General features: G+C 46.3%; 8 protein-coding genes across 21 annotated transcripts in view; 4 read left to right on the top strand and 4 right to left on the bottom strand.

Annotated features, from left to right (window-relative positions):
- Positions 1–23,731, top strand: part of RNF24 (ring finger protein 24) — a 139,293-nt gene extending 115,562 nt beyond the window's left edge. For all 5 annotated transcript variants that reach the window (XM_079943653.1, XM_079943657.1, XM_079943654.1 and 2 more), the window contains 4 exons: positions 3,450–3,492; positions 5,609–5,650; positions 18,160–18,239; positions 19,215–23,731. In XM_079943653.1, coding sequence (XP_079799779.1) covers positions 3,450–3,492; positions 5,609–5,650; positions 18,160–18,239; positions 19,215–19,353 — 304 coding nt within the window. In that variant the 3' untranslated portion in view covers positions 19,354–23,731. The remainder of the gene's footprint in view (positions 1–3,449; positions 3,493–5,608; positions 5,651–18,159; positions 18,240–19,214) is intronic.
- A 160-nt stretch (positions 23,732–23,891) lies between these two features.
- PANK2 (pantothenate kinase 2) lies at positions 23,892–56,567 on the bottom strand. 3 transcript variants are annotated; one of them, XM_079943650.1, is made up of 9 exons: positions 56,135–56,567; positions 42,874–43,226; positions 39,466–39,719; positions 38,221–38,397; positions 34,845–34,968; positions 32,384–32,509; positions 29,232–29,296; positions 29,042–29,109; positions 23,892–28,750 (listed from the first exon to the last, which is right to left on the bottom strand). In XM_079943650.1, the coding sequence occupies exons 1-9, from the start codon at positions 56,388–56,390 to the stop codon at positions 28,719–28,721; spliced, it is 1,455 nt and encodes a 484-aa protein (XP_079799776.1). In that variant the 5' UTR covers positions 56,391–56,567; the 3' UTR covers positions 23,892–28,718. The 3 variants fall into 3 exon arrangements, with proteins under 3 accessions (XP_079799776.1, XP_079799777.1, XP_079799778.1); XM_079943651.1 differs by lacking the exon at positions 29,232–29,296 and having other exon boundaries at positions 23,897–28,750; XM_079943652.1 differs by lacking the exons at positions 29,042–29,109; positions 29,232–29,296 and having other exon boundaries at positions 27,461–28,750.
- Positions 56,568–67,804: 11,237 nt separating this feature from the next.
- Positions 67,805–79,970, bottom strand: MAVS (mitochondrial antiviral signaling protein). Of its 4 annotated transcripts, none has more exons than XM_079945163.1 (7): positions 79,873–79,970; positions 76,061–76,251; positions 74,925–75,114; positions 73,449–73,621; positions 72,568–72,724; positions 70,193–70,668; positions 67,805–69,306 (listed from the first exon to the last, which is right to left on the bottom strand). In XM_079945163.1, the coding sequence occupies exons 2-7, from the start codon at positions 76,175–76,177 to the stop codon at positions 68,857–68,859; spliced, it is 1,563 nt and encodes a 520-aa protein (XP_079801289.1). In that variant the 5' UTR covers positions 76,178–76,251; positions 79,873–79,970; the 3' UTR covers positions 67,805–68,856. The 4 variants fall into 4 exon arrangements, with proteins under 4 accessions (XP_079801289.1, XP_079801291.1, XP_079801290.1 ...); XM_079945165.1 differs by having other exon boundaries at positions 74,925–75,099; XM_079945164.1 differs by having other exon boundaries at positions 76,061–76,231; positions 79,873–79,903.
- Positions 79,971–80,955: 985 nt separating this feature from the next.
- Positions 80,956–89,843, top strand: LOC307198459 (protein transport protein Sec61 subunit alpha-like; the record flags this gene model as incomplete). Its single annotated transcript, XM_079945435.1, has 2 exons — positions 80,956–81,009; positions 87,434–89,843. The coding sequence occupies 2 exons, from the start codon at positions 80,956–80,958 to the stop codon at positions 88,373–88,375; spliced, it is 996 nt and encodes a 331-aa protein (XP_079801561.1). The 3' UTR covers positions 88,376–89,843.
- Positions 89,844–101,337: 11,494 nt separating this feature from the next.
- AP5S1 (adaptor related protein complex 5 subunit sigma 1) lies at positions 101,338–107,710 on the bottom strand. Of its 3 annotated transcripts, XM_079943838.1 has the most exons (4): positions 107,276–107,302; positions 106,665–106,719; positions 106,014–106,568; positions 101,338–104,716 (listed from the first exon to the last, which is right to left on the bottom strand). In XM_079943838.1, exons 3-4 carry the CDS (start codon positions 106,184–106,186, stop codon positions 104,290–104,292), a joined length of 600 nt encoding a protein of 199 aa, XP_079799964.1. In that variant the 5' UTR covers positions 106,187–106,568; positions 106,665–106,719; positions 107,276–107,302; the 3' UTR covers positions 101,338–104,289. The 3 variants fall into 3 exon arrangements, with proteins under 3 accessions (XP_079799964.1, XP_079799962.1, XP_079799963.1); XM_079943836.1 differs by lacking the exon at positions 106,665–106,719 and having other exon boundaries at positions 106,014–106,202; positions 107,276–107,710; XM_079943837.1 differs by lacking the exon at positions 107,276–107,302 and having other exon boundaries at positions 106,014–107,030.
- An 8,473-nt stretch (positions 107,711–116,183) lies between these two features.
- Positions 116,184–125,455, bottom strand: CDC25B (cell division cycle 25B). Of its 3 annotated transcripts, none has more exons than XM_079945215.1 (16): positions 125,243–125,455; positions 124,335–124,441; positions 123,664–123,715; positions 121,970–122,011; positions 121,749–121,785; positions 121,345–121,467; positions 121,109–121,231; positions 120,785–120,919; positions 120,237–120,317; positions 119,939–120,118; positions 119,655–119,750; positions 119,078–119,140; positions 118,838–118,936; positions 118,493–118,626; positions 117,654–117,765; positions 116,184–117,491 (listed from the first exon to the last, which is right to left on the bottom strand). In XM_079945215.1, exons 1-16 carry the CDS (start codon positions 125,440–125,442, stop codon positions 117,351–117,353), a joined length of 1,725 nt encoding a protein of 574 aa, XP_079801341.1. In that variant the 5' UTR covers positions 125,443–125,455; the 3' UTR covers positions 116,184–117,350. The 3 variants fall into 3 exon arrangements, with proteins under 3 accessions (XP_079801341.1, XP_079801342.1, XP_079801343.1); XM_079945216.1 differs by having other exon boundaries at positions 124,335–124,414; XM_079945217.1 differs by lacking the exon at positions 121,345–121,467.
- A 5,879-nt stretch (positions 125,456–131,334) lies between these two features.
- Positions 131,335–134,046, top strand: CENPB (centromere protein B). Its single transcript, XM_079945961.1, has one exon. It carries the CDS (start codon positions 131,576–131,578, stop codon positions 133,385–133,387), a length of 1,812 nt encoding a protein of 603 aa, XP_079802087.1. The 5' UTR covers positions 131,335–131,575; the 3' UTR covers positions 133,388–134,046.
- Positions 134,047–136,965: 2,919 nt separating this feature from the next.
- Positions 136,966–140,432, top strand: SPEF1 (sperm flagellar 1; the record flags this gene model as incomplete). The annotated part of the gene is made up of 7 exons (XM_079945592.1): positions 136,966–137,074; positions 138,148–138,259; positions 138,610–138,766; positions 138,954–138,993; positions 139,190–139,250; positions 139,464–139,587; positions 139,686–140,432. 7 exons carry the CDS (start codon positions 136,966–136,968, stop codon positions 139,791–139,793), a joined length of 711 nt encoding a protein of 236 aa, XP_079801718.1. The 3' UTR covers positions 139,794–140,432.
- Between the last annotated feature and the right edge of the window lie 595 nt (positions 140,433–141,027).

The following is a 141,027-nucleotide window of genomic DNA, read 5'->3' as shown; positions in this document are numbered from 1 at the left end:
GCAGATAAGATGTTTAGAATTAATAAGTGAACTTAGCAAGTCACTAGATACAGGATCAATATTCAAAAATTGAATTTTTTTCTATGTAGTAGCAACAAAGAATTAGAACATAAAAAAATTTTAAATACCATTTATAGTAGATCAAAAATTACCAAATACCTAGGAATAAATTTAATGAAGGGTATATAAGTGTTCTACGTAGAAATGTGTACAGAGAAAGAAGATCTAATAAATAGAGTATGCTATATTCACAGGTTGGAAATGCAATCTTGCAAAGATGTCAGTTCTTCCCCCAATTGATCTATAAATTAAACACAGTGTCCGTCAAAATCCCAACAGATTTTTTTTGTGGAAATTGATAAGCTCATGAAATCTATATGGAAATGCAAAGGACCACGAATAGCCAAAGTAGTTAAGAACAAAGCTTGAGGACCCAAGACTTTTTCCAAACTCCAGTACTTAAAACAGAGTGCTATTCACCTAGCACCCAGATCTTGGTTTCTAAATATTATTCTCCAATAAAAGGAACCAAGGCTCTTTGAAAGAAGTGGTTAATTCCACAACTGGAGCATGGAAAATACAAGATGAGCTTGTAACATCTTTTGGTGCCAGTGAGCTAGGAAATGCATGGGAAAGGATGAGGGCATGTTGAAAGGATATAAGAATCAACCTGAAGGAGGGCCTAAAAGCCTAAATCAATTTGAGCAACAAAATAAATAATGATCATATTAAATTATAACCCATAGACTAACACAAATGAGTCCATGCTGATATAAATAAATGAAGGAGAAGGGGCATCTCTTCCTTACAGAAGAATCCCAGTTAATGTACAAGGAATTAGGGAACTACAAAACCACCACCAGGCAAACACTGCAGAATTGTTGCAAGCAAGATGGATGCTAAAATCAGTGGGCAAAAGCTTGAGAAAAATATAGGATATTTTCATAGTTTCAATGTGTCTCCCCCAAGATATTGATCAGTTGCAAAGGGGAAAATAGTAACTTTACAGTGGAGAGACCCAGTAGACATTGCCATAACCAAGTGATCATGGTCGATATGTCAAAATCCTGAAAAACAAGGAAAAACTAAGGAACTGTCACAGATTTGAAGAAACTAAGGAGACACAACTAGATGCAGGCTGGGGTCCTGGATTGGATCACAAGATAGGAAAAGAACATTAGTGAAAAAACTGGTGAAATTCAAACAAAGTCTGTTTGGTGAATACTATACGAGTATTAATATCAAAACATTAGTGTTAATTTCCTGCTTTTGATCATTGTTCTATGGTTATGTAAGATGTGAATGTTGGAAAACTGGGGAGAGAAGTATATATGAACTCTGATATTTTTTGCAACTTTCCTATAAGACCATTTCAAAATAAAAGGTGTTTTTTTTTTTTTAAACTGGCATGGTATTGACACAAGATGCATTGGTTTCCCAGGGTTGCTGTAACAAAGTACCACAAGCTGGATGGCTTAAAACAACAGAAATTTATCAAACTCTCACAGTTCTGGAAGCTAGAAGTTCGAAATTAAGGTGTTGGCAGGGCCATGCTGCCTCTGAAGGCTATCTAGGGGAGGATACTTCCTTGCCTCTTCTTAGTTCCTGGTGGTTGTCAGCAATCCTTGATATTTTTTGGCTTGTAGCTGCATCACTTCAGTCTCTGCCTCTGTCTTCACCTGGCCTTCTTCCCTGTGTCTCTGTATATCCTCTCCTCTTCTTCTAAGGACAACAGTCATATTGGATTTATGGTCTACCCTAATCCTAATGTGACCTCATTTTAACTACTAAATAGTCTGCAAAGATGCTATTTCCAAACAAGGTTACATTCTGAGGTAGCAGTTTGACATTAATTTTGAGGGGACACGATTCAACCCAGTACACAAGGATGGGCAGATAAACCAGTGGGATAAAACAGAAACTCTAGAAACAGAACCACACATTGGTCTCACTTACAGCAGATGTGCCATTGCAACACAGTGGGGAAAGAAGTGTCTCTTCAATAAAGGAGTCAAATGAAAATCTGCATGTGGATAAAAAGAACTTTGACCTCTACCTCACATCATACATAAAGACTAATTTCAGATGGATCATAGACCTCAATGTGATAGGTAAAATAACAAATTATTTTCACGATACACACAAGAAATTATCTTCATTATCTGGGGGTTGGCAAAGATTTCTTTAACTGGACACAAATTAAATTAAAAAGCTTTAAATTAAAAGCTTTTGTTCATCAAAAGATAACATTAAGAGAATTAAAAGGCAAGCCATAGAGTATTGCAGTACCCAACAGAGGACTTGCATCTAAAATATTTAAACAGCTCCTACAAATCAATAAGAAAAATATAGTCAACTCATTTTCTTAAATGGACAAAAGACTTGAACAGGCATTTCGTAAAAGAAAATATCCAAACAGGCAATAAGCATATGAAAGGGTCTTAAACATCATTTGGGAAATGCAAAATTAAAACCAAAATGAGATACCACTGAACACCCACCAGACTGGCTAAAAATTTTTAGACTGACCCTACCAAGCTGTGGCAAAGATGTGAACAACTAGAACTTTCATGCACTACCCATAGGAGTAAAACTGGTACAAGCACTTTGGACCAGTAATTCTACTCCTAGATACTCACTCAACAGAAATGAGTCTATATGTCCACTAAAAGACATGTAGAAGAATTTGTATAGCAGCTTGATTCATAATTGCCCCAAATTGGAAGTAACCTAAATATTTGTCAACAGTGGAATGGATAGTTTTATATTCATTCGTAAAATGGAACACTATATGTCAGTCAAAAATATAATTACTGCAACAACATGGATGAATTTCACAAGTAATTGTTGACTGAAAGAAGCCAACACAGGAGAGTATATACCAAATGATCCATTTATGTGAAGTTCAAAAACAAGCATAGTTAATCTACAATGATAAAAATTAGGATAGTGTTAGGGGTGAATATTGATTGGGAAGAGTCATTTCAGGGATGCTGGAAATGTTCTATGTATTGATCTGGGTGATAGTTACAGTGGTGTGTATAATTTTTTTTAATAATTATCTGTATTCTTGAGGCTTTTGCACATTATTAGATGTATATTATATTGATACCTCAATTTTTTAATTAGGAAAAATGTGATATATTAAATATTATTGAAATAAGTGGACTATTGTCAATATAAAAAATTGAGCCTTCTTTAAAATATTTGAGATTTTGTTTTAATGAGATTTCACTTGACCTTATATATTTGGATAACATTCTATGGTTCACTGGTCACTTTCTCATAACATGGTAACAGATATGTCATTTGAGTGTATTCTAGAATAAAGATTCTGGATTTTAAACCATAAATGATATAAATTAATACCAAAAATAAGCAGTTTTAAAATTTTTGTCAAATTCTTATATGGAAATCTCAGTATTGCATTTCTCATTTCTGTCTTTTAGGCTAAGACATCAAGCACACAAAGAATTTTATGCCTACAAACAGGTGAGAGAGATTTACTTAAGATTAGCTTTGATCATGTTCTTCACCAAAAAAATGAGACCTTAGGTTTCCACTCATATTTTAAACTGGGACTAGATTTACTTGTGTTCATTTTAGCATTTTGCTTGCCAATTTGCCATACAAAATACTTCAAGTGTTCCTTTTTTTTTTTTTTTTTTTTTTGGCTGTGTTGAGTCTTCGTTACTGTACACGGGCTTTCTCTAGTTGCGGCGAGTGGGGGCTACTCTTCGTTGCAGTGCCTGGGCTTATTGTGGTGGCTTCTCTTAAGTATTACTTGAAGTTACAGAAAGTTCAAATGATAAAATAATATAACGTAACAGGGAACTTTGGCCAATATTTTGGTAAAGAGAAATGCTGTAGCTTAAAATCCTTGAACTTACTATCATCCTAATGGAGTTCAGAGAGTCCATTAAATGAAATTTTTACCTTCTTCATTAGAAGACATACTAGTTCCTCAGAGGTAACCAGCTGTATTATACTGATCTCATCTCCTCCCCTTTGTGTTTTAAATGTTAGTTCACGTCACACTACTGGAAGTCCAGATACTTCAGTCATTGCTATTAACTCCTAGCCCTTTGTACTATCCCTTTGCTGATATGTTCTTTAAGGTAATAAATTTAGCTTTTCTTGAAGGCCAGTAAAATTTGTTTTTTCTTCCATGCGTCATCCATTAATATTTTACCACCGATACCAAACAGTGGGCCTAGGTGTTCCTTAATTTTCTTTTGACCCTGAGCATGAAATTATTTTTGTCGTCCATAGCAATTTAGGAGGGGGGGAGAGGTGGGGGTGGGGGCCAAGCTTCAGTTTATTTGGGTCTTTAATCTTGCTGACACTGATGTTACAGACCATGTCGTCATTTTAGGATTACATATCTTTTTATCCATGTCTCTTTGAAATCTGAGCTCATTGGTGAGTTCCTTAGATGTCCACACTGATGTCCACAGGTAACCACACATGGGTCTCGTGTGGGATTTAATATACAGAGAAGAATGTCTTAGTTTTCTAAAGGAATGAATCTTTTTGTCTCAATTTTTGTCTCAAATGGTTTTTTGAGGAACCTCCACACTGTTTTCCATAGTGGCTGCACCAACTTACATTCCCACCAACAGCGTAGGAGGGTTCCCTTTTCTCCACACCCTCGCCAGCATTTGTTATCTGTAGGCTTTTTAATGATGACCATTCTGACTGGTGGGAGGTGATACCTCATTGTAGTTTTGATTTTCTTTTCTCTGATAATTAGTGATGTTGAGCATCTTTTCATGTGCCTGTTGTCCATCTGTATGTCTTCTTTGGAGAACTGTCTATTTAGGTCTGCTGCCCATTTTTCAATTGGGTTGTTTGTTTTTTGTTAATGAGTTGTATGAGCTGTTTGTATATTTTGGAAATTAAGCCCTTGTCAGTGGCATCATTTGCAAATATTTTCTCCCAGTCCTTAAGTTGTCTTTTCATTTTGTTTATGGTTTCCTTTGCTGTGCAGAAGCTTTCAAGCTTGATTAGGTCCTATTTGTTTAGAGATGTTCTTTTTAAATAGTCATCTGCCCTCTTGTCATTTTGCATTATTTTTAACTGATATCCAGTCACCACAAAGTCAGGTTAGGGACAGCACCTGGATGAGTTTTAAACCTATTTACATAATTCTGGATAGAGCTAAAGTTTTCTGAGGATACTGATGTATAATAATAAGCAAAGCTTCCAAAATTAAGATTGACCTTACTTTTCAGTCTTTTATAAATTACCAGTCTGTCCCATGAGTCAATACTGTGTTTTACCAAATCATGAGGCAAGCAATCTCATTTACTTTCCCCCCATATTAGCACATACTCCAGATAGGCATGTGTTAATTTCTTCTCCCAAAATTTAATCTATTCTCAAAGAGATTTTAAAATTGCTTTTCAGGAGAATACTACACCTTGCTCAAGTTAAAAGAATGTTGCTAAAATGTTCTATCTCAAACTGTAAGAGATTCTCTCTAATACTGAATATGAGGTGAAATGAGCTATATACAGAAAAGAAAAATATTTGTAAGAACAATGAGAAATCTTTTAAATTACAGATTTAAATGGGCATAAAAGCATACTTTTTTTTTGTCTTACAGGTTATATTAAAAGAAAAAGTAAAAGAACTGAATTTACATGAGGTAAGTTGCCTATAAGTATTTTAATCTGCTCTTGAGTATATGCTAACAGAAGTGGTATGCTGTGGTATGCTTAAACATCTATATTTTCACACACTGAAAAAAATTGGGCTTATTTTGATCAGCTTAATAGAATATTTGAGGGTGAGGTCACATAAAAATCAATTTTGTGAAGACTTATAAGAGTGTAAAATAACTCATTTTTAATAGGAATGGTGTCAGTGTAAGATTTCATAGCAGCAGGGATGCTGCTTGCTGTCCATGCTATATGAGTAGGAGATAGATATAAACAAGTTTTTCTACTCAAGATGAATTTGCACTAATTTCACTCTTGAAAATGTTCCCAGAAGTCCTTTCTTAACAATGGCACAAACAAGGCAGTGATTACTTCATGAAGGTGGGGACTTGGGGAGGTGAGACAGAGGGATGGAATAGGGAAGAGCTATAGGGAGAGATATGAACTCTTGGACTTGTCTAGTAATGAGGTTGTGTGGTTGGGGTGTTCACTATATTGTTATGCTTTCTAAGCTATATACAGATGTGTGTGTGTATCCTGCTATGCACCTTAAGACACGTAGTCTATAGTAATTCTTGTTTATTTTATTCCTTGTCTTGCCACTGATTTCAAATGCTCAGAGTTTTTATTTTTAATTTTAGGGCCCTTTCTCTTCCACCCTTTCTGAGTTTTTTAATTGGTGTTTAAAGCAAGGACTTGAAAAGCTACACACTGTCATATCTATGTTTTATATAGCATAACTGTGGTGAAGCTACATTACCAGTCTCTTCAAAGAGAGTTAAGTTGTGAAATTATTTGAATAATAGTAAAAAAAATAATGATTTATATTATTGTTGAACACTTTGAAATTATCTACTGCTCCTTTGCTCTTTTTTTAAAATATTTATTTATTTGGTTGCACTGGGTCTTAGTTGCGGCAGGTGGGCTCCTTAGTTGTGGCATGCATGTGAGATCTAGTTCCCTGACCAGGGATCAAACCCAGGCCCCCTGCATTGGGAGCTCAGAGTCTTAACCACTGTGCCACCAAGGGAAGTCCCTCCTTTGCTCTTTCTGCATGTTTTTTATCAAAGAGTTGATATGGTACAGCATTTCAGAACTAACCTTGGATTAAACTCAAGCATCAAATACTGTTTGATTTTTAAATTTTTCCTAAAACAGTAACAGAAAGTGATCCTCTTCTGTTTGGAGTCTTTTTGATGACCATAAATGAAAAGATCTAATTCTGACATACATTAACAATACTGAATAACCATGTTTGTCAGGAATAGAAGTCTTCCTTATTGGTTTGACCCATTAGTTTAGAATCTTTATCCTGAATAAGTGAATTGTGTTACATCATTACTCATCAGAGTTAGTATCCCAACCGCACCCACTAATTCCAGTTTCACTGTGCCCAAGAAAACCTAACCTTGCTCTACAACTTGTTTCCAGAGGCCAGTCATGTACTTTTTGCAGTTTGGTCCTTTTTTGATGCACTTCTTTGTGTTGAAACTATTTTGTCAAACTTCTTTGTGTGTGTGCATTCCTGTGGCCTAATTATACAATGATACATAGCTTGTTCCTGTGTAAGCACACATAATTTCAATATGAATAACGTTATTAGTGAATAATTATAATAGTGGAAAATCAGAGACAAGCTAAATGTCCATCAGTAGTGTGACAAATAAATAAAACATGATACACTGGAAGATTATCCATCAAGAGAGGGAGGGAGGGAGGACAAGAAGGAAACCTGATACAGTGATTCATACAGTGAGGTACTATACGGCAGGCAAAATTAAGGAACAAGCTCCATCTATAAACACGTCAACCTAGATAGATCTCTAACGGAATCTTGAAAAAGCAAGTTGCAAAATGATATAAATGTTTATATCATGTATGTAAACTAAGATAAACACATTTTTCATGGATTTATATGCATACTGCTTAGTGTTTGAAAAGGATGCATAATGATCACACAGAGGAGGAGAGAAGAGGGAAAAGATTAGGGGAAGTTGGTCAAAAGGGATATTAATTTCATATATAATGTTCTTAATTTTAAAGAAGGAAAGTAAGTTAATATATTATTTTAAAAATACAGTTGAGGAATTCCCTGGAGGTCCAGTGGTTAGGACTCCGTGCTGTCACTGCCAAGGGCCCAGGTTCAATCCCTGATCAGGGAACTAAGATCCCACAAGCCACGTGGCAAAAAAAATCTAAAAAGTACGGTTGAGGGCTTCCCTGGTGGCGCAGTGGTTGAGAGTCCGCCTGCCGATGCAGGGGACACGGGTTCATGCCCAGGTCCGGGAAGATCCCACATGCCATGGAGCGGCTGGGCCCGTGAGCCATGGCCGCTGAGCCTGCGCGTCCGGAGCCTGTGCTCCGCAACGGGAGAGGCCACAACAGTGAGAGGCCCACGTACAGAAAAACAAAAAAAGTACAGTTGACCCTTGAACAACATGGGTTTGAACTGCACGGGTCCACTTATACGCAGATTTTTTTCAATAGTGAATACTACAGTATTACACGGTCTGTGGTTGTTTGAATCTGTGGATGATCCCACATGCTGTGCGGTGTGGCCAAAAGTTATAAAAAAACAAAACAAACATAAATAAATAAATTGCATCTAATGGAGTCTTGGTATCAAGAGAAACAGAAAAGTGCCATGGAAGCTGTGACACACTGGGGCATGCAAGGTCCTGTGTTAAAGAAGTTGTCAGCACTCAGCTCTAGCTAATTGTTACCATAGGGGAATGTAGGCTATTGCCAACTATTGCCAGATATGGGTTTTTTTTAAGAAAAGCCTGAGAGCCTTGACATTAGTCTGTGATCTGCCTGTCATTTGCATTTAGTCTTTGATTTGTTCACCACAGTGTCCCCAGCTCTGGTTATGGTGAATGGTTGCTTTCTCCACTTAATTTCTTTTGCACCTTTATCAAAAATCAAATGGCCATATTTTTGTGAGTCTATTTCTGGATTCTCTATTCTGTTCCATTGATTTCTGTGCCTATGTCCCTTCACCAATACCACAGTCTTGATTACTGTATTTTTATAGCAAGTCTTAAAATCAGGTAATATGACTCCTCCAACTTTATTCTTCTTTTCCAAAACTGTTTTAGCTAGTCTGGTTCCTTTGCTCTTCCATGTAAATTGTAACAGCAGCTTGTCTATCTGTACACACACAAACAACAACAACAAAAATCCTGCTGGGATCTTGATTAGTATTGCATTAAATATATAAATCGGGGGAAATTTGGTATCTTTACCATGTTGAGTTTTCTAATCTGTAAACACATTATGTCTTTATATTTGAAGTGTTTTTATAGACAGCATATAGTTAGGTCATGTTTTTTAATCCACCCTGCCAACCTGTCTTTTAATTGATGTGTTTAGACCATTTATGTTCAATGCAATTATTGATGTGTTTGAAATTAGGTCTACTCTTTTACTATTTATCTTCCGCTTTTGCCCCTCTTTCTTATTCCTTTGTCTCCTCCTACCTTCTTTTGGGTTATTTGAACATTTTTAGTATTTTATCTATTGTGATTTTATATTTTTGTATAATTTTCTAGTGGTTACTTAGGGATTACAAAATAAATACCTAGAATCAATTTTTTAGCACTTCATTTGCAATGTAGAAACCTTATCACCGTATAGATCCCTTTACTTTTACTCCTTTATACAGTAAGTGTCATATTACACCTATATACATTGAAAATGGCATCAGACAGTGTTACATTTTTTACTTTTAACCATCAGATATATTTTAAAGAATTCAGGAGGGGACGAATAGTTTGTTATATTTATCCAAATATTTACCATTTCTGTTGCTCTTAATTCCCAGTTTTCCAAGTTTCCTTCTTATGTCACTTTCCTTCTATGTGATGAACCTCCTTTAGCAATTCTTTGAGAGCAGATCTGCTGGCTATGAATTCTATTAGTTTGCCTTCATCTGAGAATGTCTTTATTTCACCTTTTTTTTTTTTTTTTTTTTTTTTTTTACGATACGCGGGCCTCTCACTGTTGTGGCCTCTCCCGTTGCGGAGCACAGGCTCCGGACGCGCAGGCTCGGCGGCCATGGCTCACTGGCCCAGCCGCTCCGCGGCATGTGGGATCCTCCCAGACCGGGGCACGAACCCGTGTCCCCTGCATCGGCAGGCGGACTCTCAACCACTGCACCACCAGGGAAGCCCCTATTTCACCTTTATTCCTAGGTTATTTCTTTTCTTTCAGCGTTTTTAAAATGTTGTGCCACTTCCTTCTGACCTCCATGGTTTCTGATGAGAAATTCATAGTCATTCGAATCATCAATCTCCTATCCATAATGTGTCATTTTTCTCTGGCTGCTTTCAAGATTTTTTTCTATGTCTTTAGTTTTCAGCAATTTGATTATGATATGTCTCAGCATGGATTTCTTTGGCTTCATAAATATGTAGGTTTGTCTTTCACCAAGCTTTGGAAGTTTTCAGCCATTATTTCTTCAAATATTTTTTCTGTACTGTATTCTTTCTATCCTGCCACTCTCCCAGAGAAGGCCTCATCCACCTGCTGTGGCCATGTGGGCCAATCAGAACCCTGAGCCCACATCTACAGTACAGTACAGTAATACAGCCATCCATATAGCTTCTAAATTTGAACATGTTTGGTTCCATCCCCACTTCTGTCAGGGTGATATTGCCTATACATACAGAAAGGGAAGGAGAACCTGCTCCCTCCTGCATCTCAGCAGAAGGTGGGATCCTAGCTGCACAAGGACAAGGAACAGTCATCTTTAGGTCAGTTTTCCTGGATCAGGCAGAGAGTGGGTGAGAAGTCATGTGGCAGACATGCTATGGCCCTGCTCTACCCTACTTTCCACAAGAAGAGACTGTAGGAAGGTAACCCCATTGGAGTTGCCCCCCTGTGTAAAATGAAGTTAGGAACATCTTTTCCTTCTCCTCACCTCCCCACAAGCTCATTCCCTTCCCTTTGGTCCAGTGAGGAGGGGGTCTGGTGGTACAAGTTTTGCCACATCCCTTTCTTATGTAGGAGGAGGTATAAACCCTCTCAGTCTTTCTAGGATTACTGATCAATCTTCTTATAAATCACATTACTCAAATTAATTTTAAAATTATAATATGAATACTTAGAGCCCAACTGAGTTTCGTCCCTCAGTTTAAATTGTAAAAATTGTTTTACAAAAATAGTTTAAAAAAAACCCCAAAGCATGTATAGGGAGCTGACAGTATACAGGACCCTAGAGATTGAGTGGGCAAAGTATAGTCCCTCCCTGCCCTCAAGGAGCACTGATCCCACAGGAAAGAAAGTCATAAGCCAGTGAGGCAAGGACAGTAAAGGGCTGAGCACACTAACACATGAGGGCCATGGAACGGACGTCCCACTGCACTTCAGTTTGGAACAAGAAAGTCAGATCTTTCCTGAGCAGCACAGCCATGTTTAGAGTGCTTTCATAGCTTTTAAAGATTCCAACCTTAAATGACACGTCTGAACTGGGAATGCTGCCTTTGCAAAAGATATGATTATCCTCGTAACTATTCAAGGAAAGGTATATTAGTGTTCACTACCACCATCAAAGAATGATTGTATATTTAAAAGAAAATCATTTTGGCTAAATTCCCTGGGCTGTGGGTCATTTTCATTGTGTGACGTTGTCTTCCCCACATGACTCTCCACTCCCTAGCTTGCATTTTGAGGTAAATTTATAGACTGTGTCAACCTCTTGAAAATTGTCAAATCCTTCCTTCTTGGTCATTTTAGGGATCATGCACTCTGTGAATACTAGAAAATTAGGCTTCTTTCCAGTATATATGCTATGGTCACTAAAAGCCATTTTTCCCTTGAAATTTGTTTTATTTATGGGTATAATCTCAGTGTAAAGAAAATGGAATCATGTATACAAGGTGGCAAAATTACCAAGATGTCTGTTTCTTCATATAATTTATCTTAAGAGCAAGGGAACTGACACTTTAAAAAATTTAGGTGATGTAAGTATTATTCCTTATTTTGCTTTTGTAAAAATTGAGGTTTAAGAAAGTTGAGGGAAATGGGCATGTCCTCTAGCTTCTGAGTGTGGAGAAAGAAGGTGACCCTATCTTTCTGAGTCTGGAGCCTTCACATTATGATGCCCCTACTGCACCCACAAACTTGAAGCTTCTGCTGTCCCTCAAGCTGCAAAAAATTACTTTGAAATGCCGTGACCCGGCTTCCTTTTGTTCTCTGCAGATGCCATCAATAGCATGTAAAACAAATAAACTCAAGTATCTACAGACTGACCAATCAGTAAACGTATGTCCTAGCCCTGTTTCTGACAGGGCTGATAGGATCTATTCTTTTTTTTTTTTTTTTTTGACAAGAAAGTAGGGTTTATTGGTGGGCATGGGTAGGGAGGGGGCAGCGCCAAGGCTCTCATGAGTGCAGGGCCCGCCATTTGTCCAGGGGGCCACGATTAGGGATGTACTTGACCCCACAGCCATCTGGGATGAGCCGCTTTTCTGCCACCATGTTTTCAAATTCATCTGCATTAAACTTAGTAAATCCCCACTTCTTGGAGATGTGGATCTTCTGGTGGCCAGGGAACTTGAACTTGCCCCTGCGGAGGGCCTCAATCAAATGCTCCTTGTTCTGCAGCTTGGTGCGGATGGACATTATGACCTGGCAATGTGGACCCTGGCCACTGTGCCCTGGGGCTTTCCAAAGGCACCATGCATACCTGTCTGGAGCCTAGATTGGGGACAGCATGCCAGTCATTAATGTCCCCTGGAAAGGGCTGTCTCCAAGGTCCCTTAGGGCAACCCATACAGGCAACAGGCCGCATACACTACCGAGGAGGCTGCTGTTTGCAGCCATTGCGCACCAGGCCCCCATGGGTAAAAGAGCACAGTCGGCTTAACTGGCTGCAAAGGATCTATTCTTTGACTTCAAAAAATGAAGAGTGATGGGAATGTTTCCTATCCTCATTCTGTGAGGCCAGTATTGCCCTAATATCAAGACCAGTCAATGACATCATAAAAAAAGAAAACTCCAAACCAATATTCCTTATGAATATAGTTGTAAAAATCCTCAACAAAATACTAGCAAACCAAATTCAGCAGCATATAAAAAGGATTATATATCATAACTAAATGGAATTTATCCCAGGAATACAAGGTTGGTTCAACAAAGGAAAATGAGTCAATGTAATACCCCCTATTGACAGAATAAAGGGGTAGGGAGAACACATGACCACCTCAATAGATGTAGAAAAAGCATTTGACAAAATTCAACATTCTTTTATGATAATACTCAATAAACTAGAGGCAGAAGGGAACTTCTGCAACTTGATAAAGATTTCTATGAAAAACCCACAACTGGGCTTCCCTGGTGGTGTAGTGGTTAAGAATCCGCCTGCCAATGCAGGGGACACGGGTTCAAGCCCTGGTCCGGGAAGATCCCACATGCCATGGAGCAACTAAGCCCGTGCGCCACAACTACTGAGCCTGCACTCTAAAGCCCCCAAGCCACGACTACTGAGCCCACATGCCACAACTACTGAGGTCTGCATGCCTAGAGCCTGTGCTCCGCAACAAGAAAAGCCACAACAGTGAGAAGCCCGCACACCGCAATGAAGAGTAGCCCCCGCTCACTGCAACTAGAGAAAGCCCACGCGCAGCAACGAAGACCCAAAGCAACCAATAAATAAATAAAAATTTTAAAAAACAAACAAAAAGACCCCACAACTAACATCATACTTAATGAAAGACTGAAAGCTTTTCCTCTTAAGGGGAAACAAGACAAGGATGCCTACTCTTATCACTTTTATTCAACATTGTACTGGAGGAGTCTAGGCAGAGCAGTTAGGCAAGAAAAAGTAATCAAAGGCATCCAGATTTGAAAGAAAGAAGTAAAGCTATATTTGCAGATATGATTTTGTAAACACAGAAACCCCTAAAGAATCCACCAAAAATCACAAGATAAATGAGTTCAATAAATTTCCAGGATAAAGATCAATATACAAAAATCAGCTGTAGGGACTTGCCTGCTGGTCCAGTGGTAAAGAATCTGCCTTCCAATGCAGGGGACGCAGGTTCAATCCCTGGTCAGGGAACTAAGATCCCACATGCCACGGGGTAACTAAGCCCATGCACCACAACAACTGAGCTCACACGCCTCAACTAGAGAGCCTGCACGCGGCAAACTACAGAGCCCACGAGCCCTGGAGCCTGCATGTCACAACTAGAGAAGAGAAAACCCACAGGCCACAGCTAGAGAGAAGCCCATGCGCTGCAAAGAAAGATCCCACATACCTCAACGAACATCCCATGTGCCGCAACTGAGACCCAATGCAGCCAAAAATAAAATAAAGTAAATTAAATAAATAAATAAAATCAGCTGTATTTCTATGCAGTGGCAATGAACAATCTGAAAATGAAATTAAGAAAGCAATTCCAATTACAATAGCATCAAAAAGAACAATATTCCTAGGCATAAATTTAACAAAAGAAGCTCAGACTTGTACACTGAAAAATTATAAAACATCATTGAAAGATATTACAGAAGACCTAAATGAATGGAAAGACATCCTTTGTTCATGGTTTGGAAGACTTACTATTGTTAATATAGCAGTATTCCCCCAAAATATTTACAAAATCAACACAACTCCTGTCAAAATCACAGCTGCCCTTTCTTTTTTTTGTAGAAATTAACAAGCAGAATTTAAAATTCACATGGAAATGCAGGAGGCCCTGAATGGCCAAACACAGTCTTAAAAACAGGAGAGGATTGGAGGATTCACACCTCCCAATATCAGAACTTACTGCCAAGCTACAGTATTTAAGACAGTGTGATACTGGCAGATGGACGGACATACAGATCAATGGAATAGAAATGAGAGTTCAGAAATAAACCCATACACTTATGGTCAATTGATTTTCAACAAGGGTGCCAAGACATCCAATAGGAAAAGAGTAATCTATTCAACAAATGGTTCTGGGATAACTAGATAACCACTTAAAGAATGAAATTGGAGCCCTGCTTCACACCATACACAAAGGAACTCAAAAATGAATCAAAGGGCTTCCCTGGTGGCGCAGTGGTTCAGAGTACACCTGCCGATGCAGGGGACGTGGGTTCGTGCCCCGGTCCGGGAAGATCCCACATGCCGCGGAGCGGCTGGGCCCGTGAGCCATGGCCACTGAGCTTGCGCGTCCGGAGCCTGTGCTCCGCAATGGGAGAGGCCACAACAGTGAGAGGCCCGCATACAGCAAAAAGAAAGAAAAAAAAAAAAAGACATTGAAAAAAAAGAAAGTAAAGAGACAAACCACAGGGAGAAAATATTTGCAAATCTTATATCTGGTAAGAGTTTGGTATCCAGAATACATAAAGAACTCTTACAACTCAATGATAAAAAGCCTACAAAATAAAAAGATCTGCAAATACTTTGTCCCAGTCTTTTTATCCTAACAGGATCTTTTGCAGAGCAAAAGTTTTTAAATTTGATGAACTCCAGTTTATCAATTTTTTTTGGTTGCTTGGTGTCTATGGATGTCCCATTGCTCCAACACCATTTGTTGCAAAGGCTGTCCTTCTGCCATTGAAATGCTTTTGCACCTTTGTCAAAATCAGTTGGCTATCTGATAAGGGATTTGTGTCTAGTATATATAAAGAAGTCTCACAACTCAGTAACAAAAAGAAAAATTACCCAACTAAAAAACGGGCAAAGAATTTGAAAAGACGTTTCTCCAAAGAAGGTACACAAATGGCCAGTAAGCACATTGTTAGTCATTAGGGAAATGCAAATCAAACCCCCAATGAGATGTCACTTCATACCATCTAGGATGGATATAATCAAAGAGACAGACAATAATAATAACCTGAAGATATGGAGAAATTGGAGCCCTCATACACTGCTGGTGAGAATGTGAAATGGTTTGGCCACTTTGGAAAACAGTTTAGTAGTTCCTCAAAAAGTTAAACATAGAGCTACCATATGACCCAGCAATTCTACTCCTAGATATATACCCAAGAGAAATGAAAACTCTTAACAGATACTTGTGCACCAATGTTTAGAGCAAGATTATTCACAACAGCCAAAAGGTATAAACAACCCAAGTAGCCATCAACAGATGAATGGATAAATGTGGTATATTCATATAACGGAATACTATTTTGCCACAAAAATGAAGTATTGATTCATGCTACAGCATGAATGAACTTTGAAGGTATCTTTCTAAGTGAAAGGAGACAGGCACAGAAGACCACATGTTGTATGATACCATTACATGATTCCATTCCATTTTGAAATGACCAGAATAAACAAATCCATCAAGAAAGGAAGTTGATTAGTGGTTGCCAGGGGAGAAGGTGGAATGGGGGGTGACTGCTTATGGACATGGGCTTTCGGAAGCAGATGATAAAAATGTTCTGGAATTAGATAGTACGATGGTTGCACAACTCTGTGAATATATGAAAAACTGCTGAATTGTACTTTACAGGGGTGAATATTATGATGTGTGAATTATATATCTCCATTTTTAAAAAGGAGTGAGAGAAACAATCTTGTTGAAACACTGGAAAGTAAAGCTTATTTGCAAAATATGATCTGTAAATTTGTAAAATTAGTTTGACCCTTGAGGGAACTTCTAAGAAGTCAGATCTAAGGCTTTTCTCTTCATGATTGACCTTGGCTTTTAGTCAACTTTAGTGCTTAACACATCAGAATTTATTTTGTTTTTTTTTTCAGGTGACTATGGTTTTAGAATTTTTTAAGAAGAACGTAATAGCCATTAATAGTAACTCCATTTGAAAAGGCTACAAATCTAATTTTGGATTCTGGAAAAATAACCAAAGCAACGTCTTGCCCTTTGGTAGGGTCAGCACTGAATATCTACAGGGCAGAGCCAGCAGTCCTCACCCTCTTTCAGAAGGCTATGCTGGGAGGGAAGCTGGGTTAAGGCCAGAGGACCTTTTCACACAATGTAGGAGGTGGGAACATCATTTCCCCTTTACAGATGGGAAGCAGAAGCCCAAAAAAGATCATCCCAAAGTTGGAACCGCTAGTTTCTCATCTTTACCCACAGCTTGTTCTTAACCTTCCTCCAGAAAACAAAACTGGGCTTGAAAATAGTACTCCCATCACTAAATTTAAACGTGAATAAAAACAACTGGTATTGGTAGAATGCCTTACTGCCTCCTCAGGCCTGCCCCCAACCTGAGCTGATGACAGTCCCAGGCAGGGGGTTGGGGGTATGTAATATCTTCACTCTACAGATGAAGCAACAGAGCTTGAGAGGCATCATGATGGCAGAAGTCACACAGCTTGGGTGTCCGAGCCAAGGCCAGCCATCTGTCCTGCCTTCCTCCCTGCTCTCCTGCTGTCTCAGCAGTAATGCCAAATCTGATAAGACAAGTTATCCATGCTCCTCCTCCTGTGAAGATCTTGTCTGCTATATACATAATGCCCTGAGAGCTCCCTGGAGAAGGGTGTTGGAAGACCAACAGCCACAGCACTGGCCACAGGACACCAAGAGCCATGTGTCCTGTCACATAACCTAAGAATACTGGGTTACTTGTTATAGGTTAAGAAACAGGTGACAGGGAGACAGGTCAGCAGTCTGGACAAGAAATGGTGATGGTTGAACCAGGATCCCTGGAGATGAACAGGGAAGCAAGCAGGGAGGAGTTCAAGCTTTGGGCAGATGAAAGTGTAACAGACCTGGGTCCCCAGCCAGACCTGGCCACTCACCTCAGACAACATGGTTACTGCTCTGAGTTTCTGTTTCCCCATTTGTAAAGTGAGTAAATGGGATGATACCTGGTGTCCCTGGGCACTGGTAAGTGCCCAAGAAGTAGTGGTTGGAACCCAGCATCTGGCTTTGAAGAAGGCTTCCTTCCAAGCAGTGGAGCCTAGCCACCTGTCAGAGCAATCCTGCCCCATCTGCACATTTTCATAAGGTTAAATTCAGTGACTCTTGAATAACTTTTTATAAGACAAAGACAGACACTGACAGAAGGACAGTGCCAAAGTAAGGGGCCCCAGGAACTACAAGAAGCATACTACTGCAGGCTGTGCCATGGTTTATAGTTTCCAAGTTATGAAAACTGGAGAAAGGAGAGCCCCAGGGCCTGCCCCAGGGTGCGAGCAGTCCCTTCAGGGGCCCTGCTGTTGAGCAGGCAGAGCATTCCCTGCAGAAAGTCAGCCTCTTGGCACAGCACAGAAAATTACATTATGCTCAGTCTATCTGGTGAGAATAAACCTAAGTCAGACTCTTCTGATGGACTGAAGTAAAGAAACCTGCCTCTTGCTTTCTGTCTTCTCCCATCTGCCCTCCATCTTGAAGACACGTGACAGGAAGAGCAGGAGATTCTTCTTCAGAAGACCTTGCCGATTCGAGCCTGTTTCTTTCACTTAAAGAGTTGTGGGACATTGGAAGTCCCTTCAAATGGCTGGGCCTTGGGGGCCTGCACTTTACAGGCCCCCCCCTTGGGGGCCTGGGAGAGTCCTTAGCAGATACTTTGCCTCATCTGTGAATCTGTCTTTCAGCTCTGTGCAGTGTGCCTAGAAGACTTCAAGCCTCGAGATGAGTTGGGGATTTGTCCATGTAAGCATGCCTTCCACAGAAAGTAAGTATTGGTGTGGAATTATTTAAGAGGACCTGAGTTTGAGGCACATTGACCAACTCACTTGTAGGCTTGGAGCAGTGCCAGACAAGCTTGATGGCTTCATGACTGGTTTATAATGCAGAAAGCTGAAAGTGCCCTACAGGCTGTTTTGTGTGTGTGTGTGACATTAGGAGGGATCAGGGTGGTGGAACGTGAATACCAAGGCAGGACTTCAGGCAGAGCGCCAGACAAGCCCACACCTCCTTGGAGCCCAGGCTATAAAGAGCTGTTTTACTGGAACTTTCCAATGAGAGTTTCCTTTCCTAAAAACTTATTTTAATCAAAACCATAGTTATGGGCTTCCCTGTTGGCGCAGCGGTTGAGAGTCCGCCTGCCGGTACGGGGCACACGGGTTCGTGCCCCGGTCCGGGAAGATTCCACATGCCGCGGAGCGGCTGGGCCCATGAGCCATGGCCGCTGAGCCTGCGCATCCGGAGCCTGTGCTCCGCAACGGGAGAGGCCACAACAGTGAGAGGCCCGTGTACTGCAAAAAAAAAAAAAAAAAAACATAGTTATTTTAAATCAAAATAAATAAGTCTGAATGTAAATAGTAGTATGGGACCATCTCCTCCCCCCTCCTACAGACATATTTAATACTCCCCCTTTTCTTGCAATTTTATGTGTTTTGTATTTCTATTAGAAAACTTCATTTCTCCTCCTTCTCACCACCCTCCTCAATGTACTTCAGTCTTTAAGAAGTCATGGATGACTGAGGGTATAGCATACTGACTGTAGCTTCTTGGAAAGCTGGAGTCTCTGGTTCCTCCAGAGGGTGAAATGCATTCTCCACCCAGTGATAGAACTCTTTGGGACCTGGCTGTTCACTCCAGTCCCCACCTCTGAGCAACAGATATGTTCAACATGTGAGGCATATGGGCAGGGGGTGCCACGAGCATGGGACTGACCTCTTCCTTCTTGTGCTGTCTCGTTCTGCAGGTGCCTTATTAAGTGGCTGGAGGTTCGCAAAGTATGTCCACTGTGCAACATGCCGGTTCTGCAGCTGGCCCAGTTGCATAGTAAGCAGGACCGTGGACCCCCACAGGGTCCCCTCCCTGGGGCAGAGAACATTGTATAGCTCATCACAAGGATCAAACTGTTGCAGAAGCCAATGTCTGCGTGGAGCCAGGAGGAACACAAGCAGTCTCTGTGTTGGCTGCTCTACCTGGGGCACCAGCTGCTGCTTCCTTTGTCTAATGAAGAACTCTTGGGCCAACTAGGCTGGGAACCGAGACTTCTGGATCTTGTGACAACCAAAGTACTCTGACACTACCCCATGCCAAGAGAAGAGGAGTAGATGAGCCTGCGGGTTTGGTTCAAGAAACCTCATGAGGGTCTCTTGCTAACTCCATTGCACTCTGTCTCCCAGACACTTATCTCCATGTCAAGGTGAATCTTTATCAAGCAGAAGGGACGATAAACACAAGTGTTAGAGAAGGGAACTGAGGGCAGGTCTTTAAAGCCACCCCCACCCCGACCCTGTGGACACATGAGCTTCTATGCAGACCGTGCACGCCTTTGCAACAGCAAACCCTCCTAGCAGCCCCAGCCAAGTAAAAACAGTGGTTACCTCAGCCCAAGCACAACCGGCTGCAGTGCCGGAGGCAGTGCCAACAAGGCTTTTCACGTTATGTCCCTTTGATAAGGCCATCTTAGAACCCAAGGCTTTGGTTACAAAAAAGCAGCAGTACCCATCACCACAGGTCCTGCCTCAAGTTCACAACACTTGCTTATCAAATCATCTAAGCTAGAAACATTAGATGTGCTTGGAAAGGTCTGGTCAGAAGGCATTTCCTCTTATTTCCCCTCCTACTCACCAGTGAGGCACAGCCAAGCTGCCATCAGGAGCCCCAGCAGGGGGTGGGCCTCTGAGCCCATGCTGTCCCTGTATGACCTGGGGGCCTCAGGGTGCTGCCCACATTCCCACATATGCAGTGTGGTTCCAGCGTACCTGCTGGTCTTGGCCCACTGCCTCAGTAGGAAGCTGCTGTAAGCCCCTCACATGGCTCCAAAGAGGAGCATCTTACTGATAACGGCCAGTCCCCTTGGCCCTGCTCAGCTGAGAGGAGGATGCTAACCCCCTTGCTTCTCCCCATCCTTCTCTCTGTTCTCTTCCCTCTCTTGCCCCCTCTTTCTACTCAAAAGAAAATGCCCATCGTTGACTTAACAATTTGAAGTATCACAAATAAGATCCCTATGTAATTCTGAAGCCAGGGAAATGCTAGAAATTGTGAATAGTTTCAGGAAGCTCCTGCAAGGCTATTCACCATTGGTGTGTGCTTCAGTATTTGGACTTGGATAACTAACTGAAAGTGTCTTTATAGGGGAGAAACACATGCTGCTCTTTCACTCTTTCTCTCCAACTTTTCTAGAAATGACTCAGAGTCTAGCAGGATTCATGACTATTTTATAAGTTAGCTATGTGAAACAGCATTGGGTCAGATAGAAAGCTCCCTTCCACAGCCCTGCTCTCCACCTCCTTCCATCACAGTGGTGGGACTCCTCATCAACAGCTTTGCCTCTCTGCCCCATCCCCCAAGTATGAGTGGGGGCAGTTTCTCATTGGAAATACAGCCTGCATGATACGGAGAGTGGAGGAAACTTTGCTACTCTGTTCATGGCGTATCTCCAGGAATTTTCTTGGAATCCAGCCTCTACCGTCTTAGAATGGGCGAGGGAACCTGTCCTTGGCTCAGGTGGCTGGGATCAGATGAGGAGGAAAATTCCCATTAGCCTAGAAAAATGCTGGGCAGAATCCAGTTTGGGAAATTACAAATCCAGTTGGTCGGAATTGGCTGTACCCTATGTGTGACCTATTCATGGTATGCTAACTGGACTGCTTCTTTAAACAGGGCAAGGGAAGTGTGGAATATTTTTATATGAAAGCCTTAGTCTGTCTGGCACCCATGAAAAGAACTATTTGTACACTCCTACTTTCACCCTGTTTCTGCATTCTCTATTTTGTAGCACAATAGAGTTGAATGCTGCAAAGCACCCAGTTTATAGTGAAATGTTTTCAGTGACCAATGTCAGAAGTAGGCTTACTTTGGACTAGCCTCATTAATAGCCAACGCTCACCATTTTCACATAATGGCTTTGGGACAAATGTCACTTCTTAGTTATGGGGTTCCAATAGGAAATAGAACTTTTCCCTTCAAAGGAGGAATTCTTGTGTTCTATACTGCAAATTATTTCATCGCACAGCTTTTGTAGGATTATAGCCTTTCAGTGCGTCAGTACCAAGGAGACAGCCTCACGAAGTCCCTCTATTTGTAGGGAGGCAAATTAATTCATCTCACGGTGTCACAGCTAAAGGCCAGTTGGACCAGACATTCAAAGCCCATCCATTAGAGGAAAGCTTGAGAGTGCTGTGCGCTCCCCACTAGGCACCATCATGGGTCTGCTTTACACCATGACCTCAACACTTGTGAATGTGCAGGGCTTTTAAAAACCCAGCTCTTCTAAGGTGGGGCTTGACACTGGAGTGGTTAAGAGTGTTTGCTCTGCTTATAGTCATCTTCCCTTTCTTGGCTTGGTGTCCTTCTATTGCAGCATGGCCAGTGTCACCTGCAGTAGTTATTACTCTTAGCAACACAACGTGAATGTGTTTGCTCCCCACATCTGGGTCCTCCTCCAGAATGTCCCAGGGCTGCACTGCTGTAACTGAGAACGGCCAGGGTTTAATTTATGTCTTCCTTTAATTCTAATTAAAATCACAGTTTTATGTGAAGGACAAGGTCAAATCTCCATTCAAAAAAACTTATTTTTAAAGAACAAGGATCCCTTAATACTCTTTGATCAAGCTCACACCTCACAGTGAGGCTGCCCTGTCCAAATCTATCTCCATGAGTTGTTGACCTTTTGTTAATCTGTAGACATGTGAGGACTCTGGTCTGCTTTTGGGTCACTGGCAGGTAACGTGATTTTTTAACTTCATCTTAATGTGTCTTAAGCAACTCAGAGATTGGGTGTTGCGTGCTGTGGGTTACTGGAGCAAAACTCAGACTCAACTGGACTCCATGGGTGGGTGAATCATTATCTAGTTGTTACTAGGGGTACAGCTGAATTCAGCTGGCTTTAGGAACAGGGAACAAAACCAGCCTGACTTGATTCCTGGTTGAGTAGGCCTAACATGCTAGTTGTCATCTGCTGCTTTTCTTTGCCACAGTGATTTGGTTAGGCCTATTCCTAGTAGTTAAGGCCCTAGCCAAGGAACAGGACAAGACAGTAATGGCCAGATGGGAGCAGGTGGACCATGGGGAAGTCTGGGCTGAGGGATACAGGGGACCTCACACCATTGCCAAACACACTGTTCTCGACAAGTCTTGACAAAGATCCTTTCCCCGGTGCCTAGCCCCTCAAATCCATCAAACGAATGACCTCATGCCCTGTTCCTTTCCACATTACCCACTCCAAAGCCTATCATCTTCATGGCCTGGTCCCATTCTGCTAAGCTGCCCTGAACGACTGTAGTAACTGTTTTTCTGAGAGGTTTTCTGGGAATTATGAAATGCACACAGGGAGGCATCCCCAGAGCTCTGTAGAGAAAAGGTGCTCAGCTTGATTTGAATCACCCCCTTGCCACTCACTAGCCACATGCCTTCCTGCAAGTTAGCCTCCCAAAACCTGTTTCCTTATCCGCCCACCCAGGGATTGTAGGAAGGGTGTCCCCACCAGCTCTTGTGGGGAATTGGCCACCATGTCTGGAGTCCAGCAGGCAGGCCTAGAGTCATGGGGGCTGGTGCTACTAGGTGACACCGTCATGCTGGCCACATGGGGCCCCTCTGTTGTCCCGGTAGAAACAACCTCAGCAGAGAGCCTCCTGAGATGTAGGGGCTCTCCCCTGGGTCCCAGTTCACCTGGCTCCCTTCCCTTTCCCATCTTGATCTTCCTTAGTCACTTCCGTTTACCTTTGCCCACGGTGCTCCCCAACATGGTTGCTCAGTGCTGAATATTCCTTAATTTTTTGAATAGGTAATCCCTTCAAGTGGTTCACAAATCATAAACAGTTAAGTCTTCCTTGCATCCCTGACCTCCAAGCAAGCCAAGTTCCTCACCCCTTGAGCACCCACTATTAGTTCCTTGTGGATTCTTCCAGAGATTATTTATGCATATACAAGTACATACACATGTATGTACATGTGCATGGGGTGTGTGTGTGTGTATATATATATACACACAGACACACACACACAGTTGACCCTTGAACAACATAGGTTAGGGGCGCTGACCCCCTGTACAGCCTGCACATCACTTTACAGTCAGCCCTCTATATCCGCGGTTCAGCATCCAAGGATTCAACCAACTTTGGATCATGTAGAATGTATTCATTGAAAAAAATCCACGTGTAAGTAGACCTGCTCAGTTCAAACCTATATTGTTCAAGAATCAACTGTGTGTATGTGTATAATTTTTCTTTTTTACTTGTGTAATACCAGACAAGTATATTCAAGGAACATTCCTAGTCATGTGGGAAGAACCATCCCAGAAGTCAGAATATCTGTAAAAGGTGAGCCCAGAATTGGGGGATATTTCTATAATCACATTCCTTTTGAATAAGGCATATTTTCCACTGATTGCAGCATGATGAAATTCTAGTTTGCTACCCCAATCAAACTACAATCCCTCCCTGACCCTAACCACTCATGCCCAAATAACAAGACAGCACAACCAGTTTCCAGCCTATCTTTCTGAGTCTGTTGCAGGGCACTCAAGAGCAGGCTCCACAGCCAAAAGCAACAGCACAGTCCAGCAGCTTTTGCAGGAGCCTGGACAGGCTGCAGCCGCACCTCAGCCCCCCAATCCAGTTTCAAGTGAGGACCAAGAGCCCAGCAGTGACGTCTGGTTACAACTGTCATGGTTTCTTAGGCAAGCCCATGTTTTTGAGGCAGGAGTTTGAGAAGCAGCAGTAACTGAAGGCTGAGACATCCTTCTGTTTTGTGGGGCAGATGTCTCAGATGTTGCTAAGCAAATAGGTGGTCAGCTGCCTCAGCATTAACAGCAGATATGGCCGAACGTTCAAGTTCATGAACCTACTCCCTTTCCCTTCCCACTCTTTATGAACACACTAAAAAGAAAACGTTCCCATAGAATTTCTCCTCACCCAACATTTTTTCAACAACAGCAATTATCCCACCAACATTTTCTTTAAAAACAATTAAGTTCATTCTTGCCCCTGCAGGAGATCCAGGTTAAAGCTGCTTCCTCCAGGCAGCCTTGAAGGGAGGGGCATGGACTTGTGCCTCTCATTCCTCACCCACCTCCCTGGTATCCTGCCACACAGAACAGCAGCCCAGGGATTCCCTAGATTAAAAGTGCAACTTGGGCCCCTGACCTGAAACTTGCAAAGGAATTGTATGTGAAACTCCACTCTTCTGTCATTTGATGAACCTCTTGTCTTTTTCATCGTTAGCATTTAGGAATTTGAGTAAAGGAGATGAAAGTGTCTAAATTCTGGTGAAATTTGCAGTTGTTAACTGGAAAATGCTGGGTCATGTTCCTTTAGTAGATTAACGAAGGCTTCCACGTGCCATGGAATGTGCTTCCATTTGATTGGGAACATGAGGAAAACAGAGGGGCTTGTTCAGTAAATATTATTCCAGTTCAGCTTCAGAGCCTAAATTGTTGTTGCAAGATGCAGTTTTATTCCACTTTTAGACCAAGCATCAGCACACTTGGCTTACCGACCCAGTGCTCCCTTCTGTGGCTGTAGTGTCAGGGCCTCCCTGCTCCAGGGACATGTACCCACATTGTGGGCCCCACCAGTGTCAAAGGACTTGTCTATTCTTCCATGAAGCCCCTCTCAGCTCCCTAGGCCAGTACAAGCCTGGCGGACCTGTGTCTCGGGCCAGGTGCACACCATCCCTCCATCCACCCCTTCCCTCCCAGGCACCCCCGCTAGAGCAGGAGAGGCAGATGAGGCTAGTGTTAGGAAGTCCTTCCTGGTAACAGCTCAGTCTTCCAAGAGAGTGTTCCTGAACTGTCATCTCTGGGTCTCTTGACAGATCTTTGCCAGAAAGAGTGGATATTAGTCCTATAGTTTTAAGCCTATTGGGGTTTATTCACTAGATATCGTATAACTCCCTCAAAAAAAGGTTTATGAAATGCTGAACCTCACGTTTCATAGACATGTTTGTACACCAAGAATTATGCAGCAGAATATTTTTAAACATTCGCAGTTTTTTGTAAGCTATATATTTTTGTATATTTAATTGCTATTTTAAAATTTTAATGCATTTTGCTAATTACTCTTGTTTAAAAAATAAGACATGCATGTAACTGACTTAAATGTAAATAAAAAGCAGATTTTAAAAATACTTTGTGCTGAGCATGTACACACCCTTGGTCACCCACATCCCACTTAAGCCCATGTAGCAAGAGCTGAAGAGTGGTTCTGAACAAACAGAATTGGTCAACAGCAACAGGTGATTGTGACAGAGGAGCCTGGCTTATCTCTTCCCATGGTGTGGGGTGCCAGTCAGGGGTGATGAGTGGAGCACCAGGCCACAGCAAAGGAGAAGGCAGAGAGGCCAAGGCCCCCCTGCCACCCTGGCCTCAGCACCACAGGTGTGGCTGGACACAGTCAAGCAGTCTCCCAAATGTGGACACCAGTGCTCAGGAGGTTGCAGTGGTGGAACCGGCCCACGCCTCACCCCTCTAGCTATAACCCAGGTCTGGAAATACCAACTATTCTGTTGGGAGGAGAAAAAAACATCTCCTGGTCCAAAGCCATCCTGTGGCAGCTACTGTTTCTACTCACCAACCCTCACTAGGACTCTGCAGCTCAGCTTTGGCCCCATAGCTTCAGGGAAACTGCTCCCCCTCAAGGCCACCCATGGCCCTGCAACCAAATCTGTGCCACCTCTGAAACCTCCTCTTAATGCAGGTGCCTGGAGAGCTCCTCTCCCCTCAAGTCTCCAGAGCAACAGGCCCCCTGCGCTAGTCCCCTCTGACCACTCTTCGGTGTTCTTCGCAGCCTCTTCCTTGTCTGCACATCTCTTGTTATTCTCACTCTACCTTGGGATTCACTAAATTCCCACCTACGTTTTACCCACCTACATGCACATCATTCTCAGGTCTCTGACCTAAATATCCAGATACCTATTTGGCATCAAAAATCAGGCAGCCCAAAACCAAGTCTCCCCAGCAAGCCTAGGTGCCCTCACAGAACCTCCTTCCCCCACTTCCAATCTCCACATCTCTAAACTCAACCCTCTAAAGCATCCCTCTCTACCTGACCATCCACTGCTCCCATCTTGGTTTGGCCACCTTCCTTTCACACCTGGACCATGACCACAGCCACTACCACCCCCACTGCCTCTAATAGGTGAGTGTGGGATGGGACCCTCAGGCTAGTATTTGGAGGGCTGACTGGAAGGGATAACTGCTAAGATGAAACAGGGCAGTGGCTTAGACCAGAGTGGTAGCTGTGGTGACAAGACTGAGTTTACATGCATCTCACAAACTGGAGGTAGTGAAGTGGCAGGAAACTGGGAGAGGATGCTGGCGGAGCTTCAGGGGAGAGGATGGAGACATTTCTGTGTAAAGATGGCCTTGGAGATACAGAAGAGAAGGGAAGCGGGAAAGGGGAAGAGGGAAGAGAAGGCAGTCAATGCCTTGGGACTGGAGCTCAGAGGCAAGGGCTGGGCCAGATATGCTACCTTAGAAATCAGAGTCAAGGTGAGTGCTAATGACTGCTTAAGGAGATCAAGGATTGAGCCTGAGGGCTAGCAATATCTAATTATCTTCAGTGGAGAATAAATTGGCAGAGACAAAGTGGCCTAGGAGATAGAAGGAAAAGCAAGAGGGGTCTGCAGTGTTAGAACTGAGGAGGATGAGAACATGAAATGTCCATTATATTTAGCAACGAGATTCACTGGAGTAAGAAGGATGGGCTGAGCACAAGGCACAAAAAGAAGTCACAGAGGCAGTTTCTCAAGAGCAGGAAGTGGTGAATCCATGGAGGTGGAAGGTGACTTCAAGGCACAAGAGGAAAGGGGGCTCTGCCGGATTCTAGCTGTGTGACTTTGGGCAGTTTCCTCCTCTGTTAAGTTATGGAGATGACAAGGGCTGCATGACACGACCCACAAAAAGCAATGGCACATATTGGCTCGGTGCTTTGTGACAGCCTGGAGGGGTGGGATAGGGAGGGTGGGAGGGAGGGAGACGCAAGAGGGAAGACATATGGGAACATATGTATATGTATAACTGATTCACTTTGTTATAAAGCAGAAACTGACACACCATTGTAAAGCAATTATACCCCAATAAAGATGTTAAAAAAAAAAAAAAGCAATGGGACAGACTTGTGAGCACAGTAACTGCGGGGAGAGCAGGCGGGACCCCACAAGGCCTCAGAGGTCAACCTGGATCTCCATGGGCAGTGAACAGGCTCACGCTGGCTCCATTCCTCGGTCCAGAGGAAGAAGCCAACCTCTACCAAGACTCCATCTAGAAACCTGTCTCTCCTCAAGCAGCCTTTTGAGCCTCCCACACGCAGCCCCTCCACTAGGTCCAACTGAGCCAGCCTCCCAGGCAGTTTCCAGCAAGCACAAGGCAGGGAGCAGAAGGCGGGAGAGCCCCGCCCTGCTCTCCATGAGCTAATCAATGGACACCTCAATTCCTCCCTCTCTACCAGCCTGAAATAACCAGATTCCCCCCACTCCTTGAAAAGCTGTCGATACTGGCAGCCCTCTTTGTCTGCTTTTAGTCTTCCAGATGTGCTTTTTCTACTAGCTTACTCACTTCCATCACATCAATTATCCCTCCACTACCCAAGGAAATTCTGCCCAGGGGAGAAGTCCTTTCCCTCCAAACAGACCTTCCCAGGATCTACAGTGTAAACAAGCTGGAACTGCCCTTCCAAAAGTTGCTTAACTGTTAAAGGCACAAAATTAACCTGCCCAATAAGTCTGTAGAACCTTGAAACATGTTTTTCAATACATTCACACAAGCTAAATGCACACCAGAGTTAATGCACATTAAGATGATCTCCAAGGCCTCACTGATAAAATTGTGATTAGATTATAATACATAGTATCAATAGCTTGCCTTACATTTAGCTAGTTCAACAGGATACAAAACCACAGCCCGTTGAACACAGAACAGCTCTCCTCCCCTGAAGTGGCTCCACAAAGTGATGCTGAATTTCAAAAATACACAGCAAGTTGAACAAAGCTATACTGAAGAGCAACTTAAATACAGAGAATTCTCACCGACATGGACATGGTCCACTTTTTTTTTTTTTAATATGTATCTTTCCTTACTGGTTATTAAGATTTATCTTGAAGACTTAGAAAAATACATTTGTCCTTTCTCGCTTTGATTCAGGTAGTACACAATCATAAAACTGAGTAAGTCTCTTAAAAAAACAAGTCCACAAATCCCATTGTGGAAGGTTCCAGGAACCCCTCCCCAGGTAACAATCAGGGGATCTTCAATAGCTCAAGGAGTGCTCCAACAGCTCCAAAATATCCCTGAAAAAAAAAAAAAGAAAGAAAAAAATAAGAGCAATTCTCCTTTGACTTATTTAAATTACCATAAATATGATTACTAGCATTAAAGCCAACACAGCCCTTAATTCCTGACACCCATTTCCTGACTCCCATTTTGCTGAGCCCAAGGCCAGCCTGGGAGCAGAGAAGCTCTGCAGAGCTCCCAGGCAGCGGGGGAAGGACACTCTGGCACATCAGACCAGAGCCCACAATTGGGGCTCCACAAGTTATGAGGCCCAGAGCAGCCCAGTTACCCCTGGTAAAGGACGGTACCTGGGCCGTCTCCTGCAGAATGAGGCGGTGAGAAGCAACAGGGGGGCCTGGAGCATTTCCAGACAACTCTGGAATGAAGGGAAGATGAGACATGAAGTGCAATGAAGGAGAAGCGGGGACAGGTCACAGAGGGCGAGGGCTAGCTGGGCTGAGGGTGGAAAGATGGGGGTGGGATGGGTTCAAGACTCACCTGAAGAAGCGGATGAGGGTGGCAGACATGTTGATGTCCCTCCCATACATCCGGTCACACCACCCCTGAGAGAACAAGGACACAGGAGCAAGAGATGTGGAGAGCAAGGAAGAGGGTTCCATACAGGATGTGCAAAGCTGAGGTGCCCCAGGCAGCCAAGCAGCTACACCCAGAAAGTCACCGGATGTCTGGATTTGGAGCGGAGCAGCAGTCAGGGCAGTACTGGCAGAGGTGAGCAGCAGAGAATTGGACAACAGAACCTTCAGGCAACGTGTAGAGAAGGGTGAGGACAGAGGAGCAACATCTGAAGAACAGAAGCAACTGAGGGGAAGGCAGAGGCATGAGACAGAGAAGTAGCAGCTGAAGACGTTACAGGACCATCTCCTGAAGTAAGTAATCAAGGCCAAATACAACCAAGACATGACAACCCAAACAAGAAACCTAAACAAGGATTAAATATAAAAGAAAATGAGGCAAAACCCATACTGGCAGAAATCAGCAGGAATCAGAGAATAATCGTACAACGATACAGAATCCATCAAGGTCTCCAAAGGATGCAATCAGACAGTAAAGTACTGTAAGAAAGAAAGAAGTGACTGAAAAAGGAATATGGGAAGATCCTGGAAGACCTGCTATGGATTAGAAGAACATATGAGGGACTTCCCTGGTGGCACAGTGGTTAAGAATCTGCCTGCCAATGCAGGGGACACGGGTTCGAGTCCTGGTCCGGAAGATCCCACATGCCGCGGAGTAACCAAGCCAGTGCGCTACAACTACTGAGCCTGCACTCTAGAGCCCGTGCTCCGCAACAAGAGAAGCCACCAAAATAAGAAGCCCACGCACTGTAACGAAGACCCAACTCAGCCATAAATAAATAATTTTTCTTAAAAAAAAGAACACATGAGAAGTCTCTGAAATATAAATAACTAAGGTTTAGTCTATTTTCCAAGAAAAGCTTCTCCAAAGAACATGTGGCCACACAACAGAGAGGCCTGCCCTTTCACTCTTTTTTGGCTTTAAAAATAAGCAGCCACGGGGACTTCCCCAGTGGTCCAGTGGTTAAGCATCTGCCTTCCGATACAGGGAACACAGGTTCAATCCCTGGACAGGGAACTAAGATCCCACATGCCGCAGTGCAACTAAGCCCGTGCACCACAACTACAGAGCCCATGCACTCGCCCGCACACCTCAACTAGAAAAGCCTGCGCACTGCAACAAACAGCCCGCATGCCAAAAAGAAAGATACCGCATGCCACAACGAAGATCCCGTTTGCCGCAACTAAGACCTGACGCAGCCAAGTAAATAAATATTAAAAATAATAAAAAATAAGTAAGCAGCCACATGAATGTATTATGAGAGAAAGTCAGAAACTGTAGAAGGGACACAACTGAGCAAGACTCAGCCACACTCAGAAACCCACAATTACAGCCAGAGGACAGAATTCAAGGGTGTTCACTTTATTTATTTTATTTTTTTTTTTTAATTTTTTTGGCCGCAGCACGCAGGAACTTAGTTCCCTGACCAGGGATGGAACCTATGCCCCCTGCAGTGGAAGCACACAGCTTTAACTGCTGGACCGCCAAGGAAGTCCCAAGGGTGTTCACTTGGTAACAGTTAGCTTTACATATAAAGTGGTTTTCTGTATCTGTGTTTTATTTTACCACAAAAGAAGAAGGGATAAAGTTAACCATTATAGTGAGTTCCACTGAAGACCCAAAAGCTACTATCTAGTAAAAGACAGAGGTTGTTACAAGCCAAGAAGTGTAAGATGAGAACAGTAAACAATGAAAGAGAAAGGCTTGAGAAGAATCTATACAAAGCTTTCACAACAGTAGACACACTGACTTCAGTGTGCAGACAGGAGAATATTTCATGACTCAGAGAACCTAAAATAATCAGAGTTCCAGAAGTACAGAGATCGACATTAGAGCCAGAGGCACGAATGTAAATGGAAAACACAGAGACAAACAGAGCCAACAGGCTAACCAGAGAGGAAGTCAAAATGGGAAAAACAAAACATAAAGGGTTCATGTCGTAATTATTACGATATGAAGACGTAACTTAAAAAAAAAAAGTTAACCTAAGAAACCTCCACATTCTGCCTTGAAAAAGGTTCAAAAGAGGTAGAAACTCAGCAGGAGGCAAGTTATACTAAGATACAGCATTAAACAGGATTTATTTTTATTCTAATATTAAGCAAAATAAAACAGGTCAAAGATCACAAAAAGCAAGATGCATATAAAAGTTATAAGAAACTGATAATTCAGTACTGATTTACTAATATAATAAGATTAGAGGTAAAAAGAAAGTTAGATAACTTAAACTTTAAGCTTTTTGATATGGGGAATTATGCACTTTGGGTTTTAACTATGAACTTAAGCAACTTAAAAGGAAAAACAGCCTCTTCATATTACTTCAAATCCTACTTTGATTTCTGTCAATTCATAGAAACACTGTTAAAGTAAATAGGCAAATACAATTCTGAAAAATGTTCATAATAACACTATCTACAATCCACTTTAACACTTTAAAGAGTCCAACTGCCCCACAACCAAGGGGAGGAAAGAGAAAGTCCCTTCCATAGCTCTGGTTCTGTTCCTCAAACTGAAAAACAGAAAGGCACTTTCCAAAATAGGATTATCAGGTTGAGCAACTCAGTTATTCTTTTCCACATAGCCTGTCTATGTGTTATGTTCTTATGATAGTGTGGCTCTAATCCTGGAATGCTTTTTACTGATCTAGTTGTTTTTAGAACATACATCTTAAATAACTGGTAAACTGGCACATGAACTACATCAATACATAAACACTGACATCAAAAAATGAAAAAAGAACTCAGAGTAAGTGCATTTACAAAGTAAGTACAAATTGCAATGGGGAAAATATAAAGGACGGTTCAGAAAAGAATATGGCATCTGTAATATAGCTGGCTGTTTATCAAGACTTTCTTCTTTAAAACTGAAGCTCAAAATTAAATTAACCAAATATCTACCTTACATTAAATCAGGTAAGAAACAGCTTTTGAACATGACCAAAGTTAACCCATATTATACAAGTACAGAAACAAATAAGTACTACTTCAAATTCCAGCGCAGCATGAACTGCATGCCCTTTATGAAGGTAACATGTCACAGGAAGTAAGTCTGCTTACCTCATGTTCCGAAAAAAGTGCTTTCAACTGTCCCTTGGACCAATAATCCAAAGCATATGCCAAAAGCCGCATGGCGATCGTATTAATTCTCAAGAAATTTCCAACAAATACCACCTGGTTAATGTTCTGAGCACATCAAAAAAAAAGGCAATTAGTTTTCATCTTAATTTCTGTTCTCTCATAAAAGCTACCCCAAAGAGAGTACCATGTACATAGTTTTTAGCAGCAAGTTGACTGCTGATCAAAAAAAAGTATTTACATTTAATCCAGTTGATCCAGGGCTACTTAAATTTGACCCCCAGACAACTCTAAACCTACTTCAAAGTATGCCAGAAAATGTCACAGGAGAATACAGATTAGGAAAAGCATTTGAATTAAATATGACAAACATAACTACAATTAAATAAAAAGTTTTATACAGATAAGTAAAAAATATTAAGACCCAATTCAAAGAAGAAAAGTAACACAAATAGGCAAATTATACAAGAAATATCACAGACAAAAAAATTCAACCTCACTAAGTGAGCAAAAAAAGTAAAATTTTAGATCCATTAAAAGTTAGCAAAGAACTCCAGATGTTGGCAGCTTCCTTCCTTGGATGTCTGAGTGACCCAAGATCTTACATCCTGCGGAGAAGGAAGAATTCGAACATCAGCAGAAGGAGCTGGAAAAAAATCTGCAACTCCATCATTACCAAGCTGTACCAGAGAGTGCAGGAGGCACACACCAGGAGGAATGCCTGGGGGCCGAGCTCCTCCATCTGGTGGTGCCTCCTCCGCACCCACCACTGAAGAGGTTGATTAAGCCAACCCAGTATAGATTTAGCATTGTTTCACAAAAAACACTGAAGGACCCAAATGTGTAGCAAATTCCAAGGCAGTTTTAAAGCTGAGCTGCTATAGTAAACAACTGGGCATTCTTGATACTTGAACAGTGAATATGTATACAGGGAAAGGAAATAACATTGCACTTTATAAGCACTGTATTTTAAGTGGAAAATGCAATGTCTTAAATAAAACTGTATTTTAAATTGGCACCATAAAAAAAAGTTAGCAAAACAAACAACTAACTGAAATTCTACCCCCAATATTAGTCAAGTTGTGGTAAAACCAATCCATTCATTCATTGCTAAAAACGATCTAAATTGGTGCAGCCCTTGTGCAAAGCATCTTGGCAATACCTATCACAATTCATAAGTATGATATTCTTTAGATGAGAAATCTCACTCCTGAATAAGTCTCTTATCAAGAATAAATCCATCCAAGGAACAGCTTCATGCTTAAAAATGCTTTACTGCGGGCTTCCCTGGTGGCGCAGTGGTTGAGAGTTCGCCTGCCAATGCAGGGGACACGGGTTGGGGACACGGGTTCGTGCCCCGGTGCGGGAAGATCCCATATGCCACGGAGCGGCTGGGCCCGTGAGCCATGGCCGCTGAGCCTTGCGCGTCTGGAGCCTGTGCTCCGCAACGGGAGAGGCCACAACAGTGAGGGGCCCGCGTACCGCAAAAAAAAAAAAAAAAAAAAAAAGCTTTACTGCAGAGCTATCATTGGCAAGCAACCAAATGCCCAGTTCTATGTGAATGACTTATGACATAAAAAGTAATCAACTATACAACCATGCAATTTATAATATTTAAGTAAAAAACATAGAATGGTATGTACACCAACTAAAATATCTTAAAATACATAAGCACAGGACTTAAAGGAACATGCAACAAAGAAAACAGAAGTGTTAAAATATTCAAATAAAGAATTCTTAATTTCTTCATACTGATACAGTATTTTTAACTAAAAATGAGACAACCCTTTTGTACCTCTTGAGGTTTCCTTTTTAAATCACATGCTTATATTATCTATTTAAAAGAATAATTTTAAACAAAAGTGTATAAATAGGGATAAGCTATAAAGCTGCACCAACTGGATCCCCAAGGGAAGGTCATTCTTAGTTCTTTCATAGCCCTGTACAATGCTGCTTGACCTGAATGCTACAAGGCAGCACTGTAAAGAAGCTGAAAGCACAAAGACAGCTCTGCTGCAGTGGAGGCGGAGCAGGGTGGGCATTCCTCGGCCCACTCAGTCTTCTCCCAGCTTCAGTGCCTTCCTCTGGATTCATTCCCAGGGACTCTAGAGCTCAACAGTGGGCGTGGCGTCTAGATTCAGCATGGCCATCCATCACCACCACCCAACAGTCCCCATCATCTGCAATACTGGCTACCTTCCCTACCTTCCTCTACTTTTCCTCTACTTCTAGATAGTAGCAGTGTTTATCTTGAGTAAGGACAAAAAAATGTGTTAAGACTAATCTACAGGTGAAACGTTTTAACTTTGCCAATGAAACAAACTCCACCACTTACGACTACATTTAGGTACTGTTCAGAGAAAACAGACGTATACAAGGCGGGGCCCACATAGTAAGTTCTGTATTTTCCTCAGAGCAACTAAAAAAATCCATGTCCCCTTACTTCATTAAGGGCACACATTCTTGCTATTGAGCCAATGTTGTTGGTGATGGTGATCAAAGTCGCTCTGGCAAGGTCCTCTTTACTCACAGCTTCTCGCTTCTCCTTGCTCATCATGTTTCCAAAGCTATAATGGAAAAAAAATATCTCATTGCTAAACCAAAGGCAACACAGCTCAATAGAACTTAATGTTACTTTACTAAGACAAAAGTAACTTTCAGGGCACCACTGTTCAAATATTCAAACATTTTATTACAAAATAACAGAGCATCTGCTCAAATAGAAATGCAACTTCAAGAACTCAAGCATTCTTTTTTTTTAAAATAATATGACAAAGAATTTTAGTTTAGTTTAGTTTTTAGTTTTTTCCTCAAATATTTTTTTTAATGAACTTTTATTTTATTTTATTTTATTTTATTTTTGGTCATGCTGCATGGCTTGTGGGATCTTAGTTCCCTGGCCAGGGATCAAACCCATGGCCCCTGCAGTGGAAGCTCGGACTCCTAACCACTGGACTGCCAGGGAATTCCCACACCCCAAGCATTCTGAATGAGCAAATGGCTTTCCCTGTGGTTTCCACTGAAATCTAGCTTTGACGCCACGTATCTGCATATTCAGATCCATAGAAGGCACCATGCTCCTTCTGCAACCAGGCTAAATTTCAGGAAGATGCCTCAATTAGCAATTCGCCCCCAACTGCACAGCTGTTCCACTCAGCTAAATGGTCACATTCACATCTGGTAAACTGCTTTATCTGACAGCTGAGTCCTTGAGTAAACTATTTAAGAGTTTCAGATTTCCCTAGAAGATCAGGTATTTCAAAGTACCTGACCAGCAGAATTGATATCTAAATAACTATGACCTGATCACAAACCCAACCAATCAGAAAAGGAACTGATTATCATTGAGCAGATGCTACAAACATAGAAAATTAAATCTACAGCATTTACAAAGTACCTAAAATTAGTCAACAAACATGTATATGAGTGCCTTTTCTATTATTAAAAACCATGTGCCCCAATACACAAAGAAGCAACTGTATTTCTAAACAATCCAAAAATGAAATTAAGAAAACAATTCCATTTATAATAGCATCAAAGAGACTAAAATGCTTAGGAATATATTTAACAAGAGAACAACACTTGTACACTGAAAACTACAAAACATTGGTAAATGACAGCAATGATCTAAATGGAAAGACATTCTATCTTCTTGGGTCAGAAGATCTGATAGTGTTAGGATGGCAATACTTTCCAAAGTGACCTAACAGACTCAACACAATCCCTGTCAAAATCCCAGTTGCCTTTTAGTGCAGATTATCAACAAGCTGATCCTAAAATTCACATGGAATGTCAAGGGACCCAGGTTAGCCAAAATAATCTTGAAAAAGAAGATTAAGTTGAAGGACTCACTCTTCTCAGTCTCAAAACTTGGTACTACAAAGCTACAGTAATCAAAGCAGTGTGGTACTGGCATAAGGATAGAAATACAGATCAATGCAATAGAAATGAGAGTCCAAAAATAAACCCATACATTTATGGTCAAGTGATTTTCAACAAAGGGGCTGAGAGAATTCAATGGGGAAATAATAGTCTATCCAACAAATGGTGCTGGGACAACTATATATCCTATATAGCCACATGCAAAAGAATGAATCTGAACCTCTACCTCACACCACACACAAGAATGAACTCAAAATGGATCATAGACCTAAATGTAAGAGCTAAAACTATAAAATGCTTAGAAAAAAATACAGAAGTCAGTCTTCATGATCTTAGGTTAGGCAATGATTTCTTATACATGACATCAAAGGCAAAGTGATGAGAGAGAAGATAGATAAGAATGAGTTCATCAAAATTTAAAACTTCTATGCTGCAAAGGCCACCATCAAGAAGTGAAAAGACAACCAACAGACTGGGAGAAAATATTTGCAAATTATATACTTGATAAAGGACCTGTATCCAAAATATATAAGAATTCTTACAATTCAATAATAAAAAGACAAAGAATCCAACTAAAAAATGAGCAAAGACTTGAACAGACATTTCTCCAAAGAAAATAAAGAGCCAATAAGTATATTAAAAGATGTTCAACACCATCAGTCATCAGGGAAGTGCAAATCAAAATGAGAGATCCCCTTACACCTATTAAGGCAATTAAAACCCGAAAGACAGACAATAACAAGTATTGGCAAGGATGTAGAGAAATTTAAACTCTTATATACTGCTGGTGAAACTGTAAAATGGTACAGCCACTTTGGACAACAGTTTGACAGTTCCTCAAAAGATTAAACACTGAGTTACCATATGACCCAGCAATTCCACTCCTAGGTATATACCCAAGAGAATTAAAAACATATGTCCACACAAAGACTTGTACATGAATGTTTATAGCCCCATTATTCATAATAAACCAAAGAGTTGAAGCAACCCAAAAGATAATCAACTGATAAATGGATAAAGACAACATTGTATATCCATACAAAGAATATTATTCTGTAGTAAAAAGGAACAAAGTACTGATTCATGCCACTACATGGATGAACCTTGAAAATACTATGCTGAGTGAAAGAACCCAGTCACAAAAATCACATATTGTATGATGCCATAGAGAGACAGAAAATAGACTAGTGTTTACTAGGGACTGTGGGTGGGGGAATGGAGAGTGACAGCTAACAGATACAAAGTTTCTTTCTGGAATGATTAAAATGTTTCAAAATTGTATTATGAAGATGGCTGCAGAATTCTATAAATATACTAGAAACTACTAAATTGCACACTTTAAACAGGTGACTTCATAGTATGTAAAGCTATTTAAAGGGTAAAAGATATACCCAATACTTAATATTTTATTCCTGTATTTTTTTTTAATTGGGGTATAAATGATTTAAAATGCTATGTTAGTTTCAGGTGTACAGCAAAGTGAATCTGTTATACAAATAAATATAGCCACTCTTTTTTAGATTCTTTTCCCATATAGGCCATTACAGAGTATTGAATAGAGTTCCCTGTGCTATACAGTAGGTCCTTATTAGTCATCTGTTTTATATATAGTAGTGTGTATGTGCCAATCCCAATCTTCCAATTCTTCCTTCCCCATCCCTTACCCCTCCGTAACCATAAGTTTATTTTCTACATCTGTAACTCTATTTTGGTTTTGTAGATAAGTTCATTTGTAGCCTTTTTTAAGATTCCATATATAAAGTGATATCACATGGTATTTGTCCTCCTCTGTCTGACTTACTTCACTCAGTACAAGAATCTCTAGGTCCATCCACCCATGTTGCTGCAAATGGCATTATTTTGTTCTTCTTTATGGCTGATAATATTCCACTGTATTACCTTGTATTTCTTAGAGCACACACGTCCCTTTCCCTTACCTTGAAGCCACAGCCCAGCCTGGCAGTCCAAACCTCTCATAGTCCCCTCCATAAATGTCTCGTACTAGTTTATCCACTTTGGTGCTATCTCCACGTGATGCCATTTCAAGAGCTTCTTCAAATGTGGTACAGCCAGTAAGAAGACAGCAAAGACCAAAAAAAGTTCCTCCTCCAAGACTGTGATTAAAAACAAACATAGTATTATAACATTTTTCAAAATAAGATAGGCAGGTAATATTTATGAATCCAAAACCATATTCATGTATCAACCCACGCTTGCCCCATCCCAATCATACAGATGCCACTAAGTAGGAAACAAGTCTGTGAAAAGATAAAAATAAAGTGTCTAATGGACACCTTGAAGATACCATATTCACATAAGCCAAGCAAACAAAGCAGCAAAACACAGGGCCCACTTCTTTACCCATGTCCCCAATGCAGTCTGGGCACCTGCTGAATACTAGGAGCCTCAGGTGCAGATCAGCCCACCAGGGCCATGGTGGCACCTCTTCCCTTTCTCTCTCCAAGTGCAAGCCCCGAGTCATCCTCATCCAAGCATCTTGTCACCCTGGGTCATCAGCCCCCCTTACCCGACTAGAACTCCTCCATGAATGTGTTTTCTCTCCCAAAATTACTCCTCTCATTCTTTAACTGACACCTGTTCAAAAACTTGTTTATCCCAATCCCCAGCTCCTGTTTTTCCTCAAGTGATCGCTGATCCTTAAACCAAAAGGTATTCATTCTCATCTGCCACCTAATCCTCCCTTTTCAGACTACCCTCCCCCAAATATTTTTCTACTGCTCAGTACCTCAACTTCTAGATCTCACGACATCCCCTGGCCATGTGTATGTGTGGATACATGTAAAATCTAAACTAGTTCAAAGCTGGGATCTTGCCTTGCCTTCTCCTTATAAATGCTACCTAGTAGCTTTGGTTACTTTATGGTATATGCATATCATAACACTATCTGAGGGCAGGGACCTTGGGCTCAATGAGTCTGCTGATGAGATGTTTTATGAAACTATGCTAGTGAAATCTTCAGCAATAGAGATTAAAGAAAAGTAGATCATGAAATCAGAATTTCCACAGAGAAACAATATTTGCTTGCACAATCCCAGAGAAACATATCTTTCACATAATTTTAACAGGTTCTTGAAGATGTTCTTACATGCAGTACCTGAAAACTCAGTTTTAACCCATTATGATATCAAGAATAAACAATGACCTTTATATAAAAGACATACCTGGTACCTGTGACCCGCTTATAATTATCTTTGGAATATACTGCTAAGATGCTAACTCCAGAGCCAATGTTCACCAGGAGCAGAGGGTATGGATTTCTCAAATCAAATGGTAACTTCTGACATTTTTCGGAATCAGCAGGGTTTTCAAAGTAATAGCACTGTGACCGTCCGTTGAATCCAACTGAGTCAATATATAAAATTCCTTTTATTAAGCAATCTAGTTCATCAAGTTTGCAAAGCTGAAGATCACCTATCTGTAATGAAATAAAAATGTATTCAGATTTTTTAACAAGCCAAGCAGAAATAAAAACTCTGTTTAATAAGGCATTCCCCTCTACATAAGACAAACCATAAAAGTGCTCATGGATGTGTACTATTTGTGCTTGCTTTACAAAACAGATCTGGAGACAACAAACATAGGGATGGACTGACAAGACAGAATTCTGCTCCCACAGACCCAATACATTCAAACCACCGCAGCAGCTGGAGAAATGTGCCAAAACCCAAGCAGAAAACAAGATGTCTGCTTACGGGGACCATGAGGCAGGAGCACAGCTGAAAGCACAGCCCCATCAGAAAGCAGACTCTAAGAAGTCTAAATGATGCAAGGAGCTGGAAACACATGGCAGGAGCCACAAGGAATCCAACATCTACCTTCCAAAGACCATCTTCAAGGCTATAGAGCAGTATCAAAGTAGGCCACACTTTATTATTAATAATCTGCAGCCAAAGGACTGAAAGTATCCAATTAGAAAGTAAAATACTTCACTATTTAAACTGATTACAGCCTCAAGGGATGTGGGGAGTTTAGCAGAATCAAAATTTAAAACATTGTTATCAACTTAATTTCATCTAAATAATTAATAAAGGGATAATTAAATTATTATTCATATTACGGAACATTGTATAGCAATTAAGAATGAAGAGGATCTTTATACAAACATACATATATATCAATATATATACTTTTTTTTTTTTGGCCACGCCGCAAAGCATGCAGGATGTTACTTCCCCGACCAGGGATCGAACCCGTGCCCCCTACAGTGGGAGTGCAGTCTTCACCACTGGACCACCAGGGAAGTCCCGAGAATGAAGAGGATCTTTATTCAATTAAGAATTGAAGTGGGAAGAACTCCAAGACATGTTTTTAGTCAAAAAAAAAAACAAAACAAGCTGAGAAATATTTTATACAACATGATCCAATTTGCCTTACTTTAAAACCATATTTATATGCACGTGTATGTGTCATATACAGTCATGCACAGAAAAACTAAAAAGATACATGAACTTTTAACTGTGGTAACTTTGCAGAGATGATATAAAACAACTTTCACTTTTTAACTCTATGAACTTCTAACCCATTTGAATGCTACCAGCATTATCTACCTACTCAATATATGTGACAAATACAAAGATGCCTCAAACCCCTAAAGCACCTATTTCTGTTTAAAACCAAGTTTAGCCCTGCAAGTCCTCCCCCTTTAATTCAACTCTCATTTGATTACATTATACTCAATTTACTTTGATCCAAAGGAGATGGAAGTTAATAGGTAACTTCACCTTAATCCTTAAGTAATCCCTAATTACGAATATTAAATTACTCCTCTGAGGAAACCCAAGCCCTTGAAAACGTTCATCACTGTCCTTATTTTATCTGCCCATGCCCTCCCTGCCACAATGAATTCAATTCTGATTTCCTGACACTTGAATCTCAAGTGCCAGCATTTTCATGTCAAAGCAAAATCATTTTACACTGGTAGCCTACTGGAATAAAAGTAGTTTTCTGCCATTGTATGTCAAACCAATACCTCCTTTTATCTTTCCCATAATTCATGTTACCTGAAGTACCCTGCTGTGCTATTAATCCTAATGAATCCCAGCCTAATTGACAGTCAGATGACCAAATACGTAAGTTATTTCACTAACTCAAGTTACTCATAATGTATGTGTTGCACCCACAAGCAAACTCAATACAATGTGAGGAAATCTGATTCACATTAAAAAAGAAACAGGGTAAACTCCATATTTTTAAAAATACTTCACTGTGGTTTATTAGATAATAGTTACTCCAGATGCACAAACAGGATTTGTTAGGCATTTCATTTTCCCACAGTTTTCAAGGACAGCGCTGGTGCATACAGATGAGAAATCCCAACAGCCTAAGAGCCAATCCCTAAAGTCTAAAATCTACTCTGCACCTCTCCTTGGATTAGCACACAGCACACAACCTCCAGTAACAGCCCAAATGGTATTCAAACATGTTCCAAAGGCATCTCTACAGGGTCCCAGAAATCGAGAGGTTTTCTCCTCTACCTATCAGTTATAATCCAGAGTCCACTGTGACCGCAAAGGAGGGGGACCTCCTCTCCTCCTACCTTCCCGTTTACTCACAGGTAGGAAAGAAACCACTGTAAACCAACAACCAAGGAAAATTCAAGCAAAGAATGCAAAACCAGTTTTAAAATTCATGTCAATTCTATATTATGGTTATGGTCAGTTATGGGAGAAAGAAGATAGAGGACAAAGAAAGACAAAGTCACAAATCATACAATGACACGCAAGGCTGGGGGCAGGGAGAAAATGAAAAACAACATAGGCAAAGGCAGAATCTCTGTAATAACATTCTCATTGGTGGCATTAAAAACATGGTCACTGAAGATATTTTAAATCTACACTGCACTCTGAAGGTCAGAGCCTTGACCAATTCGCCTATCAATTCTCCCATCTACCCCCACATCCACCCTCAAATGACCTAGCCTCAAGGCCTTACACACAGTGTTCACTGAATGAAAACAAAATCAAGGGCCCACTGGCACTCCACCTACTATCCAGACTCCTGTTAACAAGTGTGCAGCTCAGGACACATCAAAAGGCATTTGGGGAGAGCAGACTCTGCTGTCAACCATCTCTGACTAACCCTGAGGCCTGAAAAACACTGCTTTGGACCAGAGTTCCTCATATTTCTAAATAGTAAAATTGCCAAGAAACAAATGAGGGGGATAAGAAAAATTATGTGGTAGATAACGTTGGAAACAATTTTATAACATGAAATGACATTAATTTTTTAAATTATTTTTCAATCACATTGTTCAAGACAATGATATTGTTCCTCACTGGTAGTTCCTTCCTGTGCTTATTACAGCTTTACTATTTTTTCATACTAAAAGAACAACAAAATGCTATGCTGTTAGTGCTTCTGATTCTCATCAACTCATCTGAATTGGGCAAAAAGTAAACTATACAACAATCTCTAGATGGCAACTCCTATCACTAATTGATATTTAATCTTAACTTGACTCAAGAAAATTCAAGTTCCATTAGAGATGGAAATGATTCCACCACTTGCTATTGGTATTATTTTTAACAATCAGATTACCATAAATTGTATATAAGCTAAAAAATGCATACTGTGAGAAAATCCTGCTCAAATTTGTACGCTCCACCTCCAGTGGCACAAAAGACAGTGTGGAGACTCGAGAAGTTTTTATCTCTGCCCATTTGAATAAAAGCAGGCATGTCATGAGTGGGAAAGCGTATAAAGTGCAGATTGCCTTTGCGTCCACACAGAGTCAGATCCTTCAGCTCCAGGTGCACGTCCCGAATACCCGTGGACCCATAAGCCACATTGGAGGTCAGGTACTTTCGAATGCTTTTAAGACTTTCCACTTCTTCCTCTTCTTCTTCAGCAGTGATGTCTTTGGGTTCAAAATAAACCAGCTTGACCAGGGTCCCACCAATATCCAAGCCAAACCAAGGAAAAACTAAATGGGGAAGGAAAAAAAAGTCAGAACAGCTTTTTTTCTGAAAACTAAATTTACACTTATTAGATTAACAATTTATTTCATACCTTGAGGTTTCCAAGAACTATATACACAAAAAGGGTTTTGGGAGAAGAAATATGATTCTGTCTAATCTGGAAACAAATCTTAAAAAAAGAATTACAAAGATCAAGAAGAAAAATATTACAACGTTAAGCCAACACAATCCTCTTAGACAAGCCCAAACTGCACTGAGAAATATTAAAAAACAGCAAAATGACTACTCATTAACCTCAACTCTGAAAAAAAAGATTGAGAATGAAAATCTTCATCCTTGCCCTTGCCTTACAGAAATGTTGAGACTTTTCAGAGCTTTGGTTTAGTACTCAAACTAGGGCTAGAGGAAATTCCCAACCCTATGTAACATATAAGCTCCAGTGGTCAATTTCTCTCAAACCCTGGTATCAGCCAATCCATCAGGTTTCAATGGCCATCAGTGGAACAGGTGTTTCAAAGTTAATACCCATTCCCCAAAAATCCATCCCAAAAAATCCATCCCAGGACTTCCCTGGCAGTCCAGTGGTTAAGACTCCTGCGCTTCCAATGCAGGGGACGCAGATTTGATCCCTGGTAAGGGAACTAGGATCCCGCATACTATGCGGAGGAGCTAAAAAAAAAAAAAAAATCCATCCCAAAAAATGGCTTAAGGAGACTGGATCAAGATAAACTGCATTAGCCATACATGCCTTCTCCTCCCACCTTAAATCCTAGAAATGACTAAAGATATAAACTTACTGATTTTCTAAAATAATTCTGAGAAACAAGAAGTGATACCATCAGCAGAATGAAGTTGATAGAGGCAATAACTGTCCAGAACCCTGAAAAGAGAAATGCTATAAAAATTGGGAGCAGCTATGAAGGTGTGGGGAGCAGATGGGTGCTCCATCCAAGCTGTCGATGGGGTAGCTGCCATGGGGAAACAGAAGCAAGCTCTGGTGCAGTCATAGTGATATGGTGGGGAAATACACTTGGCACAACTGGACAGGCCAGACACTCCCCTCCCCCTCCTCCAAAGAGGCAAAGTCTTCACTGGGCACAGGCACTTGAGCCCAAGCATCAGTACACATCCACGTAGCTGCTGTTACCCAGAAGTGGGGAGCCCCCACATCTGGCCGTATTTCCCATCTCTCCCCTACAATCCATCCTGACAGACTGGTAAACAGACACTGCACCCACTGACAGGAGAATAGCAATCCTTAAACCAGAGATGATCACTTTATAAACCAGAATCACCAAAAGGGAAAAATCAACACCACAAAACCAAGAAGTTAACATCTAAGGAAAGAGTTGCAGGAACAAAGAGGAGGCTTTAAAAGAATCATAAATATCCTCCAAGGTAAAATGAGATTTCACCCATGTAAAATGAATAAGCTATTGTAAATCAACTATACTTCAATAAAAAAATTAATTTTAAAAATGAATAAGCTACCATAAAGAAAAATTAGAAATTAAGAAATGATTGCCAGCTGTGGTTGTGGCTGTTAAGAATCTACACGTGTGACAAAATTATATAGAACTAAATACACACATACAAGAGTTTATGTAAAACTGGTTAAATCTAAACAAGGTCTGTGAACTGTATCAATGTTAATTTCCTAGTTGGGGGTGTGGGACAAGCTTTCAAAACCAAAAAGAGCGGGGCAGGGGGTGGGGCGCAGGGGCGGGGAACACACCAATATACTTAACATAGGTGACTCTCAAAAACAGGCTGAGTGAAAAAAGCTTGGCACAAAAGGCTACATACTATATGAGTCCATTATATGAAACTCTAGAAAATGCAAGCTAATCATTTCTGTATCTGATAGCAGATCACTGGCTGGGGGAGTGAGAGAGGGAAGGACTATACAGGGGCAGGAGAAAACTTTCTGTAATAACCCAAATCTTAATTGTTGGGGGCAAGAGGGGAGCTTCATGGGTGTATATATCTGTCAAAATGTATGGAACTATACACTTTAAATGGATATATTTTATTGTATGTAAATTGTATCCAATAAAGACACTTTTATAATAGAAAAAAAGGAGAAATATTTATTTCCAAAATAAAGCTCCACAGATACATTTAATAACAAAATGGGCACAGAAAAAACAAATGGAAAACAAAACTAAGAAACTCTCCCAAAATGCCTCTTGAGTATGAAAGAAAGATAGATATATAGAACACAGAACCAGAAAGTCCAACATCTGTGTTATATGAGTTCTAGAAATTTTCTGGGGGAGATAGGGGAAGACAGGAATAATTGGCTGCTTGAAATAAAATTAATAAGTGTAGAAAGGGGAGATGTATAGTCACATCCTATTGAAATTTCAGGAAATCCCTGAAAACTCCCAAAGGAAAAAAGTGAATTCCTACAAAGATACATAAATCACATAAAGGTAAAATTAGACTTTTCATCAGTAACACAGATGCTAGAAGACAATAGCGCACTGGCAAAGTTATGAGGAAAACAATTTGAAACTCGTATCCAGCCAAATCAGCTTTCAAATGGGAGTGCAAGAGAAAGACATTTCTACACATGAAAGAGCTCAACATTTACTATTCAAAGACCTTCTCTGAAATAATTAGTAGATGCACTCCAATATAATTTTTTAAAGCACCCAAGAAGATATGAGCTATATAAACAATGATAAGCACAGGAAGCAATACACGCTGACTTTTAGGAAAATAAGCAATCTGCAACTAAAATACTTACATGATTTCAACATAGGAAGTCGAAGAGGGAAGAGAAAGGAGAGGGAAGTCAAAGCAAGCAGCAGCTCTGTCTCGTTGGGGAACGGAAGATAAAGATTCTGATTATTTCTAAACAAGAATAAAGAAGTGATGGTTTAAATGCGTTAAAAATTTAGGGGTTGGGGTTCCCTGGTGGCGCGGTAGTTAAGAATCCACCTGCCAATGCAGGGGACACGGGTTCGAGCCCTGGTCCAGGAAGATCCCACATGCTGCGGAGCAACTAAGCCCATTTGCCACAACTACTGAGCCTGTGGTCTAGAGCCCGCGAGCCACAACTACTGAGCCCGTGTGCCACAACTACTGAAGCCCACGTGCCTAGAGCACATGCTGTGCAACAAAAGAAGTCACCACAATGAGAAGGCCACACACCACAATGAAGAGTAGCCCCCGCTCGCTGCCACTAGAGAAAGCCCATGCAGCTACAAAGACCCAGCACAGCCAAAAATAAATTTAAATAAATAAATTAAAAAAAAAAAATTTACAGGCAACTCCAAAAAAAGAGAAAATGAACATATGACCTTCAAACAACTAGGGGGAAAAAATCAGTTCAAAAACAAAGAGAAGGGCTTCCCTGGTGGCGCAGTGGTTGAGAGTCCGCCTGCCGATGCAGGGGACACGGGTTCGTGCCCCGGTCTGGGAAGATCCCACATGCCGCGGAGCGGCTGGGCCAGTGAGCCATGGCTGCTAAGCCTGCGCGTCCGGAGCCTGTGCTCCGCAACGGGAGAGGCCACAGGAGTGACAGGCCCGCGTACTGGAAAACAGAAAAACAAAAACAAAGAGGAAAAAAAGTATAGTAAATACAAAACAAAAAATGACAGGAATGAATGCAAACATATCAGTAGTCACAGACACGTCAAATTTTTCTTCCAGACTGAAAAGAAAATTCAGCTATATGCTTATATAAAAAGATACATCTAAAACAAGATAATACAAGTAGACTGAAGGTAAATAAATGGTAAAACACCCACAATAGAGTCCCATCATAAAGAGGAGTTGGATTCTTTAAGATGAAAACGGCATTCAGTCAAAAATGAATAAATCAAAATCTTAAGCACCTCACTGGAGACTGACAAAACGGTTGACTTACATTTAGGAAACATGATATAGTAAAAGTCAAGCCTTATGTTTCAAGACCAATACTGCATTTATCAAGGGCTCACATTATAAGAGGTGCCCCTCCAAACAGTGATCTACCATCCCTAAGCTCTATCACAATTACTGGGTTGGCCAAAAAGTTCATTCAGGTTTCTGTAACATCTTACAAAAACCCGAACAAACTTTTTGACCAAACCAATATATATTCACTGACTAAATCGGTGAGTAGTCACTGTCACCATGCTTTGCCACATTTATATAGTTGAATTTGGGTAAGCAAAACAAATGCCTGGACAATGTTACTCCACTTTATTAAGCAAATGTTAACAGAAAGCAAATACAATACTAGCAGACTGAAAAGAATTCAAACAAACAAAAAGCACTATAAGAGGACAAAAAAATTATGTCATGTGCATATAAAACTATAATTGATATGATCCTGATATATGCTTCAAAAAATATTAAAAACAAGGAGAAACTGACAAATCTACAAATCAGCAGAACCTCAAATTCCAAAGAACAAAACCAAACCACATTCACTTTCCACAATACCTCAAAATAAGAAATTAATCCAACAGACACAAGGAAATAAGTCTATCCACCTGGAAATCTTCAAACTCATTTCTATTAACTCCGAAACTGAAGATGAGATCAAAACAATTTATTTTTTAATGAATGACAATGAGAACACTATATAGCAAAAGGAATAGGATGTCTACCCAAGGTGGGACTCAAAGGTGGGACTCAAAGGGAAACTTCTAGCCTTAAATGTTTATCAAATGTATTCAAAAAGAAGGAAGCCTGAATAAAAGGGAACGTCACATACAATTTGAAATGCTAGAAAAATAAAGCAGACCCAAAATAAGCAGAAGGAAGTTATTAAAGATGAAAGCAAGATGTAAATGAAATTAGAAAAACATCATCATGAACAAAGCCAAAAGCTGATCAGTAAAATCAAGCTTTGAAAAAGCCATTAAAACAGACAAATTTCTGGTAAGTGTATCTAAGAAAAAGAAAGATGTAACTTTTCTCAAAAAAAAAAGATCAAAGAAGATGAACGTACACGACCAGAAACTACAAATAAGCCAAATTACAACTTTGTAACAGTGAATTTAAAATGTACACTAAACAGAGGATTAGCTAGAAAATAAAAAAGTGGCTCAAAATGAGGTAAAAAACACAAATCAAAAGCACTGAAAATTTTTAAAAAGAGGTCAAAGACCTACAACCCAAACAACAACAAAAAAGCACCAGGCCCTAATGGTTTCCAGGCAAACCATTAAGAGCTTCTAGGGCACAAAAAAATCTAGAAAGATTCCCAAGTCATGCTAATTTCATATCAAAAGTAGAAAAGAAGTGTCTCACAAAACAAATGCAAAAATATTAAATTATTAAACAACAGAATCCAGTTGTGCAATAAAAATAATACACCATGGGGCTTCCCTGGTGGCGCAGTGGTTGAGAGTCCGCCTGCCGATGCGGGGGACACGGGTTCGAGCCCTGGGCCGGGAGGGTCCCACATGCCACGGAGCAACTAAGCCCGTGCACCACAACTACTGAGCCTGCGCTCTCGAGCCCGCGAGCCACAACTACTGACCCCGAGTGCCACAGCTACTGAAGCCCACGTGCCTAGAGCCCGTGCTCAGCAACAAGAGAAGACCGCGCACCACAACGAAGACCCAACACAGCCTAAAATAAAAATAAATTTATGAAAAAAAAAAAAAAAATAATACACCATGGCCAACAGGGATTCTTTGGAATGCAAGGATGGTTTTCACATTAAAATTCCAATTAAGGAGGTTTGCTTACATTAGTTCACTGAAGGAGAAAAACCATGATTATCTCAATACACTCCAAAAAATAAAAATTAAGAGAATTAAGCCAACAAAATTAAAAAATCTTTTTTAATAACTGGACACACCAAAAAAGAATACAAATACCAATAGCTTTTCCTATGTTATAAGCAAAATCCAGCAAGAAAATGACGTGAAAAAAATGTCATGCATAACAAAAACCATAAAATATTTATAAATAAATCTAATACTAAATATCCATGATTGCTATTAAAATGGTGTACTGAAAGACATAATAGTGGGAAGATATATCATGTTCCAGGAAGGAAAACTAAATACTATTAAAGTGTCAATTCTCCCCCAAATTAATCTAGCAATGTCAATGCAATTCTAAAAAGAACACTGTGGCTAACTCCCCAACAGCTATTCCACCTCAGTCAGAAAGAGAGCCCTGATTTTTTTTTTTTTTTTTAAACACCAACAGAAACTCCATTTCCAGTGATGAGGGACTAACTCAACCTGGCGTGAGTCACGAAGTCTGGCCCCGACTGGAAGAATAAAAAGTTTCTTCACTAATGAAATCAACAGTGCTGGATATAACTGAAGTAAGGAGATTCAATTCCTATTTTCCTACTAACAGCGCCATTCTTTTAACCATCAACTTTAAGATGATGCCAACCTTGTGGAGAGCAAAGAAGAGACACAGCACTCTACCAACAAATATATCTAATCAACAGGATTGGAATCTGAAGTTTTGGACATATCTAAGACCAATGGAAGACTGTAATGCTTAAAACAAATTAAGCCTTACTCCCCTTTCCATAGATTAAAAAGTTGAAACATTAGTTTATGGCTATTATGTTTTAAATGTGCATCTATTAACAGCCAAGCACTTTACTGCACGAGTTTATTTAATGTTTACAATAACCATGCACGGTAATCACCCCACTTTACAGATTAAGAAACTGAAGTGCAGGGACTTCCCTGGTGGTCCAGGGACTAAGGCTCCGCATTCCCAATGCCGGGGGCCCAGGTTCGATCCCTGGTCAGGGAATTAGATCCCACATGCCACAACTAAGAGTTTGCATGCCGCAACTAAAGATCCCACAAGCCACAACTAAAAAAAAAAAGATCCCGCATGCCACAACTAAGACCTGGCACAGCCAAATAAATATTTTTTAAAAAAAAAAGAATGAAAGAGGGCTTCCCTGGTGGCGCAGTGGTTGAGAGTCCGCCTGCCGATGCAGGGGACACGGGTTCGTGCCCCGGTCCGGGAAGATCCCACATGCCGCGGAGCGGCTGGACCCGTGAGCCATGGCCGCTAAGCCTGCACGTCTGGAGCCTGTGCTCCGCAACGGGAGAGGCCACAACAGTGAGAGGCCCGAATACCGCAAAAAGAAAAAAAAAAAAGAATTAAAGAAAACGAAACTTAAGTGCAAAAGAGCCCAAGGTCACAGTCAAGAAAAGGCAGAAGTGGGACTCAAACTCAGATTTCCTAAGTCTTTTTAAAAGTATCTTTTGGGCTTCCCTGGTGGCGCAGTGGTTGAGAGTCCGCCTGCTGATGCAGGGGACACGGGTTTGTGCCCCGGTCCAGGAAGATCCCACATGCCGCGGAGCGGCTGGGCCCGTGAGCCATGGCTGCTAAGCCTGCGCGTCCGGAGCCTGTGCTCTGCAACGGGAGAGGCCACAACAGTGAGAGGCCCGCGTACCGCAAAAAAAATAAAATAGATAAAAATAAAAGTATCTTAACCAGTATCTATACAAACTTAACAGCACAAAACACATATTCTTGGGTTAAATTTTCTTTTAAGTAAAAGTAGTTTAATAAAATTTACATACCTTAAATAAAGACCAACAATATATAAGGAAAAATAAGGAGCCTAAGGCTGAAAGAGTAAATAGCCTTATTATATCCTTTAGTAGCTTCTGGATTTTTTCGTTAATCAAACATTTACATATCCAAGATCTGAGAGATAATGAAAGACACGGGAGGTCCATTAGATGCATGCTCTCTGATAATATCTCAGGCCATACAATTCTGTTATTTCTAAACATTCAGCCTATCAAAGGGGGTTTAGATTCCTATCAATAACTGACAGACTGCCCCATATACTATGACATGATGACTACTAGAATAAGCCTTCCAATTCTTATTCAAAATACTATGTGTGGCACTTCCCTGGTGGCGCAGTGTTAAGAATCCGCCCACCAATACAGGGGACACAGGTTCGAACCCTGGTCCGGGAAGCCCACATGCCGCGGAGCAACTAAGCCTGTGCACCACAACTACTGAGCCTGCGCTCTTACCCCGCGTGCCACAACTACTGAAGCCCGTGCTCAGCAACAAAAGAAACCACCGCAATGAGAAGCCCGTGCACCACAACGAAGAGTAGCCCCCGCTCGCCGCAACTAGAGAAAGCCTGCGCACAGCAACAAAGACCCAATGCAGCCAAAAATAAATAAATTAAAAAAAAAAAAAAACCACTATGTGTTTCTGGCACGAAAAGTCATGGAAAGTCAAGGAACTTTTGCTATGCCCTCACATTCCTATCTCACTAATAGAAGGCCTATTTTATCACTTCTGATTAGTGAGTCTTTCCATTAATTTTCACAGATATTTTAGTCTGTTTTCAGCCTTCAGCATATTTCCTGATATATTTCCTCTAAGGTACTCCACCTAGACAATGTACACTTAGGACACATTTCTAGAAAGAATTTAAACTTTCCCTCACAGATTTATGTAAAATCATCAATAGCACACTGTCTCATAATAGGTCTCAACAACTGAAATGCTTTCCAATGAGAAATATATGGTTTATAAAAGTGTACTCAATTTTCCAACATTATGAATATCTTTACACCAGACCACATGTGGTTAAAATACTGCAAACTCAAATCCCTAGACTGGTCTAGGCAGCGATCTTTGGCCTCATATTAAAAGACAGACCTCGGGACTTCCCTGGTGGTCCAGTGGTTAAGACTCTGAGCTCCCAGTGCAGAGGGTCCGGGCTCAATCCCTGCTCAGGGAACTAGATCCCACGTGCCACAACTAAAAAGTCCGCATGCCGCAACTAAAAAGATTCTGCTCGCACGTGACACCAAAGATCCCGCGTGCTGCAACTAAGAAAGACCCAGTGCAGCCAAATAAATAAATAAATACTTTTTAAAAGACGGACCTCAATAAATATTCCCAAAATAGTTTAACTCAGGGACCAGATACTTATAAAATACTACCTACTATAAAACCAGCAGACTCAATAATAAATTTTACATCCAAGAAATATAAAGACGGCTTCCCTGGTGGCACAGTGGTTAAGGATCCACCTGCCAATGCAGGGGACACAGGTGTGAGCCCTGGTCCTGGAAGATCCCACATGCCGCGGAGCAACTAAGCCCATGCACTACAACTACTGAGCCCACGTGCTACAACTACTGAAGCCTGCACGCCTAATGCCCATGTTCCGCAACAAGAGAAGCCACCACAGTGAGAATCCCACGCACCGCAACGAAAGAGTAGCCCCCACTCGCCGCAACTAGAGAAAGCCTGCGCACAGCAACAAAGACTGAACACAGCCATAAATAAATAAATAAAATTTATTTTTTAAGAAAAGAAATATAAACATACAAAACTTAATACGCTACTAAAAACTGCAAGATAGCTTTCACTTTCAGAAAGCAAACTTTAAGCCATTATAAAGGGTTTTCATATCCTAGTCCACCTTGCTGACAAAAATTGAAAAAGAATATTAACTGAGAAAGAACAGTGCCTGAAGATAAAGATACCACAAATTATGAACCTGAAAAGCGCTCCCAAGGTTATAAATTTAAGCCCAAGGAACCTCACTGCTCTTTTAAATAACCAGACAAAATAGCTATTCTGCTATATGACTGCCTGATAAGGTATTCTCAAACAACCTACAGGCTATTATCTTGGTCCTTATCTCTCCTTTTAACATGTGTTTAAGCAAAATATTTTTAATACCATACATCCCCCTTGCTAATGGTCTCCTCAGATATACAGAGGGCAGTGATGCCAACACTCAACAGTCATACTATCTAAATGCACAATTCATACATGAGCCCCTAAAATAACATACTTAATTTTACAAGCTGCATAATATTATTTTTAGGTTATGCTTAATGCTTTATATTCATTATTCATCAAAGAAGAGGAGCCGTGTTTACTTTTATTTCATTTAGGTTTAAAGTTGATAAAACAATAGGTTAAAAAGCACCCTCTCCTATTCTGTCCCTCAAAAATGGGCTACAAAGCAATAGAAATCTAACTTTTTTCTTGAGCTCCCAGTGGGCGGCCCTTCCTAATTCCCTAAATGAAGATGAAACACTACACCTGATAAAAGGCAACCTCCCAGCACCAGTTCCATTCTGGCAACACTGATGCTGCCCCAAATACCAAGGAAAAGCTAACTATTTTCTAGATTAGTATTATCAAGCTACAAACAAAAGCTTTATTTTCTAGACTAATGGAGGTTAAGGAAATTCCATGATTGGCATGAGTCCAAAATCAGCATGTCCCCAAGCTTTCCCTGGAGTGCTAAAATATGCTTGGGAGTCACCTTCAAAGATCCAGCTCATCCCCTGGCACTGCCATGAAGCACTGTGATCCCAGAGTTCCCACACCTCCTGCACATCTGGGGCCCTAGATTAAAATGTATGTTCTCTTGTTACATGTTACATGCATGTAATGTTCTCTTGTTACGTTTGTAAAAACTGTACATTTTACTGTATGTAATAATGCCTCAATAAAATTTTAAAAATTAAAACACATTTTTAGACCCCTCTGCAGATCTGAGGGTTTTCTTTTTTTAAGCTTCTGAGTGATTCCATGTGAGAACCACTACTCTGAACTACATCACATGTACCTTCCAAGATGTGGAAAGTCAAGAAACACCGGGTCTGAAGTCAGACACCTAGAATCAAAACACAGTTCCATTACTAACTCACTATACGCCCTTGGAGAAAGAGAAAATTTCACTGAGCCTGTTGCCTAATCTGGAAGCTGGGTATAACAAACACCCACCTCAGAGGATAACTGCAAGACTTAAATGTTTATGAAGTATTTGGCACAGTGTCTAACATGAACACGTAAGCATCATCGTTACCATCATTTTAAACCAATCTTTATTTGGTATTTCTCTCAGACCTATGAGACATACTCCAGCTAATCTAAAACTTTTGAAGAACTTCTTAGACACACATGCCTAGCCTCATCCCTAATGACTATGATGTGTTAAGTCTGAGGTGGGGACAGGTTTGGGAATCACACTGCTCTAGGGAACATGTGTGGCAGAACATGACTATAATCAGGGCCCACAATTCCTAAGATAAACTGAACAGCTCCTTCTAGTTTCCGATGACAACTAGTCTCCTACCTTAAGATAAGTAGTGTAATGATATCAGAATGAGGTTTTCTAACAAAAGAAAGGTGGCACCAACTCAACTCTCCTAATAAAAAATACAAAGATTAAATCTTTATTGAATTCCCTCAAAGTTAAGACCAAAGTATATTCTTTGGTCAATACACAATCAATACACTGCCTCTCCAACAGGTATACCCCTGGACAGTACAGAAAGAACAAATGGAAAGAAAACAATACCTTATTTATTTCTTTAGTTCTCATTATCTAAGAGATAGCTTTTCATGACTTTTATAAGGACTAATGAGTTTATTAAAGCTCTTAGAAGAGTACATGAAAAAAAAATTTTAAGAGTGCCTGACTGGTGGCAAACACCGAAATTACAATACTCAGAATCCTCATGGCCAGTGGTCACAAAGAGCTGGCTACATGGCTGTGATTCTTTTTGCTGAATCTCTGGAATTTACATCCATCTCTAATGAGGCAGTACAAAACCACGAAGGAACTAATGTTTTGCATTGCTTAAAAATCAAGTGCTTCTCAAACAGGAACTAGGCTCTAAAAACGGTATACGTTGAGAGCAGATCATCTCTTTTCCAATTCTCTTTCAAGAACATAGGAAAAGACAAAAGAATTAAAACTCTCAAACTTTTCACAGCAAAATAGGGGTGTTTTTAATATTTAATCATCCAAATCATATAAAACTAAAGCAACTGGGTTGTTGGGCTGACGTCCAAGACTATCCAATAAAGACCTCACACCCGGGGGGGTGGGGGTGGGGGGTTGTGATGAATTGGGCGATTGGGATTGACATGTATACACTGATGTGTATAAAACTGATGACCAATAAGGACCTGCTGTATAAAAAAATAAAGTAAAAAATAATAATAATTTTTAAAAACACGACCTCACACTTATCCTGCCACTTTCTCACTCCCATAATCTACATTTAAAACAAGCTGATTCCTGAAATAGGAATCTGGCAACGACAAGAAAAAATATATATAGCCACATGTAAAATGTTATTATATCGTAAAACTCATATTAGAGTATCAAGACAGTGGATACTTTCAAGAGTTGCAATGGCTGTTTGAAGGAGGACCCAAACTGAAAACCTGTAAAGAGAAGAAAATATCTGGACTAGATCACAATGCAGAAAATAAAACCTGATAATAAAACCGATTCTCTGGGAAGAGCATGTGCAACCGCCAAGGCGAGAAGTCGTTTTCCCTCAAAAGAGAAAGGCTTAATGCCCAGAGTGCTACAGTACTGAATCGTGAGTATCAGCAAAGAGATGGAAAGAAAATAGAGGCGATAATCTGGGTGAGACAAGACCCGAATTCTCATGGGAAGAAAAGCAGACAAAGCTTAGTATACACAACACGGAATCCAGTTTTAGGCTTGCAGCAACTCAACCATTTTCCTTGAGCCCAAAATCTCCAGGTAAAAAGGATGTAACGTCTTGCAGCTCTCTGGAAATCCACGGAAAACAGACACTGGGGATTCAAACGACTTGAGGGGGGAGGGGAGGTGGTGAAAATGGGTCAAAAGAAGTCTTCCCGAGGAAAAAAATAATGCGACTCTCGGCCGAAGAATGCACAAGGAACTAAGAACCGGGAGGGAGAAAAGGTCCTGGGTACGGACGCTACACTCGGACAACCGAGAAGCAGACGCGCGAGGCCGGATGGGGCCGAACACGCAGCCTCCGGCGTTGGGGGACCCGAGGCCTCCAACCAGATGTCAGCCCAGCACCAACCTGGGACCACCGAGTGGGGGCACTGTCTCCGCGCGGGAAAAACGGCGACCGGGCCGGAAGGGGGCAGGGCGAAACGCGAGGGCGCCCCGCCGGGCACTTACGCGGCCGCTTCTTCCTGAGGCTTTCGACGCGCTGACGGGAGGCCGACGTAGCGCCGCTGTAAGAGCCGGGCCGGTCCCGCCTTACGCCCTCCGCCGAAGCCGAGGCCCCGACGGCGGAAGCCGACGCGCTGTTCGCCCGGCGCCGCAGTGGCTCCCGCCGCCGCCCATCGGGGCCGCCGGGCGCCGGCTCCCGGACCGACGAGGCGGAGACCCCCCAGTGGCGCTCCATGGGCGCGCCAAGCCGGCCCGCTCCCATCCGCAGGAGGAACCGCTGCCGACCGAGCCAGCCCCCAACACCAGTGCCCTCGTCGCCTCCTCCGCGGCAATCCAGCCAGAGCAAAAGAACACCCTCGGCAGGCCGCCTCTTCCGTTGCGCCAACACGCAGCAAGCCAATCCAAACAAGCTGGGGGCGGCCCGAAGGCCTCTTGTCCAATCGGCTGCCTGATTCGAGGCGGATCGACCGCGCCTCCGCCCAATGAAAGGCTCGGGGCGGGGCGGAGGACGGCAAGGGAGGGGATCCGGGCTGGGCAGAGGAGAAGGCGGTGTTGCTGAGCACAGAGTGATGGCGGCGCCGCCCAATAGACGCGTTGGTGGAGGGGTCTGCGCCCCCTTACACCGGGGTGCACAGGTAGGCGCTCCGAGCCCCAGAACTCTCCCGGGAGCCGCCTCGCGCCCCCGAGCCCCGCCGTGCTGCTGCGTCTCGTCGTCTCCCGGCTTGCGCCCTTCTCCAGCCCAGCGGTGTGCCGCAGGGTCTGGTCGCCAGCCGTTGGCAAACAGAAGGGCTTGAACCGCGGCTGAATTTAGCCTTTGTCCCTCGACCTGATTCCACTACTGCCGTCAAGGCCACCAGTCCTCCGCGCTCTGTTTGACCGCCACCCCCTTCCCCAGCACTGCCACTGGCGTGTTTAGGCTAAGCCCCCTTCATTCCTCCTGCGTTAGACAGATGTTCCCAGTACGAGAACTAATGAAAGGACTGGGGTTGGTCTCCATGGCAACTGGAAGAAAGAGATGGGTTATAAATCCTTTGCCACCCTCCTGTAGTGAAGGAGGGGGGTGTGGGAGCCAGGAAGTAGGGTTGGCTCTTGGAAGGAGAGTCTGGACCCCCTTTCCTTGTGGTGCAGTGGAGGACATAGAAGGATTTGGTGGCCGCCTCAGGGCCTGGGTTGTTGGGGATTTGGTCTGATTGGTTTTTTTTTAAATCATTGGTTTTTTGTTTTTTAAATCATTTTATCACCTTCTTTTTGCGGGTGAGAACATGGTCACCTCCAGCCCTGAGATACTGACCAAAGGTCCATCCAAGCGTCTCTTCTCCCATAGGTTGCCCATGCCTGGAATGACCCGTGGCTCTGTACCCCCAAGGCACTCCCTCATTCTGTCAAGTTGAACGGGATTGTGGGTTTATCTTGCTAGCAAATTATTTCATAAGTGCCTCCCCTGAGAGACTGTAATGCCCCTTATGTTCTTCATCTTTCCTGTAATGACTGCTAGTAGCAGGCTGAACAAGAAATATGAGCTTCTCTCTTGCTTATTGAATAGAATTGCCATGCTCACTCAAAACTAGCTCCCTGGGACTTCCCTGGTGGTACAGTGGTTAGGAATCCACCTGCCAATGCAGGGCACACAGGTTCGATGCCTGGTCCGGGAAGATGCCACATGTCGTGGAGCAACTCAGCCTGTGCGCCACAACTACTGAGCCTGCGCTCTAGAGCCCGCGAGCCACAACTAGTGAAGCCCACACACCTAGAGCCCGTGCTCCGCAACAAGAGAAGCCACCGCACTGAGAAGCCCGCACACTGCAACGAAGAGTAGCCCCCTCTCAGCGCAACTAGAGAAAGCCCGTGCGCAGGAACGGTAGGATTAACTCTGGAAACCCTATTTCCTAACTCTGGAAATTCCGTCTCCTGCAGGAAGCCACCCCAGAGGGATCCTACAAAAACCAAGAAAACGTATAGCTACTCTTCTAAATCTCAGTGCCCAGCATTGCCTACGTTTCTGCCTCCCCCAGCAACAACAAAAAAAAAACGGTTCTCCTTGACCTGAGGAAACTTCCATCCAGGTCTGTGAGCTGCAATAGATCATCCTGAAGAATCAAGAATCATCATCACCTGAGACTGCCAAGACGAATCCCAACATCAAAACACTTGAGGGCTTCCCTGGTGACGCAGTGGTTGAGGGTCCGCCTGCCTGATGCAGGGGATACAGGTTCGTGCCCCGGTCCGGGAAGATCCTACAGGCCGCGGAGTGGCTAGGCCCGTGAGCCATGGCCACTGAGCCTGCGCGTCCGGAGCCTGTGCCCCGCAACGGGAGAGGCCACAACAGTGAGAGGCCCACGTACCGGAAAAAAAAAAACAAAAAACAAAAAAGCACTTGAAGCTTGTGTACCTTTTCTTTCTTTACTGTGTATAGTGTCTTTTATCTTTTTAAAATTTATTTATTTATTTATTTATTTTTGGCTCCGTTGGGTCTTCGTTGCTGCACGCGGGCTTTCTCTAGTTGCGGCAAGCGGGGTCTACTCTTCGTCGCAGTGCACGGGCTTCTCAGTGCGGTGGCTTCTCTTGTTGCAGAGCACGGGCTCTAGGTGCACGGGCTTCAGGAGTTGTGGCTCGCGGGCTCTAGAGCGCAGGCTCAGTAGTTGTGGCACACGGGCTTAGTTGCTCCACGGCATATGGGATCTTCCCAGAGCGGGGCTCGAACCCGTGTCCCCTGCATTGGCAGGTGGATTCTTAACAATTGCACCACCAGGGAAGCCCAGAAAATAAATTTTTTAAGAGAAAAATGTATCATGGATTTACACTAATTTCCATTCATTTTTAAGGTTACAGAGTTTTTACTTAGCTTCTTTTATCTTAACCTGAAAATCTAAGGACTTCACAACATTCACTACTTATTTGCTTTATCATTAAATATATAGATAATAGTTTCAGAATAAAAATATCAGTATTACCAATGATGTGATTATTAAACACTGTTTAAGATTTTTCTGCCGTTCTTTTTGTCCTTAGGATACGTTGCACTAGGGATGAAAAATCAAATTGTGCTTTAAAGTCATTTGAAATAATTTCTTTCTGTGTAGTTCAGCCAACAACTCAATACAGAATTGAGTCCTTTTTTTTCCATTTTGATTCAATTTTTAGAGATTTAAATTTTTTCTTGCTTTTTCTAATGAAAGAAGCTACCATGTTGTGTGCTGCCCTATGAAGCAACCCATGTGGCAAGAGACTGAAGGCAGCCTCTGGCCAACAGCCAACAAGGAAGTGCAGCCCGCAGAGCAACATTTCAATGAGGAACTGAGACTTCCCTGGTTGTGCAGTGGTTAAGACTCTGCACTCCCAATGCAGGGGGCCCAGGTTCAATCCCTGGTCAGGGAACTAGATCCCTCATGCCACAACAAAGAACCCGTATGCTGCACTAAAGATCCCGCACGCGGCAATGAAGATCCCACGTGCCGCAACTAAGACCTGGCAAAGCCAAATAAATTAAAAAAAAAAAAGTGAGGAACTAAATCCTGCAAGAACCATGTGAGTGAGCTTGGAAGTGAATCCTCCCCAAACTGCAGCCCTGGCCAACACCTTGATTGCAGCCTTGTGAGAGACCCTGAGCCAGAGGACGCAGCAAACCTGCACCTGAAATCTTAACCCACAGAAACTGAGATACTAAATGTGTTGTTTTAAGCTATTAAGTTTTGGAATAATTTCTCATGCAGCATTAGTTAATGGATCACCTCCATAGGGGCTGTGTTATATATACTCTTAACTGTTGGATGACTGCAGGGAAAGTAGAATGCTGATTAATCAGTTAATGATGAGGTCAACTGATGAGATCAGTTGACCAATGGTCTTGAGTAGAATTGTGTGGGGCTCTGGCTTTGCCCTGTTCTCCATTTCATTAGTGATTTGGTGGCTCATCCTGCACATGTTGGGGAAAAATCCAGAGCCAGAGGATCCTCAACCAACTGAAACAATGACCAAGTTGTTTGGATTGTTGCATGAACTAAATTCAATTCAACAAAGACCCATTAAGCTTGGCAACAATAGTTTGTGGAGCAATACAGGGGGCTGTAGAGAAGGCCCTGCACCCCACTGCTATGAAATGGACCCGAGAGAGCATCCCCAGCCCCAGGCCAAGGGTGGGATTAAGTCAGGGCTATCAAATGGCACAGAAGTACATAGAGAGAGGCAAGGAATGATGTCTATCAACCCCCCTAAAAAGGAAACAGGATTGCAAGGGATTAAAGGACATTATCAATTGTTGCTCTTTCTCTTTAGTCAAAAAAGTCTCCTTAAAAATGCAGTGACTAGGGCTTCCCTGGTGGCGCAGTGGTTGAGAGTCCGCCTGCCGATGCAGGGGACACGGGTTCATGCCCCAGTCTGGGAAGATCCCACATGCCGCGGAGCGGCTAGGCCCGTGAGCCATGGCCACTGAGCCTGTGCGTCCGGAGCCTGTGCTCCGCAATGGGAGAGGCCACAACAGTGAGAGGCCCGCGTACCGCAAAAAAAAAAAATTTTTAATGCAGTGACTCAATGAGTCAGCACCTGCTTTTAACAAGATCCCCAAGAGGATTTGTATCTCTACTGAAGTTGGAGACACTCTGGACTATATAACTCTGTATAGTTTGAAATTTTTTTTAATTTCACTTTTTTATTGAAATATACTTGATTTACAATGTTGTGTTAATTTCTGCTGTACAGCAAAGTGACTCAGTTATACGTACATTCTTTTTTATATTCTTTTCCATTATGGTTTATCCCAGGATATTGAATATAGTTCCCTGTGCTATACAGTAGGACCTTGTTGTTTATCCATTCTATATGTAATAGTTTGCATCTACTAACCCCAAACTCCCAGTTCACCCCTCTGCCACCTGCCCTCCCCCTTGGAGGACAAGTCTATTCTCGAGTCTGTTTCATATATAGGTTCGTTTGTGCCCTATTTTAGATTCAACATATAAGTGATATCATATGGTATTTGTTCTTCTTCTGATTTACTTCACTTAGTATGATAATCTCTAGTTGTGGTATTTTATTTATTCTTTTTTAAAATTTATTTATTTATTTATTTTGGCCTCGCTGTGCAGCTTTTGGGATCTCAGTTCCCTAACCAGGGACTGAACCCAGGCCGTGGCAGTGAAAGCCTGGGATCCTAACCACTTGACCACCAGGGAACTCCTGGTGGAATTTTAACTTTTTACAGCAAGCAGATATTCGTGTATTACCTGTGTAATTAAAAGATGATTTAAAGAGACTAGATTATAAGGAAGGTGAAAATTCTGAAGGGAGACTGACCCCCTGGACTGGGACTCCTGGAAGGAAGGAGTCCACTGAGCCAGGCCAGAAGGTGACAGCCAGCCACATGTGGAGAACTGAGGAGCTTGTCTCTGAGTAGAGACTCCTGAAAGTGAAGGTGGGAGGAAAAAGGGGGAGGGGTCCTGAACAAGCTCCCCAGATTGAAAGTTCTATTTACATTCACTGCAGGAGCCTCACTTCAAGCAGATATCTGGCCAGGGTAGATCCTCAGAACTGTGGGCTGAATAAAAGAAATGTTAAAGGATCTTAAGTTCTAGAAGTAATAATAGCAGAATTACTGGAAACGTGAGTCCATGGGCTCACAATTCTAACGACATCGTCCTGATAGCAAGTAGTGAAAAAAGCAATTCTTTCAGCAGTTACCACAGTTTCTCTCTTTCCCAATTCCTTTGGACAGATCTCCTGCAAGAAGCTGATTTCCAACTGCATGTGATAATGAAAGGATTTTTCTTTCTTCTTATGTTAAGTACAAGCAAACTGATGAAATAGGAGACAGCATCTGACTGCTAGGAAATCAGCGATTCAGACAGTATGGCAGTGGCACTTGGGGATGGGGAAGGACAGAGGAGGGGAGGAAGCTGGTACAGCCAGTCCATGCCAAGGACACTCAAGGGCTGATGGGACTGAGCTCTGGAGGAGGAAGGATTTGACATCACCTGGTCCAGCCTCATGGTTTATGGGTCCAGGAAGGAAAGGGACGCCAGGAGCTGGCTGTGGACCCAGGACTAGAACCCAGGGCTACTTCCCTTCTTCATCTTTCTCACTGTTCCCATTTTCTCTCCCCACCTCCACCTTTCTGGCTGCTGCCCACCCCGTCCCCCCAGGTCCCTTCTGTCTTTGAAGTACCCTTTTCAGCATGTATATTTTACTTCAATAAAAAGCTGTGGGGTTGAGGGGGTATTTTTCTTTTATTGCTGTTTTTATAGAAACAGCATTGAGTAAGTAGAAGGAAGATATTCAGTGTAAGTTGTGTGGTTTTTTTTTTATTATTTTTGGCTGTGTTGAGTTCATTGCTGCACTCAGCCTTTCTCTAGTTGCGGCGAGTGGGGACTACTCTTTGTTGCAGTGCGTGGGCTTCTCATTGCGGTTGCTTCTCTTGTTGCGGAGCACAGGCTCGGCGCACGGGCTTCAGTAGCTGTGGCGTGTGGGCTTCCATAGTTGTGGCTTGTGGGCTCTAGAGCGCAGGCTCAGTAGTTGTGGCACATGGGCTTAGTTGCTCCCCAGCATGTGGGATCTTCCCGGACTAGGGCTCGAACCCATGTCCCCTGCATCGGCAGGTGGATTCTTAACCACTGCGCCACCAGGGAAGCCCCCAGTGTAAGTTTTTTACATGCAGGCAGGAAGGTGAGAATTTACTCTGAAGAATTTGAGGTAAGCCATGAGAATTTAGAAAGGCTAATAAGTGAGAGGGATCTATTCAAAAAAGCTTCCAAAAGGAGCTGGGCTTTAAGCCAGGCCTTAAAAAAACTTTAGTGGGTGCAGTAGCTAAGCCATGACTTGCAGCAGAGCCCTCTAGCCGTTGGCCTTATCCTTACAGGCAGCACCACTGACCCCAGGGAGGGATAGGGAGCTGGATGAAGCATGTATGTGCCCACTCCCATCCCATTCTGGCAGTGGAGACCCCTCGCAGAGCCCATATCCTTCCCTCTGAGAGACTGAATATACAAAAGGACAGTGGCCAGACCATATATGACAATAGAACTCTCTGCAGTAACCAGCCTGGAAAGCCAAACCACAGCCTCTGCAGCAGTCATCCAGAATGATCAGGTCTTGGTTAATGTGTGCCAGCTTCTTCCCAATCCCCAACCACCTCTTCCCTCTCTTCCATCTCGGGACCAACCAGAGAAAGTCAAATATGTTCCCCAACCAATCACATAAGGTGCCCCTCTTCTAGTTAGCCAGCCTCCAGTGTCCCAGGCAAACAACCTCCAATCACAGCACATCTGAAGCCTTCCCTTTCTTTTATTCACCACAGTGTTTTCCCAGTCCCTGCCTGCCTTTGATACCCTCCTGGCCAAATGCAAGTGACAGTGGCTGCTCTTACAAGCTCAGAATGAACAGCCTATGTTTGTTCTCATTTGTGTGACCTTGGTTTATCTCCATATCTCTAAAGCGATTCTGTACACAAACTGAAGGTACTCATGAAACCAACACCCAAATCAAGGGTAACCATGCCGACTTTCAATGCCATAGATCAATTTTGCTTATTTCTGTACTTTTTGTATGAATAGAATCACCCAGTAAACACTTTTGTGTGTGTACTTTTTTTTTTTTTTTTTTTGCGGTACGCGGGCCTCTCACTGTTGTGGCCTCTCCCATTGCGGAGCGCAGGCTCCGGACGCGCAGGCTCAGCGGCCATGGCTCACGGGCCCAGCCGCTCCGCGGCATGTGGGATCTTCCCAGACCGGGGCACGAACCCATGTCCCCTGCATCAGCAGGCGGACTCTAAACCACTGCGCCACCAGTGAAGCCCTCTACTGACTTCTTTTTCTCAACATCATGTCTGTGCAATATATCCACATTGAGTGTAGCAATATTTTCATTCGTATTCATTGTTGTGCACTAGTATTCTACTGTATGACTTTACCCCAACTTATATATATATATATATATATATATATATCCATTCTACTGTGGATAGACCTTTGGGTTGCTTCCAGTTTGGGGCTATTTTGAACAGTGCAATTAGAAATATTCTTGCACATATCTTGGTAGACATGAGCTCTTGTTTCTGTCATGTACATACCCAGGAGTGGAATTGCTGGGTCATAGGTTATGCATGTGTTCAGCTTTAGTAGATACTGCCTATTTTCCAACAGGGTTTTACTAACTTACATTACCCCTAAAGTTTGAGAGTTTCAGTTGCTCTATATTTCCATCAACATTTGATCTTGTCAGACACTTTCATTTTAGCCGTCCTGATAGGTGTCTTTGTAAATTTATACTTAATATTTTTCTTGTTCCCTAGAGGTTCTAAGTTTTACTGTTTTCCTGGATTTCATTGTTATAATTGTTAATAGTACATGACTGATCAAAACAACACTTTTCTCTCCTCCCCCCCACCCCTGCCCTTGCTTTTAGACACTCCTTTAGACCACTCACAATTATATTGGAGACAGTGGGTGATAGAAGGGGGCACTTAAGGTGGGCTTTTTGCATTATTATTGTGTCTCTCCAAGGCCTGTCCCCATACTCTGCACTCAGTAGGAGCAAAATAAATATCTGTTGTATAAATACGTGAAATAAATGACATGAAAGCCTATATGTCTCCACCATACTTTGTGAGTCATTCCCGACCACTGGAGTGTATGCAGGTGTCTTACTCATTTTAGGCCTTAGACCTGGCACAGGGGAATCCTTTAACAAACAATATCTGCTAAACCAAACTGACCTCCAGCTGCCTCACCTCATTCAGCCTCAGGCCATTGAGCCTGGGCACATACAAGATGATTATATTCATATTGTCACAGCATCCCTGAGACTATATTAATTATATATTGCACATCATTACACTGTTATAGCAGGTGCCAGATCTTGGCACACAGGGCAGAGATGTGATGGTGTGAAATCTTACTTTAAATGGGGTCCCAGGCTCCAGGCACCTGATCAGCTGTGGGTCATGGGCATGGAGAACATCCAACTCTGGGGCCCACAGGCCAGAGTCTTCCCTTGCATTGTCCCCTCTGGTCCTTTGTCCCTCCCAGTCTTGCAGATCAGCTGTAAATTGGGTCATACTTGTATCCGTTTCATAGGGTCATTGTGAGGATTAAACAAGTTAATACATGTAAGGCACCTAGCCCAGCACCTGGTATGCAAAAAGGTATGGGGTAAGTGGTAGCACTTTTTATTATTGCTGTTATTAACAGCAGCAGCAGCAGGGATGAGGAGTGCTGAGTGACCATGCCCTGCACCAAGTGTGAACTTCATGGCCCTGGGCTACATGGAAAAGAGCAGAAAGGGGAACATGTGATTTTTATCCATAAAGAGCTATCACTTCCAGCACAGACTAGCCCAGGGACCCTGAACACTACTCTCCCTGAAGGTGGGGGTGGAGGTGTTCCTTGGCCATCAGCTTCACGATAGTGCATTGGTAGAAAGCAAGGGACCTCAAGGCTTGAATGACTCCATTTCTAAGGAGACTCCTATAAGAGCAGGACACATGCTGTGAAGTTTGAATCTGGCCAAGAATGGGAATTTCTGCCTGCTGGAAGGGCTTTGTCAGAGCCTAAAGGAGACTCCTCGTGCAATGGGGCAAACTGCCACTGGACACACCCGTCAATCGTCACCTCTCTGGGACAGAAGCAGTAGCCAGATACTTCCAAGGAGCTTGTCAGTGAAGGAACCTCCTCTGGTTCTCTCCTCCTAAGACGGAACCAGTGCTACTCACGTTTTGAACTGGTTCAAGAGGGATGTCACCCACTGAGGCCAAGAAACCAAGAGGGGAATGCCTTGGAAGAAAAAAGAGGGTCTTTGCCACAGAATCCTCCTGTCCCAAGTCTTTCCCTTGACTTTCTGAACTCTTCACTTTCTGACTTACAAAAAGAACCTGTACAGAAAAGGGGGAATCAGGCAGGGATGAACAAGACTATCCATGAGTCCATAATTATTGAAGGTGTGTAATGGGCACGTGGAGGGGAGAGGTAATTATTCTAGTTTCTGTACTTCAGTGTGTGCTTAAAAGCTTTCCATAAAAAAGAAGCTATGAATAATCCATGGCCTGAAAGAGTGAAGGGCATCTTGCTGATCTTTTTTTTTTTTTTTTTTTTTTTTGCTGTACGCGGGCCTCTCACTGTTGTGGCCTCTCCTGTTGCGGAGCACAGGCTCCGGACGCGCAGGCCCCGTGGCCATGGCTCACGGGCCCAGCCGCTCCGCGGCATGTGGGATCTTCCCGGTTCGGGGCACGAACCCGTGTCCCCTGCATCGGCAGGCGGACTCCCAACGACTGCGCCACCAGGGAAGCCCTCTTGCTGATCTTTGACTAGAAATTCTCCCAAATCAATTAAATCTGAGCACATCCAACCAGGGAAACAAGGTGAGAGTATGGTATTAGTCTGGCTTCGGTGGGTCATCAAGCAGAATCGGCAGGTGTTTCCCAGGGAAAGAGAAGCAGTGGTAGCTCTTGGGCTTTGAAGGAAATGTTTCAACAGGAGAGAGAGAAAAGATGGAGAGGGATTTATATGTAGGTACCTTGGCTACTGCTGAGTCTGCCCTTAAGCACTTAGGATGGCACTGGGCCCTCTGGCCCCACCCCGGCCTTTACACCGAGGTAAAGGGTGCTTCCCCATCTCTCTTATCAACTACCCCAAGCCCTCTCCTGGCCACAGGCCAATTCCCAATCCTCCTTGAAGTTGACATTTTATTGACAACAGCCAAAATAGGAATGCTGTTCAATGCAGGCCAAGTCAGGGCTTCTGAGCAGCATAATTTGAAATGTGCCAGGATGGTCCCTAAATGTTTCCTACACACCTTACCCAAAGGTATCTCCCACATGGCTGGTCACTGTGCTTAAAATTCTACCATTTAAGTAGCATATTTTGGGTCTACAAGCTGCTTTCTTGAGATAACTTTTTTCTAAAGCTACCTTGGGAGGGTAACACATTAAAACCAGTACCTATTCATGAACTGTTCACTGACCTGGGTACCTGGGAGGGAGGAAGCAGCACAGAGGGTTAAAAGCAAGAGTGATGGGGCGTGGTTGCAGACAGCTTGGGTAGGGACCACTCCTGGCTTCAGGGTACAGGTGGTTGCATTTGGAGAGAGGGTTGAAGAGAAGCTCAGAGGTGGAAGTAGAGGTCATTAGGTTGCTGAAGTCCCCGAGGGCAGCGTAAAGAAAGGCTGTAGCAGCCAGAGCAGGGTGCAGTACCCTGCAGACTGACAGTTTGGGGGTGGGCCACAGTGAGCCCTACCCCTTATATCTCCACAGGGTTCTAGTTCCTATCCCTTGCAGAGCTCAGAAATGAAGGTAGCTCCCGAGGCTCCTATGCCTGGCCCTTGTCCAGCAATGGCTGCTAGGAATGAACCCACAAGGATATCCCTCAATCCGTCTGTCTGCTGGGCGGCACCCTAGCCCCCACCCTGCACAGTTGCCCCAGTGGACATGCCTCCCTCCTCACTCCCCAACAATTCCCCAGTGCATGGAATAAAGTAAGGGACAAATATAAAAGGGGCATAGGCAGTAGGGTTTGGGTCTGCTTCTAAAGGCACGGCCAAGTGCTCCAGTCCCTCCACATTTGAATAGAGATAATGTATCCACCCCTAGTAAATGAAATGTCAGGAACCATTCTAAGATTTATATAGATAAACTCATTTAATCCTCACAACACTAGGACATGTATATCTATACATAAAATTTTACTATTCATCCCCATTTTACAGATGAGAAAACAGGCACAGAGAGGTTAACAGCTTGCCCCAAAGCACAGAGTTAGTAAGATGGGATGCAGGCTTCGGCCATCCTACACTGCAGCAGTGCACGCTTACCCACTGGGCACTCTGCCTCTCATGCCCTCATCTCTACCAGGCTGGGCAGGGAGAGGTGAGAAAAGCATTTAGTGGCCACCTGCTCTGGACCAGGCACTTGACAAAGACGTGTATGCTTCAATCTCAGGAGAACCCAGTGAAGGATGAGCCATGATCCTCAGGGTTCACATGAGTAAGCAAGACCAGAGAAGGCTGATTATTTGCCAAGGCCACACAGCCCAAGAGGAGGTGGAGCTGAAATCCAAACCTTGGCCTGAGCTCTGCCCTGCATGTGCTCCCTCTCCAACCCCCATATGGAGCTGAAGAGAACAGAGACCAGGATGAGAAGGCTGGAGAGGGGCACTTAGGTGGTCCTCAGGCCTAGCACCTGATCGGGCTCCCCAGGGGTCCATGGGAATCTCCAGACCTCCTCCCCAACCTTGTGTGGCAGGGGAGGGGAACCAGAGAGGCAGGGGACTAAGTCCTTGAAGATGGGCCACTCCGCTGCTCCTGGGGCAATAGCCTGAGGCTGGGCCACTGGGGGCTGGAGTGATGTTCTGTGGGGTCTCCTACCCCCCCCATTGGCTGCCAGGGACCAGGGCAGGATGGGGGATGTTTCCGACCCCCTGCGGTCTCCAGTAGCACCTCCTGATCCTTGCACTTGGGTAAAGAGGGATAAGGCCTAGACGGGGGCACCTCCTCCAGAGGATAAGGGCAACAACCAGATGGCCAGGTGGGCGAGGTCTGGAGCACTCAGGGCAGCCCAGGGCCCAGAAAGCCAAGGATGGTGGGGTAGCTGCCAAGGGCAGGAGCTGGGATGGAAATGCTGCCTCGCCTCTGACCCAGCCTCTGCCAGCCCAGAGATAGCGTCAAGGATGGTGGGACAGCTCAACTCAATGGCTCAGGCAGATGTACCATGGGAAAGGGAGCAGAGGCGTGATAGGGAGGGCCCAGGAGTTTCACTGGAGTGGGCGCCGCCGGTACAGTGTGGCCAGGAGCGCAGCTAGGAGCACCCCAGCCACGGCCACCCCAAGCCACGGAGCCCAGGGCAAGTTCCTGACCACCAGCAACTCCTCCAACTCTTCCTCCTCCCGGAATTCTGGGGCCGTGTGTGTCCCAGGGCTGTCCCCCAGGATGGGGGTACTGGGGCCCCCGTGGATCCTAATGGTGTCCTCCGACTCGTACTCGTTTTCCTCCGGAGCGTTGTCAGGCCCCACGCCCAGGGAGTTACTGTGGCTGATGGCGAGGTCTGCGGAGCAGCCCGAGAACGGTTGGCTATCCATTCTGGATACCAGCCTGCCAGGCTTGCTCAGCTCCAGCTCTGAGCCCCAGCAGTCAGAGCTGCTATCTGGCCATGGCGAGGTGCCTCCAGTGGCAGTACCTGTGGGTGCTGGAGATGCTGGAGTCTCCTGGGAAAGAAAGGAGGGACTGGAGGGACTGAGGATGGTGGGGGGCAAGCCCAGGTTGGGTGGCCCCATTCCCAAAACAGGCCAACCCCTCAGTTCCCAGCCCATAGTGCTGTGAGGCAACCCTCTCTTGGGGACTCAACCCACTGATGGTGCAGGAGGACAGTGGGGGAGGAGGGGACTAAGGCCCTGCAGGAGCATCAGTGGTGAACTCCTCCAGGGCTGAAAGCTCTACTCACTGGCCTGCCTGTGAGCTCACTCCCACCCCAGGGAGCACTTGGTCATGTGTGGCCCCATCTACTTTGACATTATGCCTGGGCTTGATGGCCATGAAGCAGCCACAGGGTCAGAGGCTGGACCATGCACCCAAGGGGCCCCATGGACTTGGTTCTTCCAGACAGACAGCAGCAGTAGGGTTAGACGTGCAGGCTCCGAGCAGGCAACTGTGGAGGCTGCTAGGGTCAGAGATGGATGGGCTGGGACTGCAGTTTGTAAAACCCTGGTCATGGTGGGGCAGGCCAGATATCCCAGTGGTGAAGAGCAAGGCATCGAGGCAAACAGGCTACCCCGCTCTACCCCTCAATGTTTCCTCACCTGCAAAATAGTATTGATGAGCTTAAAAGGGAGCTGTGAGCTCTAAATGGGTTAATGCATGTGACCAGTGGAGGTGGCCCAGCAAGCCTGACCCTCCTGAAGCATTCACACTTAAGAGTTCTAATGATTATTATTACTCTAAAGGACATGGTGTTAGGTCTGGATGAGGCTAGGTCTCAGCTGTCCCTATGCCCTCAGAAGAAGCCCTGGACCAGCCTAGGCTGGAGACAGAATGGAGACTGGAAAGGGTACAAGGAAGAGGCCTGGATCACTGCTAGGAGGGGCGAGGACTCACCTCCACAAGTCTGTTGCTGTTCCTGATGGTGGGCCCTGTGTTGGCAGGCAGCTTTCTGGGCACCGTGCACATATGTTTCCTGTGGCCAGGCACCAAGCCAGTAGGCACTTTGAGTGGCACCACGCCAGAATGCACTGAGTTGATGGGCAATTTGGATGGTGCTAGACTGGTGAGCACATTAATGGGCATTGCACCAGGGGGCTTCAAGCTGGTGGACAACTTGGAAGGCACTGTGCTGCCAAATGCTGAGTTGGTGGGCACCCCTGCCCCGCTGGAGCAGATGGTACCTTCAGCCTGGTCACCAGCACCTCCTGCAGAGGCCAAGCCAGTGAAGGAGGAGGAGGAGGTGCCAATAGATGGAGCTGACACTGGGGGTCCAGGCAAGCAGCTTGCCCTGGGGGTAGAACGGACCAAGGGCTGGAAGGAGACAGTCGGAGACACAGGCCCATAGAATGATGTGAAACTGGAGACCATGCCTGCAGGTGGCAAAACAAAATGAGAAACACAAACCCACAGGAGTGTTATCCTAAAATCACAGTGGCCTTGGGATCAGAGGGCTGGAGAAGGGTCTCTCTGTCCCAGCTCACACCATCCCTATTGCATCCAAGCCTCCCAACCTCCTACCCGTGGAGGACTCTCCACAGTCTCTTTGGTTCCCAGGGCTGAAGGCCCAATGGTTGCAGATAAATCCTTGGTCCTGTCCCTCCTCAGTCCTTGACGTGTTCTCTCACAAGAGCAAAATGATCCCTCCCTTTAACAGGGTCTAGGAGCTTGAAAATCATTAGTAATTTTCCTCTCTGCTTTTTCTTCTCCTGCCTAGGACACCCCCCTTTCCTCTTGTGTCTGCCTCTTCCATCCTCTCCTTAGACAAGTGGAATCCTGGATGTTTCTCCCACTGCCATCTTTCCTCTCAGCAGGAACAATCCTAGGCCAGGGCAAGAGGAGCAGGATGGCTCTTCTTAGAAGAGCTCACACCAGTCATGTGGCACCAGAGGCCCAGTCAGCCCCCAGTGTGTGCAAATCTTCTAGGAGGCCCAAGGGCTTGGGGGTACAGGGACAAAGCCACCCCTGGGAGGAGAGTCTGAACTGGGGGAATCAGGAGGGAGCAGGTGGTGATGGTCCATAAAGGCAGCTACATAAGGATTCACCATGGAACTCCTGAGAACACACATGCCTGGCCCTACAGCTGACAAAGGTCGGGAGTGATTCTGATGTCCACCACCCCCCATCCCAAAGCTAACACCACAGAATCTCATGGGACCTGTGTCCATACTCATACTGAAATCAAAGTGCCCTCTGCCTCCCTGGTCCACAGCAGCATTTCTTGAAAATATGTTCCACAGCAAGCTGACAATGCAAAGTGCAAAAGGATACGTGGGTTAGAGTTTGGTGTGACAGGAGCATGGGACGCTAAGGTGGCTTCTCTGAGCTCCTGTGTCTTGTGGCTGTTCCGTGGGCACTGTGGGCTGGCTGGGCATCACTGTCATGTGGAACACAGTTTGGGAAATAGTGGTGCAGAGATGCCAGCCTGAGACATCAGAGTAGATAGCACTATATTCCTGAGATGTCTGATATAAGGGTCCAGGCCCTTGGCTGATGAAGAACATACTTCTCCTGGGGGCTGAAAAGTTTTAGTGATTCACTGGGAGCTAGAGACCCCTTTAGGGTAGGGCAGTGCTCCCTGACAACAGCTGGCCCAGCCCTGTACTCTTCTTGCACTGTCCTCCAGGTCCTGGCGGATCCCTACATAGTCCCTTTGGTATAGCGCAGGCATGGCCCTAATTCACTTCTACCTGTATCCACGCCCTCTGCAATGTGACCTTGTCAGTCCTCTCATGTAGGGATGGAGTCTATCTTTCTACTCCTTGATGCTGGGCTGGCCTTGTAACTTGCTTTGTCCCACAGAAAGAGGCAGGAGGAAAACTGCGCCAGTTTTGAGCCTATGCCCCAGAAGCCCACTCTCCCTCTCTCAGAACTCTGCTCAGGTATATGAAATGGGCTTGACTGCTGGAAGGTAAGAGACTCATAGAAGAGAACTGAGGTGCCCCAGCCAACAGCCGTAAACAGCTTATATGTACCCTGATGCATATATAAGAGGGAATTCAGCCCATCTGAGCCAGCCCAAATTGCTGACCCACACAATCATGAGCTAAGTAAATAGTCGTATTTTAAGCTACTAAATTTTGGGATTGTATGTTACAAAGCAAATACTAACCAATATGCCCTCTGAGGAACTGGGTTGTTCCCTGGGGTGAACTCATTTCCCTGGGGAATACCACCTTTGCCTCCTGTCCAAGAAAACCAGAGGGGCAACTCTAACCCTTACCCTCACTGGGAGGTCAGAAAGGCCCTATAACTCCAGGGTCCATGCATACCTGCTGTGTGGGTAGTGCCCAGTTCTGTGTCTTGCTCCTGATGTCCACTGCAGGTCAGAGGGCTGAGGGCCACCGTGTCAGATGAGGGCTGCAGGGGGCCACCCAGCCTCTTGAGGACAGCCCCAGAGCTGGGTGGCTGTGGGGCTTTCTTCGAACTCTGCACGAAGGAATATATGAATAAGGCAGTTGCTTCTCCCAGGAGCTGGCAAAGGGCAGCTTATGCTTGGGATGGCTCCTACAGGCCACAGCCCATGCCATGAAGCACAGGACCAAGGAAGCCCTTGCCTCGGCTTTGGTCATTGCCAGGACTTCTATCTGCAGGTGACTTTGAAGCCACCTCATAGAAAATCATCCTATGGGGGGTCCCTATTCATCTGTCTGGCCCTAAAGAAAGGTCCCCATCTTTGGGGCCACTGCACAGACCCCTTTCTTATGCTTCAAGTCCAAGTGGTGTCTCCTGGACACCTCACTGCCCACTCATCCTATCCCAACAGAATCAGTCATCTTAACCCCCAAACTTTACTGGCAATGATTACAGCTCCAAACATCCCCCCCTTCCCCCATCACCTCCTGCTCCCTCACTCTCCCTCATCTGGTCATCCCCTGATCCCTTGACCCAGCTCAACATCTCACATGGACCACTGCAAAGACCTCAGAATTGTGACCTCACAGCTGGCTGATGACAGAGGGGTGGGGGCTGCCACATAGTGAAGACCTGGTTGGCAGTCCGGGAGCTGGGGCAGATCCATATTGGGGGAGCCCTGGGGTTCTGAGCAGAGATTAGGCATGATTTGTCGGGGACTTCCGGAAGGCTGGGTGAGCAGAAGTGGGCAGACGGGAACACAAAAGCAGGAGGTTCAAGGTAGATCGTGAGGACACACCTCTCCCAGGGACTCTGGTGACTGGGTGTCCTGGACAGGCATAGGGTAACTTGGCTCGTCCTCTCTGTAGCCATTGCAGGGGATGCTGGGGGCCACAGCAGGTGTGGATGGCCCTGGAACCCCAGCAGGAATTGATGGCCGCTCCAGTGGGGATGGGGAGTTGTTCGGATTCCCTGAAGGACAAAGATATTGTGATGTCAAGGAGGAATTGGGGTGCTCTCAGTGACAAGAGAGGCCTGGGTGCTCCTAGAACTCCAGGTCCATGGCTATCAGTCCCCCACAGCATCAAACTCTATCCTGACGTGGGCAGTACTCCTCAGAGGAGACCAGCTTCCCGAAGCAGGAGGCAGGTATCGGAGGGAGTGGTGGTGGAGAGGACAAGGAGAGGTAGGAGGAGTAGTGGGGGAAGTGAGAGTGTTGGGGGCACCTCGCAGGCCTCTCACCACCCAGACTGTGTCAGCAGTCACCACTTCTCTTTCCCCAGGCATTCTGGGACACCGTGGCTTTCTTCTCCTCCTCGTGGGTGGCTTTCACCACTATCTGACCCCTGACCTAAAGTTTCCTCCTCAGCCCCTCCCCTTTGCCCCCACCATCCACGCCTGGCCCTACCACAGCTGTTTTTATCTGGGGGAATCACTGGTAATCTCCACAAATGAAGAGATGTTAGAAAGGAAGGAGGGGAGGAAGGAAGGGAGGGGGAGGAAAAAAAAGAAAGGCAAACATGGGGATATTTTAAGGCTGTAAATCTGAGCAGTGTCTCAGGAATTGTCTCTAGTCTGAAATATATATAGGGCTGGTGTGAATTTTCTTCCTGCCTCAGCCCCTGAGACCCTGGCCTCAGCAGACCCCCTCTGAGTACTTGGCCTGGCAGGGAGCATTGAGAGGGCTTTGAGGGATAACTGGGCAGCTGCGGGGGTGGGAGGCAGCTAAGGAGGCTCTAGGGGAAACCAGTGGGAGGGGAAGAGATGAGGGGAAAGGAAGTAAGGAGCCCATGAGGAAGAAAGAAGAGACAGTGAAGGGAGGGGGAGAGAAGAGATGAGCAAAGAGAGGGAAGGCAAACTGAGGGAGAGTAGACGGGAGGAAATGAGAAAAGCGTGGGAGGCAAACGTCACAGCCACAAAAATTAGAGGAGGCTCCATTTGCTGAGCACATGGAAGGTACCCAGCCCCAGCTAAGCACTCAACATGCCATCATCCCACGGTATCCACTGCAGCCCTACAAGGTAAATGTTGCCATTAGCCCCATTTTACAGAGAAGAAGACTGAGACTTAGGGAATAAAGGGGCTTGGCCAAAGGGTTAATAAAGATTAATAAGTGGCAAAGCATGGATCTACACTCAGGTTTGTCCACTGCCCAGGAGTGATGGGAGGGAGGATGAGAGATGAAGACAGCAGGTATGGGGTGAGAGGAGAGGGAGAGTGGAGGCCAGGGAATCAGACAGGAGTTCCAGAAGAAGGGCCAAGGTGGGAGGCTCACGTAGCAGGTTGCTCTGGTAGACTCGGTCCACTTCATCAGCGAGACTGGACAGTTCACAGGCCCTCAGTGCCCCAATGAAGGAAGGCACCCAGCCGTTCCTCCGCCGAAGGCTGTTGAAGAGGTCCCAGAGAGTGCCCTGGTTCCCCCAGCGCTCATAGGAGGCCCGCAGTCGGTCCTGAAAGACACAGCCCTGCCACCAAGCTCAAGCCTGGTAGCCCTAACCCCCTCCCCACTCTGGAGGGGACAGCTGCAGATGGAGGTACCTAGAAAGCTACAAGATGGAAGCAACCATCTGAAACTGAGTCAGAGCCCAGGACAAGGCCAGAGTTTAAGCCCAAGTTTAAAGGTCCAGGAAATAGGCCTTACTGTGTCCCAGGCTCTCTGCTCAGGGCTTTGCATGAATTATCTTATTTAATGCTATTATTACCCCTACTCTACTGATGAGGAAACTGAGGCTTAGCACATACAAACAAGCAACCAGATAGCAGAAACAAAAACCCACAGGAAAAAAAAAAAAAAAAAACTCACAGAAAACATTTACTGCAGAACTAAATGGCAAGGTATTCCCACAAACACCAAAATACAAGAGGGAGGAGCCAAACCCTACCAGCCACAAACTCACATACCACCGGTATCTGCATGGAGGAAGCAGAGGGAGGCCTCAGGGTTCAATGTGGGGACAGCTAAAACTGGGAGGGGCCAGGCTTACTTCACTAGGGGCCCACAGCAAGTGCTGAGGGAGCTAGCACAGTCTGGCTCCCAAAGACTCTCAAAGTTGAGCCCCAGGCGCCCTGCCAGGATGGGTCCCATGACTAGGAGAACGCAATTGAAACTAAACAGGAACGAGGACAAAAGAGATAAAGAAAAAGAAGGTTCCGATGAAAGTGGGTGAGGGGTCCCAAGCCCAGAAATCTCAGTGCCATATTTTGGAGCACTATACCAAAACGACACAAGAGGGAGCTCAGTGAGGTTGGAAAGGACACCCTGAGCCACACTTCATTCTGAAAGTTAGAAAACTGTCAAGGATGGGAAGCAAGATACAACAGAGAAGGAAGGAGTTGGTCCTGGCTTGGGAGAAGCTCTGAATTCCACAGCCCTGCCCCCAGTCCATGCCTGGTTGTCACGCCCCGGCTCACCTGGTCACTTATTGTGAGGCAGGATAGGTAAGGCAGAATCTCCAGAACATGAATATTGCAAAAATTGCCATGATGGTCGCGGATATACTGATAAGTCTTGTCCTCAGCAAACGTCATCGCTGTCTGGGTTCTGAAGTGGCAGAGGGCTCTGGCCCATGAAGGGTGGATGGACTGAGAGAGAGGAAAAAAGACTGGAAGAAAACAGACCACACATGGCAACAGAGTTGGGAGTGGAGTTGGACAAAAGGCAATTCTCTCTTTCTTTTTCAACTCTTTGGAATTTTTGCTCTTTTCTTTAATCATCCTATTTTACTGCTTAAGTCTCAGAGGCCCTCAATGAATTTGCCTAAAAACAAATTGGTGAAAAAAAAAAAAATCAGATCTAGAAGACCTAGGGCCCATTTCTGCCCTGCAGGTCGGTCATTGTTGGGGAGAGCTCTGGCTCCTGCCCCATTATCCCCAGGTCTGAATGTGCCCCTAGCTTCTGATAGCAAAAGGGCACCGCCTAGAAGTGCTGCTCCTTTGGAGTATACTGAGGGGGAAGGGGAGGAGAGGGAGGAGGAGGGGTAGGAGGGAGAGGATGGGGAAGAGGAGAAGGCACCCAACATAATAATAGGATCTATCCTATTCTTACCGTGAAGAAAATGAAGCACCAAGGAATTAAGGGGACTTGCTAGTGAGTAGAAGAGTAAAGAACTGAGGTCTTCAGGATCTGGGATCAGGTTCTTCCCAGAACATGACTGCAGGCCCACCATTACACTAAAGCTTGCTACACACATTTTTTAAATTAAAAAAAAATTTTTTTTTTTAAATTTTTGGCTGTGTTGGGTCTTCATTGCTGCACATGGGCTCTCTCTAGTTGCAACGAGCGGGGGCTACTCTTCGTTGAGGTGCACAGCCTTCTCATTTTGGTGGCTTCTCTTGTTGCAGAGCACGGGCTCTAGGCGCACGGGCTTCAGTAGTTGTAGCACATGGGTTCAGTAGTTGTGGCTCGCAGGCTCTAGAGCTCAGGCTCAGTAGCTGTGGCGCATGGGCTTAGTTTCTGCGCAGCATGTGGGATCTTTCCGGACTAGGGCTCGAACCTGTGTCCCCTACATTGGCAGGCAGATTCTTAACCACTGCACCACCAGAGAAGCCCTACATACATATTTTTTCAGTAGGAGGCTGAGTTCCACTTCTGGGTGTGACCCCAGGCAAGTTATCAGCCTTTTCCAGGCTTGTCCTCACCCCTAAAATGGCTCAGAGAGGTTGTTTTGACAATACAGTAGTTCAGCCTTATAAGCCTGAAATTTAAAAGTACCCCCAATAGAATCAATTGCCGCAGGTTGCTTATGTAGCACTTAACACAATTTTCAATTATAGATCTGTTTGTTTGCTTGTTTCTTATTTGCCTTTCTCATGGGAGAGAGCTGCAGGGAATAAGACATACAAGATCTCTGCCACCATCCAATTTACATTCTACTGGAATGAGACAGATAACAAATCAGAAAACATACACATAAATAAGAATTCCAGACAGTAATAAAGGTTACAGAGAAAATAAAGCAGATGGTAAGACACAGCCCCTGAAGAAGGGCATGCTGCTTGAACTGGGATGGGGAGGGAAGCTTTTCTGAACTGACATTTGAGCTGAACTCGAATGTAAGAAGATCAGTGTTTTGGGCAGAGGGCACAGCAAGTGAGAAGTCCTAAGGTGAAACAAGCTTGGCATGTTTGAAGAATAGAAAGTAGATTGGAGTTGTCCAGGTTTAGAAAGCTAGGGGGAGGGGCAGAGTTCAAGTCAAGGAGGTTGGGAAGGGCCACTAATGTAGGGCATTATAGGAAGGGACTTTGGGTTTTATTTGGAGTGAAACAGGGAGCCATTGGAGGGCTCTGAGCAGGAAAGGGAGAGGATTTTATTTGATTTGACTTATTTGATTTATGTTAAAGACCTCTGTGGTGGTTGTGAGGATCCTGGACTGGGGAGGGGGCAGGACGGAAGCAGGGAGACAAGTCAGGAGGCCACAGCAGGGAATACATGATGGGTATGGCCAGGATGGTAACCATGAAGGTGGCAAGAGATGGCTGGATTCCTGGTATTTTGTGGATATGGGAGGTGAAGGAGAGAGAAGAATCAAGGCACTAGGTGGATGGAGGGTGCCACTTAGCAAGCCAGAGAGTCTGGGGGAGAAGCAGTGGTGCAGAGAGGACTCCAGAGTTCCATTTTGAACAAGTGAAGCTTGAGATGCTATTGGATGTCCAAAGGGGTTTTCAGGGAGGGAAGTGGGCAGAGGAGAGGGGCAGGCTGGAGTAGAAACTTGGATGTCAAGCTTGGGTGGGACCTCTAAGAGACAGTGCTGCAGAGTAGAGAGTGCCCAGAAGCTGCTGAGGCCACCAGTCCCCTGCCACATGGGAAATGGAGCAGTAGTCCTCCCTACCTGCAGCCCACCAGCCTCACAGCCACATGCTGCATGACCTGCTTTGCCAACCACCAGGTGCTACATTCCTGGTGGGGCGAGTACCAGTGACAGAAATCAAGAGGATCAGAGAGGTGGGGCGGGGGAACAACTCTGTGGTGGCGAACAGATCCCTCCTTCCCTCCCATGGGACCCAGAGAAGTACCAGGAGAGAGTCAGGTGATACATTCTTCTGCATCCCAGCCTCAGCCTTTGAGGCAAAGAGTTTGGGGAGTATGGGTGTATGTAATTGTCCAACCAAAAAGAAAGGAAGCCCATATTTGTTCACATTTATTGAGGGTCCACTATAGGCAGGCACATCCTAAGTTTCTTTCATTTAATTCTTGCCACAATCCCAAGAGGACAAGCGATGCCAAGTTGCACAGCTGACCAGTGGCCTAACAGGATTTGAACCCAGGACTTGCTGCCTCATTGCAGCTCACCATACACCTTGCAGGGCTTAGAGACCCCTGCGGCAAGTGAGACTCACACAACCCCCTGCCTTCAAGCCCTGGAAGGGACCAAGGACACTGCCTGGGTGAGGGGGGTCGCTAAGTGACTGTGTGCCTCGGAAGATGCACTATTTAGTCCCTTCTCTTGCGAGGTATGGAAATCTTTCGGACACGTCTGAGGACGTTCTAACCCTGCCCTCCACAACAGCCGGGTTCTCAGGTTCTTCCAGATGTCCTTCCAGATGTTTTTGAGCCTCCAAACGAAGAATGTCGGTTTTGTTTTTTCCAGTGTTTTCCAGGCACCTCCTTCCGGCCTCAGATAAGATGTGGGGCGGATAGTTCCTAACCGTAGCGTCTAGGAGAGTTCTGCCCCGACTGCGCCAGAAGCTGAGTTTAGAGCGCTCCGCCCTCCCGGAAGGGGCGAGGCCTCACAGTCTCGGCTCCTATTCCTGAATTCCCGGGCCAGACCCAGGTCCGCGGAGGACCGGGAGGCTGTTCTGAACCACCGAAAACAGCCAAGAACCAAGGGAGGGCGGCAGTCCGCGACCCCCAAAAGCGCGGCCGCCAGAGATTGGCGCACCCGGGCTAGGCCTCGCCTGGGAGTCACCCTGGGCCTGTGGGCAACTGGAGGAGCTCAGTAGCCAGCGCCCTTCTCCTTCCGGCCCAACCTCCCCTCCAGCCCGAGCAGGCGCCCGCGCCACCCACCTCCCGAGCCCCCGGTGCTGGATGCGGTGCACGGAGCTCTCGCTGCCCCGAACACCCTATGCGTTAGTACCTGCTCTTCCCAGCTCCCCGCGCGCCCCAAGCCCCGTGCACCCCGGCGGACTCCTAGTCCCACTCGGCTCCTGCGCTGCGTACCACCTCCCCGAAAGGCATCTGTGCGCCCTGAGTCCAGAGGACCGAGCTCCCAAGGTGACGATCTTACCTTGGGTAGCCACGACCCGGCGACCTGCCTCCAGTCGCGGACAGCCGGGAACCCTCCCCTTCAGGGAGGGAAGGGCGGGGGGTAGGGCCGCGCGGCCATTGGGCAGACAGCGGGGGCGGGCACTTGGCCTCTGTTTGCGGGGCCTCGAGGCCCTGGACGCGCGCTCGGGACAGACCTGGGTTCCTACTAAGTCCACGAAAGTGCAGATGATCTTTCCGTCTTCGTCTCGAGCAACTTCCAGGGGAAGCCCAGGGTCTGACTAGAAACCAAGTAGAAACCGTGGTGGGCTCGATCCCGACGCTTCCCACGCGAAGCTACCCCCTCCTTCCGCCGAGTAATTTGAGGGGTAAGGGTCTTTATATAGTTCGCTCCTGGACGCCCAGGGCCTAAGCACACAGTCAGTGCTCAATAAACGTCCGGTGTCACGCAGAGTTCACAAGGGTATGAGTGCCCAGCCAGGCGACACTCATTCTGGACCTGAGGAGGCAGGATCGGGGCATGTAGCTGTATGCAGGGCAGGGGCGCCAAGGTTGGCTTGCCCGGCTCGCAGGGTGTGGGCCTTGAGTGCTGCGTGGGAAAGGCCTCCTCCGATCAATGATTTAGGGCGGTACCTCACGGCAGTGCTCGCCTACCACCTCGCCCTTCCTCTGCTGGGCCAGAGGCCAGCAATTATTGAGTGCCCACTGAGTTCCAGGTACAGACTTAAAGTCTTATACCTTAGGGCCCATTAAATATCCGCAAAATAACCAGGTAGAGGTTTATTTTTTCCTATTTTAAAGAAAGATTAAAAGATTTGGAAAAAAAAAAAAGATTTGGATAAACGTTTGGCAGTTCTTAAGTTAAACATATGCCAACCCTATCACCCAGCAATCACTCCTGGTTGACCTATGAGTCCACCTGGAAACATGCACAATAGATAATGTTCATAGTGGCTGTATTGACAATAGGCAAACTCTGGAAATAACCCAAATGTCCATTAATAGAATGGAGAGACAAACTGTGGTGTACACAGAAGTGAAAAACAACAAAGGCGAAAAACTATCGATACAACATGCATGAATCTTACCAGGATGAATGGGCAACATGGCTAAACAAGCCCAGCACAAAAAGTACATGCTGTCTGTTCCCAGCCACAAGGTACGATAAGGTTCAAAAACAGGCAAAACTCGTCTACATAAACAGAAATCATATCACTGGTTACCTCTGGGGAATGTTGACGAGTGGGTACAAAAGAGCGTTCTGGAGTGATGGAAATGTTCAATATCTTGATGTGAGTGGTGGGTACCTGGGCTTGCACATATGTAAAAATACGTCATCTGTACACTTAAGATTGTTACACTTTTTAGGACTTCCCTGGCGGTCCAGTGGTGAAGACTTTGCCTTTCAATGCAGGGGGTGCAGGTTCGACCCCTGGTCGGGGAGCTAAGATCCCACATGCCTCGTGGCCAAAAAAAGGCCAAAACATAGAACAGAAGCAATGTTGTGACAAGTTCAATAAAGACTTAAAAAAAAAAAGTCACATCAAAAAAAATTCTTTTAGAAAAAGTGTTGTTACACTTTATACTGCAACTTTGAAAAGAAAGACAGGGCTTCCCTGGTGGTGCAGTGGTTAAGAATCCACCTGCCAATGCAGGGGATGGGTTTGAGCCTTGGTCCTGAAAGATCCCACATGCCACGGAGCAACTAAGCCCCTGTATCACAACTACTGAGCCCGAATTATAGAACCCACGAGCCACAACTACTGAACCCCTGTACCACAACTATTGAAGCCCACACACCTAGATCCCATGCTCCGGAACAAGAGAAGCCACCGCAATGAGAAACCTGGGCACCTCAACAAAGAGTAGCCCCCGCTCGCCGTAACTAGAGAAAGCCAGTGCACGGCAACGAAGACCCAACACAGCCATAAATAAATAAATAAATAAATAATAAATTTTTTCAAAATAATAAAAAAAATTTTTTAAACTTAAAAAATAATGACAGACAACTAAGGGCTAAGAGGTTTGGCTGAGATCACTTGCAAATGCCTGAGCACACACCTGTCTCCAAAATCAGTGGTACCAAACTGAATCGTAGAAAGATGCCTGAACACCATTCAGATGAGATTTTATTACTTTATGTAGTAACCCTGTGGATATTTCACAACATTCAGCATTACAAAATGTTGTTAACATCACACCTGAACTCAACTGTGATAAAGCCAGCTCAGCCAAGACAGGGTGAATGTTGATTAGTTTGAGAATTTACTCCTGCTTGCTACCCTCCCCAAATTCAGTGACCTCATATCTAATTCTTGCAGGAAGATCATTGGGAGTATGGTGACTGGCTTTCAAATGCAGTTGTCATCCTCTGTCTTTGCTGGACCTTGCAAGGCTTTAAAAAATACAGCTTCCTGAAAAACACAATGAGATACTGACTTACTGCATTTGGGCTGATCTAACAAATATACCATAGGCTGGGTGGCTTATACAACAAACATTTATTTCTTGGTTCTGGAGGCTGGGAAGTCCAAGATCAAGGTGCCAACAGATTAGGTGTCTGGTAAGAGTTGTCTTCCTTGTTCACAGACTCAGTCTTCTCACTGTGTCCTCAGAAGGCAGAAGGAGCAAGGGAGCTCTCTTAAAAAAGCACCAATTCTACGGACTTCCCTGGTGGCGCAGTCGTTAAGAATCCGCCTGCCAGAGATAAACCCACGCACATATGGTCACCTTATCTTTGATAAAGGAGGCAAGAATATACAATGGAGAAAAGGCAGCTTCTTCAATAAGTGGTGCTGGGAAAACTGGACAGCTACATATAAAAGAATGAAATTAGGACACTCCCTAACACCATACACAAAAATAAACTCAAAATGGATTAAAGACCTAAATGTAAGGCCAGACACTATAAAACTCTTAGAGGAAAACATACGCAGAACACTCCATGACATAAATCACAGAAAGATCCTTTTAGACCCACCTCCTAGAAAATGGAAATAAAAACAAAAATAAATAAATGAGACCTAATGAAACTTAAAAGCTCTTGCACAGCAAAGGAAACCATAAACAAGATGAAAAGACAACCCTCAGAATGGGAGAAAATATTTGCAAACGAAGCAACTGACAAAGGATTAATCTCCAAAATATACAAGCAGCTCATGCAGCTCAATATCAAAAAAACAAACAGGGCTTCCCTGGTGGCGCAGTGGTTAAGAATCCGCCTGCCAATGTAGGGGACACTGGTTTGAGTCCTGGCCCGGGAAGATCCCACATGCCGCAGAGCAACTAAACCCATGCACCACAACTACTGAGCCTGAGCTCTAGAGCCCGCGAGCCACAACGACTGAGCCCGCATGCCACAACTACTGAAGCCCGCACGCCTAGAGCCCATGCTCTGCAACAAGAGAAGCCACGACAATCAAAAGTCCACGCACTGCAAGGAAGAGTAGCCCCCGCTCGCCGCAACTAGAGAAAGCCCATGCACAGAAACGAAGACCCAACACAGCCAATAAATAAATAAATATCTTTTTTTTTAAAGAACCCAATGCAAACATGGGCAGAAGACCTAAATAGACATTTCTCCAAAGAAGGTACACAGATTGACAACAAACACATGAAACGATGCTCAACATCACTAATCGTTAGAGAAATGCAAATCAAAATTACAATGAGGTATCACCTCACACCAATTAGAATGGCCATGATCAAAAAATCTACAAACAGGGCTTCACTGGTGGCGCAGTGGTTGAGAGGCCGCCTGCCGATGCAGGGAACACAGGTTTGTGCCCCGGTCCGGGAAGATCCCACATGCCGTGGAGCGGCTGGGCCCATGAACCATGGCCGCTGAGCCTGTGCGTCCGGAGCCTGTACTCCGCAACGGGAGAGGCCACAACAGTGAGAGGCCCGCGTACCGCAAAAAAAAAAAAAAAAAAAAAAAATCTACAAACAATAAATGCTGGAGAGGGTGTGGAGAAAAGGGAACCCTCTTGCACTGTTGGTGGGAATGTAAATTGATACAGCCACTATGGAGAACAGTATGGAGTTTCCTTAAAAAACTACAAATAGAACTACCATACGACCCAGCAATCCCACTACTGGGCATATACCCTGAGAAAACCATAATTCAAAAAGAGTCATGTACCACAATGTTCATTGCAGCTCTATTTACAATCGCCTGGACATGGAAGCAACCTAAGTGTCCATCAACAGATGAATGGATAAAGAAGATGTGGCACATATATACAATGGAATATTACTCAGCCATAAAAAGAAACGAAATTGAGTTATTTATAGTGAGGTGAATGGACCTAGAACCTGTCATACAGAGAGCAGTAAGTCAGAAAGAGAAAAAAAATACCATATGTTAGCACATATATATGGAATCTAAAAAAAAAAAAAGGTTCTGAAGAACCTAGGGGCAGGACAGGAATAAAGATGCAGACATAGAGAATGGACTTGAGGACACAGGGAGGGGGAAGGGTAAGCTGGGACGAAGTGAGAGAGTGGCATGGACATATATACACTACCAAATGTAAAATAGCTAGTGGGAAGCAGCCGCATAGCACAGGAAGATCAGCTTGGTGCCCTGTGTCCACCTAGAGGGGTGGGATAGAGAGGGTGGGAGGGAAATGCAAGAGGGAGGAGATATGGGGATATATTTATATGTATAGCTGATTCACTTTGTTATACAGCAGAAACTAACACACCATTGTAAAGCAACTATACTCCAATAAAGATGTTTAGAAAAAAAGAATCCACCTGCCAATGCAGGGGACATGGGTTCGAGCCCTGGTCTGGGAAGATCCTACATGCCGTGGAGGAACTAAGCCTGCGAGCCACAACTACTGAGCCCACGTGCCACAACAACTGAAGCCCACGCGCCTAGAGCCCGTGCTCCGCAACAAGAGAAGCCACCACAGTGAGAAGCTCACGCACTGCAACGAAGAGTAGCCCCCACTCGCCGCAATTAGAGAATGTCCACGCACAGCAATGAAGACCCAGTGCAGTCAAAAATAAGGAGAAAAACCATATGATCATCTCAATAGATGCAGAAAAAACTTTTGACAAAATTCAACACCCATTTATGATAAAAACTCTCCAGAAAGTGGGCATAGAGGGAACCTACCTCAACATCATGAAGGCTGTATATGACAAACCCACAGCAAACATCATTCTCAATGGTGAAAAACTGAAAGCATTTCCTCTAACATCAAGAACAAGGCAAGGATGTCCACTCTCACCACTATTATTCAACATAGTTTTGGAAGTCCTAGCCATGGCAATCAGAGAAGAAAAAGAAATAAAAGGAATACAAATTGGAAAAGAAGAAGTAAAACTGTCACTGTTTGCATATGACATGATACTATACATAGAGAATCCTAAAGATGCCACCAGAAAACTACTAGAGCTAATCAATGAATTTGGTAAAGTTGCAGGACACAAAATTAATGCACAGAAATCTCTTGCATTCCTATATACTAATGATGAAAATTCTGAAAGAGAAATTAAGGAAACACTCCCATTTACCATTGCAATAAAAAGAATAAAATACCCAGAACAAACCTACCTAGGGAGACAAAAGACCTGTATGCAGAAAACTATAAGACACTGATGAAAGAAATTAAAGATGATACCAACAGATGGAGAGATATACTATGTTCCTGGATTGGAAGAATCAATACTGTGAAAATGACTACATTACCCAAAGCAATCTAAAGATTCAATGCAATCCCTATCAAATTACCAATGGCATTTTTTACAGAACTAGAACAAAAAATCTTAAAATTTGTATGGAGACACGAAAGACCCCGAATAGCCAAAGAAGCCTTGAGGGAAAAAAGCAGAGCTGGAGGAATCAGACTCCCTGACTTCAGACTACGCTACAAAGCTACAGTAATCAAGACAATATGGTACTGGCACAAAAACAGAAATATAGATCAATGGAACAAGATAGAAAGCCCAGAGATAAAGCCACACACCTATGGTCAACTAATCCATGACAAAGGAGGCAAGGATATACAATGGAGAAAAGACAGTCTCTTCAGTAAGTGGTGCTGGGAAAACTGGGCAGCTACATGTAAAAGAATGAAATTAGAACACTCCCTAACACCATACACAAAAATAAAACCAAAATGGATTAGAGACCTAAATGTAAGACCAGACACTATAAAACTCTTAGAGGAAAACATACGCAGAACACTCTTTGACATAAATCACAGCAAGATCTTCTTTGATCCACCTCCTAGAGTAATGGAAAGAAATACAAAAATAAACAAATGGGACCTAATGAAACTTAAAAGCTTTTGCACAGCAAAGGAAACCATAAACAAGATGAAAAGACAACCCTCAGAATGCGAGAAAATATTTGCATACGAATCAACAGACAAAGGATTAATCTCCAAAATATATAAACAGCTCATGCAGCTCAATATTTTATAAATAAACAACCCAATCCAAAATTGGGCAGAAGACCTAAATAGACATTTCTCCAAAGAAGACATACAGATGGCCAAGAAGCACATGAAAAGCTGATCAACATCACTAATTATTAGAGAAATGCAAATTAAAACTGCAATGAGGTATCACCTCACACCGGTTAGAATGGGCATCATCCGAAAATCTACAAACAACAAATGCTGGAGAGGGTGTGGAGAAAAGGGAACCCTTTTGCACTGTTGGTGGGAATGTAAATTGATACAGCCACTATGGAGAACAGTATGGAGGTTCCTTAAAAAACTAAAAATAGAATTACCATATGATCCAGCAATCCCACTACTGGGCATATACCCAGAGAAAACCATAATGCAAAAAGACACATGCACCCCAATGTTCACTGCAGCACTATTTACAATAGCCAGGTCATGGAAGCAACCTAAATGCCCATTGACAGATGACTGGATAAAGAAGATGTGGTACATATATACAGTGGAATATTACTCAGCCATAAAAAGGAACGAAATTGGGTCATTTGTAGAGACGTGTATGGATCTAGAGACTGTCATACAGAGTGAAGTAAGTCAGAAAGAGAAAAACAAATATCATATATTAACGCATATATGTGGAACCAAGAAAAATGGTACAGATGAACTGGTTTGCAGGGCAGAAATTGAGACACAGATGTAGAGAACAAACGTATGGACACCATGGGGGGAAAGCAGCGTGGGGGTGGGGAAGGGGTGGTGTGATGAACTGGGAGATTGGGATTGACATCTATACACTGATGTGTATAAAATGGATGACTAATAAGAACCTGCTGTATAAATAATAAATAAAATTCAAAAAAAAAAAGCACTAATTCTATTCATGAGGGCTTCACCCTTATGATCTAATCACCTCCCAAAGACCCCACCTCCAAATACCGTCACATTGGGGATTAGTTTTCAATATATGAATGGGGGAGTGGAGCAGACAAAAACAGTCAGTCTACAGCAAATATCAACCAGCTATTATAGAAGAAACAAACAAAATGCGGTGTCAGCAAGGATATGGAGAAATTGGAACCTTTATACATTTCAGGTGGGAATGTGAAATGGTGCAGCTGCTATGCAAAACAGTACGGCAGTTCCTCAAAAAAGTAAAAATAGGCGGGGCAGGCCGGAGCGTGTCGGGAGTGGGCCCCGAGGCCCGAGCCGCGGGACCCGAGCGAAGGCCGCGCCGAGGTATCAGGGCCCAGCCCGGCTGCCCTAGCCGCCACCACGGGCATCAAATTTTTAGAAGTTATCAAACCTTTCTGTGCAGTTCTACCAGAAATTCAGAAACATGAAAGGAAAATCAAGTTTGGAGAGGAGGTACTACGGACTGCTATAACTCTCTTCATCTTCTTAGTATGTTGTCAGGTACCACTATTTGGAATCATGGCATCAGATTCTGCAGATCCTTTCTACTGGATGAGAGTTATTCTTGCATCCCACAGAGGAATGCTAATGGAATTGGGTATCTCCCCAATTGTAACATCTGGTTTGATTATGCAGTTGTTAGCTGGAGCCAAAATCATTGAAGTTGGAGATACACCCAAAGATAGAGCCCTATTCAATGGAGCCCAGAAACTATTTGGTATGATCATTACCATCAGGCAAGCCATTGTGTATGTCATGACGGGCATGTACGGGGATCCCGCTGAAATGGGTTCTGGAATCTGTCTCCTTATCATCATTCAGTTGTTTGTTGCTGGTTTGATTGTGCTGCTGTTAGATGAGCTGCTACAGAAGGGTTACAGCTTGGGGTCTGGGATTTCCCTCTTTATTGCCACCAACATCTGTGAAACCATTGTCTGGAAGGCCGTTAGTCCTACTACCATTAACACTGGCAGAGGTACCGAGTTTGAGGGTGCAGTCATAGCTCTCTTTCATTTACTGGCCACCAGGATAGCAGCATTATTCACAATAGCCACAAGGGAGAAGCAACCCAAATGTCTATTGATGGATGAATGGATAGAACAAAATATAGTATATACATACAATGGAATATTATTTAGCCTTAAAAAGGACAAAAATTCTAACATATGCTATTACATGGATGAACTTTGACAGCATTATACTAAGTGAAATAAGCCAGTCACAAAAGGACAACTGTATGACTCCACTTACATAAGGGATCTAGAGTAGTCAAATTCACAGAGTAGAAAGTAGAATGGTGATTGCCAGGGGCTTGAGGCAATGGAGAATGGAGAGTTAGTGTCTAATGGGTAGAGAGTTTCAGCTGGGGAAGAGGAAAAAGTTCTGGAATGGATGATGGTGATGAATGCACAATGTAAATGTACTTAATGCCACAGAACTTTACAATTAAAACTGGTTAAAATGGTAAATTTTACATTATGTATATTTTGCCATAGTAAAAATCCAGGTCTAGGTAGTTTCCTGCCACCTTTTTCAGGGAACCAAAGGAGGGCACAACATCACATCTATGGTATTCTTGCTAAAACTCATAATCTGAGGAAACCCAAAATAAGGAACATTCAACAGCTGTCCTACACAATACCGTAGCCACTTGCCACATATAGCTATTTTAATTAAAATTAAATAAAATGTAAAATTCATTTGTTATAAAGCAGAAACTAACACACCATTGTAAAGCAATTATACTCCAATAAAGATGTAAAAAAAAAAAAGTAAAATTCAGTTCCTCATCCCCACTAGCCACATTTCAAATGCTATTTTCATGTGGCTAATGACTATCATATTGGACAGCATAGATATAGAGTATTTCTATCATCACAGAAAGTTCTATTGGCCGGTTTTTTTTAAGTTGTATTGGACAGCACTGATCTATAGAATAACTCTCCAAAAATGTGAAGGACATGAAAGACAAGGAAAGACTGAGGATTAAAGGAGAATCTCCAGATTAAAGGAGAATAAAGAAACATAACAACTAAAAGCAATGTGGGATTCTGGGTTGGACCCTGAAACTGAAAAAGGACATCAGTGGGACAAATGATGAACTCTTACTAAGGCCTTTGGATTAGTTAATATTCTATTACGGTTAATTTTCTGGTTTTGGTCATTGTACTGTGGTTACGTAAGATGTAAACATTTGTATTATTTTTGCAACTGTTTCGTAAGTCTGAAATTATTTGAAAACGAAAATTTTAAGTGAAATTTAAAAATCATCTTTTGACTCTATCCAGCTATTTATATTCTCTTTCACTGTTGACTGCATCCCACCCTATTTCATGAATAAAATTTATTGATCATCGTGCATTTATTAGGGGAAAGGCAAGTCCAGAGAGTGATCTATACTACAGGTCGCCCCCCGCTCCATTGAGGTCCTAGGAGGCCCCCTCACCAGTAAAGTTCATCCCCAGGCAGGTGGCCCATGTCTCCAGACCCGTGCTCCAAGGAAGGCTGTGGCTCACATGCTATGACTCAGCAACCACCAGCTCATGTTTCCCCCCAGAGACCAAAGTCAGTCCCAAAGATAGTGCCAGAGGGCCCCAAAAATGTACATGTTCAAACGTCTAAGTTCCTTCAGGGGACTCTCCAAACTGAAAAACAAAATATAATCCCTGCCTTTACAACCTCATTTCAAGTAATAAGTTTTTAAATTGTTATTCTTTAAACTATTTTATTTTTTTACACTGTCAACTTTATTATGAAAAATTAATACATGCTTATAAAGTTAGTACGGGGAAAAACAGAAATGTTTGAGGAAGAAAACCAAAATTCATACTTATAATCCACCACCCAGAAAAAACTACTGGTAACACTCTGGTGTCTTTTCTTCTAGTACTTTCTCTTCTACAGTGCCAGATCTCTGAGTCCTCTGGCTTCCTGGAATCACCCTTGCCTCGCCCAGCCACATGGGAAGGACATAAAAGGGTCTGGTCTGGTATGAGTCCACCTTACCTCTCAGGGGTCTCAGGAGGAGGAAGGGACTTGGTCTGTGTCAGCTCATGGGTCCGATCCCTGATGCAGCCAGCGCCTCTGGGGCTATCCAACCCCCTATGCTCTGTGTGGCCTCACCAACCTCAGGACATTGTGTTACTCATCACCTGCCACTCAGGGGCTGCCATCCTGCCCTTCCTTTCTGAGAACTACTGACATAAGTTGCTTGGCAACAGACATTTACTTGCAGTTTCGGGAAAAACAGGGAAATGAGTGCATGGGTAGGACATGCCTTCAAAGTTAGATATTGGAGTTCCTAAAATTCACACACCTCCCCCAACGCAGAAGGCCATTCCCTAGCCACATCCCTCCAAGAGCCCAGCTTCCTGCCACACTTATTGGTGCCTGACTTGCTTTCAGGCCCTCTTGCTGTCTCTTTTCCTAGGGCCCCTCCCCCAGGATCTGGAGCTCAGTGCAGAAAACAGAAATCACTGTAGGTATTATGTGCACAAAAGGTTTTTGTTTCTTGAAGCATGATTTACATTTCGTGAAATACATCCATTTTAACTGTGAAAATTGATTACCTTTTATCCAAGTAAATACCTGTGTAACCAGCTCCTAGATCAAGATCTAGGATATTTCCATCTCCCCAGAAAGTTCCCTTGTACTCCTTTTTCAGTCTCCATCCTCAGTCACTATTCTGATTCCATCACCATTGTTTAGTTTTGCCTGATCTTGAATTTAATATAAATGGAATCATATAATACATACTGTTTTGTCTCTGGCATCTTTTACACAACATTGTTGACATCCATCTATGTTGTTCCGTGTGTCAGGAATTTCTCTTTCATTGCTGAGCAGTATCCCATTATATGAATATACCACAATTTGTTTATTTATTCTACTTTTAGTGGAATATTCAGCCTTTTTGGGGTTTAGGCTATTAGGAATAAAGCTGCTATGAACATTCACATATAAGTCTTTTTGTGGAGTTATGCACGCATTTAAAAATTGGTGAACAAGAGGGTAGGGTATGTTTAGCTTTATTAGAAGCTTCCAACCAATTCTCCAAAGTGGTTGCACCACTTTATACTACCACCAGCAAGTATATCGATGGATCCAGGTTCTCCAGCACAGTCCTCTTCTTCACCAACACTTGACAGAGTCAGTTTTTTCACAGGAAGGAATTTCATGCAGGGAATTAGTTGGTGCAAAATGGTGAGGGGGAATGGAGAAGCAGGAGTCAGAGGGCTGCCACTGGAGTAACTGAGTTCAACAGCACATTACCATAACCATGGTCAGAACTGAGGAGGCCACTGCTGCCACCCTCAGCTCCACATGGCTCTGTCTCAACATCTGGTTGATGCAGGAATATGCTGAGTCCGGCTGCTGAGACTGGCTCTAGACCTTGCATCTCTGTGTCCTTGCTGTCAGCATAAGTGACAGCAGGAAGATGGCCTCTGCCCCCCACCCCCAATCTCTGGTGGGGCATCTAATTGTCAGACCTTAATACTCATAACTCTAGCTGCAAAAGAATCCAGGAGAGACTTCCCTGGCGATTCAGTGGTTAAGACTCCACACTCCCAATGCAGGGGGCACGAGTTCGATCCCTCGTCGGGGAACTAAGATCCCACATGCTGCACAGCGTGGCCGAAAAAAAAAAATCTGGGAAATGCAGTTTCTTACTTTTTAGCCTCTGTCCAACATAGGAAAACACTCTAGAAGGAGGCAGAGGGAGCCAGTTGTATCAGTTGGCTTTTGCTGAGTAAAAAAGCTACCCCAGGGACTTCCCTGGTGGCACAGTGGTTAAGAATCCGCCTGCCAATGCAGGGGACACGGGTTCAAGCCCTGGTCCGGGAAGATCCCACATGCCGCGGAGCGGCTGGGCCCGTATGCCACGACTGCTGAGCCTGCGCTCTACAGCCCGTGAGCCACAACTAGAGGAAGCCTGTGCACAGCAATGAAGACCCAACACAGCCTAAAATAAATTAAAAAAAAAAAAAAGCTACCCCAACATGTAACAGACTAAAATAGCAACCACTTATTTAGCTCACAATTCTGTGGGTTGGTGATTTGGGGCTGGGCTTAGCTAGGTAGTTCTCATCTTATCTGAGCTCACTCATGACTTTGAAGTCAGTTGCCAATTCTGTTGGGAACTGACTGGCCTAGGATGGGCTCAGCTGAGATGGATCATCTCCGCCCATGTGGTCTCTCATCCGCCAGCAGGCCAGCCTAGGCTTGTTTTCATGATGGCTGGGCAGGTTTCCATGAGAGAGCAAAATGCTCTTTAGGCCTAGGCTCCAAATGGTACATCACTTCTGCCACATTCTATTGACCAAAGCAAGTCACAAGGCTAGTCCAGATTCAAGGGGAGTGGAAATAGACTCCACCTCATCCAGAAGGTGAGGTAAATTCACACTGCAAGGGTGTGATTAAACGGTGGGTTGAAAAGTCAGGGTAATCTACCACACTAGTCCACAGCCCCCACCATGCCTCCCACTTCTGGAACTAGCTAGCAAATCCCAAGTACTCAGATCCATTTTTTGGGCAAAGCAACAAGATTCCCTGTACCTTCCCTTTTCTGTCCCTTTATTTTATCCTGTTTCTTAGGTTCCTTAACTTTATTTTCTAAATCTTCTAATTAATTTTTAATGTAAGGAATAACATTGAGAACTCATTCTTGTTGTCTGTTCTTCCTGGTTTTGCTTTATGGATGTGATATCTTTCTGAAGCTAATTACTAAAGAGAGCAATTAGAAAGCCTTCTTAAAAAAAAAAAAATCTTTTATGTTCCCTGCATGGTTTTCCTCTGAAACCATTTCTTGCTGTTTATTTAGTTTCTCTTTTATGTTGTAGGCTTTCCCCAAATGTCTGGTGAACTTTGTTCACATTAAGAGTGAGGCAATAAAAAGCATGAAGGAAGTTCTGCACACATCCATTGGTTGGCTTGTTTCTGAAAGGGCCATATGGGGACTGGCCTGTGGAAGAGCCCTACAGGCCAGAACATGAGGGTCTCACACATGGGGCTGTTCTGTTTCTTTAGAACATGAGCACTTAACTTGGTTTGGGACAGTGACTCTTTGGGCTGTCTGGTAAAGTCCATAGGCCAGAACAATGTTTTTAAAGGCATTTAAAGATACATAGGGTTACAAAGAAACAAAAGAAAACAAAACCCAATACTGAAATACATTAAAGTTTAAACAAATGTTTCAGTAAATAAATATGTAAATAGTGTCATGCAAAGATGATAATCTGAGGTATCTGCATCAATTCTATAATGATACTAAAACACCCAAAATTTCTTTTGGTGACCAAGTATCAGATCCTGCTAATAGCATTGTCACTTGTAGCCAACATTTTAAAAGGGAGGAAATTACAAAAGGCACACTTTAGGGGAGAGGTGATAGATGTGTTGATTATCTTGATTGTGGTGACTGTTTCATGAGTATATACATACGTCAAATCTCATCAAATTGTACACTTTAAATATGTGTAATGTTGGGTAAATACAGAATCCTACCAACAGAAAGACCTTTATGCACCAACACAGAGGGGAGAGAAAACACTATTATTGAAAATGCAATCAGTTTAAACCATGCAGGTACTTCACAATACACTACAAAGTCTCAGCAGCATTTCATACATTTTACATAATAAAGTAGAACAAAGAACAATTAAAACTTAATTTCAGATAGTAATTAGTGAAAAAGATGCATTTTTTTCCCCATCTGAATTGCAGAATCCCGTGAATTCTGTCCATGAATCCCTTGAAAGTCTGTGGCTTCCAAGTCCCATCATTGTCCCAATAATGCCCAGACAATAACAATTTTTTCCTGATTCAGTATCCAACTTTGATCACCCATTGCTTTGAGTTGTCATGTTTTTTGATCTCCTTTAATCAGAAGCAGTTCCTCGGCCTTTCACTGCCTTGGTATTTTTAAAGACTGCAGGTCAGAATTTTCCTCTATTTGGGTTTGTTTGGTTTCATCCTCCTGATCAGATTCAAGTTAAACATTTTTTTTTTTTTTTTGCGGTACGCAGGCCTCTCACTGTTGTGGCCTCTCCCGTTGCGGAGAACAGGCTCCGGACGCGCAGGCTCAGCGGCCATGGCTCACGGGCCCAGCCGCTCCGCGGCATGTGGGATCTTCCCGGACGGGGGCACGAACCTGTGTCCCCTGCATCGGCAGGCGGACTCTCAACCACTGCACCACCAGGGAAGCCCCCAAGTTAAACATTTTTAACACTCAGAAGTGACACTGTCCTTCCTGCACATCAGGAGGCACAGGATGTCCATTTGTCCCATTACTGGGGATGTTCACTTCGATCACTTGATAAATGGGGTGCCCTCCAGTTTCTCCACGATAGATTTACTATTTCCTCATTTGTAACTAATAACTAATTCACTGAAAGGCTACATAAAAGTCCTGTTCCTCATCAATCTTTCACTGACTGGTTTTAGCATCTCAGTAGATTTCATAGATCTTCTTTGTATAGACACAATGTATTTCTAATTATGTCGGATCCTAGGTATTTTGTATTTTTGTCTTTATCCTGAATGAGATCTTGTCTTTCATTATATGTACTAACTCATTATTCATGGACATAGGAAAGTTATTTTTACTGATCATTTTGTTATCAACCACCTACCTTAGGACCTCTCCGGATCAGAGAAGGCTCCTCTTGCCCAGGACTTACTTTTTGTTTTTTGTTTTTTGCGGTACGCGGGCCTCTCACTGTTGTGGCCTCTCCCGTTGCGGAGCACAGGCTCTGGACGCGCAGGCTCAGCGGCCATGGTTCACGGGTCCAGCCGCTCCGCGGCATGTGGGATCTTCCCGGACCGGGGCACGAACCTGTGTCTCGTGCATCAGCAGGCAGACTCTCAACCACTGCGCCACCAGGGAAGCCCTGTTTTTTGTTTTTTAAGATTTTTTTTTTTAATTATCATTTATTTTTGGCTGCGTTGGGTCTTCATTGCTGAGCGCGGGCTTTCTCTAGTTGTGGCGAGCGGGGGCTACTCTTCATTGCACTGCGCAGGCTTCTCATTGCAGTGGCTTCTCTTGTTGCGGAACGTGGGCTCTAGATACGCAGGCTTCAGGAGCTGTGGCCCGTGGGCTCTAGAGCGCAGGCTCCATAGTTGTGGCACATGGGCTTAGTTGCTCTGAGGTATGTGGGATCTTCCCGGACCAGGGCTTGAACCCACGTGCCCTGCACTGGCAGGCGGATTCTTAACTGTGCCACCAGGGAAGCCCCTTACTTTGTTTTTATCACATGGATATTACAGGGCCACATGAGCCAGAGACCTATCAAAGGGTTTTAATGTCCTTTTGCTTCTGATTAAGTATCAATTACAAACAATGCCCAGACAGTAAATGCTCTGCTCCCAGCTCTAGCTGAAGGTGGAATCTCTGCTGGTCCAAAGACTTCTGGGCCCTCAAGCTTGTGTGGCTTGTATAACTAGGATGGATAAAGCCATCTCCAGGTGACTTTCAGAAAGAGCAGGAGTTCTGACCACTTTTTTACTCACCTTTCCTAGGGGCAGAAATCATAGGCCTGTAGTAACAGCCAATCATAACTCTAACCTCTTTCAGAACACTGAAGGGAAAGATCATTCTTATTCATTAATAGAAATGAGAAAGCAAGCCAGTGTAACTCATAACTTCTGAACACAGAGGGCCTTGCAGCAGGAAACTTGCAGATGCTACATGATGTTTCCTTTGCTGCAACAAGCAGCTTATCACCTGGGAAAGGGACTTGTTATCCTGGGCAGTACCTACCTTGAGAGATAACACAGTCTATTGTTTCTATCTGCTTCGCAGGAGAAAGAAAAAGTTGTTACTTGGTGATGTTGCAGAATCCTTGGCCCCAAGGGGCTTCTATAAACCACCTATTCATTCATGCATTCATTCATTCAATATGAATTCATTCATTCACCTGGCCTGCTATGTGCCAAGGTGTTAAGTATAATGTAGAAAACAAGAGACAATATAAACCCTCTTGGAGATTATAATCTGATGGGAAAAAGAAACATTAAACTATAAAACACATAAATAAACACATATAATGGGGGTGGGGTGAAGAAAGCTATTAAAAATTAGTACGGGATCTTCCCTGACAGTCCAGTCGTTAAGACCCCGCGCTTCCACTGCAGGGGGTGTAGGTTCAATTCCCCGCCAGGGAACTAAGATCCTGCATGGCACGCAGTGCAGTCAAAAAAAAAAAAAAAAAAGATACAATAATGTAAAAGTGTACTTAATGCCACTAAATTATACATTTAAAAAATGGTTACAATGGCCAATTTTATGTTATGTATATTTCACAATAAAAAGGAGAAGGAGAAACAGTTTTTAGTAAAAAAAGAAATAATAATAATAAAGCAGAAGGGAGCAACCTGGAAGTTGATGGGAAGCCAAGGACCAGGGGGAACTAGGAGTGAGAAGACTCCCTTGGGGGGAATGGTCAAGAGACTGAGGGAACACAAGTGTCTAACAATCAATCTTAAGTTTTTTGCTCTGTGATTCTATAACTCTCCTCTATCCCCCTAAACTTTAGTAAAAGTCTGCTATACCCAGATACCTGATTCTTTGGGGGCCTGCTATGTGCCAGGTGTTAAGTATAATGTAAAAAACAAGAGACACAATATAAAAGAGCATGTATTCTTTGCAGACACATCAGGGCAGAGAGAAGGGAGGAGCCACATGCACTGAGACCCAAGTGAGAAGGACAATGCCGCAAAATCAGAAGATGAGAACAAGTGATGGCCAGGAGACATATGATGTGCTGGGGCAGTACCGAGTATCCCACTTCAGGCAGGATGAGGGCTCAAGCAACTGGTATTGGAATACTGAAGTATGGGCCAGCTCCACAGGGGTGGAAGACCTCAAACCACCCAGAAGGCAGAGATCTGAATCACATGGGTGAACCTTATGAACTTCATAGCCTGCAGGCTCTCTCCTACGTTAAGCTAAACTGAGTCCAGGGGTGCCATTGTGATGCAGTTCCTACCTCACTGAAATACAAGATTCATCTTCAGGGCGTGCTTTTTCTTTTCCTGCTGCCTGGGATCTGCCATGTTCAGAGGATTATGGGGGAAAAAAGAAAGCTATGGATGACAGGCAAAGGAGAGCCAAGTAGTGCACAACTGGCATACCTGAAAGGAACAAAAACAATGAAATACAATAGCTATTTAAAAATATAATTCAGGAAAATGTTTCTAAAATAAAAAAGGATTTCAATGTACATTTGAAAAAAACAATGTTTATACTAAAATATATAGTCTAGTAATATTACTAGAAAACAAAGAATCTTTGGGGCACCCAGGCAAAAAGAGCAAGTATAAAGGCTCCAAAAAAATGTTTTTTTAACATATAAGAACTCAGGAATATTGTTCTTAGGAAATTGTACAAAAATAGGGAATCAGAGAGGAAAAAAAAAAAAAAATGGGGCTTCCCTGATGGCACAGTGGTTGAGAGTCCGCCTGCCAATGCAGGTGACACGGGTTCGTGCCCCAGTCCGGGAAGATCCCACATGCCGCAGAGCAGCTGGGCCCGTGAGCCATGGCTGCTGAGCCTGCGCGTCCGGAGCCTGTGCTCCACACAGGAGAGGCCACAACAGTGAGAGGCCCGCGTACCGAAAAAAAAAAAGAAACTAGATTTTCTAGAAAATATCAACAGTGAAAATACTAAATGTCAGAACCCCTGTAGGATACAGCTAAAGCAGCAGTCAGAGAAAAATTCATAACTTAAACACTAATACCAATTTTTTTTTTCTTTTGGCCACTCTGCACAGCATGTGGGATCCTAGTTCCCCCACCATGGATCGAACCTGCACCCCCTGCAGTAGAAGCGCTGAATCTTAATCACTGGACTGCCAGGAGAAATCCGCTAATACCAATTTTGTAAAAAAGACTGAAAATAGAAGAATTAATAAGCACCCTTAAAGAGTTATAGATAAACCAAATAAAAGCAGAAGGAAGGACTTAATGAAAATAAAAGCACAAATTAATGAGTTGGACTTCCCTGGTGGCGCAGTGGTTAAGAATCCGCCTGCCAATGCAGGGACATGGGTTCGAGCCCTGGTCCGGGAAGATCCCACATGCTGCGGAGCAACTAAGCCCGTGAGCCTGCGCTCTACAGCCTGCGAGCCACTACTACTGAAGCCCATGTGCCACAACTACTGAAGCCCGCATGTCTAGAGCCCATGCTCCACAGCAAGAGAAGCCACCTCAATGAGAAGCCTGCGCAATGCAAGGAAGAGTAGCCCCCACTCGCCACAACTAGAGAAAGCCCATACACAGCAACAAAGACCCAACACAGCCAAAAATAAAGAAACAAAATAAATTTATAAAAAAAAAAAAAAAAGAATCCGTCTGCCAATGCAGGGCACACGGGTTCCAGCCCTGGTCTGGGAAGATCCCACATGCTGCGGAGCAACTAAGCCCATGTGCCACAACCACTGAGCCTGCGTTCTAAAGCCCGCCAGCCACAACTACTGAGCCTGCACGCCACAACTACTGAAGCCCCCGCTAGCCGCAAGTAGAGAAGCCCCCGCTAGCCGCAAGTAGAGAAAACCCGCGTGCAGCAACAAAGACCCAATGCAGCCAAAAATAAATAAATAAATTTATTTATTTTTAAAAAGTTGAATGATTAGTACTTAGATGCTCATTTTATAATTCTAAGCACTTTTTTAATGTGAACTGTTTTACAGTAATTTTTAGTTTGCTAAATGAACTACAATATATCCACACAATGGATAAGAATAAAAAAAGAATAATAATACTATGTACTGCTATAAAAAGATCTCCAAGATACATTGTTAAATGAAACAAACAAGTGCAGAATCCTATATATAGTAGGCAATCTATTGTGTAAGAAAACCGTGCAAGCAGGAAGTAGAATAAAAATACACGTACGGGACTTCCCTGGTGGCACAGTGGTTAAGAATCCGCCTGCCAATGCAGGGGACACACGTTTGCGCCCTGATCTGGGAAGATCACACATGCCATGGAGCAACTAAGCCCGTGCGCCGTAACTACTGAGAGCCATGTGCCACAACTACTGAAGCCCACGCACCTAGAGCCCATGCTCTGCAACAAGAGAAGCCACCACAATGAGAAGCCCGCGCACTGCAGAGAAGAGTAGCCCCTGCTTGCCGCAACTAGAGAAAGCCCATGTGCAGCAACAAAGACCCAACGCAGCCAAAAAAAGTACGTATTTGCTTATATTTGTATAAAGAGAGATAGAAAGATATGTAGGAAACCTAGAAGGCTATTATACATTAGGGCAGAGGGGGAAACAGGGTAGATGAGGACAGAGGCAGGACCAAGTTTTTCAGTAAAAACATTTTTATCATTTTGATTTCTAAACCATGTTACCTGTTTAGAAAACAAAATTTAATTAAAACAATAAACATTTTAAAAATTCAAGTAGAAATTAACACAACATTGTAAAGCAACTATACACCAATAAAAATTGATTTAAATAAATAAATTTTAAAATAAATAAATAAAAATTCAAGGCTGGCCCAAATGGATTCACTGGTAGTCTGCCAAACATTTAGGGAAGAAAATATACCAATTTGCTAAAATCTTTTCCTGAAGATATAGAAGCAGAGGAAATACTTCCTCATTCCATGAGGCCAGCATTACCATAATACCAAAACCAGACAAAGGCATACAGGGAAACTGCAGACCAATATCACTCATGAACACAGATGCAAAAGTCCTCAACAAAATATTAGCAAATAGAATCCAACAATATGTAAAGAATTATACACCATGACCAAGTGGGATTTATCCCAGGTATGCAAGGCTGGCTCAACATCTGAAAATTAATTAATGGCATCACATCAACAGACTGAGGAAGAAAAATCACATGATCATACCAATAGATACAGGAAAAGTATTTTACAAAATCCAACATCCATTCATGATAAAAATGCTCAGCAAACTAGAAATAGAGGGGAACTTCCTCAACCTGATAATGAACGTCTACGAAAACCCACAGGAAACATCATACTTCAATGGTGAGAAACTAGAAACCTTCCCACTAAGATCAGCAACAAAGCAAGGATGCCTCGTCTCACCACTCCTTTTCAAATTGTACTGGAAGTACTAATTAATGCAATAAGATCAAAAAAAAAAAAAGAAATAAAAGGTAAGTAAATTGGGAAGGAAGAAATAAAACCATATCTGTTAGCAGATGACATGACTGACTATGCAGAAAATCTGAAAGAATCAACAAAAAACTCTTGGAACTAATAAACAATCATAGCAAAGTTGTAGGATATAAGGTTAATATGCAAAAATCATTCCCTTTCCTCTATATCAACAATGAAGACATGGAATTTGAAATTAAAAATACATTACCATTGCAGCCACTATGGAAAACAGTATGGAGGTTCCTCAAATACTAAAAACAGAGTTGCCATATGATACAGCAATCCCACTCCTGGGCATATATCCGGAAAAGAGAAAACTGTAATCTGAAAAGATACATGCACCCCAACGTTCATAGCAGCACTACTGATTTATTTATTTATTTATTTTTAAATTTTATTTATTTTTGCCTGCACTGGGTCTTCGTTGCTGAGTGCAGGCTTTCTCTAGTTGCGGTGAGCAGGGGCTACTCTTCCTTGCAGTACACGTGCTTCTCACTGCGGTGACTTCTCTTGTTGCAGAGCACAGGATCTAGGCACGCAGGCTTCAGTAGTTGTGGCTCACAGGCTCTAGAGCGCAGGCTCAGTAGTTGTGGCACACAGGCTTACTTGCTCCGCGTCATGTGGGATCTTCCTGGACCAGGGCTCGAACCCATGTCCCCTGCATGGGCAGGCAGATTCTTAACCACTGCACCACCAGGGAAGTCCCCAGCAGCACTATTTATAATAGCCAAGACATGGACGCAACCTAAATGTCTATCAACAAATGAATGGATAAAGAAGATGTGGTATATATACATACAATGGAACACTACTCAGCCATAAAAAAGAAGGAAATAATGCCATTTGCAGCAACATGGACGGACCTAGAGATTATCATACTAGGTGAAGTAAGTCACAAAGAGAAAGACAAGTACCATATGATATCACTTATATGTGGCATCTAAAATATGACACAAATGAACTTATTTACAAAACAGAAATAGACTCATAGACATAGAGAACAGACTTGTGGTTGCCAAGGGGAAGAGGGGGTGGGGAAGGGATAAATTAGGACTCTGAGATTAGTAGGTACAAACAACTATATATAAAATAGATAAACAGCAAGGTCCTACTGTATAGCACAGGGAAATATACTCAATATCCTGTAATAAGCCATAATGGAAACAAATATGTATATATATGTATAAATGAACCACTTTGCTATACACCAGAAACTAATGCAACATTGTAAATCAACTATACTTCAATGCTAATAAAAAATACATTACTGGGCTTCCCTGGTGGCGCAGTGGTTGAGAGTCTGCCTGCCGATGCAGGGGACACAGGTTTGTGCCCCGGTCCGGGAAGATCCCACATGCTGCGAAGCGGCTGGGCCCGTGAGCCATGGCCACTGAGCCTGCGCATCCGGAGCCTGTGCTCTGCCACAGGAGAGGCCACAACGGTGAGAGGCCCGTGTACCGCAAAATAAAAAAAACAAAAAAAACATTACTATTAACACCCCCAAAAATGAAATACTTAGATATAAATCTAACAAAATGTGTACAAGATCTCCTTAAGGAAAACTACAAAACTCTGATGAAAGAATCAAAGAACTAAATAAGTGGTGAGATATTCCCTGTTCATGGATAGAAGACTCAATATTGTCAAGATGTCAGTTCCTCCCAACTTCATCTTCATCTATTCAATGCATTCCCAATCAAAATCCTAGCAAGTCATCTTATACCATGCATAGCACCCAGCAGAGTGTCAGGGCCAAGGCAGGCTCGATGAAAGTGAAGCAAGCATAAGAAGTTGTGGTGGAAACCCAGCTCAGAGGTACTGGGGCAAAAGTGGGAATATAAAGAAAGGGCACTGGGCAAACTCGAATGATTAAAGAAACCCAGGTACTAACTGGGCATCTGGAACCACGGAAACCAGGGGCTCAGTGGCCTCGGGGAAGGATCTCACTCTCTGCCATTCTCTGTGTATCAGTTTCCTCTACTTGATGAGAGGAAGTAGCCTCACCTCAAGCCTCACCACAAGCCTCACCTAACCCCAATTTCCCACAGCTTCTAGGGGAATAGGGTCTCACCCTCTTCCTCAAGTTCAGTTTGAAAAATAAGCAGAAAGGTTTCAGACCACCCAAGCTTGAGCCCTTCAACCAAAGTCAGAGGGGCCTGTTCTTGTAAGAATACAGCCACTCGGCAAGGACCACCAGCCTGGAGTGAGGGGAGTAGCAGGCCAAGAAAGCAGACTTTACAGGGCAGGGGTGTCCCACTGGGGGCCTCTGGGACATTTCCAGTGGCACAGCTTGCCACAAATACAGACTGAGGTCCCTTTAGTGCTTCAAGGTCAGAGGGTGATTTGTGGCACCCTAGGATGGAGAAGGTGGCCTTGTCCTAGTAGTGATGGTGGTGACGGAAGGCATGGCATGGCTGATGGCCTTCACTGCAGAATTGGAAGGGCAAAACTCCAATCACAGGTGCTGCCTCCAAAGTGAGTGTGGGTGCGTTCTTCCTGGGTGCCGAAAGGGCAACTAATACTTGGCAAACATGAGACCAGGCCCACACCTGCACACTGACCACCTAGGAGGAGGCCCGTTCTGCCCATGCAAGAAAGCCATACCTCACAGGTCACAAGTAGATCGTGAAAATAGATATAACTGAGGTTTTATCCAACTGAATCATTTTAAACCATCACTAGGAGCTACTGAGTAAAGACTCCCGAACAGCAGTTGGGTGCCCCATCCATAACCTTTTGGGCCTGACCATGGTGCAGGCAGGCCCAAGGGCTTTTTGTGAGGGCAGAAAAAGCCAGGGAATTTGCCTTGGGACCAACTCACAATCAGACGGAAGGGGGTTCCAGACAAACACCCACAGTCCTTCACCCCTCAGGTGAGGTCATTCAGAGGTGACTGCTGTGTACTGGCCCCCAGGGGCACTTAGTGCACTTAGCTCCCTACCTACCCTTGATAACACACCTGTATGGTCTGCCACCCCTTCCAGTGCTTTCTGGGATCACCTCCAACATAAACTGCTTGTACCTAATCCTTGTCTCAGGCTCTGCTTCACAGGGATCCACACCAACCCACCACATTTTGGTAGAGGAAGCAAGTGCTACCATCCGAAGGAGGCATTTAAGGAGACAGAAGTGATGAGGGGGACAAGAGGTGGAGAACCTCCCAAGAAGTCTCTTGGGGACATACTTGACCACGAAGGCTCAGACACCCAGCTCAGAGTGGCACAGGAAAAGACGTGAATTAATCAAACTCACAGAAACAGAGGATGAAATCACACACTCAGTGCTTTTAATTCAAACTGAGAAGGACAACATCAGACCTCTCTCACCCACCACCACCCTCTCTCCCTGCAGACAAAGTAAGCCCATGATTATCTCATGGCTGCCAGTGGGCATGGGCTGGGACCAAAAGGAGCTATGGAGCCTCTCTGCTGAACAACTCACACCTTTGTGAACTGTGGTGGGGCTGGACACTGAGCAGGCCCTCGCTAACAAAATCCTTGATGATGGCGCCTAAGTAGGTGCAAAGGCAGAAGCCAGCTCCCTGACCCTCGAAATCTCAGAGACTGCTTTTGCACTGCGATGACTATGGGTTTGGAAGAAAGTGGGCTGAGTTCCAAGCGGCCGTTCCTTACTGCCCCAGCACTAGTGGCTGGTGGACTGTTTGGGGCTGGCTGGCAGGGATGGGAGAAAGTGGGGTCAAGGACAAGCGGGGCTGGCCCGCTGCAGCAGTCTGAATAAGTCACGAGGTCACTCCAGGCATAGGAAGCTCTGTGATTCCTCCTCTCTACCCTCTCCCCGGCCCCCTTTTCTGCCAGCTTGTCCCAACCATTTGTCCTGGGTGTGGCAGCACACCAGAGCTGGGAGGAGGCTGGGAAGGAGGCAGATGCCAAATTTTACCTGGCTGTATATCCGTCCATCCCCATCCTCCCTCCTTGCCCTCTTAGAGAGTCCCATCCCATTGAGGGGTCAGCGGGGCCAGGCAGCACTGAATTCTTTCTCCAGACCCTGGACAAACTGGTCATTGAGGAAGAGCAGCTGACCATGGGGCAGGAAGCGGGTGAGGATGCCCTCGATGTAGTCAGCCCGCAGCAGGAGGCTGGCAGTGGGGACCAGCAGCCGGAGGTGCTCAAGGAGAAGGCGGGCCAGCAGTCGAAGCGTGCCCTCTGCCAGCAGCAGGTTCTCGTGGGCATTCAGCACCAGGGCGAAGCCTAATGAGAGCACGCCTAGCCACACCACTGTCCGAGGCTCCTGGAAAGGGTCCTCTGCTGTCAGGCGGAAGGCCCCACATGGGGACTCACGCAGGTGCACTGGGTCATCTGAGGACTGGGGCTGCAGGTCCACAGCAGGCCGGCCACATGCCTGCAGCTGCAGCTGGCACATGGACTCCACCTGCCTGTAGAGAATAGGTGGGTCACTGACCTGTCACCCTCAGGACCACCCCTGGAGCTGGGAGCTGCCATTATCCCCATAACTAGATGCAGAAATTGAGCCCCAGAAAGACTAAGTGAAGTGACCTGCCCAGGGCCACAGAGCAGGGAGCATAAGGCCAGATGGGAATCCAGGCTCCAGCCTCCAGGCCCTGAACCATTTCACTCCATGTGGCCAAGAGAAGGCAGGTTCTGAACACAGCTCCTCGGGCTGGGAAAAGGCACCAGGGGATGAAGATCCTGCCCCTACCTGCTTCACAGAGGCCTCCTCAACATCTCAACAAGAGCTGAGAAGCGGAGTAAAAGCTATGTCCAACCCAGGCTGTCCAACCTCTCCACCCTCACCCCATCCTGCAGCCCTCTCCAAATAAAAAAGAAAAACCTTGCACTTGGACATCCAGCTTTTGAAATTACTCTCTTATCTCTCATGAATCACCTTCCAATCTGGGCCATGTACAGGCTGCTCTTAAAGACACGTTTGGTTTTCTGTGCCACATAAGGGGGAGGAAGCCCAGCAGAACAAAGAGATAAACAAGAGGCTGGCCCAGGGTTGCCCCAGAGTGTTAATCCCCCCACCCAAAACACAGAGGGGCCAGGAGATTCTGGTACCTGCTGGTTCAGACTGGGTCTGGGAGGGGAAGGTCCAAGGTCAGCCATCCCATCTAGAACAGTGTTTCCCAACTGTACCCTGTGGATCCTGGGCTTTTGGGAGGCTCTTGGCGCAGATTCCCATAAACCACATTCTCTCTCCTCCTTAGAGATTCATAAAGCTTAAAGGCACACTAAGGGCCCTGAAAAGTCCTGCACTGCAAAGCATATTTAATTTGTACTGCTTACACTCAAATCCCAACTCTTTCACTTTCTAGATGCATAACCTTAGACAGGTTAAATTTCTTTAACTCTCTGTAGCTCAGTTTACTCATCTGTAAGGTGGGGATAATGTACCTACCTCAAAAGACTGTTTCAAAGATAAAATGAGTTCATATACACGAAATGCTCAGAACATAAAATGCTTAGTACATACAGGTCAATAAATGCTAACTACAAAAAAATTACCATAAATGCTAACTATAATAAATGATGATGATAATAGCATTATTATGTCTTTAACTCTTTTTCATATAATACTTGTGACAACTGTGGAAGACTCTTTGAAAGCACTACTCTAAAACTTTCTCTCTGCTTCTTAGTCCTCCTGTTTCTCTGGGCCCCCCAGAAAACCTATCATAATCAGTGTGTATTCAATGGGCTGGACTGTGTTACCTGGCCACGGCCAAAATCTGCTCCTTTCGGAGAAGCCTGTCCCTCTCAGCACCATGTGGCTGTGCGTCATTGGGTGAATTCTCGGTACCAAAGAAGCAGGAGTAAAGCACTCGGCAAAGGCCCTCCTCAGCCTTCGTGGCCCGCAAGGTGTGGATGAGGAAGGCATGAACCATGGCTCTGGGATGGATGCTACAGGAAAGCCAGAGACCTCAGTGAGATAAGTGCAAAACCCCAGAGGGGAGGCAACCACAGAAAGGGTCTGGCCTAGCTAGGCCTGGGAGTGTGTCTGGAGGCTGGTGTGGCTGGTCGCTGGTCCTCCTCAGTCACCCAAGACACACGCCCAGCCTCTGAATGTGGTCAGCACCAACTCTGTCCATAGGAGTCTAGCAGCTAAGATATCTTAGACAACCCCAAAGCCAAATCTACAAACAACCGGCCAGGAATCTTGAAAAATGTCAGTCATCAGAGTCAAGGAACACTGGGTAGCTGCTCCAGACTGAAGGAGGCCAAAGATAAAAGACAGTCGAATGCATCCTGCGATACCAGATAGGAGCCCTGGCAGAGAAAAAGGTAGTTTCAACATAGGGCATTACTAGGACAACTGGAAGCATTTAAGTACGGATTACAGGTTAGGTAATAGATCGATGTTACCTGATTTTGAATGTAGGAGAATGTCCTTGTTTTTAGAAAATACACACTGAAGTACCTATAAATATAGAGGTAAAGGGGCATCATAGCTGCAACTAACTTAATTGGAAAATTAAGTATACAGGAGTTCTTTATAAGAACAGTCTTGAAATTTTCCATAAGCTTGAGATGACGCCAAAATAAAGACCAAGAAATAGTAATAATAATGGTGTTTGGCTCAGTGACCAGCCCGGGGGTGAAAGGCAGCGGGTAGACGGTAAGCAGGTATCTGTAGCTAAGGGTAAATAGATCGTGAGTTTAAACTGGTTAAACAGGAAGGTTCGCGACAGCGCTTTGAAACCCGTAGCTCGGAGACCTCGACTGACCTCCCGCGACCCTCTACCCGCAATCAGAGCCGTCATCAGCCTTCGCCACCGCGTCCCCACCCCCCCGCCCCCAACGGAGAAACGGTAGCGGCCAAGACATTTTACGTCACTACTTCGCGCAACCCAGTGGCGCTGTGCTTCTGGGGGACTGTAGTTGCTTGCCCCAGCTAGCCAAGCCTAAGGAGGGGGCACCCTGGACTGAGTGTGCCCTGCAACCCCGGGCCGCTGTCCTCGAGGCGAGACACTCACCTTTTCTTCCGTGCACACGGACTTCTACTAACAAGCCACTTCACTCGGCTAAAGGGGCGATATGGCGGTTGCGCAAGCCAGTAGCGGGCGCGCGCGCGAGAGTGACGCGCTCAGGGTGGGCGGGTCCTCACATCCCGAGCTGTGCTCTGGATTCGAGGCGTGGGTGGCCTTCTGACACCTGGACCTCGGGCTCAGGCAACTTTCACCGTCGGACCAAAAGCCCCTTGCTCCGGGTTCACGGCGCGGCCCACACTGGTCACTCACTGACTGGGTACGCGGGGTTTCCACTCGAAGCCCTAGACCAGTCGAGCCCCAGGCCACTTCCCCTGGCAGCCACGAGGGGGCGTCCGACTCGGTGCGTGGCCTTTCCGGAAGAGGCGGGGTCTGAAGGTGCAGGGCCGAGGTCTCCAACTGGCCGATATGCGTGGGTATCACTGTTAAAATTCAGGTTGCTGGGCTTTAGCTCCGGGAAAGAAGGCTTGTGGGGAAACGTGCGTATTTACGTAGTTGGCGGGGAGGGCTTCTGGGTTGTGGGTTCTTGCGGTGGGTTAAGACTAGGGCTCGGTTTGGAATGGAAAGATTAAAACTCTGGTCACCAGCTATGCATCCTGGCAGGTCAGTCACTTTACTGGGCTCCAGTGAAGCCCCATATTAGTTTTTCCTTTCACACTCCCACCTCTAACAAGCTCTTTCCTTGTCCCCTCTTCGAGGGAGGGCATCAAAAGTGTAGGGAAAGGACTTGTACCTTAAGCCTGAAAGGGCCACTGCCAGGTGCTTCCCTGTTAGAGTCTTGGCCCAGAGGTGTTTGGGGCCCTGCAAGATTTGTGTGGGCCTCATTGCCTGCCCTGGGCACCCCGGCCCCACACCTCCCCACATAATCCTTTTACTTCTTGGCATGTGAACTGCTGCAACCTCCCCAGATGTGTTCTGTGTCTCAGAACCCCACACTGGGTGTTTCCTCGGCCTGGCCTGACCTTTCCTCCCCTTTATTAGCCCTTCAAAAGGTACTCAGACCAAAACCTAGGGGAAGTCTTCCTGCTAGACTGCCCATTAGCATTCAGCTGTCCCCTTTATATCCGTTGTGAGGGTCTGCCTATGGTGTTGATGTCTCCTATGGGGTACACCCTGGCTGTGGTGTCTAGTTTCGTTCCCCACGTCCATGCACAAGGCAGGCCTGGAGCCAACCCAAACACACTTCTTGGTGACTGAAGAAAGAAGGGCAGGGCAGCTCAAGCAGGGACCTTGGAGTGCAGTCTGGGCCTCTCTGGCCATAGGACGTGGGCAGGGGGGGCAGTGAAGGGAGGCTAGAGGAGGTGGCCTTGGGGCTGGCCAGAGCATGTGGGCATTCTGACCACAGGTGCAACACATATATGTATTTGTAGTGGAGGGGCAGGCCCAGAGACAGTTGGGCCTCAGCCACAAGGCTGGGATGATGTTGGCTCAGTTCCTGGTCTTTATCACTCTCAGCCAGGACTCATGTCTGCCACCTGATTACAGCAAAGAGCTGGCAGAGGGCACTGGTTGCTGGGGGCCAAATGGCATCCGGAACACAGTATTCTGGCCTCTGTCCACTCCTCAGGCAGTGAGTCTACTCCAGGTCCCAGGCTGCTGGGGAGGCCAGCCTAGTGTGACATACACGGAGAAGACAGCAGTGAGAAGCTGGCCTGAGCTTCTGGAGGTCAGTGGGGGACCCAGATGGAGGTGGTGTCCAGATAAGTGAGGCAGACTCAGATGCTGCCCCCAACTTTTGGCAGCCCTCAGCCAACTTGTGCCCCCAAAGTCAAAGTAATTTGCTGGGGACAGTGAGGCAGGAAGGAGCCTGGGTCCCCCGAGACGCTGCAGAGCCTTCTTGCTGAATGAGGAGCACATATTGCAATGTATTTATTTTGTTAAACCGCTGTGTGGGGTTTCTGTTACGTGCAGCCTAACTCAAATGAGTTAAGTGAGGCAGCATGTGAAGTGGGCAGAGTGGAGCCTGACATGTAGTCGGTACTCAATAAATCAGTAAATGTTGACAAGCATTAATGCAGAGGCAGGATAGGAGAAGGTGTCAGAGAGGCCTTGGTCAGTCCTGGAAAGCAGGTGGGGCCTTCTGGTATGGCAGCAGCTCAGAGGCAGGGCGATGGACAGGCTGAACTTCTGCTTCCTGGTATGTGCATGTTCATGTTTGCCAGCCTTTTATAGCAGTTACCCTAGAAATTGTGGCGGGGCCAGGCACACAGTACATGAAGATGTGGGTTTGTGGCTAGAGTGTGTGTGTGTGTGTGTGTGAGTGATAGAGACAGGAGAGAAGGAGAAAAATTAAGCACTACAATTCAGTATCCTGTAATAACCATACTGGAAAAGAATATGAAAAAGAATATGTATATTATATATGACTGAATCACTTTGCTGTACACCAAAAACTAACACAACAACACTAACACAATCAACTGTACTTCAAAAAAATAAATAAATAGGAGGCTGGCTGGATTTGAGGCCTGGCCCACCTGCCTAGCTGAGATGAGGGGCCACACCTTCAAGTCATTTCCCCTCCCCCTTCTCTGGCTGTGGGCAAAGGTGCCCATCACTCCACTGCCCAGCTCTGCTCTTCTCAGTGGCCCTCTGAGTTGGGGAGGTTGCCTGAAGCCCCTCACATTGACCCCTTCCTCACACTCCCACCCTCCATTGCTCTTCACTCATTTCAGGGTGAGGTCTGACCCACAGTGGCAGGCAGCCTGGTGTTTGCCCCTTCCGATCCCTGTTGATGCCCACCATCAGGATGCATGTGGTGTCTGATACTGACTCAATTTGGACTACAGTTTCCATTTCCTACTCACCCAAGCCATGCAGGGTCCTGAATCACTGATGGGCAGCCTGGCTTGGGAAGCTCTGCTGCTTCTCCCAGACAACAGGACCAACCCTCAGGTCCTGCTTAACACACCTCCAGGGACAGGGAGCTCACTCCTCCAAGATAGCCCCATTGTTTTTTTTCTTTTTTTGGCTGCATTGGGTCTTTGTTGCTGCATGCAAGCTTTCTCTAGTTGTGGCAACCTGGGACTTCTCATTGCAGTGGCTTCTCTTGTTGCGGAGCATGGGCTCTAGACCCGCGGGCTTCAGTAGTTGTGGCTTGTAGCCTCTAGAATGCAGGCTCAGTAGCTGCGGCGCATGGGCTTAGTTGCTCCTCTGCATGTGGGATCTTCCCAGACCAGGGATCGAACCGTGTCCCCTGCCTTGGCCAGCAGGTTCTTAACCACTGCAACACCAGGGAAGTCCCCCCATTGTTTTTTGTTTTGTTTTGTTTTATAATTTATTTATTTGGCTGCGTTAGGTCTTCATTGCTGCGTGCGGGCTTTTTCTAGTTGAGGTGAGCGGGGGCTACTCTTTGTTGCAGCGCGCAGGCTTCTCATTGCGGTGGCTTCTGTTGTTGCAGTGCACAGGCTTCAGTAGTTGTGGCACATGGGCTCAGTAGTTGTGGTGCACGGGCTTAGTTGCTCCACGGCATGTGGGATCTTCCTGGGCTAGGGCTCGAACCCGTGTACCCTGCTTTGGCAGGTGGATTCTTAACCACTGTGCCACCAGGGAAGTTCCCCCCCCCCCCACTGGTTTTTGACAGCTGGAAACGCTTATTGATGATCTTTACAGACCCCCGAGACCTCAGGCCAGACCAGCTGGGCCACCACCTACTTCTGGATAAGGGGAGGGCAATTAGATGGATTCTGCCAGCCCCAGGCAATGGATTTTTTGAATGTCTGATAAGAATGTTTAGCCATTTCTCAAATTGTAGAGAAGGAAACTAAGAGGAAGAGGAGATCTGCTTTACTGAGAGTCCAGGTGGGCTGAGCTCGAGTGGCTATGGTATGCCCTAGAATTAAGGAGACCAAAGTAGGGCAAGCCTTATACTTCCATCCCCCTCCACCTCCCTGGGCCATCTCAGAGATGGCTTGCCCTATGTGGGTCACCAGACGGCCTCCTCCTCCTCTGCCTGCACCAACCCCCATCCACAGTCTCCTAACTGCTACTTTGGTGCAGTAGGACACCAGTCCCCTACACAGAACAGCTGGGCTTTTCCCTTGTAACCCATCACCCAGGGGCATGTCTATGGGCAGAAAGGGGCCAAACCCTCAGGTTAGCCCCTTTCTTTTTTTTTTTTTTTTTTTGGTGCGCGGGCCTCTCACTGTTGTGGCGTCTCCCGTTGCGGAGCACAGGCTCTGGACGCGCAGGCTCAGCGGCCATGTCTCACGGGCCCAGCTGCTCCGCGGAATGTGGGATCTTCCCAGACCGGGGCACGAACCCGTGTCCCCTGCATCGGCAGGCGGACTCTCAGTCACTGCGCCCCCAGGGAAGCCCGGCCCCTATCTTTTAATTAAGTGTTTTTAGGCTTATCCTTTTTACCTGTCTGGTCTTGTAATCCCCACATTGGCTCTAAGTAATAAGAGCCATGGCAGACTCTCGTGTGGCACTTGATGTAGGCAGGCCCTGTTCTTAGTGCTTTACATACACCAGTTCATTTGATCCAATCCACAAGCCTTTGAAGGAGGGGCTTTACTATCCGCATTTTGCAGACGAGGCAGTGAGATCAAGTAACTTTCCTGATATTACACATGTACTGAGTGAGGTGTGCATGTCCATAAATTTCAGCCTGTTTCATCCCCTTCCTTGTGTGTCCCCTTCTCCCCCATCCCTTCAGGGTCACCACAGAGACTATTGGCCCACACCCTCAGCTCCCAGAGGCCAAATCCCAGCCCTGCTTACCCGCTATAATCCAACCTTGGGAGCTCCCTTCCCACCCTGGTTGGATGATCTCCTTCCCTGGTATTCCCAATCCCAGCTCAGGAGGCCCCTGCCCTGAGCCCTCGCCTCAGGGAGCCCCAGGCCCCATGTCTTGGCTGGGCTCCAGAAGGACTAGGCAGTGTGTGATTCGTCCTTTCAAACGGCTGCTCTTCCTGCAGGGCTGAGAGCCAGGAGGCCCCACGAGGCAGCTCTGGCCCAGCCACGTGAGACCCTTTCCCCTCCGGCTGCCCCAGGCCCAGCTGACTCAGAGCCTGGCAGCTTCAGTCACCACCCCTCCCACGGGGTATGTGTGCTGGTATGGACTGGGTGGGGAGGAAGCTATCCTAGCAGCACTGCTCGGCACCCACGTTCTCATGTGGGTTGGGTGGGAATGCTTCTTAGCTTCTGTCCCATAACCAACTGTCTACTTTGAACAATAGGCTGAATAACTTCATGTCATCCAACATTCTCTCAAGGCATGAATTTTAAGGCTGTAGAACAGCAACTTCTCCATCATTGCTCAACTTCCCTCTCCTGATTGTTTCCAGATTCCACATGGCTATAGACCTCCTTGTCTAAACATCCTTCCTTTCTGTACCACCAACAGTTTTATTGCTTCTGGAAAGTAGGGTGCCTGTGTGTTCAATTCCAGGGATAAAGACTTTTTAAAAATCATGTTTTCTAGGTGGTTGTGAGCTATTGTCACTGGAAGACTCAAGCCAGTGATCTACAGTCAGTTAACTCCAAAGAGTCACTTTAACTTTTTTCAGAATCTGACTTGAGAGACAATTAAGACTAAGATCAGTATTTCAACGTAGGAGAATCAGAAAACAGGCTGGAACTCCTGCTACTGCCACATCACAGCATGTAGGTTCAGCACTTGACAGTTAACAGAGCTTTTTGCTATAAATAACCACATTTTCTGGTTGAGAGAGAATTTAAAATTTACCCATCTTAATGAAAATATGGAGCAACAGAACTCTCAGACACTGCTGGTAGGAAGGTAAGTTGGTATAGCAACCTTGGAGAACTATGTGGAAAACACACATGCTACAAGCCAGCAATTCCACTCCTGGTATAGTTCCACCACAATTTGACATAGTCCCAAATTATTAATTGAGGGCAAAATGAAAATGTTCTATATCTTAATCGTGGTGGCAGTTACCAAACTGTGCATTCGTCAAAACTCACTGAACTGTATACACAAGAGGGTAAATTTTACCTTAATTTTTAAAAGATTTAAAGGCCAGGGAATTCCCTGGTGGTCCAATGGTTAGGACTTGGCACTTTCACTGCCGGGAAAGTGGGTTCAATCCCTGATCAGGGAACTAAGATCCTGGAAGACATATGGCATGGCAAAAATAAATAAATAAAGGCCAGAAGAAAAAAGTAGAATGAATAATTCAATTTAAGAATATATCCATATAGCTGATTTACTTTGTTATAAAGCAGAAACTAACACACCATTGTAAAGCAGTTATACTCCAATAAAGATGTTAAAAAAAGTCCAAAAAAAATTTCCCAGCATTGACTATTGCCTTTTAAAAATTATTTGCAAATCTTCTAAGCAAAAAGGAATATCCCACAATTAAAAACAAAAAGAATATATCCATATAATGGAATACTACAAAGCAATGAACAAGAATAACTCTTGCTAAAAGAAACATGATGAATCTCAAAATCATTATGCTGGGTGAAAAAAGCCAGACACAAAAGAGTATGATTTCATATCTATGAAGCTCAAGAACAGGCAAAACTAACCTACCATGATAGAGGTCAAACTAGTGGTGACCACAGAGTGTGGGTAACTAGGAGGGAGCAGGAGGGAGCCTCCTGGGATGCTAGAAATGTCGACATCTTGATCCGTATGGTACCTCCTGACATCTGTGCTTTATGCTTAAGATGTGTACCTTTGAGGAAATGTCAATCTTTCCCCAATTTAAAAAGAAAACTTTTAAATTGTCATTGCAAGTTATCTTGCAAAGTTATGAGCAAATCCGATAATGTCCAGTGCCCAGTGATGCCTCCTGACTCTGCCAGGCCTGGCACAGGCTCCTTACTTGGGCCCTGCCCTGCACAGCTCTTTGTGAGTCGGCTGCACGTGGCTGCTCCCAGGCTCCTAGCCAGAGATGGGAATTACTGCCCCACCTTGGCCCAAGTAAAACAACCTTTAAAACTGGCTGGCAGCCCAGGATTTTAAACCACTTCCTTGACTGATCCACTCCTCTTTATGAGCATCCAGGAATAAAGTTATAGCTTCTTTTCCTGGTGTAACAGGGGGTTGCAGCACCTCTGCCCCATCCCCGAAATTCCCAGGGGCAGGGAGGTCTTGGCCAGACCGGAATTGGAGAGGCGAACCCTGGCGCCCCCTCTACCGGACCCAGGCCCGGACCTCCCTCAAGGTAGATGTCAGCACCAGGGCCTTCTCTCAGGGAAGAGTTTCATCCTCACTTGACCAGGGTCCCTTCCTTGCCTTCCTCTTTCTTCTGTTTCCCCTGCAAAATGAGCTGAATACTGACCTGGTGTGCGTAGAAGACACTAGGTAAAAGTGTCTGGAGCAGACAGACAGCAGCTATGACTCTGATGGGTTATGAGCGGGGCAGATGTGGCTGCGGCTGTCAGCACCTGGCACAGTCTGGGCAGTGTTAGACGCTCAGCACCCATTACTTTCTCCTCCCCATGTGGCCTGATCCAGATGGACAGAGTGGTAAGAGGACTCTCAGAGCAGAAGCCAGGCAGCCTAGCCCCACCACCTTGGCCCTCTGGGCCAGAGGTAGGAGGTGAGTGGGAGAGTCCTGGGCAGCTGTAATACCTGCTCTGCTTGTATCTGTTGTGTAACCTGGGGTAAGTGAGTGCCCTCTGAGCATCCAGCTGCCTTCCTCCTCATAAAACCAGACCACTTGAGCCCTCAGGGTGGTACAGGCAAGTCTCAGCATAACCGTGCCCAGGACTCACTCTCTCCCCTCCCTCTACTTCTCCCTCTTTCTCAGGCGTCTGCACAGATATTTTCCTTTATCTGGGGCAAATCCTCACCCAAATAAAGCTGGCCTTGGTGTCAGCTGCCTGCTCAGTGGAGGGGGCTTCTGGAGATTTCCAGAGTTCCTCTTCCTGAGTAGAAGTCCAGCCCTCAAGATACCGGCCCTCCCACAGGTTGTGCCCTTGCAGGGGGCTCTAGACCAAGAGTGAAGACCAAGCCTTGGAGCATAAGAAACTTGGGGTGGGCAGGGGGACAAGCTAGAGACCAGGTAAGTGTCCTTTAGACCCAGCCTGGGAATCTCAAGTCCCTTCTTATTGCTATGGCAAGAAATAGCCTGTTTTCCCATCTGCAAAATGGAGCAAATAATCATGGCAAGGTAGATGAACTTTGACAGAAAGCAGTAATGACACCTGACATGTTCTGTGTGCACCCTGTATCAGGCAGCGTCTTAGTTGTACATTTGCAAAGGATTCCCTACAATCACAGCTCATATTTGAGGGGGAGAGTTATTTGCTGTGGTATTCCGAGAGGATTTCCTGACACACCCAGGTTTGGTCTGGGACTGGTTCTCCCAGATTGGCCCTTTCCCACTCTCTTGATCTTGAACTTGGCACCTCCTAGGTGGTGGAACCTCTGCTGGGTGCTGGGGATACTGAAAGGGAAGTCATGTCCTTGATAGGGCAGGGAGCCTTCTGGGAGGAATTAACATTTGAAACCAAATCTTAAAAGAGGAAAAGCAGATTGGGGAGAGCATTTCTGAGGATAATACAGCAGATGCAAAGACAAGGAAATGTAACAGCAACTCTGTTGCTGGGATTTGATTCAGCAAGAGATGAGGAATGAGGCTGGGGAGGGCCTAGGTCCTAAAGGGCTATGAGACTTTTAAGTTTATCTGAGGGCAATGGTGAGCCACTGACAATTCTAGAGGAGAGAACTGATGGCATCACTCTTGCCTTTTTGGTGCAGAATTTAGGAAGGGTGAGTCCAGAAGTGCTTGAGCAGCCAGATGAGGGAAATGGGGAGGCTGAATCCAAAATCTTGGCAAGACTTGGGAAGAGGGTAAGAGGCCACCTTCCCAGGGGTCTTCCAGCCTCAACCTGCTGACTTGCCCCTGCCATATTCCACCATCAGTGTCTGCCGCAGTCTTGTCAAGGGCTCCACAGGACACATGCTGCCTTACTCAACTTGCTCAGTGCTTTATTGAACCAAGACCCTACCAGATGACTCATCAGGGCCTTCAAGAAGCCCTGCCCATTTCCTGAGATTCAGAATCCAGAGGTGGCTGGCCTTGGTTTAGCTGCTTCCATGACATTTCCTTTTGAATATCTCCAAACTTTAAAGTGTAAAGATTTTGTCCACACAGATACATGTATACTCCTGCTGCAGGCTGTCATCCTCACTGAGACACTTTCAACTCAGCGGTTTGTAGACAAGGCATTGTGCATCCATGGCCATCCATCCATCCACTCTTCCATTCGTCCATCTGTCCATCCATGACAAGACAGCAGCAAGTTCTGACATGGTTCAGGCCCCAGGGTTCACAGCAGTGAGGGCTGGGCTTCCAGTGGGCTCAGGATGCAGGCCTTAGCCCTCACCCAAGGGCCTCCGCAGATAATAACATCCCTTTCTGAGGCAACAGAAGCCAGGGCCAAGTGGGTTATGAAATTTGAGTCTTTAACCCCAACTGGACGGGGGAACCTAAACCTTAGCCTGTGACTATCCTGAGATGGGCAAAAAAAAAAAAAAGACAAATCAAGCCTACAGATAACACTGAAACAGGAAAGAGTAAGAGCTCATGTCTGTGCTGGAGGTGTTCATATGGAGGGACAGGAAAGAGGAAAAGAGAAAGGGGAACATGGCGCACACACTCAGGAGTGCTGTCGAGGGCCTGGGGCATAGTGCTGAATCCTAGGGCAGCGAAGAGTACAGCTGTGGCCCATCCCAGGGGGCTGTAGCTTTCTCTCAGCCTCATACATACAAACAAAGCCCCTAGAAAAAAGGGGGCTTTTCTGAATACAGGAAGACAAAGGGTTAACCCAAACAATAAAGAAAAAAAAACAAAAAGGCTCCTGCTAGACACAAAATACTTCCTTTGAACTAGACTTAATCCAATTTCACTAAGTCAGCAGGCTGGGCTCTTCCAGGGGTGCCAGGGGTGGGGGCGTGGGTGTCACCAGGATATGGAGTATGACTGGAGTGAGACAGGGGATCAGCACTGGGGTGGACAGACAGGACACCCTCACCGTCTTTCGCCCAGACAGCAGACCCTCAGCCCTGTAAGCCACCGGGCAGCTGACGCCCAGGCCGCACAAAGCAAGAAAGGCGGGTGGGACAGTTGCCAGCACTTCACTGGTCCTGCAGGCGGCTGCAGAGCTCCCGCCGGCTCCGCTCGCCAGCCCAGCTGCGCGTCTTGAGGCGGAAGGTCTTCAGCTCATCCTTGAAGGCCTCATGGTTCATGGGCCGGTAGTCTTGAGGCTCACAAAAGGTCTAGGGCAGGATGGGATGGGTTGATCAATACGGGGAAATGGGCAACTTCAGTGGGGTGACCCAGTCCTCCCTACTCCTTCTCCTAGGGCTACCGCCTGGCCGAGCCCTTTCCCTGTAGCCCAGCCCTCCCACGGAGACTATGGCCACCCCCACCCATGGTACCGGGTGCTGTGGGAAGAACTCCTTGTAGCCGCCTTTGAGGATATACATCTCAGGATAGTAGAGGCTGGGGTAGTCATTGGAGGCTCTGTCCCGTTCCCGGATGAAACGGCACCTGGGACAAGCAGGGGTGTGGGGTTCAGAGCTGGGCGTGCAGTGGGTGTACATCAGGGGACCTGGTCCCCACGCCCACTCCTTTGAGGGCCTTGGGGAACCACAGAAGGCTTGAGTGGAGGAATGTCCGCCACAAGAACACTTTGAGATCAGTCTGGCTAACTGGGTACAGAAGAGGTTGGGGAGATAGAAGGAACGAAGCAAATCAAGGGGGTTCCGTGTCCAGAAGACAGTTGCTCAATCTCTGTCAGAGACATTTCTCCTGGGCTGAGAAAGGGGAGGCAGAAAGGAGAGAAGTGGACAAAGTTCAAGAGGTAGATTCAGAAGGTCTAGACAAGGCTTGGTGAGGAGGAGGTGGAGAGAGGAAAGGACAATTGAACTCTGGAAGGGTCAGTGTCACTGAGGACTGGGACAGGGCCCTTGGACTTTAAGGACACTGATGGAGACTGATGGAGAATTAGGTTTGGGGGAGGGGGGCGGCAAGGGACAGAGGGTAGATGGGAGGCCTGTTGGGAAGGACAGTGAGAGGGAGACAGGAGGAGGGTGCCATGCACAGGGAAGCGGGGATGAGGTCTGCTCCAAGGTATCGGGTGAGACAACAGGTCTAGGCCCAGATGGGGCCATGGCTGGGCTTGGGCGTCTTGGCCATTGGATGGCTCCAGCACCCGCAATCCCGGGCGAGGAAGGTCAGGAGCAGCACTAGCTGGCTGGGCGGAGCTGGGACTCACATGCGGGGCCCCCGCTCAGATGAAAATTCACAGTGGAAAACGAGGATGATTCTCTTGTCCAGGCTACAGGGTGTGATGGGGCTCTGTAGCAGGAAGGTCTCAGCATCCCTTTCCAGAGGCAGGTTCACAGCAGTCTGCCAAAGGAGCCAGAGGTCAGGCCACAGCCCTAGGCCTGGGTAGGAGACCCTGCCCTATGCGGTCCCCATCTTTCAGATGAGTGACCCCACCTCCTGAGGGGCAGAATCCCATGAGAGGGTGCACCCACCCCCTACTGATTCATTCTCCGGGCAGAGGAAGGATAGAACTGGGTGAGTCTTCAGGGCCTCTCCCGTCACCCTGCCTCACCTTGATGTGCCCGCCTTCATACTCGTAGGGGTATCTGCAGTCCACAATCACAAACCTCTCCACGATGTTGCTGAACTTGCCTGTCAGCAGGGCCACCATCTGTAGGAGGCCACGGAGGTGGGTTCCAGCAGTTCAGGCGGGCAGGCAGGGGCTGACCCATGCGCGTAGCCTGACCCCAGGGGAGGTTAACAGGCAAACAGAAGTCCCAAATGCACCAGAAAATAGCTCATGCCTGCATACCGTTTCTGGTGAGATGTACTTGAGGTCTTGGTGCTTTCCATCCACAGTCTGTAGGAGGAAGGCCTGAAGGGAAGAGGAGAGAGAGGGGAGAGAGAAAGTGAGATTGGTAAGATGGAAAAGATGGAGTTTTTTCCCAAGCCCAAAGGCCACACCTGCTTTGACCTTCAAATTCAGCTCTGGTTCCCATAGCAACCAAGAGGGGCCTCTAGGGTCTGATCCCCAGGGAACAACCTTCCAAGGGGAAATGAAGATGGGGAGAAGAGATGAACCCCCATGCCTCCTGCCCCCATGTATTGCCAAGCAAGCCCCAGGATGAGGCCCAAAGAAGCTCCAATCAAGATGTTATGGTTTGGAAATGTTTTCCAAGGTTGAGATACCACTGATGCCCTGTACAGATTTGGGTACAGTCGGGATATCAAGGAGAGTGAGAGAGAGGAGTCTAGATGAGAATAAAGGATAAGATGCAAAGGACAAAGCGAGGGGCCTCTGGGGAGAGAGGGAGTTGCTGAAGCAGCTGCTGGGCTCAGGGGCCAGTCAGTAAGGGATCGAGCCTCCTGAGGGATCCCACTGCTAGTACCTTGGAGTAATCCCCGATCAGTTCTCGGTGGTCACTGTCCAGGATGTTCTCAATCTCGTCATGACACAAGGACTTTGAGCGGAGAACGCGGGCTTTCTGTGAGGCAGGTGGCAGCCAGGGTCAGGGGTAAGGCTGCCCCTCAGTGCCCCGTCTGGCTAGGACCCCCCTTCCCTGCACTCTGTCCTCTGCCACAAACCCGGCTGAGAAGGACTTGCAGGGTGGACTTGGAGGGTGGCAGCTCAGCCCTGCCAAGCCCAGTCCTGCCCTAGAAGGAGGGCACTCACGGGTTCCTCAGCCTCCCGCTGCTCCTCCTCTGGAGGGGTCACGCTCCTTCTCCGCTTGCTCTGTATGGGCAGGTCCCTGTCCTGGGGCCGCTCCAGCCTCTTGAGGATGGGCCGGATCACGCTGCAGGGCATGGACGGAGAGCGGAAGAGCCGCTGGCACTTGCTGTACATGATGAGGTCCTGGCAGAGGTGGCAGGTCTGGGGTCAGAGTTTCCAGCCCCTGCTCTCCACCCCAAATCCCACCTGAAGGGTAGGGCCCCACCCCTCCAAATTCTGAGGGGCCTCTCCAGAGGCTCACCTGCTCCTCTTCCTTTTCTGAGGTCTTGACCAGTGGGGCACTAATGAGGCTCTCCATGCCTGGGGGGACTACATCATCCTCCTGAGGCCAAATCAGCAAGGATATGGTTACATTCGCAGGCAAAGGTCCAACCTCTAAGGCCCCGAGTCCTCCAGGATAGGCTTCCCAGTTCTCCCAGCAAACTTCAGGCCAGCAGCCCTCCCTGACCCTGCTCACACCTCCCTCGCTTTGCCCGAGCACAGGGCAGCCCCCCAGAACTAGAAAGCTGCAGGGCCCCACTCGCTGCAGGGGCTTGCATAGAACTGTGAGAAGTGTGCCATGCAGGAGGACCAGGCTTCCCTCTGCCCTGCCCATCCACCCTTCACTGCAGCACCAGCCACCTCCTCTCCTCTGATTGGCCAGAGGTCAGGCTGTGACTCAGTTACCTCCAATTCTTCTTCTGACATTGAAGTGAGGTCATAGTCTTGCTGTAGGAGCTCAGAGCTCTCCCCTTTTCTGAGATCCCAAGGAGGGAGAGGTAGGGGGCCTGACAGGGCAAGGCTGTTCACCTTTAAGTCACTCTCCAGGATATCCACGAATCCATCATCTTCCTCGGCAGCCCCCTTGGTTGGGGTCAGGGAGAAGCAGCATTGGGCCAGGGGAGTCAGTTCCTCTACTTCCATCTTCCGCTCAGGGGTGAGACACTGTGTGGGTGACGAATAGACACAGACGACTCAGGGGTGGGGCCCTGAGGCAGTCCCCACCCCAAACTTCTGAGAAAAGTTTCCCAACGCCTCAGGGCTCAGGATCACCCGCAAGTCCTCCAGGCTGCCTTCACAGGCACCTGCCCCGCATGCATGCCTGCCCTGCATGGGTCAGCTCTCCTGATGTACCATCAGGTCGGGAGCCGAGCTTGGCCTCTGGGCAAAGGCTTCTCTGCGGCTGGCCCACTCTGCCAGGGCATGGGTGTGGCTGGGATGTGTGGGCTTCCCCGGCATCTTGAAGACAAATCCATCCTGCGGGCAATACAGGGAGCGGAGGGGGGTGCGTGATCAAATGCCAGAGAACCATCCCAGCAAGCCCCCTTCTCTCCCTGGAGTGCTCCCACTCTGGCCTTCTGGAAGCGCACATTCTCTTTGTCCTCCCTAGAGCTGTGGGCAGCTCGGCCACATGCTTCACTCTTCCTCCAGGTGCCAGGTGCTTGGGAGTTGGTGATGTTCCGTAGCACAGGGCTGTGGCCCAGAAGCCTCCCCTAGAGAGCCAGGAGGGCAGCAGGTACAGAAGGCTGCATTCCTCTGGTGCCAGCCCAGGCCCTACCTTCTCCCATCCCTCTTCCAACTCCCCCAGCTCCCCTGTCCACCTCCAAAGCCCCAGCTCCCAGAGCCAGACCAGGGACACCCAACCGATTCAAGTCCACCCTCTGGGAACCAACCACCCTCAAGTCCACCCTCTGGGAACCAACCACAGTCCCTCCTGCCCCTCCACAATCCTGGCCAGCAAGCCCGAGCCTCCTCGGGCCTCAAGGACACTCACCGGCAAGGACTGGAAGCGTCGGATAGAAAACTGCTCACTGCAGAAGGAAACAGGGACACCTCAGGGCTGAAGAGTTGGGCCGTGACAGAGAGCATGCAGGGTCCCCCTCCACCACAGAGCCCTGTGCACCCCTTTGGGAGGACCTGGGAAAGCACCCTCCCTGGGCCTACTCCACCCACACGGGGCAGGGGAGCCTGCGTGAGGAAGGACCAAGCACTTACTTTCGAATAACTCGGCTGGCTGTCTGGATGGCCTGTTCAAATCTAGGAGAGAGAAGGGTCCCATGCATCCCAGCTCCCCTCACAGCCCATCGCCCACCCCCAGCATTACGTTTTTAGTCCACAAGGGCCAGGGCCAAGGTTCAGGCCAGGGGAAAGAGGAAGGAGGAAGAATGCAGACTATCAGGGGGCCCAGGTATAGGGGAAGGGGAGATGAGAAGCAGCCTGGGATTTTAAAGGCTGCCGTGAATGAAGGAGGCCTGGAGAATGGCAGTGACAGAGACAGCTGGGGTAGGTTGCAGGGTGGCTGAGGAGTTACCAAGGCAACAACAGTCTCACCAGCCTGCCCACAGGCCTTCCACCTGTATGCAAATCACCTCAGCAGGGCCATATGGCTGCCAGGAAAGGCATCCATCCATCCTATGATGACAGGCCTTGTCCTGACAATGTGGATATCTCCAGGGCCTGGATGCCAGAAAGGCTGGGCTTCCCTCCCTTGTGTGGGACTGTCCTGGATCCTCCAGGACAGGGGCCTGGTTCAGTCTGCTGTACCAGACCCCCTAGCGACAAATGTGCAGGGTCACAACCTCTCCTCCCTCCTGTGGAATTTTCCAGGACCCAGACTCTGTCCTACCCCCTCCTCCTGCCTTAGAAGAGGCCAGCAGGCAAAGAATTCCAACAGATGTTCCTTCTGAGGCTAGCTATGTTACCAGAGACCACCTGCCAGGCGGGGCTTTTGTGTGTCTATGTGTACACACACACACACACACACACACACACACACACACACACACTTCTTTCTGTGTAACCATCAAAGCAGGTGCAGTGGTGGTGGGGGGAACTGAGGGCTAAAGTGTCAGGGGGATGCCCCTGCCCCGAGTAGGGGGGTGGCTGTGCCCAGCCAACCTGGCATCAGGATGACCAATTTAATTGGCTTGGTTTTCAGTCTGCACCTGGGCCCTGGGGGTAAAGCAGGGACAGTTCTGTGTTACCATCAAAACCCAACGTGCAGTCCCCACACCACCACCCAATGCTCTCCCCATTTCCTGTTTATGAACAAACCTGCAGCCCAGCCCAGTCTGATCAAAGGCAATGGGAGGAAAGACAGCCACTGCCCTAAACCCAAAGCCACAGTCCCTTAGCCCAGGCCACAGATGCCCAGCTGTTCCCAGTAATGCCTGACAGCTGCTCTCCCTGCTGGGGCATGATCAGCTGGATGGGAACAGCTGTGCTCTGGAAGGTACTACTCATGCCCCACAACCAAGAAGCAGGGAACTATGCTGAGCAGAGCCCACCAACTTCTCTACTCCCCCCTCACAAAAGGCCTGGTCCAGGGGTTGGCCAGAGGGTCAAATGTCACTGAAACCAGAAGTTACTGATAGGATGACCAAGGGCCAAACCAGCTTGCAGCAACTGTTTTGTTTGGCCTAAAGTAAATTAAAAACTTTGAATTAGTTGGACTATATTTTCCTACCACCCCAGCCCTGAACCCACTCTAAGCTGCTCCCATGAGAGCAGACCCTTCCATGAGACAAGGAGCAGAATTCTAGGACATGGGAAGGTCAATTAGTGCCCCCATTGGGGATCCAGAGAGGTCTGTTTGCTCTCCCAGGATTCCCAGTGAGTTTACGGTAGAACTGAGATTCCCCAAGGCAGGTTCCCCGTCCTTGGTAGTGTGGTCCCTCTTCTCTACTCACGTCTGCTCCACCACCTGGGGGTCCATAGGGCTGGGAGAGTCCATGCACAGACCTGAGGACAGAGTGCATTGGTTTGAAAGTAGTGGCATTTCCTGCACACTTTCCCCCACCATGTCCCAACCCTATTCAGAAAAGGGAAAAAAGCCTGTTGTTATTTTAGGTCTTGACATATTGAAAAATGAAACAAAACCCACCCATGGACCCCAAGGGCTGACACACTGCCAAATCACACAGGGCTCCACTCCCTGTTTACTATGGAAACTCCTCCCTGTAGGCTTTAAACCAGAACTCTGCTAAGCATTTTTCTAGAACTGGTTTAAAATAATCTGTTCTAGAAGAGATAATGGCTTTTTAAAGGAAAAAGTTAAAGCTGAAGGCAAGTGAATGTTATAAAATGACAGACTTTCAGCCCTGATGCCTCCCAGGTGGGGCTGTGGTTCAGGATTTTGGCGCCTGGTTTTAAATAGGTAAGATCTCATCTCCCGCAGAGGACCCCACCCAACACCCACCTTGCCCAGCCAGTCTGTGCTGGGCGTGGTAAGCCCCACCAGAAGTGGGCAGAGGGAGGCTGCTGGGCCCACCAGGTTGTGGTAAGGATGTTAGTCTGATCAGTAGTGAAGTGGGGAGGCTAAGGCAGCCCCCCAAACTCCCCTGGCACCCCTGGGCCTCACCTGCATCAGAAGATTCAGAGGACTCAGACGACAGGGAGGATTCAGACGCCCGACGGGACAGGGATAGGCATGTGAGCAGGCTGCCTACCTGACTCTTTGGGGTCTCGCTGGGAAGGGAGCAGGGACCCAGGGAAGGAGAAAGGTAAATATGGGGCTCAAGGGCTGGCCGGCCCATGTTCCCACCAGCCACCCACCTCTGAAGGGCCCATCCAGCCTCTGCACTGTCCCAGGGAGGTGATGGCATCAAGGGCCTACCCTTTTCTCAGGCCTTCTACAGAGACTCTAAGTGTCTTCTCTTTGTTGATTGATTTAACGTTCTCCTGGGTGCAGGGGAAGGTGAACCCGGAGCAAGAGCAAGGAGGTAGGCTGGAGGAGGTGGGCTGGGATCATCCTGGGGGATTGTGGGGCAGTAGACAGCCCTGGAGGGCTTTCCCCTAAACTCTTCAGGCCCCTACCCATCCACAAGCCTTTCTGGAGGAATGGCCAAGACTTTGGTCTTTATTGCTCCAAGGACAACCCAGGCTGGAGCTGCAGGCTTGCTCAGGGAGCAGGACCAGAGTTTAACCCCTTAACCCCAGGAAAGAACTGGGGGTGGAGGGAACAGGGCCACCCTCAAGTTCCCCCTCCAGACTCAGAATCCCCTGCCTGGGGCAAAATGGTGGAGATTTGGGCTCAGATTAGGAAGGCAGCATGGTGGAGGTGGGGAAGAGGGTCTCCAGAGGCTTGTGCGGGCCAAGAACAAGTCACCTGGAGGGTGTGAACAGCACAGCCCTAGTCCTGGGCCCCTGAAGCAGTCTCTGTCCCGGATGCCTCCCCATTTGGCACCCAGGCAGGGCTCCCAAGAGGCCTGGGACTAAACCCTAATGCGGGCCTCTCACCCCACATCCAGTATCCTTGGGGCGCCCTACCTGCCGAGCCCGGCGAGGTCGTGCATGGTCTGGGTGAGGGTGGTGACCGGCGAGGAAGCGGCGGCGCGCTTCGGAGACCCCAGGAGGCCATGAGCCCCCAGCCGGAGGCCCGGGAGGTGGCCGGGACGCTGGGCGCCACCGCGCACGCCGGCCGGACTGAGAGTCGAGGCTGCCGCGGGCTCCGGCTGGGGCAGCTCCATCTCTGTGGGGCGGGAGGGCTGGGCGAAGGGCGACCCACAGACGCCGGGCACAGCTGGCCGGGACGAGGTAGGGAGCCGGCCCGGGGTGGAGGGGGGAGGGAGGGAGGAAGGAAGAGCAACGGGGCCGGAGCGAGGGAGGAGAGGGAAGCGGGGAGGGTGGGGAAGGGAGGAGGGACGCAGGGACCAGCCACCAGCCCGGGAAGCCTCTGGCAGAAGCTGCCACCTCCACCTCCTTATATATTCGAAAAATAACAGCGGCCGCGCCGCCGAACGCCACCAATGGGGGTGCGGGTTAGAAGAGAGGCGGGACCGAGGGCGGAGCCCGTGTGGTGGAAGGCGCGGAGGCTGGACCAGCCGGGCCTCGCCCAGTTCCAGGCTTTGGGTGGGGTGGAGGAATTAGGGTTTCTCTTACACCCCTCGCACTCCCTCCCAGCTACGGTTCGAGGAGCCTGGCTTCCCAAATTCCGCTTCTCAGTATGTGGTTTGGAGCTACACCCCCCCGCCCCCAGCGAAGAGGGTGTGTAGAGGGCCTCCAGCGAAGAGGGCCTCAGAGGATGCAACAACCCCCCAGGGTGGCCTCAGAGGGACCCCCGCCGTTTAACATCACTCACAAGCACCGGTTGGCATCTTGAGAGCCTCCATTCCCGGAGTCTGCAGAATACAGCTGTGCTGTGCGGTCTGTTTTCTCCATTCCACTTTACAGACGGGGACAATGAGGCGTAGAGAAGTTCATTAACTCGTTCAAGGTCACATGGTTGTGCAGATGGTGGAGTTGAGATTCACCCCAGGTGCCTCTACTCCCACAGCTTCCCTGACCCTGCAACTGGCAGCTCAGAGCGGCCCCAAAGCGTAATTCCCACGGGGAGCCCCCAGTGCAGGAGGTGGACCCGCGGTGGGGGCTGACACGTAACTGATGGGTGCTTCCATAGCCTCTGATTAGATGTGATGCCAAGGGATCCAGTTTTCTCCCGCAGTCCCAGAGGAGGCTCTAATGGTTGGTCTAGCCATGAGTTTGGGCCGTAAGGGCCAAAGAGGGTGTCAGCAACCTCAGAACCCAGTTATGGAATTATCTCATGCCCACTGACGGTTTGGCTAATGTGGTGCCAACGTTTAATTGGTGTTTCTTTAATCAGGGAGGCTGAATTTGTCACTAGTTTTAACTGAACATCTTCTAATTATCTGATCACCTCCTAGGGAGCCATCTTTCCTGGACCGTGGTGGGAAGGCTGAACCCAAAAGCGAGTGGGTGGTAAGCTACTCTTGCACCCCATCTCCCCCAGGGAGAGGTGCCCTCCGGCTTGTCAGGTCGCAGCTCAGGAATGCTGGAGCCGCGGCCTTGAGTCCCTTCCCCTGCAGCCCCAATCCTTCAGGCCAAGGAGCAGTGGGTGGGGGTGGCAGAAGGGAGGGCATGGCGGTAGGGGGTTGGGTGGGCCAGGAGACATGTGGAGGAAGGGAATGGAAAGACCCCAATCCCATCTGAGAGGGGTGAGGAGGGTGGGGACGTGACAAAAGTATGTCTCCCACCCCACCGAAATCTTCAGGGCCCCTCCCCAGAGGCAGTCACTACTATAATTTGTTGCATATTCTTCTGGAGTCAGTCTAAACAGTCCTAGCTAATAGAAACAAAATGGGAGGCACAAATACGAGCCACATATGTAATTTAAAATTTTCTAGTAACCGCATTTAAAAAAGGACTTCCCTGGTGGTGCAGTGGTTAAGAATCCGCCTGCCAAGGCAGGGGACACAGGTTTGAGCCCTGGTCCAGGAAGATCCCACATGCCATAGAGCAACTAAGCCCGCATGCGACAACTACTGAGCCCGCGTGTCACAACTACTGATGCTCGCTTGCCTAGAGCCCGTGCTCCGCAACAAGAGAAGCCACTGCAATACGTCCACACACTGCAACAAAGAGGAGCCCCCACTCGCTGCAACTAGAGAAAGCCTGAGCACAGCAATGAAGACCCAACGCAGCCAAAAATAAATAAATTACAAAATAAATAAAGGAAGGGTGTTTAAAACAAAAAAGGAAAAAGAAACTTTAATATTTTATTTAACCTATTTTAAAAGTTATCATTTCAACATGTTATCAATATAAAAATTTTTAATGAGATGTTTTACATACTTTATTTTGGTACCAAGCCTTCAAAATCCAATGTGCGTTTTACACACACAGCACATCTCAATTTGGACTTGCCAGAATGTTTTATACCTTGCTTTCTTTTACTTGATATTTTTACTCAATTCCCTAATACTGAACATTTATTTAAATGATGCAACAGATATGCATAGAATGAAGTCCTAAAGAGAAACTGCTGGAAGGAATGGACTTTATTTATCAAAGTCTCCTTTTCCCTTTCCTGAATCTCATTTTCTCAATCTGAGTTATTGAAGAACAGGGACCAAGTCACTTACCTCTCCTCCCGTCTCCCAGAACCTTGAATAGGCCCAAGCCCAAGGTTGGTCTCTAACCCCCATATCCTACTTCTAGAGATTTCTCTTAAGAAGGTGATAAAAGTACACAGAGATGTATGTTCATAATAACAATGAAAAATGGAGAGCAAGCTGAGTGTCCTTCAACAGGGAACTAGACAAAAAAGTGGTTCCTCTATACTGTGCAATAGCTGAAGCATTTAAAGAGAACAGGTATTGGGAGGGTCGGGATGCCTGGCACCTGGCAAGCCCAATAATAATTGCTGATTATTGAATGATTACCTATTGGGCTCTTGGAAAATGATCTTTTGGAGAAAGGGTTCCTAGAGTAAAAGAATTTTGAAAGTCATTGATGTAGATATTTATTGACATGAGAAGATCTTTACAATACGGGCTAAAAAATATTATGCCAAGCGTGGTCCCATTAAAAATAATATGCACAGGGGACTTCCTGGTGGTCCAGTGGCTAAGACTCCATGCTCCCAGTGCAGGGGACCTGGGTTTGTGCCCTGGTCAGGGAACTAGATCCCACATGCCATAACTAAGAGGTCGCATGCCACAGCTAAAGATTCCACATGCCACAACTAAAAGACCCCCGTGCCACAACTAAGACCGGCGCAGCCAAATAAATAAATAAATAAATTTTCTTTTTATTATAAAAAAAAATGCACAGATAAGTATCCTAGAAGGGTATTCTCTGAGTGATGGAATTAATGGTGATTAAATGGTTTTATCCTAAAACTTTTCTGTATTTGAAAATATCTTCCAAAGAACATAATTTGGAATAATATTATAATAATAACATAATTATAATTTTTAGATTAATTAAAAGAACATGATCTCCATCTGGCAGTTCCTCAAACATTTAAACATAGAGTTACCATGTGACCCAGCAATTCCACTCGTAGGTATATACCCAAGAGAAATGTAAACATATGTCCTTGCAAATAAATATTTATAGCAGTTATTTATGATTGCCAAAAGGTAGAAACAACCCAAACGTCCACCAACTGACAAATGGATAAGCAAAATGTCATATATCTGTACAACAGAATATTATTCAGCCATAAAAAAAGAAAGAAGTACTGATAAATACTATGTCATGGATGAATCTTGAAATATGAAGCTAAGTGAAAGAAGCCAGTCATAAAAGACACATATGCTATTATTCCATTCATATGAAACGTTCAGAACAGGGAAATCTATAGACAGACAGTAAATTAGTGGCTGTTTAGGGCCAGCCAGGGAAGGGGCAGGGAGTGGATAGGGAGATGATAGCTAAAGGTTATGGGATTTCTTTATAAAGTGATGAAAATGTGCCATCTTTCCAATTCTCCACCTTAGGAAAGTCCACAGTCCACCTTCCCTTCTCTTGGCCGAGGCTGTCCAAAGCTGCCCATGAGGCCTATACCCATTCCACTTATGTCATCACTATCCTTTGTGCCTCTCAGCAAACTTTCCATTTTCCTTTTCACTTTATTATTATTTTAAAAACATTTTTGGCTGCACCACACAGCATGTGGGATCTTAGCTACCTGACCAGGGATCGAACCCACGCCCCTTAAAGTGGAAGTGCAGAGTCTTAACCACTGGACCACCAGGGAAGTTCTCCTTTTCATTTTAAAAAGCCTGTAGTACTTGCTATTGAAGAAAACTTGGAAAATTCAGCAAAGTAGAAAAAAAAAAGCTCATCTATAGTCATTTCACCCAAACAACCATTGATTATAAGTCAGGTTGGGTGGGGAGGCAGGAGGACATACATGCACATGGATGAAACCTCCAAAACTGTAGACTTGGTTTCCTGAGGGTTTGTGGGAAGGAGTCCTCAGCCAGGTGGTCCTACATTTACTTCTGCACAGGGACCTCACACCCATTATGGGCCAAGCATTGATCTGGCTCCTAAAGGAAAAAAATCTCCCAAGTTTTCTTCTGGACCTTGTGATTGGAAGGATATTTTTTATGTCTTGGGGTGGGGGAAGGGGGAGAAGCTCTCTCTAAGTAAGACACAAAATCCAGAAGCAATAGAGGAAAAAACTGACAGACCTGTCTACTTAAAGATTAAAAACTTCTCATATCTGAGATTCCCTAGGCTAAGTAAAAGGACAGTGGCAGACTGGGAGAAAATATTTGCAATATATTTAAAGATTTTATGTCCAGAGCATATGAAGAGTTCCTAAAAGTCAACAAAAGAGAAACAAGGGCAAAAGATATGACTAGAAAATTCTCAGGCTTCAAATGGCCAATAAACATATGAAAAGAGAAATGCACACTGAAATAGCAGTGAGTTATACTTTCTTCCCTTGGCTTCCAGAACAGCATAGGAGCTTGAATTTCCTCCTACTGCTTCAGCTGCTCCTCCTGCATTTCTTGTTAGTTCTTTCTTGAGCCCTTAACCTTGGAGAACCCCGGCACTGTCTTTGGTGCTATTTTATTCTTCGTCTACACCCATTTTCTTGAAGCCTCATCCAGCCCCAGATCCTCAGCCTGTCCCTCGGTCACAGCCTTCCTCTCTGCCTACTCCTCAGGCTACTTTAAGATTTTTTTTAAAAAAACACTGCAATTCATTCATTGTTTAAAGAATTTGTCATGTTTATGTGTTTGGTGGAGGAAGAGGTTTCAGGGATTTGTATGTATGTATGCTTATGTACATACATGACATTATTTCTGTAGGTGCAAACACATTTATGGCTAAATGCATGGAACAGCACAGAAACTGAGACACCGAGATGTTATCAGTGTTTATCTATGAATTGTGGGATCATCATCAACCAGATTTAAAACTATACTGTTGCTTATAAAAATAACCTAAATATGTAACAATAGGCCTCATCGATTAGTGTTCAACCATAATTGGAACAATATGCAACTATTAAAAAGTTTGTTGGTAGTACTTTATCAGTAAGGCAATATTTTCATCACTTGATGCCAGGTAAAACAGCAGGAGATGCCAATACACAGTCTATATCGTCTGATGCCAGTTTTATGCGATAAATTTTTAAAGAAAACTGCATGCGCCTAGAGAAAAGACTGGAAGTACATGTATCAAAATGTGACCTGCGCATCTCTCCAGGTGTTGGGGTGAAAGGTGCTTTTTCGTTTCCTTTACTTTTCAGTTTCCTCAAAAAACGTGGGTTATTTTTACCTTAATAAAATAAAAAAGACAAAACATAGTTGTTATTCTTTATAAGCAACAAATGGCTGCCCACCCGGCGCAGAGGCCGGGCACAGCGCCCCGGCCCGCACCGTTGCCGGCGGGTCACCAGACGCCCGAGCGCTGGCCGTTCAAGCAGGCCGAAGCGCCCCCGCGCGGTCGGTCCGGGGCGGGGAGGAGGGTGGGCACGGAGGGCTGGAGGCGGTGCCGGGCGTCCCCGCGCTTCCCGCGAGATCCCGCTCTACCCGCTCCGCCCTGCTCGCCGCGCTCCCAGCTCCCCGCGTCGCGGCACTTCCTGCCTTCCGCTCCCGCGCCTCCCGCTCTCCCCCGCGCCCGCTGCCTGCCGCCCGCCGCCCGGCGCCGCGCCCGCCGGCGCCCCCGAAGGTGCCCCCGGCCCGGCCGGGTCGCCGCCCCGCCCGCCGCCCCGCGAGCCGCTTTGTCTCGGGCGGGGCGAGCAGGAGAGGCCGCCAGGTGCCCCCCGCCGCGGGCCCGGGCCCCCCGCCCCGGGGCGGCGGCGGTGGCGCCGGGCCCCGGGGCGGGGGGCGCGCCGGGATGGGCCCCAAGCGGCGGCAGCTGACGTTCCGGGAGAAGTCGCGGATCATCCAGGAGGTGGAGGAGAACCCGGACCTGCGCAAGGGCGAGATCGCGCGGCGCTTCAACATCCCGCCGTCCACGCTGAGCACCATCCTGAAGAACAAGCGCGCCATCCTGGCGTCGGAGCGCAAGTACGGTGTAGCCTCCACCTGCCGCAAGACCAACAAGCTGTCTCCTTACGACAAGCTCGAGGGGCTGCTTATCGCCTGGTTCCAGCAGATCCGCGCCGCTGGCCTGCCGGTCAAGGGCATCATCCTCAAGGAGAAGGCTCTGCGTATAGCTGAGGAGCTGGGCATGGACGATTTCACTGCCTCCAACGGCTGGCTGGACCGCTTCCGCCGGCGCCACGGTGTGGTGTCCTGCAGCGGCGTGGCCCGCGCCCGGTCGCGCAGCGCTGCCCCCAGGCCCCCAGCGGCGCCCGCCAGCCCGCCCACGGTGCCCTCGGAGGGCAGCGGTGGGGGTACCACGGGCTGGCGCGCTCGGGAGGAGCAGCCGCCGTCGGTGGCCGAGGGCTACGCCTCCCAGGACGTGTTCAGTGCCACTGAGACCAGTCTGTGGTACGACTTCCTGCCCGACCAGGCCGCGGGGCTGTGTGGCAGTGATGGACGGGCACGCAAGGCCACCCAGCGCCTGAGTGTCCTGCTGTGCGCCAATGCAGATGGCAGTGAGAAGCTTCCCCCACTTGTAGCCGGCAAGTCCGCTAAGCCCCGTGCAGGCCAAGCCGGCCTGCCCTGCGACTACACCGCCAACTCTAAGGGTGGTGTCACCACCCAGGCCCTGGCCAAGTACTTGAAGGCCCTGGACACCCGCATGGCTGCAGAATCTCGGCGAGTCCTGCTGCTGGCTGGCCGCCTGGCAGCCCAGTCCCTGGATACCTCGGGCCTGAGGCATGTGCAGCTGGCCTACTTCCCGCCAGGCACCGTGCAGCCGCTGGAGCGTGGAGTGGTCCAACAGGTGAAGGGCCACTACCGCCAGGCTATGCTGCTCAAGGCCATGGCAGCACTAGAGGGTCAGGATCGCTCAGGCCTGCAGCTAGGCCTCATGGAGGCCCTGCACTTCGTTGCTGCAGCCTGGCAGGCTGTGGAACCTTCGGACATAGCCACCTGCTTTCGTGAGGCTGGCTTTGGTGGTGGCCCTAATGCTACCATCACTACTGCCCTCAAGAGCGAGGAGGAGGAAGAGGAGGAGGAGGAGGAAGAGGAGGAGGAAGAGGAAGAGGAAGAGGAGGGTGAAGGGGAGGAGGAGGAGGAGGAAGATGGTGAGGAAGAGGAGGAAGGGGGGGAAGGAGAGGAGCTGGGGGAAGAAGAGGAGGTAGAAGAGGAGGGTGATGTTGATGACAGTGATGAAGAGGAAGAGGAGGAGGAGGAGAGCTCTTCTGAAGGCTTGGAGGCTGAGGACTGGGCCCAGGGAGTAGTGGAGGCTGGTGGCAGCTTCGGGGGTTATGGTGCCCAGGAGGAGGTCCAGTGCCCTACCCTCCACTTCCTGGAAGGTGAGGAGGACTCTGAGTCAGACAGTGAGGAAGAAGAGGAAGATGATGAGGAGGAGGACGAAGATGACGAAGATGATGATGAGGATGGTGATGAGGTGCCTGTACCCAGCTTTGGGGAGGCCATGGCTTACTTTGCTATGGTCAAGAGGTACCTCACCTCCTTCCCCATTGATGACCGTGTGCAAAGCCACATCCTCCACTTGGAACACGACTTGGTCCACGTGACCAGGAAGAACCATGCCAGGCAGGCAGGAGTTCGGGGTCTTGGACATCAAAGCTGAGCCACTGGGCCTAGCCATGCCTCCAACCCGGATGTGGCAGCACCAGCCCAGGGCAGAGGACTCTCTGGGCAGCTGTTGTGGATGGAGCCAGAGTGGGGAACCCCAGATCCTTTAGTGATGTTCTCCTGGTCTTGTGACAGGCCCAGTCACCGCGGTAGGGCCTGGGGCTGGTGTCAGCCTCACTGCCTGCTTATTGCCTCTTTCTCAGAATCCTCTTTCCTCCCTATTTGCCCCTGGGCTTGGGGGACCAGGTGGGGAGGGTGGGGAGCTGTCCGGTGCTACCACACCGTGCCATCAGTGGACTAGGCCACAGTAGCAGCCAGGGATGGACCCTGGAAGCTCCTGGCCAGAGAGTGCCTCTCCCCTCTGCCATCCACACCAGGTCTTTGGTGGGGGGGACCCCAAAGCCATTCTGGGAAGGGCTCCAGAGAAAAGCCCAGCCTAGGACCCCACAAGGCTGGCAGCCCCGCATCCCTGCCCCGAGGCCGCCTTGAGAAGCACAGTCTAACCGCAGGCTCCTGGGCCTGCCTCTGCCTGCTTCCCCACTTCCCCAACCCCTTCCTCTGGCCCAGTCCATGTTACTTTGGCCCTTGCTTTTCTTTCCAGATTGGAGGTTCTCAGGAGGCCCTCCAGAGGAGTGGTAATGGGCACTTCCCTTGTGGGCAGCTGCAGGCCCCATGCCTCTCCTCCCTCTCTGGCAGGGCCCTATCCTGGGCAGGGGTCCTGGGGCTGGGCCCAGAGTCCAGCCATCCAGCTGCTCCTTTCCCAGTCTGAATTCAATAAATCTGTCCACCCCCCTTTTGTGGGAGTGGACATTTTAACAGCCAAGGGTGCATCCTTCATGGTCTGGGCTTGCGTCTGTCTTGGGGACACTTTCTTTCCCGGTTCCCTTTGGTCCTTGCTCTGGTGGGACAAATGTTGAGAGAGTGGCTACAGCCCAAGCCCTGACCAGGGTGAGGGGCAACATGTATATCTAAGTGTTGCCTAGGCTTGGGTGGGAGGGGTTTTCAATGCACCTGCCTGGGGGTGGGTTTGAGCAAGCTGGGCCTTGCACTGCTTTGGGGTTAAAACTTTTGGGTCAGTTGGCTGGGACAGGAGGGAGGGAGCCAACAGTCCGTGGAGGGCCAAATTAAACTGTGGGCACCTCGGAACTAGGCTTATCAAGGACCATTAAAGAAGATCCCTGCAGGAGAGGGGTCAGAGGGCAGAAAGAAAGGAGTGTTGGGGCAGCTCCTGTGGTCCAGGTTGGAGTTTGTAGGGGCATACAGGGCATCTCTTGTATGATGCCTTAAGAGGGAGTCCTCTAGGCCTTTCAGTGATTGGCATTTCCAATTCTGGTGGCTATCCTTGGGAACAGTGTCAGGATGGAGGTGAAATTGCTGGGGACACATTGCACCCCCAAGAGGTTAGCCACTCCCTGTGTGGTACCCTCTGGAGCCCCCCCCCGCCCCCATCCAAAGGTGAGGACAGGCCCTCTGCTGATCCTACCCAACCTTTCTCTTCAGGGCCAGCTCGCCCCTCCCGGGCCCTTTGTCACTGAGGCCCTCAGGCCCCAGTGGTTCTAGTGAGGGGAGGGCCTGAGCTTGAGCAGGCCAGCAGCTCTGGGCCCCAAACCGGTTTTCCCACCTCTACTGAGGCTGGCACATCACCCCTGTGGTTCCCTGCCCCCACCTCCTCACAGTTCCTCCTCTCTCCACCCTGGAATGTGGGGGTGGGGTGGGGGGTGTTGCAGGCAGTTATCCAAGTCATCTTTTTAAACAAGAAGGTGGAATGACTTTCCCTTCCGTACCTCTGACTCTCAGGGATTCCCTTAAGACCTTGAAGGCTTCAGAACTAAGTGAAAGCAAAAAAGCAGTTGGGATTCCCAGCCCCCACCCTGGCCCCCATCCAGTCCCCATCTGAGCCCCGGAGGATGAGACAAGGAAGCCCAGCCTACCCCCTGGCCTGCTCTGGAGTAAATATGTGGGAGCAGTAGCCTTCTCCCCAGATGCCCCTGGCCAACCCAAGGCCCTCACCTCAAATACCAACAAGGCAAATACTTCCATTTGTCTCCTGCCAACAAGAACACCTCTTTTGCTGGAACTGAGATCATCTCATTAATGATAACACCAACTGGCATTAATAGGGCTCTTGCTGTGTGCCAGGCTCTATGCTAAGTACTTTAGATGCTCACAAAGCCCCTGTGAAGTAGGTAAAACCATGAGAAACACAGAACAGAAAGGTTCAGTAATGTGCCCAAAGCCAAACCACTAGTATGTGGCAGAAGCAAGCTCTCTCCCCAGGCTGACTCTAGAAGTGCCCCTTTACTAAGGAATTCCTAACCCTAACCATATTCCTAAAGGAATTGCTTACTGACTCAGTTTCTTTTTTAAAAAAAAGCTTTTTATTTATTTATTTATTTTTGGCTGTGTTGGGTCTTCGTTTCTGTGCGAGGGCTTTCTCTAGTTGCAGAGAGCGGGGCCACTCTTCATCGCGATGTGCGGGCCTCTCACTGTCGCGGCCTCTCTTGTTGCGGAGTACAAGCTCCAGACGCGCAGGCTCAGTAGTTGTGGCTCACGGGCATGTTGCTCCGCGGCATGTGGGATCTTCCCAGACCAGGGCTCGAACCCGTGTCCCCTGCGTTGGCAGGCAGATTCTCAACCACTGCGCCACCAGGGAAGCCCCTGACTCAGTTTCTAACCCATGGAAGAATAGCTCTTGGAGATGAGGGATGTGGAAGTGTCTACAGGAGCTCTTGAAGCTCCTGTACCTATAACTAACCCCTGTTCCCCCAGTCCCCAAATACAGGGCTTTTGTAAATACCCTTCCCATTCTCTGTATTACTCCTTAGGGACGGTAGGTGAGAACCATCCCCATTTCATGAAGGAGGAAATAGGGTTCAGGACTATAAATGACCTGCCCAAGACACTGGCCTTGAGCTCTGGTGCTCTCCGTGGGAGTCTGGGTTACATATAAAATGCCTCACTGGGACACTACTTGGGGGGTGGGGGTCAGTGGTGTGGGGATGGCCCTATGAGCACAGAGCTTTGAGGAGGGACCTAGCAAGGAGGCACTGTCACCCAGCCTACCACACAGTCCAGATGTGAAGCAGCTGGTGATTAACAATGGACCACCAGATAAAGCTGACAAACACTGGGATGCTGACTTCACTTGGGACTGATTGCTAAAGGACCCTGGAGGAGTTTCCTTGTCCTGAGGATACTGATGCAGGGGTTCTGGAGGCCTGGTTGGCTTTGGCAGTTCCTAGAGTGGGCCAATGTCTGGTGAGCAGTTGGCAGAGGTGATTTCTTGGGAGGTGGACAAGACAAACCGCCTTTTCAAAGCTGGGGCCTGAGAGGAGGTAGCTGGAGGGGGAAAACTACAACTCCCAGAAGCCCTTGCTCCCCCGGCGACTCGAGTATGGTTGCCATGGTTTCAGAAAACAATATGGCCGCTCCCAGCTGGGAAGTGAGTCTGGGTTAGAGAGGCAGAGGAGGCTCTGGGTGGCAGCAGTGGCGATAGAGGAAGCTCTTGAGGGGTCGTGAGGTTGGGCCTGGACTCTGCACGGCTGGAACGGCCTGACCTTTCTGAGGGCGCCAATGGCGGGCAGCGTGGACGAGGAAGCGCTGCACCAACTGTACCTGTGGGTAGACAACATCCCTCTGTCCCGGCCCAAGCGAAATCTCTCCCGGGACTTCAGTGACGGAGGTGTGCGCTCCAGCGTGTGTGTGTGTGTGTGTGTGTGTGTGAGACAGACGTGTGAGCTCCAGCGTGTGTGTGTGTCCGCGTGCGCGTCTGGGTGTGTTCTGTATGTCCTTGTGCGTCTACGCGTTCTGTCCTGTATGTACGGGTGTACGGGGTGTGTGTGCATACATGTCTCTTGTGCTTGTGTGCTTGTGGCGGCGGAGGCGGGGGTGGGTTGGTGGGAGGGGTGTCTATCTCCTAGAACTTCAGTTGTAGAAGTGTGCATCTTGGGTATGTGGGCATGTGTGTGTCCATATTATGTATACATGTTCTATCCTTTATGCATGTGGTGTGTGTGTGTGTCTGAGTCTGTGACTCCCTCCTGGGACTTTAATGACTAAGATGCGTTCTGTGTATGTATTTGTACATTTCTGTGTGTGTGCATGCCTATTCTTCTATATATCTGTCTTGTGGGAGTCTGAGCATGTGTTAGGTCATATGTGTGTTGACATGTTCTGTCCTGTATGTATGAGTGTGGATGTTGTGTGCATATGTTTCTTTGTGATTGTGTAGGTGTGTGTCCAAGACTGTCTCCTGGGATTTTAATAATAGAAGTATGCACCTCTCTGTGTGTATATTGGTGACACTTTGTGCTTCTGTGTGTGTGTGTTGGTGACTGTCTCTTAGAACTCCAGTGATAGAAGTATGTGTCTGTGTATGTTTCTGCATCTCTGTGTCATTTTGTGTGTGTGTGTGTATTTATGTCAATTCCTAGAGTGAGGCCCCGGCCTCCTGAAGCGTTCTCTTTGAGACTTATAGAGGACTAGAGACCTTAGTTTTTATATGCCCCGAGTTAATGGCAAAGGAGTGCAGCTCCTTTGGGGTGTGCTGGAATTTTTGTCTCTGGCTGATCACTGATCTTGCTTTCTTACCTCACCTCCATATCATCCTTACCCCTTTCCACATCTTCACCTCTCCGCTTGGCCCCACCACTCTGAAAACCCTGATTCTCCCATCCCACCCATTCTTTCTCCCTCCCCCTTCTTCCTTACCCATCTCTACAACTTCCATGTCTGCTCCCACCCCCTCTCCCTCAGTCCTGGTCGCAGAGGTCATCAAGTTTTACTTCCCCAAGATGGTGGAGATGCACAATTATGTTCCTGCTAACTCTCTCCAGCAGAAGCTGAGCAACTGGGGTCACCTGAACAGGTAGCAGAATACCTGGGCACACTAGTGGGATCTCCAGCCCCTACACTGGGATCCCAGGAAGGTCTGCCCAGCCCCTCCATCTCCTGTGGTCTCCACAGTCCAGGCTGGTGGCTGGCTGGGAAGGGACAATGCAGACAGAATCTGTCTGGTAACAAAATCAAGCGACTCTTCTTTTGGGGAGGTGACAAGGACCCTCGAGACATATAAACACTGGGCTCAGGTTGGGTGCCCTTCCATTCCCCCAAGGCTGTGCACTGAAGGGCTGCAACTGCTGCACCCCTTTCCATCCCCCAACCCTTCACTCCATCCCCCTCAGGAGCCAGTCCACCATCCCTGTGTCTGCCCCCCAGGAAGGTGCTGAACAAATTGAGCTTCTCTGTACCAGATGACGTGATGCGCAAGATTGCACAGTGTACCCCAGGCGTGGTGGAGCTGGTGCTCATTCCACTGAGGCAGTGCCTGGAGGAGCAGCAGAGGCGCAGGAAGCAGGGCACCAGCTCCTTACAGGTGCCACCCCATTCAAGTTTCTTGCACTGCTCTGGGGGAGTTTCCCAGGCAGCAGAACGCTCTGCCTCAGCAATAAGTGTGGGAGAAGGGTGCCTGGCTAAAGGGAGCCTGGCGGGCGGCGGGGGGGGAAGGTGCTCTTTGCGGGTGGGCAGCCTGAGCTCACAGCAGACCCTGGGGGTTCTTTCAGGAGCTGGCTCCCCAGGATGGCACTGACTACATAGATGTGGGTAAAGTGGTCTTTACTAGATGTGGGTAAAGTGGCCTTTAGTAGATGTGGGTAAAGTGGCCTTTACTTTTCTTCCTCCCAGGAGGAGCTTTCCTCCCATCCTTCCTTCCTGTGGGGGAAGGGGTGCGGGTGTGGGGAGGTGGAAGACAGGAAAACAGGGCTCCATCAGGATTACTCCTACACTTGCCTTGTCTCAGGTTTGTCCCAGAAGGCCCGAGGGGAAGGTGCTCCAGACCCCCAGGGAGGGGGGCAGCTCAAGTAAGGAAACTGGGAGCTCCTGACCTCACCAACCCTGGTAATCTCCCTATGCACATGGCTAGGAGGTGAGGGTGAGGTTTGCACCTGGAAAGGTAGGGAAGTCAGGGATGGGTGGGGGAGGGTGGGGGGGAGAGAAGGCCTGGTCGAGGGACACTGGAAGGGTGAGGGTGGGGCCCAAGATCCAAGCCTGGGCTAAGCTGCTTCTCACCCCAGGGTGGGCCGGCTGCCTGTGCCCCGGCCTCTGGGGTATAGCCAGGTGCTGCAGGGCGACCGAAGCTTCGTCCTCCAGATTGCTGAAAAGGAGCAGGAGCTGTTGGCCTTGCAGGAGACTGTGCAGGTGAGGGCGCACTGGGAAGGCGCTGGGGGATTGGGGCCTGGAATCACAGGGGCGGGGGCAGCAGGCTGCAGGCTTGACCTCTATGGGGCTCCTCCCAGGTCCTGCAGATGAAGGTGAGACGCTTGGAGCACCTGCTCCAGCTCAAGAACGTGCGCATCGAAGACCTCTCCCGGCGGCTCCAGCAGGCGGAGCGTAAGCAGCGGTGAGCCAGCGGCTCCAATGAGCCTCCTGGGACAAGAGCGCCTCCCTTCTCTTGGGGTGTGAGTGAGCATGGGGGGCAGTGGGACAGGAACCCTCCAAGCTGAGCCCCGTGACTGAGCCCCCTCCTTCCACTCCATCTGGGTCAGGAGAATGGACTGCTTTCCAGAACCTAGAAGCCACATGCAGAGACCTGGCATGCACCTCAAAGCAGTGCCTGACACCAGAGGGGGTTCTGCCTTGGTGCTCCCTGTGCTGGGCCTTGGGGGGTGGTCCCCCAGCTCGGTCCGCACCCCTAGAACCCGGTCCCCGCCCAGCTCTGATGACAGCAGCGTCTCCATCCAGGCTAGTCCTCTGTGCCCTGGGCCAAAGGGGAAGCTGCCCCAGACACCTGAGGGGCTTCCTCGCCCCTCCTGGGCACTCACCTGGGACCCAGCTGGAGGCTGGAAAGTGCAACAGCTGAAGGGGTGAGGAGTGAGCTCAGCCAGGAGTGGGGAAGACATGGGCTGTGCTTGTTCCAATTGCCCTCCCCTCACAGGGGTTATGTTAAGAATGTCTGGGCTGCCCCCATTAAAGGTATGCTCTCCTTCCTGTGCCTGCCTTCTGTTCTCTGAGGGGGATTTCCTGTCCCCCTTGTGCTACACCCCACCCCTTAAGTGAAAGAGCCTTGTGGGCCCAGAGTGGGTCTCAACTCGTGGTAGCTGGGCCCTGAAGTGGCCACTGCTTGGTAGGTTGATGATACCACCAGGGGTTAGGTCTTGTGCACTAGGACAGCCTGACTTCTAACTCTGGCTTTAGACTGACCCCCAAACCTATCCTCACAGTGTCCTCCAACCCTGTCCAAACCCAACCACAAACCCAGGCTTCAGATTCTCACCAAATGTAGCCACATAGTCACCCTCAACCCTGCTTATGGACTCACCCCTAAACCTGTCCTCTGTATGACTCCCAACCCTGCCCACAGACTGACCCCAAGTTCTGTGGACCAAGGCCAAGCTTGACTCTCAACCCTGACCAAGATACCATGGCCTTTGGTGCCATCAGCCTTTGGTGCCAGGCTGGAATCGAGTCCATGTTGTTAGATCTTCTGATATTTCAAAAGAGGAACAAGAAGAAGCAGAGGAGGAGGAAGAGGAAGAATAATTTTTTAAAGCCCCATGTGGACTAAACAAAATACATCTATAGCTTACTCTGGGTGCACTGTCTGCCACTTTTAGAGCTTGAGGAATAGAATAGACGTGT

The sequence above is a fragment of the Stenella coeruleoalba genome (assembly GCF_951394435.1).
Source record: "Stenella coeruleoalba genome assembly, chromosome: 15".
Classification (NCBI taxonomy): Eukaryota; Metazoa; Chordata; class Mammalia; order Artiodactyla; family Delphinidae; genus Stenella; species Stenella coeruleoalba.
The sequence above is the reverse complement of the archived record's forward strand: the minus strand, read 5'-3'. Positions and strand labels throughout refer to the sequence as shown.

What these genes read in the sequence shown, in the direction of transcription:
- CENPB (XM_079945961.1), top strand. Translation starts at nt 131,576, where the DNA reads ATGGGCCCCAAGCGGCGGCAGCTGACGTTCCGGGAGAAGTCGCGGATC.
- AP5S1 (XM_079943836.1), bottom strand. Translation starts at nt 106,186, where the DNA reads ATGGTTCATGCCTTCCTCATCCACACCTTGCGGGCCACGAAGGCTGAG. An exon ending in CAGATTTTGGCCGTGGCCAG is followed by an intron (nt 104,717 to 106,013) that starts GTAACACAGTCC and finishes TATTCTCTACAG; the next exon opens with GCAGGTGGAGTCCATGTGCC.
- CDC25B (XM_079945215.1), bottom strand. Translation starts at nt 125,442, where the DNA reads ATGGAGCTGCCCCAGCCGGAGCCCGCGGCAGCCTCGACTCTCAGTCCG. An exon ending in CTCTGAATCTTCTGATGCAG is followed by an intron (nt 123,716 to 124,334) that starts GTGAGGCCCAGG and finishes CTCTGTCCTCAG; the next exon opens with GTCTGTGCATGGACTCTCCC. An exon ending in CCCCAGGTGGTGGAGCAGAC is followed by an intron (nt 122,012 to 123,663) that starts GTGAGTAGAGAA and finishes TCTCTCTCCTAG; the next exon opens with ATTTGAACAGGCCATCCAGA.
- MAVS (XM_079945163.1), bottom strand. Translation starts at nt 76,177, where the DNA reads ATGACGTTTGCTGAGGACAAGACTTATCAGTATATCCGCGACCATCAT. An exon ending in CACCAGAGTCCCTGGGAGAG is followed by an intron (nt 72,725 to 73,448) that starts GTGTGTCCTCAC and finishes TCCTTCGTGCAG; the next exon opens with AGTTCGAAGAAAGCCCCACA. An exon ending in ACAGCAACAGACTTGTGGAG is followed by an intron (nt 69,307 to 70,192) that starts GTGAGTCCTCGC and finishes TTTCTTTCCCAG; the next exon opens with GAGACTCCAGCATCTCCAGC.
- PANK2 (XM_079943650.1), bottom strand. Translation starts at nt 56,390, where the DNA reads ATGGGAGCGGGCCGGCTTGGCGCGCCCATGGAGCGCCACTGGGGGGTC. An exon ending in CCTCAGGAAGAAGCGGCCGC is followed by an intron (nt 43,227 to 56,134) that starts GTAAGTGCCCGG and finishes TTCCCCATTTAG; the next exon opens with TTTTTCCTTGGTTTGGCTTG. An exon ending in GGCTGGGCTGTGGCTTCAAG is followed by an intron (nt 34,969 to 38,220) that starts GTAAGGGAAAGG and finishes TTTCCATTATAG; the next exon opens with CTTTGGAAACATGATGAGCA.